This window comes from Sorex araneus, chromosome X (assembly GCF_027595985.1).
Source record: "Sorex araneus isolate mSorAra2 chromosome X, mSorAra2.pri, whole genome shotgun sequence".
Classification (NCBI taxonomy): Eukaryota; Metazoa; Chordata; class Mammalia; order Eulipotyphla; family Soricidae; genus Sorex; species Sorex araneus.
In genome coordinates, this window is record NC_073313.1 from 351,531,251 (window position 1) to 351,675,429 (window position 144,179).

Sequence of the window (144,179 nt, forward strand, 5' to 3'; positions counted from 1 at the left end):
TATTGTAAATTTTCTGCTTCAGTTGCACTTTTCCCTCTCTCTCCCGCTCAGCTCTCTGATAGCAGCCTTGTCCCAGACTGAGCCAGACTTCATCCGACTAGCATGAGTGCCCTTGCCAGAACTAGCTGACTCTGACTTTTGACAAAGAAAACATCCTGATTTCTCAGTTGGACTCCTGGCAGATCAGCAGCAAGCTGCAAGCTCTGTGTCTACAGAGGTTAAAAATATCCTGACAGGTAGGTAAATATTTCCTCCAGGAATAAAATTGACCAGCCAAGAGATCAGATAATTTATTACTGGGGACAGCTCTGAGATGTAGACATTAATTTTCAATGTTTCATTTCAGCATGCTCCGGTTTCAGGATCTCGATATCCCCTTTTCTAGGCAATTAGTATTGGTCAATGGCCTGTGTCTATTTAGACCCTTTCAAAGGCAACATTTTCTGCACTGAGGAAGTTAAAATATAGCGAAAAATAAAACCAAACATAGTTTAACATACTGTGTGATCATCTCTACTTAGTTATAAATAAATTAAGTTCAGGATGAGTCAGGAAGAGAGGAGTAGCATTGACTGCAGTGGTAAGAAAATATTCATACTGGGGGTAAAATATAACCTAAGTCTTGATGTCACGTTTGATCAATGGCACCGCATATGGTCCCTAAGGAGTAATCCTTGAGCACATAGCCAGGAGTAGGACATATGGGCTACTAGGTGTAATCCCAAAAGTAAACAGCACCTCTCTCCGCACTCCAAATCCTATATCTTCATGTTATGGTTAAGCTTCAGATAGATAGTGAGGAGGGTATGCACCAGTATGACAGAAGTGTAGGTGTAGACACATCCGTGGCACATTTGGGAGAAAGCAAATACTCACCTGGTTCTGCATAGAGCTCCTTACCCTTTCATCTTCTCCACCCACATTGACATATAATCCCAACTTTCCATAACCTAACAATGATTGTATGATTTATCTCAGGGAAAAATGTAGAAAATTCCTTTACAATCTATTGGCACTTGGAAACAAATATCTTTATAGCATTCCCTAGGAACTGTTAATGCTTCCTAGCGATATGATTCTTAAAGATTTAAGGAACCTTCTAAAAATGCTGATTCTTTCTTTTTAAATTGCTGGTTCTTAATTCACAATATTTAAGATTTTATATTCTGGGTAGCTTTGGGTTAGTGATTAAAATATAACTCCTTGAGGTTGGAGAGATGGTACAGCAGGTAGGGTATTTACCTTGCATATGATCAACAGTTTTTATCCCCAGCACCCCATGTGGTGCCCTAAGCCTCACTAGGAGTGATCACTGATGCCTGGGGTGAAAAGTCAGGGATCTCTTATTTCAGGATAAATGACCAGAGTCATTTATAAGTAAGCTTCAAGCACCTCTGGATGTTCCCCACAAACCGAAGATCTAGATAGATAGATAGCAAACCTTTCATGGTGCAAAGTAAAATGAGTAGAAAGTGAAAGCAGAGATGAGGAGGAATCTAAGAATGTGTCACGTGATAGGTAAAAGTAGGACATTTTATAGAAAAAAGTTTTCCCAAGTTAACAAGGACACTCACTCTAAACACTGAACTACCAAGTAAACTGTTGTTACACTTATCTAAACTCTATTACAGTTTCAAAAAGGATTTTGATGGAGACATTTGAAAGAAGGTCTTTTTAGAACCTCCATCTCCAACACTTTGATATTTTCCAGACAACTATGGAATAGAAAACAAAGCAATTGATAGTGTAGTAAAAGTGCAGGAAGTACACTTCAACAGTCAAGAAGTTGATATGACTTGAAAGTAGTTCCCTTCTTTTATTTCTTAAATTGACTTTTGTTTTTTTATTAAGACACTATAGTTTACAAAGTTCTTCATAGTTGAGTTTTAAGCATACTATGTTCCATCACCAGCCCCACCACTAGTGTCAACTTCTCCCCACCAGTGTCCCCAGCTTCCCCCCCGCCCCTGCTTCCACCCACTGCTTGCCTCTTCAACAGTCACATTTTTAAGTTTGGCTCTGGTTTGGATCTCCTGCTTGCAGTGTTACTGACTCTGCAGTTTGGTTGGATAACTATACCACTCCTCGATATCACTGATGTACCTGGGGGCCCTGTGAGCTCCCATCTTCCTCTTACTTCCCACCTCAATTTCTTTGTTTGGAGTTGGATTTTTCAGCTGAAGGCAGATAAAATACCCAAGACCTACTTTCATTTACTGTGCAGAGATATCTTGTGGATTGTCTCAGTGAGAGGTGGAGAGAGAAATGTTGCAAGTAGAGACCAGCGTTTTGGTATTAGAAAGATTAATGCACTTAATGCATATAAAAATGTAAATAAAGTCATATTTTTAATTTGTGGTTGCTAAATATACAGTATGTTAGTCACTCAAACAGATAATTTCTATACTTTTACTCACTGATACACCTAGGCATAAAATTAGGTATGAATAGGATTGTAAGTATTTCTAGGTTTTATAAATGTGAACAGCTAACTTCTTCACCCCTAACCTTCCAAGAGAATACAATTAACCATCAAATTTCTGGCTATAAAATTAGTCAATTCCTCATTAACTGTAACTCTTTTGTCAATTATACTCTACTTGCCAATTACATTCTACTAAACATATACTCTGCTTCTCATTTATTCTCCATGTCATTGACTCCCAATACTCATTTAATTAAAAACATGCACATTTATTCTCATTCTCATCCTCCACTTTCCTTTCCACTTCTTTCATCTTTTGCTTATCATTTATGTGTCAGCTGACAGCACATTTCCCATTTTTATTCATTTCCCAATGAATCCTAATTAGTCTTAATCATTGTGCCTTTGTCTTTGTCGCCATGGAAGGGCTCTCTTGGAGATCTTGACCAATGTACACACAATTAGACAACAGTTTAAAAGAGGAAGAGATTCAAAGTAATGCTCTAGGGGCTGGAGAAATAGCAGATGGGGCACTTGCCTTGCATATGGCCAACCCAAGTTCAATCCCAAACACCACATATGGTCCCCCAAATCTGCCAGGAGTGATGCATGAGCACAAAGCCAGGAGTAAGCACCATTGGGTGTATCTCCAAAACAAAACAAAAAAGTCATACTCTAGATGTTTCCATTTTCAGTGGTTAAAACAATAACTTTAGAGCTTGAGTTGACAAAATTTTTTATAGGGAATAGATTATTTGCTTATTTTTCTAAACCCATAAAATATTATGCATTCAAAATATGGAAATAAATTTGTTCAGGTTTCTTAATATACTTGGAAAAATAGTCTAATGTTCTCTCAATATCACTCATGTCCTGTTTATTTGATGTCTTTGTCTAATAAAATGTTTTCGGTGAAATAATAAAAATATAGCTGGTACCCATAGCAGTATATTTTGGATATTTGGTGCTACTTATGAAGAAACTAAGCCTTAAAGAGGTAAAGAGCACATGGTGATTTCCTGATCCTCAGAGCAGCTGTTAAGCAAATATAAGCCTTTAGCAAGTACATCTGACTGTGTGTTTATCATGCATTCAAACTTGAGCATCACATTAAATAGAGGTGTGTTTTTAAATATATGTACCAAATTTTAATTTTAATTTCACACGGAAAACTTCTGTACAAAAAGAGGAAAAGCAGGCAAAAAATTACAATGACTTTGCAAACAACATATGACAACTTCAAAACAGCTTTGTGTATGCAACAGCCTTTAACAATATAGTGGGGACACTGGGTTGCACTGATGTTGCTTTCTTAAGATAAAATTCCGATGTTTTTTGTAATATCTGGAAAAAGTTATAGCTGCTAGGCTACAAGATTAAATCAGAAGTCACTGAATTGTACATCACAATTGGTTCCTAAGATTGAATAGGTCTAATTTGTCTTTTGAGGAAGCATGAAATTATTTTTACTTGAGTGAAATGATGCATCGAAAAAATCCTCAGTTTACTTTTATCTTAACATAATAGCAATCCCTAGGAATGAATATTGATGAAACATAATATTAAGTAACTGTTAAAATATAGCATCCAGGCTGTTCTGTTAAAACTCTAGTCCTAAGGGGTCACTACAATTTAAAATACCCATATCCACCTTAACTTTTGTTTACTACCAACTCCTAGTGGCACATAAACTGTTACCGAGAATGAAGTTATAATGCCAATGTAGCAGTGCATCCAAGAAAAGTTATTTTCACCTTGTTGTTTGCCCAAAAATAAATATCTGAGTAATGGAAAACACTGTTTATTTGAAACCTATGAGACACCAACTATGAAAGAGTTAACACCGACATGGATGCATCTCCAGCACATTCCCTTTCGCCATCCGTGAGTCTTGGACACATGTGCATGCAGCACATACACACACAAACATGATTGTTGAAAGACTCCTAATGCCTAGAGGACAGCATATTAAAAGAATTTGTCTCCCACAAGTGCTCTAGAGTGGGCAAAGGCCCATCACTTACTAGTGATCACAGACATTCAATTAATCTATCCTCCTGGTAATCAGAGGCAATAGTTCAGGGCCTGGGCTGTTAAGAATCCATGTACACATGAATCTGGCTTTGAAGTAGATGGCTTGATTAAACTGTGGCAGGCCAGCAGCCTTCTCCTAGGTTTGGTCCAATTTAATAGAAATCCTAAATAAAAATGATAAATCTATTCAACTATTTATTCCGCATGCCCATTTACCTCCCCAAATCTCCTCAATGATGAAGAAGGAACTGAACTCAATGTGAGCAACACTGAGTTTCTCTTTGCTTCTAATCCCGACAGATGTCAAGGATGCTCAAGTTATAGCTACCCACAAGCTAGGCTCATCACTATCACAGGCTACCAAAGAGAACATTTCTCAAGCTGCATATTTTATAAATTGCTCCACTTTATGGATTTCTCTCAGAACTTAGAATCCCTAGGTTTGGAAACCATCTAGCATATTTCTGTTCTGATAAGAGAATCTTATCCAAAGAGCTGGACATGTTCATCTTGGAAAGTCCTAAAGAAAGAGCCTTTTTTTTCTCCTAGTTGACTGACACTTAGATGCAGACCAGTAAATCTGTCACTGGAGTAGATTTCTTTGTTAAAGATAAAACAAAACAATATGTCTCCCCTTGTCTTACAGGACTCCAGGGAAAGTAAGCTGGCCCCTGATGTCAAGAAAGCAATAGTATCTAATGGCTCATTTCTGAAATATTGTGAGTGATACCAAACCGTGATCTTCCCAGACCCAACTTCCAGAACTGTCACTCACTAGCACTATTTCCTTCTATCGGAAATTGGCAAGTAATTATACAGGCCACCAAGAAGGTTTATTTAAAAGTGTCCAGTCTTATCCCTTAGGATATATGCATAGGCCACATGGTGAAAAGGAAAAAGCATGGAGTGAAGGTTGAGGAAGTTTGGGATCCAGTCCTACATCGAGGTGATCCTGTCTGACATGATCTATTGTCTATTTTATCCACTGAATATCAAAATGGAAAATTAACAGGGTTCCCTTCTAAGCTTGGATATGAAGACAGAATGACTATAGATAGGCCTTCTGATGTTGTTAATCATTAAAATGAGGTGTGATAATACTTATTAGACCCTACTTATCAAGGAATGTGAGAATAGTCATTTTATTGACTCATAGCCTTATAAGAATCTTGGAGATGGTTTGCTTTAATTTCCTACTATATAATCAGGGAAGGTGATACACAGAGAGCTTAGATAAATTCCGAAGTCAGGCCATGTATCATTAGGGCTAGGCATGAACCTAAGTCCTCAGACCAGAGTTTTGCACATTACAACAAGCTAGCAGTGAGAGTGAGAAGGACCTGCCCTTTAAATCATAAGTAATCAAATAATGCAAATGCTTCCTCCTCTCCAGATCCTCAGTTTATAGTAACTAATGTGGTTCTAGAACCTCTGCTACCACATACACGGTCTATAGAGAAGAGGAAGAATTATGCATCCAGCACTCCACAGATAATTGGAGTTCAGGCAAGTTTACCTTTCAATTTCAAAGCCAGGGTTCCTGCCATTATAGACCTGGGGAATAGAGGGAAGGACCTTTTTTTTCTGCCAGGGGGTATTTGAATATTCATAATATTTATGGCCATGCAATATAGAAGGACAGACCACAGGTAACCTATGAAAAGCATACATCTGTCCCATTCTGTACAGGATCAGACCACATGATTTCAATGGATCTCATCAGACCTGATGATTGGCTGTTCCCCATCCCTGCTGTATACAGAGTTGAAGCAAGAGAGAAGTATCCTGCAGCTTAGATGTTCCTTTTCTATATTAACCCTGTTTTCAGGTTAACCACCTTCATTCACCCAGCCTCAACAATACATCTATCTATTCTCACTTATTTCCTACTAACTGCTTCAAACATAGGTAAGTTTCTCCTTGCAAACCCCAAGGAGAATATTAGAGGCATGTAAATTTTGACAGTAAGAGAATATGACAATAAATAATATATGTGCAAATTAAAAAGTTGCACTGTGGTTTGAGGAAAAGGGGGGGTGTTGTTGTGCTGAATTCAAAACACTTGGGTTTGAGTCTCCACATGCATTTTCTTCTCTCTAATTCCTCTCTCCCTATGTCAGGGTAACACCTGTGTTTCTTGCAGCTGAGCTAACACGGGAAATCAAAGACTGCATTTCTATAACTATAACTCCTCAGAGAGATTACAGATCTAGAATTAAAATACTACTACAAACTATTAGGGATTTCTGGTTGTTATAGGTGTAGTTAAAGGAGTCCAGTAACAAAAATCAAAAGTCTCCAAATTCTGCCTTTGGAGAAGAGGGTTTTGTTTTAGACATCAAAGGTAAGGCTCTCAAGTCAATTTCTGCTCTGCTGGGTTGAGTGAGTCAAGATACAAATTAAGGTCCATATATTTCAGTGACAAGAAGGAAACGGTTATGTAAATACACAAGTATTAACATCAATCTGTATTAAATTATGTAAACATATACATCTTCTGAGGTCAGTACATAGATCCTCTTCTTTGAATACAGCTCTACTGGAGCATTGCTCGAATCTGTTTGGAAGTCGATTCGTCATTCAAGTGCTTTGTAGTGAACCTGGATGGAGAAAAGTGGAGATCAGTGTGTAAGTAGAACTCCGTAAAGCTTTAGTGAGTCACCAGCCCTTCTTTGCCTTGGAAGAAACAGCTGATGTTTGTAAATCAAGTGTAGATGAGTAGTCACATTCCAATGCACAGTTATTCTCAGATTGAATAACTATGAAGAAATTTGATTCTTCCCTCCAAAGGAATTCTGTATTTTGGCTATTAAACACAGATCTTTTACTTAATCAAATAATTACACAGATGAGCTACAAGCAATCTCATTCTACAGTGAGGTACACTTCTCATGATTGCATGCGGAATCTTGATAACCTAGGATACCCCTGCTGTTACAAATTTCAAAGTATGGATTTGCATAGCATTACTACTCAAAACTTGAATGTTCATGGTTTTCTCCTTTGATGGTAATTAATACTTATCATCACTGTCACCACCAGGGGGCACAAATGCAAGTAAACAAAGTGGTACAAACTCACATGAACCTGGGATAAAAGTAAAATGAAGTTAACATGTAATGAAATCTAGACCACATCCTAGGCAGTCCATGTAAGTTTTCATTCCACTCACACTAACTCAGAGGGAATGGTGATCATTCTACCTTATAGAAATTAAAACAGATTCAGAATTGTTGAGTGATGCATTTCAGATCACAAGTTTCCAGTGAAAATCCAGTTTGTGATTTCAGATTTGAACCCATGTTCTATTGCCAGAGAAGTCTCTTTGGCCTCAGCATAATGCAAAAAAAAAAAAACCACACAAATGCCAACCCCTTAGGGAATTCAGACCAGCACGGTGCCCTGCTTTTGAAATCTTACTGGAAGGCTAAAACAATTTAGAAGCTAAAGTTCACTGACCACTATGGAAAGTTCACCTTCTGTAAGATGGGTACCATTAGAAAAAGCCCTAATTTCTTGCAGAGAATGTAAAAACACTCATACTATTGCTGTACCTTTTCTAAAGTTTGATGACTTAATAGAGCCACAAAGTGACAGTTTATTCCTGTCATGTGTGCCTCTGCTTCTTAATTTATTAATTATAAGATAACAGTCTTTTATCTCCATGTGGTAATGCTTAAAAAATGAAAGCAAGTGCCAGGGTGTAGGGAATAAAATCTAAGTGTGGTATATAGTAGAAGTACTGTATATAGGTAGAACAGTACTGACCCATTCCACTTATGACATGAGTTGTATGCACAAAGATAGTGCAAGAGGGGGGATATTAATGGTGTCAGACAGCAGGGTCCATAAATCTTTTGTATTACAATCCAAATCATCCCAGCATTGGAATGATTTACAAAGTCTTATGCCACAAATTCCTGTAAGTGTGTCACAATTAAGTAAGACTCCTTTCCAGGAAGTAGAAAAATTACATGTTTGCTTGGGAAGAGAGAGGTGTGTGATTGTTAGGTGTTACAAGTGTGGAAGGCTTGGGCATCCATAGGATATGGATCAAGAACCTTCACTGTGGCCACCATGACACACGTGAGTCACCTAGGGAGTTTGGGAACCAATAAACAAACACAAGACGGGTAAATGAGGTCTCATTCCAGAGATCTGAATTCACTTGGTCTGAGTGACATCAGTATTTTCTGGAGCTACCTGCACTGCTCTCGTGTGCAGACTTGAGAACCACAGAAGAAGAGGGAAGTGAGATTGGGGTGATCTCATTGTGATCTTATTCTGAGGAGTCCATGGAGGGTCATCACGCAGACCCAGATGTAGGCTAGAGAGTGGCCATCTGCCCCATGATTTTTTTCAAGTTATCTGACTTCTCTAAATCTCAGTTTCTTTCAGCTGTTAAGAGGGGGGGTCATAAAAATGATCTCAAACAGGTTCTGGGAAGGACTGTCTTTAAGACATGTCAAAGTTATACCTGAGCCCTTGATCCTGGCCTCAAGAGGCATAGAGCTTAGTCATCAGTCTGCAGTCTTTATAGCCCCTAAGGGGGGTCCCACAGGGCTGCTGCTCACCTGAGGGCATTCAGCAGCCCCTCCACGCTGTCCGGGGCCTGCTCCTTCAAAACCTTTATGCAGCCTTTCATCTGGGTAAAGAAAGAACATTTTGTTAATATTCTATAATCTTGCCACAACAACATCTGTCCCGAGTAATACCACATTACTTCTGTCTAGAGAAACCAAGCATAAAAATGACCAATAAACTCTTCTAGATCCTCAAGTTAGGGAGTTCCTCTAATGGGATTCTAGAAGGTTTGGGATCATTTTTCACATGATGTTGCAAGTGAACATCTCACATCTGACATTAGGTGGCGAGTTTATGATTTTGATCTTGTATTCCAGAGCCAGGTGCAAGTTTTGCCTCAAGTTAAGTACTCAGTTGAGACTCACTGAATTATAAGTCCGACAGAATGACTTTTCTCCTTTAGCTTGGTGACAGGCAAACTCTGAAGAATGTACTCAGGACTCAGCTGACTATCACTAACTCTAGGAAACCCCCTTGACCTCATTACCGTCACCAGGGAGAAGCAACCACTACCTCTTTGTGCTGTTCCTAATAGTATAACAGCATTGTCAGATAAACTTTAATGCACAGATTCATATGTCTCCTTTATTAGACAAGCGGAGGATTGGTATAACAATAGTCAAGCATATAAACCACTTAAGGCAATGGCCAAGTTTCATCATGTCTTCTAGATTAGTATCTGTGTTAACTTACATAAAGTTTTAGTTTTTTATGCTTTGGAATATAACATTCATAATTTGAGAAATGCATGAAAATGACATTGATCAAGATAACATTATACTATGCATAGCCTGGACTAATTCTTTGGCAAGGGAAGACGTTTTCTGCAAAGAATTCAATCATTCACTTAAAACTTAGATATCCATATTGGATTAGGGAATACAATGAGCCTCTTTATAGAAGTCATTTAGAGACATTTTCTGTGGGTATACTTCTGGTATGCCAATTTTTTTTTCATCTGAAAGGCCAGCTGGACCCTAATAATTTGATATAGTTAGCCTGAAGCACAGGATTGAGACTCACGCGGGGGTCATGGTCACATAAAGCCTCATCAGGACAAAATGCTGTAGTCAATCAGAGATGTTGACTGCATGGGCGAGGGTTCAAGAGGGGCTACAGACATTTGGGGGATATACCACTCTTAGCTTGATGACTTCCAAAGACAGGATCAAGCCCAGGAATACAAAAAATTCTGTCCCTCTCCCTGCAGGAGCTCCTGGTCAAGTGGGAAAAGAAAGGCACATAGTTTATAATCCTAGTGTGATGTGTTATTATAAAACATGCCAAGAAACTAGGATAACATAGATCTTTAAAATGATGGCAGGACAGTGGGCACTCAGAATTTCCAGCCCTCTCTCAGGTAGGATAAAGTTTTAGGTGTGAATCAAATGATATATTCGATGATATGGTCAGGACAGGACCACTGTAGGTTTTATGATGTTAGGAATTCTTTCTTCCAGAGTAAATACTTGACAAGAATTAAGCACTCCGGCACTGTGATTCCAGTGAAGGGTATTCGAAGAATTCAAGACTGGATAGAGGAGCAGTAAGAGCCTTGAGCGTAGAATACGGAGTGGCGAGGAGTGCAGGGTAGGGTTTGGAGGGGGCAGGTGGGGAGATTTGAGGACTCAGCTAAAGTGCAGTCCACAGTATTTGGTAACTGACAGATACAGGAGTTAGAAGAGGGAAAAGAGTAATTACTAGGTTCTCAAGGACAAATCCAGGTTAACGACTGGGTTGGAGGATGGAGAATACTGGAGTCAGGAATTGCGGAGGAGTAATAGGTTTGTGCTGTAAGAATTGTCTTTGATTTGCTGCCAGCCATATTTCAATTATCAGAGGAGGTTGGGTCTGGAATTTGGATCACGGCTTGGGCTGGGGGCTGGAGTTAAGGAGTGATTATTTGGAATACTCCAAGCAGTTCTAGGGAAATACACTGAAAATGCATCTCACTCCAGTCTGCCTTCTCTGACCCCAAAGGAAAGTGTCTGTTCTACGGAAGATGGGCAACGCCTGATCTCTCTGACTGCCTGAGGATTGTCTCTGTTTGGTGTTTTTCCTCCTCTCTAGCAATGGGGGATATGTGAAATCCTGCCTTGTCTTCAAAGTTTGACATCAGCCTCTGCCCCTGTCTGTGAGGGGTCTGGTTGTCGCCTCCTGTAGATTTCAAGAACACTCCACTTACCTCTTTTGGACTCCAGGGTATGCTCATGAAAACACACTTTCAGAACCTATTTCAGGACCTTACAAATAAATACATAGATTTTCACAGATGCTGCTACCCTAAGTTTTATATACTTAGAGCATGAAACTGCTAGACAGATGGGAAGCAGATTAGTTTCAGAAATTCAAAAAGTCCTTAGAGGGGCTAGAGTGATGTAGTACAGTAGATCAGCCTCTTGCCTTGCACACAACCAACCCAGGTTGGATTTGTGGCACCCTGTATGGTTCCTGAGCACTCCCTGGTGTTCCCCCTGAGTACAGAGCCAGAAATAAGCCCTGAGTGCCACTGGCTGTGGCCCAAAACACAAACCAAACTAAAAAAAAAAAATACTTTTTTAGAGACTCATGCAAACCAGGAAGAATAAATCTTTTTTAGTGAGGTCTGCATTAAAACAGGCAAAAACATATTTCACATGGTCAGATTTAGCATCATTGTTGGATATTTAGGACCTCACTTAAAAGGTTCAGTAGATGACTAGCAAGGACAAGCTTTTGAAAAGTCGGAAGGTTGTGGTTAAAAATGTAATTGTGCAAAGTGTTTAATTGCTGTCCTTTGGACAAATTAAATTCAGAGGGTAAATGAGAATGTCTTATGAGTGTCAATAAGCAAATGATAGCAACAATGGAAGATAAATAGAATTTTTTATAATCTATTTGTAGTATAAAAAATGTTAAGGCTGAAAATATGGCTCATTGGGCTGGAGTGCATGCTTGGCACGTGGAGCTCTGAATTCTGACCCCCCAATATCACATAGTCCTTGGAGCATCACAGCAGGAGCAGCCCCAGATCACCTCTGGGTATGATGCAAAATCAAAACAAATGAAAAAAGTTAAAAGCAGGGCAGAGTGATAGCACAGTGGATAGGTCGTTTGCCTTGTAAGTGGCCGACCCAGCCTAGCATCCCATGTGGTCCCCTGAGCACCACCAGGGGTAATTCCTGAGCTCAGAGCCAGGAGTGACCCCTGTGCATTGCCTGGGATGACCCAAAAAGCAAAAAAAAAAAGTTAAAAGCATCACAAATAACACAGTAAGATATTCATTGATAAGAACAAAATATAAAATACCTGAAATAATGCAAATTAAGTGTTTTAAAATAGCCCTAATAGCAGGAGGCTATGTTTAATGTATATGTACATATATATGTATATGTTTACTAGAATTGTTTATGCTTTCAACTTGAGTAGTCATCTTTGTATGATGAAACTACTGACACATTCATTTTCTCAATATTTTCTTTCCTATGTCTTTCAACAATTTTATACTAAAGGTCATGGGTGGGGCACACCTAGCTGTACTCGGGGCCTACTACTGGCCCTGTGGTCACGGGACCATACGTGGTGCCAAGAATCAAAGCTGGGTTGTCTGTTTGCAAGACAGGTGTCTTACTCTTTTATCACTCTGGTCCAAAGGTGATTTTTTTTTTAGTAAACAGAAAGAATTTACATTTAAATTAATAAAAAGATTGTGAAGACTCATGACCAGCTGTGTTGAGAAGTCATAACTCAAAACAGCAATATAAGTTGTGCTTTAACTGGTACATTTCCTTATATCCCCTCACACTCAACCCCTCTGGAAATATACTTTCTATGTCCAAAGAGCTAGCGCATCAACGAGCCTGTTCTGTACAGCTGAATTAATATAGAGTGGGCCAACCAAACTCTACCATGCCACCATAAGTTAGTAATATTAGCAATATTCTGCTGTGAAAAGTTTCAAATCATTACATTGGATTCACAACTGGATAATACTCCAGACAAACACTGGGCTGAGAGGAGGGTGTTTGAGCCCACCATCAGGAAGAAATCACTTGTACATTTAATTCATGTGTTTTCCTATGGGGCATCTATTGCATGTCATGGTCTGTGAGTGGTACTGGGCTAGGCAATAGAGAAAAAAGTAGCTGCATAGATCATGGCACTACCCCTGCCAACAAATACCTGTGAAGGAATCAGAAAATCCAAAATGGTGAGTGCTCTGGAGACCAGAGGAAGAAGAAGACTTTAATCCGCGAACAGAGAATATGCTCTTGGAGGAGGTGACATTTATGGCATGTCTTACTGAAACCCACCTATCAGGGAAGAGGGAGGGTGCTCTGAGGAGGGAGGGGAAATCACATAAATTCCAATGACAAGAAAAGGCATGAAAATTGGGTGCCCCAACCTGGTGGGAGTGATAGAAAGTTGGAAGGCTTTTGACTTTGCCCATGTTGTCTTAAAATCCACTAACTTCTAACTGCTTCCACACATATATCAAATATTTTTTTTTTTTGCTTTTTGGGTCACACCCGGCGATGCACAGGGGTTACTCCTGGCTCATGCACTCAGGAATCACCCCTGGCAGTGCTCAGGGGACCATATGGGATACTGGGATTTGAACCCGGGTCAGCCGCGTGCAAGGCAAACGCCCTACCCACTGTGCTATCACTCCAGCCCCCAAATATTTTTAATTATACAACCTTTATGGTTTTATAGGGCATATGTAAAAATATTTTAGTATGGCACACAGGGTACACTGGAAGAGCAGCTCCCAGCTCCAAATGACTGTCCATCTACTCAGACTCAGCACCTATCCAGGTGGAGGGTCTCTGCACCTCCCAGTTCCTGCTGGGCTCTGCACTTAGGTATTTCCCCGGATGCATCCAGAGAGAGAAGTGTCTGCTATGAGGAGAGCAGACGTGATGGGCGTGGGCTCCTGCAGTGATCACTCTCTTCGGGGAATGGAGGAGAGGGAGAGAATAAAGGTCTGTCTGGAGCGCTGGTGTGCACGTAGCCTAACGATTCTTACATCAATCTTGGATGTCTTGCAGAAAGCTCCCACGGGGTGGACGTGGTCATAGAGGATGATGACGCCCACCATCACCCTCATGCAGAACATCAGCGTCTCCTCGCTTGTAAACCTACTCCTGTACTCCCTGGAAGAGAGATGAGATGGCAACAGTGTTACTTGTCTTATGCCTTGTCAGAACACATTTTTTTTTCAGAAGCCTTCACAACTGGCAACTTTAGACTCTTCTAATCCTCTCTTGAAAACAAATCCAGACCTGCAACAATCAGGTTAACATGCTCTTAAAGAAACCTGTGATAACTCTCCTGGAACCTACTCCACCAGCAATTCAGTGTGAAATAAGCTAAATTAGAAGGCAGTAAATTCTCTTCTCTTCTGCCCTTCAGTGAGCCAGCTCATCATGTATATCACTCCCTCACCCATCAATCTTGAATATTTTATAGCAAGTCCCTCTGGCTGTCCAAGATTATAGAGAATAATGGCTTCATTATGGAGAAAAAGAACCAGGCTCATTTCTACGGAGCAGCTATCATGTCTCTAGTCAGGATTACTTCCTTTGTTAAGCAACCGTCTGCAGATTGAATTGGATTGGCAAGGATACGTAAAAGAAATTATGTACCATTTACCAGGCTGAGGGTATTCGCAGTTTGAATTTTGCCCAGTTACCTTGATAGGGTCCCTGATGATTCATGTAGTCCAGGTCAAGTCTAGAGATTTTTCTTATGATTTATTTGATTATGAATGGGCCCCACAATGAACAAAATTATAATATCTGAGCTGGAATAACTCTTGTTTGGAATAACTGAAATATTTGAAAGGAATGCCACCTTACACTTGGATAGCGCATCAACTTTTAGAAGGCACTCTTGATGGCTTTAGCTCTTCCCAGTACACTGGAATGTAGAGGAATTTGGGAATTTCAGCAAAGAAAAGAGGGAGGACACCCAGGCCAGCTGGTCAGATCACATGTTTGCACACATGTGGGGCGTTGGGAATACTGCATCCTTAACTTTCAAGTGCAGATTTCTTTTCTTTTTAGATTTATTTCATTTATTCATTTATTTTGGCTTTTTGGGTCACACCTCGTGATGCTCAGGGATGACTCCTGGCTCTTCTGAATGCAGATTTCTATATTATTGTGCAGTCTCAATCTCAACAATATTAACCAGTTTTTAAAAAACTAGTAACTAATTTAGGTACAATGAAATTTATGGGGGTTGATGGGGAAAGACATAAGGGAAGAAATCTCTATTACCAATCTTAAATCAGTCTTAACAGTTCTACCACTTTTATTCTGATTCTATTTTTGTTTGTTTTTGGGTGACCCCTGGCAATGCTCAGGGATTACTCCAGGCTCTGCACTCAGGGATCACTCCTGGCAGGCTTAGGGGACCAGGAATCAAACCTGGATTGGCTATGTGCAAGGCAAGCACCTTAACCACTGTACTCTCTCTCCTGCCCCTTTGAATCTAAGTCATTTCATACCTAGTCATGTAGCTTGATCCTCCATTTGGTTCTGACACAATCTCTATAGAGTCTTTGAGTTTAGGCTCTGCCATCTAATACCATATTCAACCTCTGGAAAGTCAGGTACCAGTACGAATCCCAGCATTTTCAACTAACATCTGAGAATAACTGCTCTTATTTCCCCGAGTTCCTTATCAATTTAACTCACATGATATATGTAGCACTGTTGTTCCACTGTTCATCAATTTGCTCAAGCGGGCACCAATAATGTCTCCACTGTGAGACTTGTTGTTACTGTTTTTGGCATATCGAATATGCCACGGGTAGCTTGCCAGACTCTGCCATGTGGGCAGGATACTCTCGGTAGCTTGCCGGGCTCTCCGAAAGAAATGGCGGAATTGAATTCGGGTTGGCCACATGCAAGGCAAACGCCCTACCCACTGTGCTATCACTCCAGCCCAATGATATATTCAGCTCACATGATATATATATTCTTTTATTGTGGTGACCAACATGTCAAATATCCTTATTGGCAGCAACTACAGTATCATACTACCACTACCGTCAACAGAGCAGGCGCAGTGTAAATTAACTCTTGGCCACAAATACACCTGTCATTTACTTACGGGGTTTCCAGCATGACTTTACAAACACTTGTCATGGTGCTGAGGCAGTCTGTGGTGTTCTCTATTGGCAGAGTTTTGTTCTAAAGGGAGACACAAATGCACGTTAAGCTTACAAGCCACTTTTAAGCACAATTAGGAGAAATGCATCCTGTTGTTGGCCTTCACTTACTTCAGAGACAAAGTGCATTGTGGCATTGCTAAGGGTTTTCAGCATGGGTGTGGCTTCTGCATAGAAGAGGGACATTCTGTTGGCCATCTCATTATTGACTTCATTCTCAATGTCTAGCTGATGAAAAAAGGAAAAGATGCCGTTGATAAAGAGGTTGTCAAAACCCCAAACACTGGACCCTAGAAAGCAACTGAAATGCTCTAGTCTGCTCCCTGTTCTCTGTCTAATGTAGAAATAAAAAGAGCCATAGAGGGGGCTGGAGCGATAGCACAGCGGGTAGGGCGTTTGCCTTGCATGCGGCCGACCCGGGTTCGAATCCCAGCATCCCATATGGTCCCCTGAGCACGGCCAGGGGTGATTCCTGAGTGCAGAGCCAGGAGTAACCCCTGTGCATCGCCAGGTGTGACCCAAAAAGCAAAAAAAAAAAAAAAAGAGCCATAGAGAAGGGGCATGTAGGCCCAGGAGACAATGGCACTCACATGCATATTGTTGATACGATTGCGACTTATTGTCCTTCGGTAGTAGCTGAAATCGTTCTGTATAGCTGGGTTCCTCATCTGAAATTCAGAAGAAAGAAAGGAAGGTCATGTGTTAGTTTCAGATCAAGCACAGGAATGAGAAGGTCAGACATCTGGTATTGTAAATACATGGGAACTTCACTGTGTTTCAAGAGTCAAAACTACTTTAGGTTAAAAATAAGTTCTCAGGAGCCAGAGAGAGAGAACACAGGTTAAAGTGTTTGCCTTCCACATGGCAAACTGGGTCAATCCAGATGTCACAAAGGGTCCTTCAGTACAGCCAGGAATGATCCCTGAGCACAGAGCTAGGAATAAACCCTGAGACCATTAGGCGTTGCCCCCAGACTAAAACCAAAACAAAGGAAAAAACTTACTCAGGATCTCACTGTTTTAAATTATGCTCTGTTTTTGTTGGTGGCTAGATTTCAGAAAAAGCACATTTGTTTTCATTGACAATACTTGAGAAGGTTTTTCTCTTGCTGCATTTAGCAGATTTGGAACATTTGTGTACGAGCCACAGTCCTTTTATCACTCCGATTTATAAGAAATGTAACTCACCTTACATTCTCTGTCTCTCCAGGGATAGATCTTCATCTTCTTTATCTGCCTACTCTACTCCCTCCCAGCACTATCGAGATGGACACGTGTACAGCAAGGAATCTTTACCCTTGGGAAATTATCAGAGAGGACGGGACTTTACCTTCAGCTCATCGAATCGAAGGGTAAAATGAAGAATTTCCGCAAACTCTTTTGCCAGGGCCTGTTCCCGCTCCAGGTGTTGGGTTGGCGTGTAGGGTGGACAGGTCAGAGATTCTAATAAACTCTGAAGAGCTTTTTCTGAAAGCAAAAGGGATAGATATTTGAGGAAGTCTAAGGAGATCCTTAACTTTTTAGGAAAGGACAATTCTCAACCCTAGCTGACATTCTCAGTGGTCATCTGCTTGCGTCTTCCTACGTCTTTGCCCATCACTGTGTGGGGAGGGGGAGGGGTGCACATGCCTATGGAAGAGAAGGAGCCCCTGACACCAGAGCAGGTTCTCCTCTCTGTCCCCACTCACAGAAGTCCCATGATGACACTGGCTCTCTAAGGTCAACTGGACTCTCACATATTTTGGAGTTCAACTATTAATACTATTGGATAACCACAAATATGTATTTGAGATGTTGTGCGTGGATTCTAAGATAACAAGCATGTGGTCAAACAATTAGTTTGTAGAGACAGGATTCTGGTAGTATTCCAGCTATTTTCAGCTGCTATATCCTGACCAGGATAATTTTTTTCCTACAAACCCAGTGCCCTTTCTAACTTTATTATCCTCATTATCTATGTCACTATTCCCACTTGTCTGTTTCTAAATATTTCTTTTATTTTTTTCCTTCAACATATTTCTAAGGAAATTTCTAGTCTTTTTCACCTAGGGCAATGCTAATGTCTTCTGAGGCAGTCAATTCTGCCTTGATCTCTTCTGGCAAACAACTGGGACATAATTTCCATTTGTTAAGATTTTAGTTCATACAGTTGGTCTAAACCACTGCTTTTCAACTGGGGACTATTATAACCACTAGTGGATCTCCAAGGTATTCCAATGGGCTAAAGGTGAAAATTGCATAAGTTGGGGACCACAGCCCAAGACTAGGAAGTGAACCAGCCAGATGTTCAGGGTACAGGAAGAAAGCAAAGTTGGAAGGGGGCCACAGTTGAAAAAAGGCTTAATCAACACTTGTCTAAACAAATACTATGAGAAATTAAAAAGGGAAGTCAACTTCTATTAAACCCAAAGATTTTCAGAACCTCTCTCTTTGAAAATTTGTGCTGACTTTACACAACTAGTCTTTGGAGTGTTAGCTTCAAGTTCAAACATCAATGCTGCTATTATAAATACCTGAAGTATTTATTTCAGTTTCTTTTGCTTCCTCTTGTAATATGGCATTCATTTAAGGCAAAAGAAAAGAAGAACATAACTATATCCATTTTTACCTACCCAATTCCAGATTAATCAGTGAGATCAAAGAGATTGTTTGATAGTGAATAGTTATAATACACCTACTGTCAACTAGACTGAATTTGATTCTTGCTTCTACAAAATCATTATGAAACTTAGTAGTAATGTTTTTTTCCTTTAACCTGAAGAGTTTAGGGTCAGGATAATTACTCACAGAAGCAGAGCACATGACTTGTATGCACAAGGCTCCAAGTTCAACCCCCCTGGCATCACATAATGTTCTGTGTACCACCCACACTCAGGAGTACTTCCCCTAAGAATTACTGGGGAGTCCTCAAAATAAGAAAAAAATGCTTAGGGTATAATTTTAAACTATAGGAGTATAGTTTTACTTATATTTTCCTGTAATAAATCTGGGGCTGGAGTGATAGCACAGCGGGTGGGGCATTTGCCTTGCATACGGCCGACCCGGGTTCGATTCCCAGCATCCCATATGGTCCCCTGAGCACCGCCAGGAGTGGTTCCTGAGTGCAGAACCAGGAGTAACCCCTGTGTGACCCAAAAAGCAAAAAATAAAAAAATAAAAAAAATTGTATCACATCTTCAGTTAACCAAGTTCTTTTTCAGGCTTAGCAGATAACTTGCATTTTCCTACTTCTCAATAATTCAGCTTTGGAATCAGCCCACACTTGGTTAGGACTTGACTTAGCTGAGGACAAGACCAAAGGAACTGTACCAGTAGAAACACCCCCAACATGCCCACAGATAAAAGGAATGAAACTTTGTGAATTGAAACTACAGGTGTTTTGCCCAAGAACAGCTTCTGAGCAGAGAGCTGGATTAATATGGCACATTTTCCAAGGCACCAAATTGTCCTGTTACTTCCTCAAGCATTTATAGAAGAACCTCACACACGAGACATGAAAACTATTAACACATACTCACCTAGTCTTATGGAAAACTCATAAAATCGCTTTAGCCTTACAACTAGAGGACACACAGCATTCCAAGCTTTTTCTTGAAGCTGAATGTCATTAGGATTTTGAATTGCCTGCAAACACATGGAAGTGTCTGTTAAAAAGAGATAATCGCCACCACGTAAAATGACTTGTGACTGAGAAAGGGTTTTATTTGAGGAAAAAATAAAAGCATTTTTATTGTACTATGCTAATATTGACAACAGTTCTCTGGACTGATCTCCAAGAGGTTCCGTTAATATGGAGATTTCTGGTACTTAAACATAATGCAAATGACTCTCAATTAGATCCCATCTTGTTTCTTTTATCTTATATGAAAAAAATAAAGTAGATGTACAACTAATTGAAAGTAATTCAACCCTTCCCCATTGTCATTTGATTTGTCTACTGTAGCGCTAATGTTCATTATACAGTACTGACTGTAGAGGTTTTGCCTTTCTCTACGCCAGCATAACCATATCACCAATCTATGATGCTCCCTAAATTAGCTACATTAAATGGCAACCTCCAAGTAGAAAAACAACCTCTTAACAGCTTTTTGCCTTCATAGAAATGCTTTTGGAGGATTATAACCTCTTTTTCAGAAGGATTATGGGCGTGGCTTTAAATTGTGTACGCGTGTGCGTGCGCGCACGCGCGTGCATGTGTGTACGTGTGTGTGTGTCTGTGTGTATTGATACTTTCATAAAACTCATTATTTCAAGGAAAAAAAGAAGTTTTATCCTTTTAGGCATTGTGAAGTCTCAAATATCAGACTAACAATAACCTTTTTTGTTTGAGCAACTGTTCTGTTTTTCATGCATTTATTATTTTTTAATTTCATAAGTCATTTCAAGGTGACAGATACGTAGGCTCCTTAAAGGGATATATTTTATAGCTATTCTTTGTGATTCTGGTGGAACCTGCCAAAATTACTAAAAAATGTTGGGACATTCATGTAAATCCACACACTATGACTCATATACCAATTGCTGTTCATAGACTTTCTATGTATGTATCCCTTAAATGAAGTAGTACACTGAAAATTTTCTGCTTAAAATTTTCAGATTAATGTGCTAGAATCAAAGGGGCCATTCACATATTTTTAAGGACCCATTGCCTTCTTTGTTTTCCTAGTATGATAGGAAATATTAAGGCTATTACTTAATCTTGCTAAGTGTGTGCATGTGTGGATTTCTGTTCTCCTCCAAGGGTCCTGGCAGCTTAGTATTATCATTGGCATACCTCTCGGATCTCTGGTCCTGCTCCCTTATAAGCCTGTAGGTCTGTGAGGATACTCTCAGAATCCTGGAGCACAGCGCTGATCTGGTTCCATATTTCTCTCTCTCCTTCTGTGGGCTGAGCATCTGAACAGAGAGAAGGAAGAGAAAAAATACTGAGGACTTCTGTCAACTTGGGGAGAAAATCAACAGTCAGTTCTTCATGCTAGAAAATCCCATTTTATTCCTAAACATTTTTTGATATACATTAAATAAAGGAAGTTCCTGGGAAGAAAAAGATTTTTGTCAATCATCTAAGTCAAAATAGTCGTTGACCTTTCTGCACATATTAAATCAAGTGTTTTGGAATAATTTTAGATACTCCTTTATTTATATAGGGTATGCTCTATTTGTTTGTTTCATGTTGACTATATATCAACTGGTGTAATAAGTGATAGGAGAAATACACAGCTTTTTAAAAATTTTTTTTAAAAATTTTTATTGAATCACTGTGAAACAGTTACAAGCTTTCATGTTTGGGTTACAATCACACAATGATCAAACACCCATCCCTCCACCAGTGCACATTCCCCACTACCAATATCCCCGGTGTATCCCCTCTTTTCCACCCTCCCCCTACTTCCATGGCAGACAATATTCTCCATACTTTCTCTCTACTTCTGGGCATTATGGCTTGCAAGACAGACACTGAGAGGTCATCATGTTTGGTCCATTATCTACTTTCAGCTCACAACTCCAATCCTGATTGATTCCCCCAGCCATCATTTTCTTAGTGATCCCTTCTCTATTCCATCTGCCTTCTCCCCTCCACTCCTGAAGCAGGCTTCCAGCTATGGGGCAATTCTCCTGGCCCTTATATCTACTGTCCTTGGGTGTCAGTCTCATGTGATGTTATTCTATACTCCACAAATGAGTGCAGTCCTTCTACGTCTGTCCTTCTCTTTCTGACTCATTTCACTTAGCATGATACTCTCCATGTCTATCCATTTATAAGAAAATTTCATGACTTCATCTCTCCTAACAGTGCATAGCATTCCATTGTGTAGATGTACCAAAGTTTCTTTAAACAGTCATCTGTTCTAGGGCACTTGTGTTGTTTCCAGATTTTGGCTATTGTGAACAGTGCTGCAATGAACACATAGGTACAGATGTCATTTCTACTGTGCTTTTTTGCATCTTCGGGATATATTCCCAGAAGTGGTGTTGTGGGGTCATATGGAAACTCAATTTCTTGTCTTTGAAGGACTGTCCATATTGTTTTCCAGAAAGGCTGGACCAGTTGGCATTCCCATCAACAGTGAAGGAGCATCCCTTTTTCCCCACATCCACGCCAGCATAGGTTGCTTTTGTTCTTTTGAATGTGTGCCAGTCTCTGTGGTGTGAGATGATACCTCATTGTTGTTTTGATTTGCATCTTCCTGATGACTAGCAATGTGGAGCATTTTTTCATGTGCCTTTTGGCCATTTGTAAAAAATACAGTTTTTAAAAAAATGCAGTTTTTTAATTCAGTTTTAACAGAAGCCATTGAGTATTTTATTTTTTGATTTAAGATGTGTGAGTGTGAGTAGAGATGAGTAAACAGTATCAGCATTAGTCCACATAAAATATGTAACAGTTTATATATCTTATAAATATATATAATTTAGAATTCATCATAATTACGGGGCTGGAGCAATAGCACAGCAGCCAATTCGGTTCAATTCCTCCACCCTGCTCCGACAGCCTGGCAAGCTACCAAGAGTATCTTGCCCGTAGGGCAGATCCTGGCAAGCTACCCGTGGCATATTCAATATGTCAAAAACAGTAACAAGTCTCACAATGGAGTCGTTACTGGTGCCCGCTCGAGCAAATCGATGAGCAAAGGGATGACAGTGATACAGTGATACATAATTACTATTTCAGAATTACGTAGAGCCAAGCCAATGTGTATTATTTCTGTAATCAAATGATACATGAGTGTCATTAGACCATGAAGTCAAGAAGTGGAGGGACTTCATTTTTGAGATACTTGTGAAGCTTGGCACCCCCATGCACCCCCTCAATAATACCCCAATGGATAGAAAAAATATCCATTGACTACAGGTGTGTAATTAAATGAGTATTTGGAGAGGATCTGAGTATGGATTGGGAAAAGGAAACTGAATAAGGGGTAAAAGAGGGAACTGAGTCTGCAAAGAAAATTTCAAAAGAAAAAAAAAACTTGACAGCTAGTGAGAATAAAGTTAGAGACAGATTTCCTAGGTTAAAGTGTAGAATCCACCCTAGGAAACGCAAAGTGGAAAAGAAAGTTGTTATTCCCTTATCTTTTGCCAGCTTTCATCACAAACACTGGACAAGTTTCTTCATTTACCACACAATATTAATCACTTTCAATTTTATCTTTTCATGCCCTCTCAAATTGCTTTTCAAAGTGATATGGGCGTCTTAAAAAGAAAGCTGAGAAGCCATAAGCTAGGAAGCCTGTAATGTAAGTAAGCATTTCAGAGAGGAGTTGCGTTTCAGGATAATGCTTGCAATTTCTAAGAAGAAAATCTTTGGGGAAAGAAATAGAACAAAAGTACAGAGCAAATAGCCTAGAATAAACAAATTGTTTTAAAAAATCAAACACATTTTTAAAGAAGGCTTCAAAATCGCAGAAACTAAACAATTTTCTGGAGTAGTACATATTGGAAGAGAAATAAAAATCAGATGACATTCATGGCAAAGATAGGGAGGAGTAAGAGACTGCATGCAATGATGAAGCAGTGTGTGGAGACGGTGCTCAGATAAGAGAAAAATCTAATCTGGTCACAAGGCAGCATCTTTAGTGAAAAGGTGTTAAATCTAAGTGATCTGGCAAAACATGAACAAAGGCTCATCCTTTTGATGATCATTTAAACACACAGCGAGAAAGAGTTAAATGTGCATTTTTGAAAAATATAAAGGTCCCAGGAACAGAATGATAGCTCAGGGGTGGGGCCTTACATGGGACCAGCCCAGGTTGGATGCCTGGTATCACATATGGTCTTGCAAGTCCCGGCAGGAGTGATCCCCAAGCACAGAGCCAGGAGTAACTTCTGAGAACCTGAGAACCACTGTGTGTTGCCCTAATAACAACAACAGCAACAATTTAAAAAAATTAGGAATCTTTCTTAAATTCTTCAAAAACATGGTAGTTTCTGATAGACTGACTTAAAAATCAGCAATGGTGGGAGATGGACAAGTTTCTTTCTCCATCCCTAAGACATTATCTCTTCCTTGTTGAATTTTGGGTAAGGACTTCCCCCAGCTGTGCTCAAGGAACCCTGGGGACCAGTCCCAACCATACTCAACCAACTGGGTCAGAGGTTCAATCCCGGGGGCCTGATGAGCCAGTGCTTGTCAGATCTGTATTGTTGGGAACCACTAGCACCACCTTTGCATTGCTGCAGGGAAGAGGGACCCCTAGAGAGGTACCGGGCAAGGGCAGGACATGTGGCACTGGGAAGGGATGGAACCAGGGTCAGGAATGTGTCCCTGTACCACCTCCCCAGTCCTGTGAAATGGCACTTTCTAATTACATTGACACTAAGTTCTGTGAACACAAGGGGCTGGATGAGTCATTTGCTGGGCGTGTCACTTCTTTCCCAGAGATGTGAGGGCTGGGGTGGTGGTTAATAATATCCACCAAATAGCAGAGCTGGCAGCAGGCAGCCAGAGTGGTGGTGAAACAGGACCTTGGCTGCAGCTTCCCTCTCTGGGACAGTGTTGCTTTTGGCCACGGTCCTAGCATCCCGCGGGAAGGGTTTCTCGTGTGAGTGAGTGTAGCAGGGGTGGAGTGGGAGAGAGCCCATCATTCCGAGTCTTCCATCCAGACTTGCCGGTTTTACTGGACGCTCCATGTGTTTCTACCTCCCCCTTTCAGGAGACTAAAGTCAACTTGTTACCAGCTATTGATGACACCGCTTGCCTCCAGCAGGACCCCCCCGTCCCCTCCCCCCCGCCTTCCAGGCCAGGTTGCTGTAAGATTCTCAGCAACCCCAAATCGCAAGTGACATCACCTTCCCAGGTGGAGGGTGCTGACTGGGAGAAACACTAATCTGTTTTTCTTCTTAAATGGGTAAAGGACTGTGTAAGCCAAAGTGACACTTGGCATTGGCTCACATGCCATGCATCCCTTTGGTCCATGATTCATTTGGCTCCAAGTTCCCAACTAAACAGTCATAGGTTAGGATTATTTAATGAGCATGTGGTCCATTAGACTGTAGGACTATGACTTTATTTTATTTGACATTATATCCTCAGGATTTAGCACAGTGCCTGGCACATAACAGATGCTCAAAAAAAAACTGAATAGAACACTTGAATGATTTAAATATACTTAATATACTACGTTGTACAATTCCTTTCCTGTTGGTCTTTGAATTCTGAGATATGTGGAGACAGGGTCTGTATTCTGGAGCTCAGTGTCCTCGTATGCCATACCCATTACAGGCTTTTAATAGCCATTTTGAGCAATAATAAATGAACGAAGAAGGGAAATGAGCTGGCAGCAAAGAATGTGGGTGATGGGATGCATTGACAGAAAAAGGGACATATCATTTCTAGATCTCTTCTGTCTCCTCGAGTGGATTTATACTAGGGACTGGGAGACAGCACTCAAGTCAAGAGCCGCCTGCCTCGTGTCTGAATTCCATCCCTGGTAATGCAGGACTCCTTTGCACCATTGAGTATAACCTGGAAGATCCCGAGTACCACTGGTGTTGCCTGGTAGCTCTCAGCACTGCTGGATTTAAACAGCATCATTCCTGGGTCTGAGCTTTGCAGAGTCTTGTCAAGAGTCAGTAGAGTATCTGTCCCTAAGTCTTTGAACATTCTTTGGGAGGTTCCCAGATGGATGCATATTATTGTATGTCTCTCTGCTTTCGATAGCACAGCGGGTAAAGCGACTGCCTTGCACGCGGCTGATCCAGGTTTGATTCCTCTGTCCCTCTCAGAGAGCCCGGCAAGCTACCGAGAGTATCCCGCCTGCATGGCAGAGTCTGGCAAGCTACCCATGGCATATTCGATATGCCAAAAATCGGTAACAACAAGTCTCGCAATGGAGATGTTACTGGTGCCCGCTTGAGCAAATCGATGAACAATGGGATGACAGTGCTCTCTGCTTTCATTAAGATCTCTATCCTATCAACTACCTCTACATCAACGAGATTTTTTTATCTATATCTTACAAGCAACCAAATTGGTTAGTCACACCTACAGCAACAATTTTTTAAAGGTTTTTTTTTTTTTTCACTTTTAGGCCACAACTGGCAGTGCTCAGGGTCTGTTCCTGGTTCAGGGATCGACTGGGGGACCATGTATGGTGCTAGAAGTCAAACTACAGTTGCAAATAAGGCTATACTCTCCAGTTCAAACAATTTTTTAAAAAATCTATTTCTTCTATTTTTTTAAAAATAAAATCAATGACCTCAATGTTTCCTCAGTGAAGTTACACACTAGAAGATACTTGTTGAGTGAAAAACAACACTCAGATATTTCCCTCCCAATCTAAAGCTGAGACTGTTCTGCTCTCTGTAATGTCCTTGAGGGACCTTGGGGTCTTTTGGCATTTTGTCTTTCTGCATATTCCGTTGAGGCTGGCAAATATGTTTTGAAAAATGTATTCTGTCTTCAGATGTACAGGAACGACATCTTGAAAGAGACCTTGAATAATTCGTGATTGAAAAGTTTACTGTATTTAACTTATCAGCAAACTACTATAGCATTTGCTGAGTGAACAGGAACTCTCAATTATGGGTTTTTCTATTTTTAATGCAACTCAAAAGTACACATATGTGTGCATGTGTATGCGCATGCACGCACACACACACACACACACACAAAGGTACAAACCATTCCATCTGCTAATAACATTCTTCATGAGAATAGCTCCTTATTTCCAGTTACAACCAGTAAATATGTTCATGATGTTTCTTTTAAGGGTTACATTCTAAGCAATCAAAACCAATTATTTCACTGGAGCTGAGGGGATTGGTGTCATGGAATGATACTGCTCCTGTCTAACAATGAAGCCACTAAAAATCCCTGTGATTTACACAGGCAATTTCAGAAGACAATACCTCCATGAGTCTCAGAACGAGCCTATCCAGGCCATTCTCTGGATGATTTAAACTTCCGTTCGAGACTTGCTATTGTGGAAAGTCTGAAAACGGATCATGTGTATACCACGACCTTGAATGCATATATTTACTGTAAAGCATGTGCTGAATTTAAAGTGCCTAGCATGTGAGGAAAACCATCCCTTTTATCAATTAAAATAACTAAATACATTAACTTTGTTTAAGGGAATCTATTTCCCCTCCTTTGGTTCCATTTGCTAGGGATGGTGGATATTAGCTGTCATCATTTTCATGTCACCAGAGGCAGGTGAAGAGTTCACAGGGAGGACGGTGATCTTTACTGAAAGCAGGATTTTTGTCATTCCACTGTGGGAAGAGGAAAGTAGGTGCGGGCTTTGTTTGTCAGAACAGGGTATCTTCAGTAACATACCCCAGGGAAGGACGGCAGGGCTAAAACCAGAGCATGGCTGTCAAATCAAAGAGTTCTTATCTTTGCGAATCAGCCAGGGACACACTCTGTTGTCACCAGCTGCAGGAACACACATACCTTCTCCTAACAACCTGTTTAGCATTCAGTGGAGAATCTGACAGAGAATCAGGGAAATTAACCCAAGATAATGTGAACAGAAGACACCATTTATTTGGATATGTCTTTGGCTTTGAAGGGAGCCCTGGCATTTCATCAATAGAATATATTACTATCTCCTCAGTACCCCACTTACTGTTGTGTACACACGGAAGAAAGGTACAACAAAGAAGGATCTGCCAAAACCATAAATTAAATATATGGCTCTTCTCCCCCACCCACTTCCTTACTCCTCCGCCCCTCTCCCCTTCAGGATAAACTGTAAGACATAAATAATTATCTATTATTAACATTGAGGATGTAAAGTAGTAGTGATTTATAACAGGATGCTAACTGCTTACAGAAACAACATAAAACTGCAAAGGTTCGTTGGAAAATATAAGGGACTTCCCTGACATATTTATTTGTATAAGAAGACAAGTCAGCTCACTCCAGAGCACAGAGCCCTTTTCAAGGGAACAGCCATATGGGGGACTGCCAGGATAAGGAGGGGCTGTCTGTTTCAGTCACAGACGATCCCTGGAATGCCCTGGAAGAAGGCAGGACTTCCAAGGATGGAGTTTTTTGAAACTTTAGTGCCATCACCAGTTTTGCACTCACTGAATGTGAGAAATCAAGGAAAACTGACAAATGTCCCTGTGATTATGAAGCTATGGGCTTTATGCCTCGTGCTGCCCACATGCACTGAAAGTAGTCCTGGAGGTTCTGCCATCAGGAAGCCCCTGCACCATCACAGGAAGTGCCATCTCTGACACTCAATAAGTTCTACAACTAGAACGTGTGATCCCCAAGCAAGGCCCACAGCTGAAGAAGTCTGAGCAGGACGGAGGCCCCTAGCCAGTATCACAACCAAGAGTTTGAGCAGCACAACCAAGCGTGTCCAAGCCATGATCACTGGAACAAGAAGAGCACACAAAAGAAAGTGAAGGGAAAAAAGGGAGGTATAGAGTAAGCATTGCAACAATGTATCTATACAAAGAAAAACAACCTGATTACAAAATGGTCAAATGATTTTTTGTTTGTTCGTTTTGTTTTTGGGTCACACCCGGAGATGCACAGGGGTTACTCCTGGCTCTGCACTCAGGAATCACTTCTGGTGGTGCTCAGGGGACCATATGGGACGCTGGAAATTGAACCCGGGTCAGCCGCGTGCAAGGCAAATGCCCTACCTGCTATGCTATCACTCCAGCCCCCAAAATGGTCAAATGATTTGAGGAGACAAAATTCCTTGCAAGTTTATGAAGTATAAGCAATGAAGTATAAGAAAAAGGTGTTCAACATTATTAATTATGAAAATGCAAATTAAAACCCCAGTGAGATACAACTCACATGTAGTAGCATAGATAGAAGGGAAAATATTGACTATACTCCATGTTGGAGAAGAGGCACAAAGAATAGAATTTTCTACATTGTTGGGAGAAATACAAAGTAGTATGTGCCTTTGCTTAAAGTGTTTGATTTAGTTTCTTGAAAAGTTACTTATACCGGGCTGAGCACTGCCAAGGAGTAATTCCTGAGTGCAGAGCCATGACTAACCCCTGTGCATCTCCAGGTGTGACCCCAAAGGAAAAAAAAAGTTATTTATACCTACAATAGCTTAGCATTTCACACCTAGCTTTTTCTTTCAGAACAGTGATACAAAAAAATGATTCTATGAGAATGTTCATAGTCGATTTACTCAAAAATAGACCAAAACTGGAAATAGTCCACTAATAGAACAAAAAAATCCCAAACTGTTAAACATTAAAAGAGTACTTAGCAAAAGAGGGAACTACAGATACATGCAATAAAAGGAGGTAAATCTCAACATGATACAAAAATGCCCTGCAATTCCATTTATATGGAGTGCAGTAACATAGATTAAATTACTCTCTTGATATATCAAATAAGATCTGATCGATAGTTTCTGTACGGTTATAGAGAAATGGATTGACAGGAAAGGGGTATATTGGAACTTTCTGGGGTGATGTAAAAACCTAAGACTTGACAGAAAGTGGTATTTGTCAAAACAAAGATTAAAATGTGCACTTAGATCTGAATATTTCAGTGCCTGTAAATTACACATTAATTTAAAAAAAATAAAAGTAGATGAATCTCACAAAGAGGAGAAGTTGTCAAGTTTGGGCAGATGGATAATATCAGAATTAACCCGAAGCAGGAAACTGGGTTTTCCAAAGGAATCTCTTTGTGTGTGATTTAATTCATATACCATTTAAATTCTCACACTTAAAGCACACATTTCAGCAATTTTTAAGGTCTTGTAACTGCTGTGCAACCACCACTATAATTTTGGAGTCATTTTTTTCTCAAAAAACGTGGAACCTATTCATGATTTCCCCCATTTCTCCTATAACCATTCCCTAGACCAAGATAGCAGTAATCAATTTTGTCTCTATATATTTGCCTAATATACACACTTCTTACAAATGGAATGATACAATATATGGTGTTTCATGACCACTTCTTTCACTTAGTATAATAATGTTAAGGAATTCATGTGTCAGTACTTAATTTTTTTCTCCCCAATACTATTCCATTGAATGGATATACCACATTTCTTTGCCCATTCATGAGTTGATAGGCACTAAGGGTTTTTGCTCCATTTAAAACATAAACATTCACATACACGTTTCTGTGGAGATACATGTTAAAAACTTCACATTTCTATGGCGATACCTGTTCAAAACTCCTAACTACATACCTAGGAGCAGAATCACTGGGTTACATTAACCCTTTAACTTTTTAAGAATTCCAAAGCATCTGAATAATTTTATACGTATAGGGTACATAAACATATATCTATGTATAGATATATAAAGTGTGTGTGTGTGTGTGTATGTGTGTGTGTGGTCTGCGGGTCCTTCAAGCAGTGCTCACAGGACCCTGAAGGCCATTCCTGGTGATTCTTGGCCAATCTGACAAGGAGCTCAATCCGTGGGTCTAATAATGTTGCTCATACTCTATGGTGTCAGGGATTACCCAAGTCAATCCTACAGTATTGGTGTTGGGAAGGATACACCTGCTGATGCTCCTGGGACCATGAAGTGTTAAGGATCCCGTTGGGGTCTGCTGTATGCCAGGCATGTACCTCAATCCTTACATAATCTCTTGGCCTCACCATTTTATATGTCTACTAGCAGTGCATGAAGGATCCACTTTTCCACATCCTCATCAACATCTTTTCTTACCTCTCGTTATCTAGAAAGGGGGAGGTGGCACATCTAGCTGTTCTCAGAGCTTTCTTCTGGCACTGGACCCAGGGATCACTCTTTGAAGTGATCACGGTACTTGGTGTGTGGGATGCCAGGGATTGCTCAAACCAGAGTCAGCTCTGTCTAAGTCAAGTGTTTCAACTTGACTTATACTATCTAAGTCAGCCATCTCATATTTCTATTTCATTGTAGTTCTGATTGCCTTCCTCTATGGTTAATGATAGTGAAGTGCTTTGCACGTGCTTTACCATTTGTTAATTTTTTTTTGAGAAAGTGAATCTTTTGAAGAGCTTTTTGCCAAAATATTTACTCTGAATAGATTCTTCAATCTATTTGTTCTACTCTTTGAGGCCTTCTACACCAATATAGACATTGGTACGAAGACCTAGGGAAGTGCATCACTCTAAAATCACAGTTCTGGTTTACAGCTATTTTTGTACTGTATAGTGAGTAGGAAAATGGAAAATTAAGAACTACAATGTGGTCTCTGTCAGCAATGCTAAACTCTGGATCGTGGCACGTCTGGATAAGTTCTCTAGTCTTAAATGAGGGGGGGCTGGTATCTCATGAGGATGCATTATTCATATGCAGTTCCCAAGTTTGCCTAATATCACAAATAATTGATGGTATATGGGGAATAAGCAGATTTTGAGGATGAGACCATTGGAAAATAATAGGATAAGACTCAGCTATATTTTTTAAAAGATGGTTCATTGGTTTTTGTAACAATAATTTTACAAGAGCTATCCCATTGAAAGACTAAAGACTGTTGCCCACTTTTGATGGGATAATAAATGGAATTGGTTGAGCAATTACCCACAGTCCTTCAGGTATCTTCCCGAACACTATCTCTAAAATAAATGCTTATGAAGCATTAGATTGTACTAATGTTTCCCCATATCTTCTATCATTTAAAGGGAAAATGGAAATATAACAATATATTTATATTGTTATATAAAATAACAATATTTTATATTGCTATATAAATATAACAATATTTATATATTGTTATAGAAAAGTATACAAAAAACAAAATTGGTATAGAAAAAGTAAACAAAATAAAAGTAAACAAAGATGGTATGGAAAACAATAGAAATATGAGCATAAAACGTAAAACTTAATGCAAAGGTCAGACACGAACTTATGTCCAATCTACATCATCAGGAAATCTAAGAACAGATGTGTTTAATTTTGTATTTGACCCAGCTTAGTTATAACTATTTGTCACTGTCACTGTCATCCTGTTGCTCATCGATTTGCTCGAGCGGGCACCAGTAACATCTCCATTGTGAGACTTGTTGTTACAGTTTTTGGCTATGCCAGGGGTAGCTTGCCAGGCTCTGCCATGTGGGCAGGATACTATCGGTAGTTTGCCGGGCCCTCCGAGGTAACTATGGATAAGGCGTCTGATTCCGAATCAGAAGATTGAGGGTTCAGGTCCCTTCGTGGTCGTTGCTGGGCATTCTTTTATAACTATTTGACCCACTTCAATTATATTCTGTCATCAATTTCAAAAAGAATATTCAACATTCAAGTAGAGGTACCACATTTCATTTAGTCTATTGCTACATGTCCTTCAGCCTTCCATCACCCCCCTCTAGTGCTTCCTTCTTAACTCTTTGGAATCCAGCCTCCTTACTTCAAGCAATACATCAAATGAGACTCCCAGTACTGGGTAGTTCACTGCCTAATTCCTTATCTGAAAGAAAGTAAAGTGAGCAGGTCATTTGCCTTGCAAGTGACCAATCAGATTTTGATCCCCAGAAGGAAAATGTTCCTCCAAGAACCAATGGGAGTGATAGAGTGATCCCTGAGCACAGACAGGAATGATCCCTTAGTAGAGGCAGGACTAAGCCCCAGCCAGCTCTGTGTTTAACAAACAAGCAAAAGTGAAGAGTTCAAGAATAGCTCTAAGGAAAAATGGTATCACTCAGTTTGGTCTGAATTTGTGAACAATATGTATAGCCAATATGTAATTTAGAGCTTCCATAAAATTGCCAAAGTATTAAGGTATTTATATGCTCCTATTGTTGAGGGTAAATGATATCTTATTGGTATCTTATCCCTATTTTGGAATTTTGTACATGTGCTATGAACCTCTACTCAATGTATAAGACTGGAAGTGAAAAGGACCCATTAAAAATGTAAGTAGTAAAAGAGCAACAAGGTAATAGTGATTTTATTTTGTAAAAATATTTAGTTACTAATAAATATTCATTTTGACACCACCAACAAAGATCTGTTTAATATAAAGGAGCAAGTAGCAAAAGTTATGCCAGTAAATAAAGCCCATTCTATTTGAAATATCAAATCAAACTGGATTTGAGATCCCATCTGATTCCTTACCAAGTCCAGCCAAACCCAATTAAACCCAACAGACCTCAGCTAATCCCAATCAAACCTAGCCATGTACAACCAAACTTAACCAAATACAAATCATAAGCAAACTTACCCAAACATAACCAAATATACCTATAGCGAATCAAACACAATAAAAAAAAACAAACAACAAATGTAGATGTGTTAAATCCAGAGTGAGATATCTTTTATTGAACATAATCAAGATTAAATGTTAATTTTTTTTCCCCAGAACACATAATTTTTGAGTTTGCTCTTGCTTTTCAAATAGGTATTTTAGGGGTCGGAGCAATAATACAGTAGGTAGGGGTCTTGCCTTGCTCACAGCCAATCTGGTTTCAATCCCCACCACCCCATACTGTCCCCTGTGCCCCATCAGAAGTGATCCTAAGCTCAGAGCTAGGAGTAAGCACTGCCAGACATGGCCCCCAAATGAACAAACAAACATAAAATAAAATAGCTATATTAGACACACCAAATATACTGAAAAAATATGTGGCAGGGGTTTTCACCTTTTGGTTTACTGCACCTTATCTAGAAAATCTCTGCTAGAAACTTTAAATAGAAGGACGTATCAACGATTGTTTTTAATATAGATAAAATACACGAAATATTAGCTTAAAGCATATGAACTCTGCAATCCAAGGTGAATACTAGAGGAAAAGACACTCAACTCTGACATTTGGGAATTACCATTTGAGAAAAGAAAATACAGGTGCCAAGCAGGAACAGGGCTTATGTCTGATTAAACATTAATGTGCCACGTTTGTAAATATACTCAGTCAATAATTCTTTTAGTCAGCATTTATAATTTTATCTGAGAAAAGATTTAATTTTTTGACTAAAAATAATCTTTTACATGAAAGGATAACCTTAGGATCCTGAAATTACAAAATTGAATAATTGTCATATATAGAACAGATAGAATTGACTCAAAAGAAATCATATGTAAACTTTATGTCTTGTATTGATCAACTTTTCTTTCACCTCCAGTGATATTTATTCTATATTAATCTGGGTAAATTACTATGTGTACCATTTTTCTTTGGAAGATGACACAGTATTTTTTTTTAATTAGGAAAGACAGATGATGCTAATTTATGCTTGGCCTACACCAGTAATCAATACAAATGGAGACATTAAGAAGGATCTTCTGTTTTTAGTTTTGAATAGAAGAAAAACAATCCCTGAAAATTCAGACATAGTTGCATACATATTTAGTTTAAGGATCATAAAATCTTTATGTCATAATTTCCTTATTGACAAGCTATTTAAAAAGAACTAACGGCTTTATCATTATCTTTTAATTTTTGGGACTTACTTTCAAAATCCAGGAAAAAATGCGGATAGTTTTCAATTTCCCTGGTAAGGACTTTGAGCAGGTTTCCCATCCCAGCAAACCTAGGAGAGGTAACACAAAACCAAAAACCATTAGCAGTGTTAAAAACAGACATTCTAAAAAGGCTGGATAAATGAGACTAACTTGAATAATAGACCACTGGAACACCTTGCACCTCCACCTGAAGATCATCCAGAGAGCATCTTTCTGCGAGGAGATGAGTAATAGCTTAGTAATGCATTTCCCTATCAGAGCATATCTGCTGAACTGGGTCTTGAAAATTTAGGGCTATCTGACCTAAACCATACAAAGTGTGACAATAAGAAGTACGGCACAAGCTCCCCTTGGAGAATACACTTGCATCCTGTATCCAGTCACCATAAAAGAAATGAACAAAAGAACCTTTGATTTAAGAAAATGGATACCAGTTAGTTAGTTCCCAGCAGCCATTTAGGTATATTCTACAACGTCACTAGTTTACCCCTTTACCAGCTAAATAATTTCAGTGTATTTTATTTCATTTTCATCAACATGATATATCAGGTTAATGGGCAAGCATAGATGTGAGGGAATTATTAAAATACATATCTAGAAGGGTAAGACTTATAATTTCTGGAAATAAAGAACTTAGATACACAGATTTACAGTTCTGGAGACCCTTCTTAAACTAGGGGATTCCTAGGGAGGTCACCTTTTCCAGAAGGCAAAGAAGAGGTCTCTTTATTGGACATTTCAGTGAAATTGGGTTATTCATAAAGTGCAAAAAATATAGAAAATCCAAAACCTGTTTTTTAATAAAAACTATGTTATAGCTTAAAGACATTTGCAAAGGTAAATCAAATCCGTAGAGAAACACAAATTTGTTGCACATCTGCAATCTCAGTTTCAAAGCATAGGGGAAATGTAGTTATTATTTAAGCAGCACCATTTCTGCTGCTGTCAGTTCCCTATAGTAAATTCCTGTTCAGGAGGCCACTCACTCATCCATTTACCAAACTTGTGTCTATAGACCTGAAATTCCATGCAACGGGATCGTACTCCTTGGAAGACAATAGGACCAGTGAAACAGATACCTCTGCAAGTAGAGACTCAATTTGAAGAATCACTGGACCAGTATACAGAAAGTGCAAGGTTGTAAATTTTCTCTGCACATGGCTTCTGACAGTGTTTACACGAGGGAGTTTTAAATATATATATATATATATATATGTATATATATATATATATATATACACACACACACACCAGTACAGAAAGATGTGGTGAGAGAAGAGTGCACTGAAAGAACGACCTTGAGGGCCAGAGAGATAGTGCAACCGATAGGTTGCTTGTCTTGCATGCAGTCAACTGGGGTTCAATCCTCAGCCCCATATATTGTTCTTAAGCCCTGCCAGGAGTAATCCATGAGTGTGGAACCAGGAGTAAAACCTGAGCACAGTCAGGTGTGGCCCAAAATCCAAAAAGATGTGCAGGAAAGTATGAAACAGCAGTTTTCTTGTAAGCAGATTATGGTATAGTCTAGCCTTTATAATCATTTCCTGCAAACACAAACATACACATACACACACACAAACATACACACAAACACACACAGAGGCATCATCTACAGTGAAACTCAACAAGGTGAAACTTGGAGAGGATCTACTCAGGGGACCTGATTTCCAACGTATTTAACTTTACAGTCCAGAACAAACAACTTTATCTCACTAATCCTCAGTTTCTTATCTGCAACATAACTTATTGCATCTGGTAATGAAAGATAATGATAGAAAATATACATAAAATGCTTACTTAGCACAATACTATATTATTTTGGATGTGTGCTCAAGGAATGTTATAGGTTATTACTATTGATAATTATCACTGTTGTTTTCATTATGATAATCGTGCCAGGTTTTAAACAAAACTGTCTGATTAAGAATGTATTAGATACTAGCAAATAGGATCCAACAACTCATCAAAAAGATCATACATCACGACCAAGTGGGATTCATCCCAGGGATGCAAGGATGGTTTAACATTCGGAAATCAATCAACATAATCCAGCATATCAACAAAAGTAAAGATAAAAACCATATGATCATATCAATAGATGCAGAGAAAGCATTTGACAAGATCCAACATCCTTTCATGATGAAAACCCTTGCCAAAATGGGGTTTGGAGGAACTTTCCTCAAGATAGTCGAAGCCATCTATCACAAGCCTACGGCAAGCATTATCCTCAACGGGGAAAAACTAAGGGCCTTTCCTCTGAGATCAGGCACAAGACAAGGATGCCCACTCTCACCACTCCTCTTCAATATAGTACTGGAAGTACTTGCGATAGCTATTAGACAAGAAAAAGAGATTAAGGGCATCCAGATAGGAAGGGAAGAAATCAAACTCTCACTATTTGCAGACGACATGATACTATATCTAGAGAAGCCTAAAACCTCTACTAAGAAACTCTTAGAAACAATAGACTTATACAGTAAAGTTGCAGGCTACAAAATCAATACCCAAAAATCCATGGCCTTCATATATGCAAACAATGAGGCAGAGGAAAGGGACATGAAAAAAGCAATCCCATTCACATTCGTGCCCCAGAAAATCAGGTACCTCGGAATCAGCTTAACCAAGGAAGTAAAAGACCTTTACAAAGAAAACTACATAACGCTACTCCATGAAATCAAAGAGGACATGAGGAAATGGAAACATATACCCTGCTTGTGGATAGGGAGAATCAATGTTGTCAAAATGGCAATACTCCCTAAAGCATTATACAGATTCAATGCGATCCCTATAAGTATACCCATGACATTCTTCAAAGAAATGGATCAAGCAATCCTAAAATTCATATGGAATAATAAACGTCCAAGGATAGCAAAAACAATTCTTGGGAAAAAGATGATGGGAGGCATCACCATCCCCAACCTCAAACTTTACTACAAAGCAGTAACAATTAAAACAGCATGGTACTGGAACAAAGGCAGAGCCGTAGACCAATGGAACAGGGTGGAATATCCCTACACACAACCCCAAATGTATGACCATCTAATCTTTGATAAGGGAGCAAGAGATGTAAAGTGGAGCAAGGAAAGCCTCTTTAACAAATGGTGCTGGCACAACTGGACAACCACATGCAAAAAAATGGGTTTAGACCTTGACCTGACACCATGCACAAAAGTCAGATCAAAATGGATTAAAGACCTCAACATTAGACCACAAACCATAAGGTACATTGAAGACAAGGTCGGCGAAACCCTCCACGATATTGAAGATAAGGGTATCTTCAAAGGTGACACGGAACTAAGCAATCTAGTAAAAACAGAGATCAACAAATGGGACTACATTAAACTAAAAAGCTTCTGCACCGCAAGAGATACAGTGACCAGAATACAAAGACTATCCACAGAATGGGAAAGGATATTTACACAATACCCATCAGATAAGGGGTTGATATCAATGGTATATAAAGCACTGGTTGAACTCTACAAGAAGAAAACATCCAACCCCATCAAAAAATGGGGCGAAGAAATGAACAGAAACTTTACCAAGGAAGAAATACGAATGGCCAAAAGGCACATGAAAAAGTGCTCTGCATCACTAATCATCAGAGAGATGCAGATCAAAACAACTTTGAGATACCACCTCACACCACAGAGACTAGCACACATCCAAAAGAACAAAAGCAACCGCTGTTGGAGAGGATGTGGGGAGAAAGGGACCCTTCTTCACTGCTGGTGGGAATGCCGACTGGTTCAGCCCTTCTGGAAAACAATTTGGACGACTCTCAAAAAATTAGATATTGAATTCCCATTTGACCCAGCAATACCACTGCTGGGAATATATCCCAGAGAGGCAAAAAAGTACAATCGAAACAACATCTGCACATGTATGTTCATCGCAGCACTGTTTACAATAGCCAGAATCTGGAAAAAACCCGAATGCCCCAGAACGGATGACTGGTTGAGGAAACTTTGGTACATCTATACAATGGAATACTATGCAGCTGTTAGAAAAAAGGAGGTCAAGAATTTTGTAGTCAAGTGGATGGGCATGAAAAGTTTCATGCTGAGTGAAATGAGTCAGAAAGAGAGAGACAGACATAGAAAGATTGCACTCATCTATGGTATATAGAATAACAGAGTGGGAGACTAACACTCAAGAACTGTAGAAATAAGTACCAGGAGGTTGACTCCATGGCTTCGAGGCTGGCCTCACGTTCCGGGGAAAGGTCAACTCAGAGAAGCGATCACCAACTACATTGTAGTCGAAGGCCATGTGGGGGAAGGGAGTTGCGGGCTGAATGAGGGCTAGAGACTGAGCACAGCGGCCACTCAACACCTTTATTGCAAAGCACAACAGCTAATTAGAGAGAGAAAACAGAAGGGAATGCCTTGCCACAGTGGCAGGGTGGGGTGGGGGGGAGATGGGATTGGGGAGGGTGGGAGGGACACTGGGTTTACGGGTGGTGGAGAATGGGCACTGGTGAAGGGATGGGTTCCAAACTTTGTATGAGGGAAGTATAAGCACAAAAGTGTATAAATCTGTAACTGTACCCTCACGGTGATTCTCTAATTAAAAATAAATAAATTTAAAAAAAAAAAAAAGAATGTATTAGATACATTGTCTACAGTTCTACAAAAGAGAACTGGGACCAGTGAGAAAATAACAATCTTTATTTAATGTTTTGAAAGGAAATACTCACTGCTAGAATTGTTAGAATATTGGATATTATGAAGTAGTGGTATTACTGTCATTGTTGGTGTTTAAGTGTCAATATGTTATACATGTCCTTTTAAAATGAACTATATGTGTACAAAGTTGGATTACATACTTCTTAGGCCTTGCCCATATTTATGCACATAGAATTGGTCATACATATGTATGCATATCTATCACTTGTATTACTTGTACCACCTGTCATCCCGTTGATCTTCGATTTGCTCAAGCGGGCACCAGTAACGTCTCCATTCATCCCTGTCACGTGCTAATGTAGCCCAATGGCATCTGCTCCCTCCAGGAACATGAAGAGCCTCAAACTGTTTAGGGTTTTGACGAAGAAGTCTGACCATCTCATAGGTGGGTGGCCACGCGGTCTTTTGATATCCCGTGGAATCCAGTAGGTAACAGCTCTAGTCCAGCGGTCATCTCTAAATTGCATTACATGTCCAGCCCATCTGATTTTTGACGCCTTGGCAAACAAGATAGCGTCCCTGATTCTTGATTGTCGACGGAGATCAGAACTCTGGATTCCTTCTCTCACTTGAGTGAAATGTGATACTCCAAGCAGAGCTTTTTCAATTCCTCTTTGGGATACCCGAATAGCGTTCTCATCCTGTTTTTGTTGGGCCCAGGTCTCTGAGTATGTTAGTGCAGAAAGAATGGTGGACTCAAAAAGATGTACCCAGAGCCAGAGGTTCTTCATTTTCTCAACCACTTCCTTGACGCTCTTGAAGGTGTTCCACACTGCTCTCTTCCTCCTGCGCAGTTCAGGTGCCAGGTCATTTGTTATGTTGAGTTCTCGACCTAGGTACACATAACTGCTGCATTTGGAGATGTTCCTTCCTTTGAGGTAAGTAGAACATCAGGAACTAGTTCGTTTCTCATGAACATTGTCTTCGTGAGATTCGGCTGCAGTCCCACCTTTTTACACTCACAGTTGAAGTCAGCCAGCATTCGTGCCACTTGGCTGATATTTGGTGTTATGAGTACGATGTTATCAGTGAAGCGGAGGTGGTGTAGTTGCCAACCGTCTATCTTCACTCTCATTCTTTCCCATTCCAGTCACTGCATGATGGTCTCAAGGGTGGCACTGAAGAGTTTTGGTGAGATAGTGTTGCCCTGCTGAATCCCTTTCTTTACGTCGATGATCACTTCTTTGTAGAATGGCGAGATCCTGGTGATGAATCCGTAATACAGCTCACAAGGGATCCTAATGTATTGAGTTTGAACATCCTGTGTGGCTAGGGCTTCAATGACCACTTTAGTCTCAACAGAATCTAAGACCTTCTTTAAACCAATGAACATTAGACAGAGCAGCATCCTGAACTCTCGTGAAACCTCAATCAGCTTGGTCACTGTGTGGATATGGTCAATCATGCTGAATCCTTTTCGGAACCTAACTTGCTCGCATGGTTGTCCTTCATCTAGTGTTCTGCCAATCTTATTTAGGATGACTGGAATGAATAACTTGTAGACGATGGACAACAGGCAGATCGGGCAATCTTGGATGTCTCCCTTCTTTTACAACAGGGCAGTCCTGCTGGTTTTCCATTGGATGGAACCTTGCATTCAGACAGGTAGTGTGTAAAGAGCCGAGCCAGTGTATTGATGAGTACTGGTGGCAGATTCCTCAGGTGTTCATGTCTGACCTTGTCTAGACCAGGTGCTGCATGCGTCTTTACCAATGAAATGGCATGTTGGATTTCAGAAGGGAGGACGTTGGGAACGACATATCCATCCTGCGGAATTTGGTAAGTGGGCAGGTGGAGGTGGCTATCAAAGAGATCCAAGTAGAAGTCATGGATAACCTTTTCACATCTGGAAGATGTGACAGATCCATCAGGACGTTGGAGGGCAGTTATCTTGGTCTTACAGTTGGCGAAGGACAGGCGGGCATTATGAATACTTTTCTTGGCTTCTGCCGCATCGACCAACACTACTGCTCCTCTCTCTTTGAGGTCCTCCTTATAACTTCTCTGCACAGCTTTGCGAGCTTAGACAGTAGCCTCTGATTGCCTGAGGCTCGCGCCAGACCATGTTGGCCAATAAGGTTGAGAGTTTCCGAAGACAGGCAACTTTTTGTGGCTTTCTCTCTCTCTGCATTCTTCGTACAATCATGGAGGTCCTGAACCAGTTGATTGTATTCCTCGTCGATGTTGTCAACAATGGCATCTTCGCATATTGCCGCAGTAGTTAAAGAGCTCCCAGTTGGTGGTCATTCTGGGAGTTCTCTTCTTAAACTGTGCAGCCCTTTCTCCCTGCTCCGTGAAGTAGAATTTCACACGAAGGAGACAGTGATCTGATCCCATTTGGAATTTGGGGACAACAGTGACATTGGTCAGGCAAAACCATTGATTGAATATGATGTGGTCAATTTCATTGTGGAACTGTGCACCGGGGGACTCCCATGTCTAGCATGTAGATTCAGCCTTCTGGAACTGCGAGTTACCATGGATGGTCTTGGTCAACATGATGAGCTCAGACAGTCTCTCACCCTGTTTGTTGCATTCTAGGCCGTGGGTCCTGATGTGGAGTTCTTCGGGTGATTAACTAGGTCCTATCTTGGCATTAAAATCACCAACAATGACCTTGTAGAAGGTGTGGTCTTCTTTATAGAACTTCTCCAGCTCCATGTAGAACTTCTCAATTTCTTCTTCATCATCGTTGGATGTTGGTGCGTAGACAACAAAGATAGAAACTGCTGGCACAAGCCACATCTATTTCAACCATAAGCGTCTGATTCGGGTTGTTAGGCATTCAAATGAATCAATGTTCATGGCTAAGTTCGTGTTGACAAGGACACCGACACCACTGACGCCTCTACTGTCACATGTTCCAAGGAACAGTTCTTCTCCAGTGTCAAAAACGGCGTGATATTTTTGATGCCTTCTCGTCTCCGTCAATCCAATGACATCATACTTGATCTTCTGCTTGCGCCATCAGGTTCTCGACGGATGCTTCCGATGCCAGCGTACGTGCATTAAAAGTGCAAACAGTCATTTTTAGTCCTTCTTCATTTTGGCAGCCTAGTTCGTCCCTGAGATTTTAGCAGTCTCTCCTTGTTTGTCCTTCTTAACACTGCCATATTGGGGGCTCTTCCAGCGTCAATGAACCCCGTTGTTGTTACTGGTTTTGCCATATCAAATACACCACGGGTAGTTGCCAGGCTCTGCCGTGTGGGCGGGATACTGTCAGTAGCTTGCCAGGATCTCCGATGGAGATGGAGGCTTTTAGGGCGGCCTCCAATCGCCATTATAGGTGTTCTGATGATTCACACCATATTTGAACCCCATCAAATATGGTGAGGTAATGATGGACAATGGGTAGGAAGTGTTTATGATGTGTCGCATGGTCGCAAAGCCACAGAAAAGTGGTCTGGAGCATGGCGGCAGTTACACACACACACACACACACACACACACACACAAAGTAGAAGGCAAAAGATTGTTTCTTTTTGGAAAATAAAATCTCCGTTTTTTTCTTTTGGTCAATCTTAAACTCCTCTGTAGTCTTAATGAAATCTTAACACATTTTTGAGCACAACCTGATATAAATAGGTACTGGTAAATTAAAAACTGGAACTAATAAAATCCATCCCTGCCAATGAATTTATAAACTCTCCTGGGTCTCTCAGAAAGAACCTGCTTCTATCTTAATGAATGATTCCAGCTCAGATATGGAGGCTCTTTTTGGAGGAAGGCGACACTACTGCTTTGTGGAAGACTCCACTTTTATATAAAATGCCTTAATGGGAGTTAAGTAGTCTTCATTTCCTAGTTTTGTGTTAATTGTGCATCACAAGAGACCAAAATGGATTTAGCTTCCTCCTAAAAAATCTGTCTTGTATATGATTTTACTGTCATAGTTGGATAGTATGTCAAATCCTTAAAATTTAGTAATACCTTAAAAAAACCCATATGAAAATAGATGCAAATGTTAAAAGGCTACAGAATTCTATCTGTACAGGCTGCTTAAGTGAGTTGGTGGATAAGACTAAGGATTTTGGAATTCAACCCTAACATCAATCAAGGTCACTGGAACTCCCAGTACTTGTGGTTCAAACTGGATTTTGTGATATTGGGTGTCAGGTCCAGTCCTGTGTAACCTAGAAATCATATATGTAAACAAATTCTCTTTGAATAAAGATAGAAATACCTTATCTCCCTTATGGAGAATAGATTTGATCATTATCTCTTCTTCCTGCCAAGATTGACAAGAATTCATAAAAGTGTTTCTAACTTAAAGAGAGATGAGTTCACACAGAGGGCCATAGGGTAGAGACCATGACTGTTTTTAATTGAGCACCGGGCTCCACTTGAAATGATTTCTTGCCCCTGAGGCTTCTCTTACAGCCACTGGAGCAATAGCATAGCGGGTAGGGTGTTTGGCTTGCACGCGGCCAACCCAGGTTCGATTCCTCCATCCCTCTCAGATATCCCGGCAAGCTACCGAGAATATGACACCCGCACGGCAGAGCCTGGCAAGCTCCCCATGGCATTTCGATATGCCAAAAACCGGTAACAACAAGTCTCACAATGGGGATGTTACTGGTGCCCGCTCGAGCAAATAGATGAGCAACAGGATGACAGTGATACAGTGAGGCTTCTCTTACAGCCACTGGCCATATTCCTCGGGGCAGAGATACTCTAATCTTTTCAAACAGTTCCTAAGTACATACACAATGCATTGCTTTATACATTACTACTGAGATGATATAATGAACTAATAAGAATTATTTTTAATATTTTATCTTCTTTAATTTAAAGCATACATAATTAAAGCACAGAAATACATGAAGAGGGGAAAATGTAGAATAGAAGGGAAAAAACTGAGAGTGTTTGTAGGAAATGGATGAGACCAGAAAGAAGAAATGAAATGGCCACATAGATATAAAACACCATCTCACTCCCTCTCCTGCCTGTATTCTTCAGTAAGTAAATCATTTTAGCTGTGGGTCTCAGTTCCTTGTCTGAATAAAAATCGTATCTCTCGCATGTGATTATTGCAAGAACTGCATAAATGAGGGTAAAGCACTGTGATCACTATAAAATGCTTTGCAAGTATTAGCTATAATTATTCAACATTAAAACTTAAGTTATAGCTCAAGGTATTCAGGAATCAAAGAACTATAACATCCCCTAAATAGTGTAAGTTGCATTTTTCTCTTTCAGGTTTGATTTCTCAAGATTCATGATACATTTGCACAAATATGTTTAACTATAGAAAAATAGAAATTGTAAAATATTCTATTTCAAATACATGACCTGATTTCTTCTTCAAAATATATATAGGAGAATTCATATATCACTGTATCACTGTCATTCCATTGGTCATCAATTTCCTTAAGCGGGAGTCAGTAACGTCTCCATTCGTCCTAGCCCTGAGATTTTAGCAGCTTCTCTTTACTAATTCTTCCCAGCGGTGCCGCATTGAGGCTCTTTCAGGGTAAGGAGAATGAGACCCATCATTGTTACTGGTTTTGGCATGTTGAATAGGCCATGGAGAGCTTGCCAGGCTCTGCCTTATGGGCAGGATGCTCTTGGTAGCTTGCCAGGAGAGGGAGAACTAGGCTATAAGAGGTCCGGGACCTTTGTTTTATAGTCTCTGCATCTTGGCCATTGATGGGATTACAAGGCGCTGGGGGCAGTTTGTGGGTGTGGCTGCCTAGCTACTGGAAAAGGGGTGGGGGGGTCCTGGGTGGAGGTCCAGTCCTGACCCGAGCAGGCTTGGAGATCTCAGCCCCAGGTCCCAGACACCTGGGTTCCTCTGCTGGTTCCTTATTGCATGAGGCTCATCCAAATGTGCAGAGAGGGGCTGTGGCTGGGTTCTGGAGGTCTTTGGCTGCTGGGGCTCTGCTTGGGGCAGGGAGGGAAAACTCAACCTGCCCTGCTCTGAGGGGCCCCCATGAAGACAGCCAGGCACGGGGGCAAGAAACTCTCTTCTACAACATCACTCCTTTCCCCCTTTACCAAATGAATCCAACCAGCCAATAATTCCAGTGTGTTTTGGAATGATATATAGGTACAAATATAAATATTCCAGGAATTAAAAAAACTTAGATTGATTAAAATTAAATATAGAAGCTAAAAATTATCAATGCTTATGAAAGAAAGCTAACTTTCAAAAGAACAATACTTATGTGTTTGTGATAGCACCTGGGGTCTCCAGATAATATTAACTTAGACTAATGTTCATTTTCAACATAAAACTCAAGTGTAGATAAATGCTTTTGGACACAGGAAGAGTGAGGTTACTCAAAAAATATAAAAGATAACTTTTAAACATCTGGTTGCGGCTAAATTGACCATGTTTTATAGTAATAGCACTGTAGCACTGCCACTGTCAAAGCACTGTCGTCCCATTGTTCATCAATTTGCTCGAGCGGGCACCAGTAACGTTTCCATTATGAGACTTGTTGTTACTGTTTTTGGCATATCAAATACGCCACGGGTAGCTTGCCAGGCTCTGCCACGCAGGCAGGATACTCTCAGTAGCTTGCCGGGCTCTCCGAGAGGGACAGAGGAATCGAACCCAGCTCGGACATGTGCAAGGCAAACGCCCTACCTGCTGTGCTATTGCTCCAGTCCATTTTATAATAATAATAAAAAACACAATTACCTAATAAAGAAAAGTTGCCACAAGGATTCATGTAATAGCTCTGATAAAAGGACTGAAATGCCCAAGAATAGAAGGGTGGGTGAAGTGGGGTGGGCACAAATTTGCTGTTGACTCAGTTTACCCTCCTCAGGACTGACCCTTTGGCCAGAGGCATGGCCAAAGAAAAGCAACGAGCAGCTCCTATCCCAAGCAAAGACAATCTAATACGAGCACGGTGGAGAGTTTCTTCTGCCCCTTTCCCCTTCTCTCATTTTGGACAATGCACCTTTAAGGATACTTGAGGGAGTCAGTCAGTGGAGCCCCCTGAATGCACAGAACACGTAAGGGTGTAAGAGCTTGGCAATTACAGAAACCAGAAGCTGAACACTCTAGCGATGCAGTCCACAAAGCACAGGCTTCACTTCTGACTGTCCACCCGGTTCACATCCCAGAGGGCAAATGCTCAGAAGTGTCCACTGAATGTGAAAGGAACAGTATGTGCCTGGTACATAATAAGCACCATCAGAGCAACTGTGGATAATAATACTGTCATCAGTGCCATATGACAGAAGCAAGAACACTCGCGTTTTATTGAGTTTTTACTATGTGCCTGGAGCACCCACCACTCTGGCATTCACTCGGCCCTTACGATTCCCACCTTTACTAAAAGAAAAAGAGGTTCAGAGGGTGAGGAATCTTTCTGAAGATGGAAGAGAAGAGAAGATGATCATATTAGACTTCCAATTCTACTCTGATCACACTTCCTCTGACTTCCATACAGCCAGCCAGCCTCTCTGCCTAACACAAATCCGACCGTTCTTCCTGAGACTCCTGACCCTAAAACACTCACATGCATGCACATGACGCAGAGACCTGGCCACTGGCCCCCTGTCACCGACTGGGGGCGCTCTCTACCTCCCACCTCATACCCGCCACTTCTCAAAGAGAACCCTGCTTTCTCCCGTCAAGAACAGAAACCAATTTCTTTTTTTCAAATGTTTGCCTTGCATGCGGCCAACCTGGGTTTGATTCCTCCGTCCCTCTTGGAGATACCGAGAGTATCCCGCCTGCATGGCAGAGCCTGGCAAGCTACCCGTGGCGTATTTGATATGCCAAAAACAGTAACAATAGGCCTCACAATGCAGACGTTACTGGTGCCCGCTCAAGCAAATTGATGATCAATAGCTTTTCTGAATGATCTATTAGTTTGAGTGATGAGACTTTTGTTGTAGTATTTTAATAAAACAATCCTACGAGGTAGGTAGGATCTGTGGCTATGCCAATGGAAAGGGAAAGAAATAGACTCAGAGATTTCTAAAGGTGCTCGGGTTCTTAAGTGCAGAGTAAAATCTGGAATTCAATTGCCCTTGACCTCTAAGCAACAGCTCTGGCCATCAGTGTCCCTCTCACGTACCCTTTCTGGGATGAGTTTGGAAATCAGGACCCCTGAAAGACTCCTTTGGGTTTTCTCTATATCATCATGGGTCTTACATAATGATACCTTCCCTCCTGTATCATCAAGAACTTCAGATCTTCTCCAGCAGAGCTGTTACACTTCACTACAGTTCTGGCCTGTAGGCAGCCATCTGTATCACTCGATCACTGTCATCCCGTTGCTCATTGATTTGCTCGAGTGGGCACCAGTAACGTCTCCATTGGGAGACTTGCTGTTACTGTTTTTGGCATATTGAATACGCCACGGGTAGCTTGCCAGGCTCTGCCGTGTGGGCGAGGTATTCTCGGTAGCTTGCCGGGCTCACCGAGAGGGACAAAGGAATTGAACCTGGGTTGGCCACGTGCAAGGCAAACGCCCTACCTGCTGTATTATCACTCCAACCCACAGGTAGCCATCTAGGGGGAAAAAATTCTTAGTATGATCTTGTCCAGTGGATAGTCAAGGCAAAGTGAAGAAAAAATATCCAAGGGTATACAAACATGTTTGCGCTGCTGTGTTTTAATTTAATTTTAGGAAATGAGCAATTAAGATCTCTAAATAATTAAGAACATAGCAATTGAGATAGCATAAATTCCCAGAGTTTATTAGGAAACTTGACAAGTTAAGGAAACTCAAAGGTGGAGGGGCTGCTAAGTTTGCCAAAGAGACACCTGGGCCTGTGTGCAGAGCCCAGAGGGGCCTGGCGGACACCCAGGCCCAGGGTTCGAGCTGCAATTTGCTACCCACTTGCCTTCGTTTGACGGTGAAGTCTGACCAGCTAACAGTAATAGTGTTGCGCGATTTCCCCCGCAGAACGGAGCAGAGAAGTCCAGTTGCGGCTTTCGGAATGTCGGCTGGGAGTGGGCGTGGTTTAAACTGGGCTGGGTTTAAACTGATCTGCCTCTCAACCTCCTTCGCAAAAGCTCAGAGTTGGAGAGAGAATTCAGAATCCCAGGCAGCACGGCAGCTGCACAGCCAATACCCTTCTCTCCCCACACCGAGGAGCTGGCCCTGGAGAAAGGGAAGGCTGTGTGGGTATGTCTGGCATTCCCGGGGTTCAGAGGGACCTTCCCCTGGTACCTGCAGACTCCCTGGTCCGTTACGTACACGACCAAGCTGTTCGCATTAGAAGCAAAGCCAGTCAACCATTCGCTTATAATATATCCGCAACAAAAGAGGGGACTTAAAAAATTACTTCTCAAGCAAAAGGCGGGGGGGGCGGATAAGGAGGGTGGTAGGAGGGAAGACTGGTGATGAGAAACGGGCACTGGTGGGGGGATGGGTGCTCTGATCATTGTATGACTGAAATGCAATCATGAGGGCTGGAGTGATAGCACAGCGGGTGGGGCATTTGCCTTGCATGCAGCCCACCCGGGTTCGATTCCCAGCATCCCATAGGGTCCCCTGAACACCACCAGGGGTAATTCCTGAGTGCAGAGCCAGGAGTGACCCCTGTGCATCGCCAGGTGTGACCCCCCCCAAAAAAAAAGAAAAAAAAATGAAATGCAATCAAATCAAGTTTGTAAATCTGTAACTCTATCTTAAGGTGATTCATTAAAAAAAATTTAAAAAAGCAAAAGGCAGTTTTCTTAAATGCAATAAGCACCCATTTTTTTCTGGGGAGTTGGGGGTCCCAGGAGGGTGATCCATTGGAAGAACTTCAGGAATCTGAAGTGACACACAGAGACAGGATGGATTTTTTTTTTGAGGGTTTTTTTTTTTTTTTCACACACCCAAACACACTCATACAAGGGATTCAGTGCTGAGGGCACCAGACAAGGGATCGAGTGCTGAGGGGTCCCAAGCCAAAGAGACTTGGAACCCTGATTGCCCTCCAGGAGAGGTTTTTATTTTCTTTTTAAGCCGTGTACCCTCCTGCCTAAGTGTCTGGGTGCCCCCCACCAGGTGAATTCTCACGGCCTTGCTCGCTTAAGCAAGCAGAGGGCACAGGAGCGAAACTCAGAGGTCCACACTTCTTGTCCCACTGACTGGGCCCATCCTTGCTATCGGTGGTCAGCTGTCTGGGCGTTCATGGCCAGGCCCTGGGGGTCCGGCATGTTTTTCTTACTAGGCTGTCAACCCATGGGACCCCAAGGCACAAGATGGAGTCTGGCTCTCCAAAATGGAGTCGCTATGGTTCTAGTCCTCGCGGAAAGCACTCAGCTTAGCCATTTTAGAAGCTGGGCTGGGCGGGAAGCCCCTTGTCCATCTGTCACGGTTACAGTGAAGTCATGAGCTTTTTGATTCCGCGGCCAACTGGGTTTCCAAGTATCCACCAGATGATTTCATTCCAAGACGAAGGCGCAAAACTGAAGTCGAGGGAGTCTATTAAGCCCTTTCATCTGACAATAAAAATGAGTTAATGGCCAAAATGTGTTTTCAAAAACGTTTTAACACTGTAAGTAATGGCACTCAAATAGGAAAATGCCTTGAATATTCTCATCGATCATTAATACCGTGGTGTCCCTCAAAAGGGCCCGTCCCACCCGTGGGGTCCCAGCTGCGGAGTCCGGTCGGAAGGCAATCCCGGGGAATTCTCACAAGAACGCCGAGAGACCATTATGGAATGGAACAGTTAAGTGCAGGTTTACAGCAGCCCCTTTCAAGAGCTGAGTTCAGTTCTCTAAAATAGATTATTAGCTCATCAGTGCTAGTTTCCTGCCCCCTAAACGTCAATATGATAGCAGCAAAGTCTCCAAGAAAATGAGGACAAAGTAAGATTTTTTTTCTTTTTTAGGGATTGAAAGTGAGTGTGCACCAGCCCCCAATTTCAAATGGCAGTTGAATATGGAAGCAATCAAAAGATTGGGGGGTCTGGGATGTCACCAATTATGTAAGCAACCCCCAAAAGGCAACGAAAGCCAAATGGGTCTCTGTTCTGGATAAGCCTGCCGCGGCAGGAGAATTACTAGGGAATGGATTCCTTTTCACTTGTGAAATCAAGAACTGTTTCCCCAGGCTGCCCCGGTCTAGTGGGGGGGAGAGGGGGAGGCTGATGGCCTCAGACCACCCAGGCCAGACCTGCTTCATTCCAAAGACTTTTGACAAGGCCAGCCTGCAGCATCCTGCATCTTGGAAACCCTTTGCATTGAGCACTGCTGCCCGAGTTGTGTGGCCGGCTTCTCCCAAACAGCCTCCCTCTGAATCCTGAAAGCAAGAGGGACTCCCAGAAGTCAGGGGTCGTGAGGCTCTGCTGGCACATCAGACAGACCGTCAGTTCCCTTGCTCTACACCCCACCATTTTCCGGAAGTCTTCAGAGTGATGAAGACCCCTGCTCTGACTATGGTGCTGCCAAGGGGTCACCAAGCACCCTGCTCTCCTAAGTCCCTCCTCTCCGGGACACTAAGCTGGGGTGGGTTGGTGGGGAGGGGGCTCTGTCCTGTAGCCCCTCTCCCCTCTAGCAAATGTCCCTTCTGACGTTCCAACTTCTCCCATCTGCCTTTCCAAGGTTGGGTCTCATCCTTTGCTCATCCTCCCGGGAAGCCCTTCCAAATTCTAAATTTTGCTCAGAGACTTAAAAGACCATAACCGCCATGAGTTTCCAGCCATCATGGCTACTTTGGGAGGGTGGGCTGCTCTCAAGTGCTGCCCCTCCATGGTTCAGGATGGGAGAAGTGTGCTGAAAGTAGATAAAAGGCCAAACGTGATGGCCTCGCAGTGTCTCTACTGCAAACCACATGCCCAAATGTAGAGAGAGAGAGGGGCTGGAGTGATAGCACAGCGGGTAGGGCCTTGCACGCGGCCAACCCATGTTTGATTCCCAGCATCCCTTATGGTCCCCTGAGCACTGCCAGGAGTGGTTCCTGAGTGCAAAACCAGGAGTAACCCCTGAGCATTGCCAGGTGTGACCCAAAAAGAAAAAAGAAAAAAAGAAGAAAAAAGTAGAGACGGTATGGGGGAAATTATCTGCCATGGAGGGAGGAGGAGGGTTATGATGGGGGTGAGGCGTGGGGATACTGGGGGCATTGGTGGTGGAGAATGTACACTGGCAGAAGGCTGGGTGTTCGATCATTGTATGACTGAAACTCAAACATGAAAGGTTTGTAACTGCATCTCATGGTGATTCAATAATTTTATTAAAAAGAGCTGCCCTCCCCCCAGCACCCTCCCTTAGTCTACTCAAGGCCTTGTCCTCCCTCCGCAGAGAGATGCAGGGCCAGCGGGCACTGGAGACTGGTCTCTGCTGCATCCCTGAGACCCCCTATCTCACCGAACTCTCCACACAGCTCCAGCTGGGTTTCCCCCACACACACCCCACCCCCTGCCACCTCCCAGCTTCTCCACGCCCACTCTTCACAGCCACCCTTCCAGGTCTTGCCCTCCACCACTTTCTCCTCCTCCAACTCTACCCACCCTCACACCGTTTGCCATCTCTCAGCACGTTATAGGAAAAAAAAAACTCATGCGTAAAAAAAAAAAAATGTTGCTGAGACCGATTTCTGCCACTTCCATTACGTTACAAGACTTACAAAGTAGAAAGGCATTTTCCTGGCCTCGGCCACGTTTTCAAACCCTAAGCAGCTGACTCGCACGTTGGTGCTGGAGTTTCCTGACTCACGGCTGGCTGTCAGGTGGTGAAGTGTGCCTGGCAGGGCAGGCTCAGGGAGGGGTGGGTCTAGAGGTACGAGTGTGTCTGGGGAATGGAAGCCCCCTGGATATCACTGCTCCCGCCCCCAGGCCAGTGGGGGGCTTGGTTTGTAAGTCTAGGTTTACTGAGGCTGACTTTTCTTTTCTTTGTAAATTTTTTTTTTATTGAATCACCGTGAGGTACGGTTACAAAGCTTTCATGTTTCAGTCATACAATGTCATACAATGATCAAACACCCATCTCTCCACCAGTGCACATTCTCCACCACCAATGTTCTCAGTATCCCTCCCCCTGCCTCCATGGCAGACAATTTCCCCCATACTCACCCTCTACTTTGGGGCACTATGGTTGGCAATACAGATACTGAGAGGTCATCACGTTTGGTCCTTTATCTACTTCCAGCACACAGCTCCCACCCCGAACGATCCCTCCAACCATCACTGGCTTACTGATCCCTTCTCTCTTCCAGCTGCCTGCTCCCCCAGCTCATGAGACAGGCTTCCCACTAAGGGGCAATATTCCTGGCCCTGGTGTCTACTGTCCTTGGGTGGAGGATGACTTTTCTTAAATGGACCCTCTGGCTACAAAGGGGCCATTTGAAATGGCATGCTAATAGATCAACAGGCAGATTGCCCAGGTCAGACTGGGTCTGGTGGCAGTGTGGGGTGGTGGTAAGATATCAAAAACTACCGTAAGCACTATAAAAAAAAAAAGAAAGAAAGAAAGAAATCTAATGGCTGAAGGATGAAGGCACGCAAGAGGCCAGACATCCCAGTGAAAGCCATCCAACAGGCAGAACTGACTTCACTTGCAGTTTCTCAAAGTTGCCTTTACCTAGCTGCAGAGTATTCAGCACTACAAGCCAAACATGTGTCTGAAGCCCCAATCTCTGGCCTGCACCCCAGAGTTAGCCAGGAGGACTGTCCCCGAGCATTCCTTGGGATGAGAAGGGTGGGTGAGCACTGGGGGGGGGGAAGTTGTCTATTTTGTTGTTGTTGCTGCTATTGTGTTAATTTATATTTATTTTTATTGAACCACCATAAAGTACAGAGTTACAAAGCTGATCATGGTCAGGTTTCAGTCATACGCTGTTCCAACACCCATCCCTCCACCGGTACACATTTCCCACCACCATTGTCCAGTTTTCCTCCTGCCACACTCCCTCCCCCCCCCCACCTATCACTATGGCGGCACCTTCCTTCTCTCCATCTCTCTCTGTTTCTGTGTCTCTGTCTCTGTGTCTCTGTCTTTCTCTCTCTCTCTCTGCACACTTTGGGGACACTATGGCGTGCAATACAGGTACTGAGAGGTTATCATGTTCGTTCCTTTACCTGCTTTCAGTCAGCAGTTCTTATCCAGAGTGATCACTTCCAACTATCTTTGTCATGGTGAATGCCAACTGCTGAAACCCGGGATTGAACCAGGGACCTTTAGATCTTCAGTCTAATGCTCTCCCAACTGAGATATTTTGGTAGGGGCTGGAGCGATAGCACAGCAGGTAGGGAGTTTGCCTTGCACAAAGTCGACCCAGGTTTGATTCTTCCGCCCCTCTCAGAGAGCCTGGCAAGCTACCGAGAGTATCCAGCCTGCATGGCAGAGCCTGGCAAGCTACCCATGGCATATTCGAGATGCCAAAAACAGTAACAACAAGTCTCACAATGGAGGCATTACTGGTGCCTGCTCAAGCAAATCAATGAACAACGGGACGACAGTGCCACCGTGCTTTATCATGGTGGTCCCTTCTCTATCCCAACTGCCTGGAAGGTTTGTTCGAGCCTAGATGCTTGCCAACCTGACTGTTCAGTCAGTAACGAGAAGGAGAGCCTGGTACTTCTCAGTCTCTGCAAACTCTGACGCGAAGCTCTCTGTAGTTTCAAGCTTTCTGACACACGTGTTCATTGTGTCAGAACAAGGACAGTGCCAAACCCTCTGTTCCCCGCCTTGCTTCTGGTTCTGCTCTCTGATTTGTTTTCCTTTTGCTCCTGATACACCCTGTGTTTGGCCAGCACTTCCTGTGGCCGCTGCCTGTGGGCATCCCTTCAGCCTGCCAAGGCACAGATCAAATACTGTTCGCCCAGAAATCCTACTGGACCCGCGGGCTGAAGGAACAGCAACGCCCTTGTGAATTTCCCAGGGGCTGAGCTGCCATGATGCCCCTCACCCATTTCCACCAGCCCTCCCCGGCCCCCCCACCCAAACACCACACACAGGTCTGCCATGCAGAACTTGCCCTTTCCGTCCACAAAAACAGACCAGACGTCCTAAATAGGCCGTCACTGCAGAGAAACGGTAGGATGTCACCTGCAAGATGGACAGAGACAGCAGGCACCGGGAAGAACCGGTCAGAGGAAACCAGCATTGTCTGAAATGGGAATGTTTGGAGGCATGCGGCCTTGTTGTTTTGTGAATATAACTGCTTTTGAGAATTTAATAAAAGTCAGCCCTCTCAGAAAAACGCGTGTGCGCACACAGACACAGACACAGACACACACACACAGACACACACACACATACACACACACATAATATTGCACATCATTGCATGAGGTACAATCACACACCCCTCGTCTCCGTGCACTCCAAAACAGAAACCTCTCAATGGTCTTCAAAGTTCCAACTGGCCTGCAGGGTCACCAGGGAGAAGGGTATTTCCAAGCAGGGGGACCATGGAGCATGTTGAAAAGGGTAAGGGACAACCAGGGGGTCAGGCCTGAGCGCTGATGAGCCTGGGCAAGTCCTTGCCTTCTGTTCAGCCTGAGCCCCCACCCAGAAGGCCTCCTGCGCAGTGCTAGGATGCACTGTGCAAACTGACGCAGGCCAAGTACTTAGCTTAGCAGCTGGCATGCAGCAGGCCTCCTTCCAACAACAAACGCTAGTTTTCTGCACCTCCTGTCTTGCATATATATATTTAAAAAATTGCAACCTCAATGCAAACAAGTCATTTCCCTTTGCACTATAAATTCCGCACTGGCGCTCCGGAGCAAGGGGAAGAAAGCTGCCTCAGACCACCACCTCTGTGAAGAGGGGAAACCCACTGCTGAACGGCTGCTGTGGGCTCATTCGCACGGCTATTAATCATACAAGAGCCCATTTATGACACACACAGGTCACTCCCTTTGCATGACAAGGCGTATGGGTCCACAGAGCCCCATTATCCCCCCCAAAAAAACAGAGCATTGTGGGAGACGCGGGCGACGCCGAGTGCAGACACACAAATGGACATTGTAAGGCTGTTTGCACAACCCCGCAGTGCTCCTCGTGGATTTCCTGCCAAGGAGACATTTGGAGCTCGCAGCGCCGGCTGCAGACGTTTGCTCATGCAACATGGCCTCGGGCAGAGGCCCCAGAAACCCAGGCGCCTGGCGCCCTCTGCTGACCGTCTCCGGAATTGCGGGTCCGGGACACGGAGAAGGCTTGGCCGCGGGATCGGAGGATTTCCAGTCTTTCGTTTCCTCCTTTGGAAGTGTGGGGGGAATGATCTCTAAAGCAGGGCATGGGAGGCCGAGGGGCTCTTTACGGCGCTGCCTGGCCAACCAGGGGAGAGGTTCCATGCAGGAGCTAAGCACCCACGGTTACCACACAGCTCAGGCCCTGCAGTGTGCAAAGGATGACCAGGGCCACCCTGCCGTGGTGCTTGGGGACCTCAAAGGCTGCACTCAGGAGACATTGCGGTTCTGGGGCTTAAACTCGAGTCAGCCACATGCAACACGAGTGGCTTAACCCACTTTCTCTACTCCCCATTTCTTTTCTGAAGGGCTGCACTATTCAAAAAGCATGAGCTTTGGAGTTCGGAACAACTAGTTTCATCCTCAACTGCAACAGGTGTTGGCTTAGGGCATCGGGCAAACCATATAATTCATCAGCTCTGACTTTCCGGGGCAGTGTCTGCAGAATAAATACCAGCACTCCCCTGCCCTGCCCTCCTCTGCAGAGACCCTCCACTGCCACACATACTCCCCTTCTCCATCAGCACCAGCAGGACAGGCATTAATCTCTGACCAATGCAACCGAGAACGACATCAACAAGAAATATTTATTGGTACTGTGTTTAGGATAGAAAGGTAATTTTCTCTCTTTGATACTGCATCACAGTTCTTCTTTCCTTCCTTCCTTCCTTCCTTCCTTCCTTCCTTCCTTCCTTCCTTCCTTCCTTCCTTCCTTCCTTCCTTCCTTCCTCCTTTCTCTCTCTCTTTCTCTCTCTCTTTCTTTCTTTCTTTCTTTCTTTCTTTCTTTCTTTCTTTCTTTCTTTCTTTCTTTCTTTCTTTCTTTCTTTCTTTCTTTCTTTCTTTCTTTCTTATTGTTATTGTTGGCTCTTGTTTTCCAGAGTTCTTGTTTCCAGAACCTGGGGTATCCTATCTCACCAGCATCTGAAATGCCTGGTCCGGCTCAACTAGAAAATCAGATGGTGAACTCAGCTGCAAGTCTCGGCTTAGCTGCCTTTTTCAGAGATGGAAGAAAGGCCTGGCCACTCGGTGGACCTTCTTAGAATGAGGCAGGCGCCAGTTCCTGATGGTCATCGTATCGCAGGCAGACCGTGATATTGGGTTTGGAGTCCGGCGCTGCTGTTGATGACCAGCGTCACTGAAGCAAATGTTTCCCAACTTTCATTTACCCTACCTGAGTAAATCCCACCGTCATTCTGAGTAAACTAGGGATTAGCTCACCTTCTTCAAGGGGGATTTAGAAACAAGAGTCACCATATGTAAATAACCAAATGCTAAATGCTGCCATAATCCCTACTTTAAACATTTTTTTTTTTTTACTCTTCCACTCTTGGCTTCTTAGAGATACCTTAAACTTTACACAACCAAAATAATGCTTTGATTTCTCCCCACAAAATCCATACTGCCCAAGTCTTACTTAGGATTGAAATCTCCGGTTCTGGGGCTGGAGTGATAGCACAGCGGGTAGGGTGTTTGCCTTGCACGCGGCCAACCCGGGTTCGAATCCCAGCATCCCATATGGTCCTCTGAGCACCACCAGAGGTGATTCCTGAGTGCAAGAGCCAGGAGTGACCCCTGTGCAGCTCCGGGTGTGACCCAAAAAGCAAAAAAAAAAAAAAGAAAGAAATCATCGGTTCCATGTTTTCAGATACCCAGTCCAAAAAGGATGCTGTGATTCTTGACATCTCCTATTCGCAGCCCTCATGTATGTAGTCACAAACCCCCATTCTAGGACGGAACTTACATTTGACCACTGCCCACACCAGCCTCCGAGCCCTGAGCCCCGCCACACCACAGGGCTTCCCATCTCTCTCACAGAGTCGGGGCTCCTGAACCCACCCCCGGCTCCTCTCCTCTCACTGCCAGCGACCACCTGATCGCCTGAGCCACAGCTCAAGGGCTATTTTTTAAAAGATGTTTTACTGGATCACCGTGAGATCCAGTTACAAACTTGCATGATTATATTTCAGTCACACAATGCTCGTGCACCCATCCCCCACCAGTGCACACTGTCCACCACCATTGTTCCCAGTGTCCCACCTGCCACCCCCTCCCCACCCCACTCCCTGCCTCTGTGGCAGGTACCATCCTTCTTACTCTCTCTCTACTTTGAGGCGTTATGATTCGTGAGACAGATACTAAGAGGTCATCATGTTTGGTCCTTGGTCTACTTTCAGCACACGTCTCCCACCCTGAGCCATCCCTCCGATATCATTTACTCAGTGGTTCCTTCTCCATTCTAACTGCCTGCCACCCCCCCCACCACCACCACCACCACGTGGGGCCAGCTTCCAAACCATGGCGTGATCCTCCTGGCTTCAAGGGCAGTTTTAAAGGCTGCATCCTGTCTCTCTTTGGCTTAAGCCCCCTTGACAACTTCCTGTCTCGATCAAAGTAAAATACATAATGACCCTAGTCACAATCGCAGGGGCTGAGAATGTCATCCCAATGTCCTGAGTTCCCCCCTCCCCGCACCCCCGGCTATCCGCTCATCACCTTTATGTTCTTCAACTTACCACACACTTCTTCCATAAGAACTTGGGTCTTGCTAGTCTTTTGCCCTGGAATACTGACCCCCCCACACCCCCTGGACCTGTTTTTTCCCCCCTTAGGTCTTTATCCAGGTCTTTATACTTTTCCACAGAGCACCTCCTACCAGCCAAGTCCAAACTAGTTCTTCTGCCCTCACAGTCACCGTCTCTCCTTTCCATTTTCATCTCTGCTATCAATAACCCATGAGTCCAAATCTCAGACTTGGGCCCGACACCCAGGAGGAAATCCACATAGACCCTGGAAGGAAGGAAGTCCTTCGTTCATAAACACGACAATCGCCATGGAGCTCCTCTCAATAAAACCGAAGTTTCTTCCTCTGGACTCCACGGAATCTCAGAGCGGCTCTGAGATTCTCTGGGATTTTACTTTCCACACTCTCATTTGTGCAAGAAGAGAGGGTAGTGGTCACTTCAGGGCACAGAGAAACAAATACATGGCCAGTAAGCGTGTGTTTCATAGATGACAGGCTGGAATTATAAAACCGAAGTGAGGCTCGGAGAAGAAAAAGAGAGAAGGCTAGGAGAACTAGCTGAGGACTCATTAATATAAAGCTTTGAAAGCAGAAATGAAGAGAGTCTCATTTTATCTTGAGATGAGATGCACCTCGGTGCCTTCAGTGTATGAAGAGGGTTTCTGCGTGGGCCTGGGTTGGGAAGACATTAATGTCATGGAGTGCCCTGGGAGTTACAGGCTGAGTCCTGATCTCATTTCAGTCACATGCCACAGTGCCTGGGGAGAGATTACTCCTCTGCTCGGAGCCTCATCCTATTATCTGTAATCCACTTGAATTAACATAGGTGGCCTAGGAAAGGCTTCCCAACACCCAGCATCCTAGGGATTTAAGTGGTGAGAATTCGGGCTGTCTAATAGAACACATTAATTAGAAATGGGATGCAACTTCCATCCAAGCAGCAGAACTGCACGCTAACAGTAGGAATACCCGAGCTTCCCCTGGTTCTGTTCCTCCAAGTCCTTTTGGGTTTCAAGTTACTTGGAAAAGAGTCATGATGCACTTCTGAGTGTGAAAGTGGCGAGGCCTGCAACCAGGGGGTGTCACTGGGTTTATCTTGGTAAGAGTTGTGATTTGGAAAGCAAGTGACATGATTAATCTACCAAGAAATCGTTCTCTAGTCCTTGTGCACTTTGGAAACATGAAAAGCTCAGATATGCTGATATTAATATCCGGTGCATGGGACCCCAGAGTACTGATGTCAGACAATGCTCGGACAACGTGGTGTCCAAGCATGCAGAGATCTACATGGCCATTCTCGGATTTAGACCTTTCACTTTCGGAATTTAAGAAGCAACAGGGAATCTGCCACAGTTCCAGTTCTAATGAGCCTAACCCAGGTCTGAGTGCAATTAAAGTAACAGCAAATGATAACATGAGGGCTATCAGTTGGGGGGGGGTAGAATTTTGCAAAGACCCAATCTGTGTTCATTTGGCTTTCAAAATAAAATTGCCCTGGGAAAATGAGACTATGTTTATTCAAATCCCAAGACTTTTGAAGTTCATTTACATTATCCAGAAAGTAGCAATGTTTAATTGAATAAGTAATAAGCATTTCCAAACCTTCTACAAGTCACAGCATAAACCCAAATTCTGTTTATCTGGCAAGACTTGACTCTCTCAGGCTATCTAACTACCCCATTTCACTTCATTTTCAGTTTAACTCAGTGGATGCCTCATACTACACCCAAATCCAAACCCTTGCTTTACCACTCACCTTCCTATTTATGAAAGAAAGAGATAGAGAATTCCTACAATTCCATATAGACACTTTCCATAACTATGTCATATCACAAATGTATGTGAAGTTCCTGGCCAACATGTCTTAATCAATAGGAAAAAAAGGACGCAGAGTGGGAGGAAAGGAAGGGAGAGGGGAAAATATATAATTTCCCTACTTTCCTACCTAGTTGAATAAGCACATAACTAGTTTCAACATAGAAAGACTCAGAGGGATTCCATACTCTACTTAAAAGTTTCAGAGCAAAAGGAAGAGCAAACAAGGTCGTTAGTGACGAGTGGATCGCACGGACCTGTCTAAGTGAAATCCTTGTCCCGAAGAGCAGAAACAGCTGCTGTGGAATTCGGGTCGGCCCCGAATTCGATGCCATTTTAAATGCTCCAAGAAACCTCCAAAGTAAGTAAGCGGTTTCGTTTTCCAAGTTTCTGAAAGGCAGAATCTCTGCAAAGGCGAGAGCTTGCAGTTCACGACAATGTCCGCTAGGGGGTACTCTCCTCACACATTCCCGTTGCCAGACCCAGGCAGGGTTCTCAGCACGAAGCCCAAGTTTGTAGAAGGGACAGAGCAATCAATGTCAACATCCTGAATGTTTTCTTAACGTTATCCTTCTATGTAAACAAGAATTCAAATTCGGACCGTAAGAGCTGGTGCTCGCTTAATGCAATAACTCAATTTGCGTTCAAGGTCATTTCGAAAGCACTGGCCTTGATCCGTCTGCCAGAAATGGAACCCTGGCATTTGAGAAAGAAAAAAAAATTAATAGATTCAGTCATTTGGCTTAATAGTCATCCTCCCTGGCCCTTTCCGCTAATTTTTTAAATCATGTTTTCCACCCAGGGAGACATCTGTCTTGTGGCTGAAGCAAGCGACTCCGGTTGCAAAGTAAAAAATATAAAAGAGAAAAGGAGGAAAAACATAATTCAAACCCAAGCTTATCAAAATCAATTTCTATCGTTCACTTTAATGAAGCGTTCCATATCGCAACATGTTACTCCACCTGGGTTTTAGAATAATCCTGGTGCAAATTCAGAGAGCTGGCCCGCGTCTGTTTTTTCAGCAGTATTAGGTCCCTCTTCAAGACGGACGGGCAGACTCGGAAGGACCACATTGCTTACACGGGGGATGCTTCTGCAGGAAGCGGGCAGTACACAGAGAAGGCAGCAAGGTCAACCGTGGAATTTCTCTGTTTAGATTGACCCACCAAGATCACAATTAAGCCAAACAAACACGCTCACCCAGTTTACGTCCACACTGGGGTCTGAGCTGGGCTCTGCCTTAGCTTGACTCCAGCAGCACTCGCTGGCCTGGCTACAGCTCCCCCCTGCATCCCGGGTTCCCAGGCTGGTGTGAGACCACAGCCGGCTCTGCCTTTGACAGCCTTGCCCTCGTGCCCCCAACGGGCGGGCAGACCTCACAGACAGAGCAAGTGCTGTTTAGGCTACGTCTCCTCCCCCTCCAACACAGCCCATTGTTTTCAAACACAGGGATCAGTCCAGCCCAGCTGAGAGCCCAGCTGAACAAAATAACCTCAGGTTGCGTGGTGGCGTCCAGTGGCCCGTGGGCAGCACAGAGATGAGGGGAGAGACAGGCGCACCGTCCACTTGCCAGGTGACGGACTAGGCCATAGCTTGGGGGGAGGGGATGGAGGGGGGGTCACTGCACTATACGAAAGATGGGAGGCACGGTGACAATGCCCCCTTTTAGCTGTTGGTATCTCAAGTCCACTGTGGTTTGGGCTGGACCCTTGAGTCTGGGGGGAGGGGGGAGGGCGGATGGGGGGTGGCCCATGGCCTGCCTGCTCTGCCCTTTATGAGTGAGCTTGTTTATGGATCCCACTTGCCACAAGGAAAATGACAAAACATTTATTTGCTGAGCTCCCCACGGTGGGCTAGAGCCTGACATGGGGTGGGAGTCAAGTCCATCGCTCTCTCTCTCTCTTTCTCATTCTTTCTCTCTCCCCCCTCTCTCCCTCTCTCCCTCTCTCTATCTATCTATCTATCTATCTATCTATCTCTTTTGGTTTGGGGCCACACCCGGTGGTGCTCAGGAATGAATCCTGGCTCTGCACTAAGGAATCACTCCTGGCGGGCTTGGATGCTTGGGTCGCCTGGGAGTAAAACCCGGGTCAGCTGCATGCAAGGCAAGAGCCCTGCCCACTCTACTATCCCTCCACCCCGCCCCACTCCCCTCTAGCCTCCCCTACCCCAGTCCATTTCTCGGATCAAAGCCTTCCCAGCTCCCAGCTTCAGATTCCTTGCCCAGAAAAAAAAAAAAAATGAGACAGATGCTAGCCCAGGTGATGTTCCAAACCCCTCCGAAACGGTATGTGTGCCTTCGCGGGATTTCCAAGGCAACGCTGTCTCTAAACAGCTTAGGGAAAACGGAACACTCAGGTGTTTAAGACATACTGGCTTATCTAAGGGGGGAGGGGGAAGCTGGGGGTGGAGGGGGGGAGAAAACAACGAGTCTTTGAATGGAGCCAGGAATTAATCCGGCCCGGGACTCTGCCTGCAGCTCAGCGCCGGGACTCTGCTCTCGGGGTCTGGATGGTGTCGGGGGGAAGGGGGGGGGGCGGCACCTGCCTCACCCTCGGCCGGGCAGCGGGTTGGTGTGGGGCGCCGAGAGAGTGTCCCCTGGGTTCTGTGCTTCCCTGTCGGTCTATTATCACGGCGTGAGAGGAGCCCAGGAAGGGCCGAGCCATCCCCAGGGCGAGGTCTGCCTTGGCCCAGAACAAAGCAACGCTTTGTGAGGCCCCGGGGCAGCCGGGACACACACAGAAGGGCCTGTGCTCGCTCGCTCGGCGGGCCGAGGGGTGCTGTGCTTCCCAGCGGGAACCCCCATCCCCCCCACCCCAGAGCTGGGCAAAAGGGGGGGCTCTCCACCTGGTGCCGGCGGGCACCTCTCCGTGATTGGCTGTTGAGCTCGAGTTAGCCCTGGACGGGCCCCAAATTCTTACCTCAAGCAACTCCTCTCCCCTCTGGGACTCTCCCACTAGCCAGGGAGAACTGTACCCGCATCCTACGTCATCTTTAGGCAGATCCCCCTCCCCCATGTCCCCCACGCCCTGTCTCTTCCACCTGCTTCTGCCCCTCCCCGCCTCCAGCCTTTGAGCACCTTCCCCTGCTGCTTTTGGGTCCCTTCCCGCCTCTATTATCCGAGATGCAGGGAATGTTCTAAAGGGCCCAGAGGGTGCTCCAGGCAGGAGGCCCCAAAGCGTATTCCTAATTCTGGGGTCACACCCGGCGATGCACAGGGATTACTCCTGGCTCATGCACAAAGGAATTGTTCTTAGCGGTGCTCAAGGGGACCATATGGGATGCTGGGAATCGAACCCGGGTCGGCCCCGTGCAAGGCAAACACCCTACCCGCTGTGCTATCGCTCCAGCCCCTGACATTCCAGCCTTTTCCATGCTTTCTGCACTTGGGGAGAGGCTTCACAGAACAGTCGTCGGAGGACGGAACCCACACACATACCCAGAAACATACGCTGAGCGGAGGAGTCGATTGACGTCTTGAGCAGAATCCAAGTGACTGACCCTACCTAAGCGCCGAGGCAAGCAAGGCCTTACAGAGCCACTCACATCTTCCCAGGCACCGTTCAGGTGAGTTGGCGTTGTAGGTGAAAATGCATCGGAAAGACCAAAAGGAAATGCGATGGTCAGGAAACGAATGCCCAGGTGAGAAAGGACATTCTTCTCGCACGTGCTGCAAAGCCCGGAGGTGACGCAGGGTCCGTGCGTTGCAGGGGCACTGGCTGGAGGAAGTCCACCCAGAGTTGCGTATCCGTGCATGGGTGCGTAGGCGGTAGGGGGTGCTGACCTGCCAGTGTGCCACCCTCCCGCCAGTAAAAGGGGCCCAGGAGGGTCTTGGGCCCAGGGGACCCCCTGGAGGTACCACCATGGCTGCAGTGTCCCGTGAGATCATTCTCTGAGCATGCAGTTCACCCGGGCAGTTCCCACGGGCACCCCTGTTTCTTTACTGATTTGTCATTATTTTTAGTTTTTTTTTTAAGTAATTCTTTTTTAATTGAATCACCATGCGATACAGTTACAACGCCGTGCACGACGGGGGCACCCATGTTTCTGATGAGGACACTGTTCCGAGAGGTTCCCCAAAAGCTCACTAAATGGTAAGCAGCTGACCACAAGGGCAGCAAGCTGGGCCCCGTCCATGCTCCTGTGGGACGCTTTCCGTGGTCACCTAAGTCCACTCCACTGCGCCTTCTCTGCTCTGAGCCACTCCTTGAAGCTGGGCCTCTGCAAAGGCCATCACGTCTCCAGATTCTCCTTGCCCCATGTACAGGAACGGGAGGGAGCCAATGGTTTGCCGCGTCCCTTCTCCCTGGCCTGTCAGCATGGCCGAGGTTCCTGATCAGAAGAAAGGGGGCTGGCATGGGGGGGGCAGGGTGGAGGGTGTTACTGGGAGGGGACTATTGGCTGCTCGGAGAAATCAAGTTCCAAGCCCGCCTTCTGCACTCCCGTCGGTGGAAGGATTCCTACAGTTCGCAGGCTAGTCCCGACCCAGTTTCCTTCCTGCTTTCCAGGTTGGGAGAAATCCTGGGGCCAAGGGCTGGCAGCTCACAAATGCCAAAGTGAGGCCGACTGACACTGGGGCTTGGCCAAACACGCCAGGTGAGGTTTCCTGTTTCTTTTTCAGCCAGAGAAGAAGAGCATCCAGAAAGGAGCCAGACCCAGGAGTGGTGGGCAGAGGCAGGAGCTAGCTGGGGGCGGAGGCGGGTGGGGGGGGGCAGGGGGATAGAATCACTTTCACTTTGTGAACTGATTGGCTGATCCAGCTGGGGCGGAGGGCTGAGGCAAACCCCACCCTCCAAGAAGAAGAGAGGGGTCTAGCTGTTTCTTAGTGAGGGAGACACAGATGTGAACTCACTTGGGGATCCTTGCTGCCTCCCGGGGGACTCTGCAGCATTCAAGGACTCTCCTCGGGAACAAGCTGAGAAACATAAGGCCTTGGCAGACAAACCAAACTTCCTCGGGTGAGGATGGAGATAGAAAGGGGTGCCCAGGGTCAACGGGAGTCGGTGCCAGAGATCAGGCTAGAACCCACGAATCCTGGTGGCACACTCATCTTCCTTCCTCCCTCCCTCCCTCCCTTCCTCCCTCCCTACTTCCCTCCCTCCCTCCCTTCTTCCCTCCTTCCCTTCCTTTCCTCCCTTCCTCCCTTTCTCCCTCCCTCTCTCCTTCCTTCCTATTTCAAGGAAAACTGCCACTCTGAGACACACTACAGGACTGGAAGAAGAAATGAATTCTTTCCAGCTGGGATATACATAAAGATATCCTTAAGGAAAACCACTTGTTATGAGATTAAAACGACATAAACGACTACAACAGTTCTAGTCACATCTTCTTCCTTACATTTCCTTTCCTTTTCCGTCTTCCTAATCCCTTTCCTCCCCTTCATTCCTTTTCCCTCCATCCTTTCTACTATGCTTTCATTCCCTTCCCTTCTTTTCCCCTTCTATCCCCTGTCTTTTTGATTTTCATCTTTTATTTCTTAAAGACACCCCAAGAAAGTGCATATTCCTGCTGGGTCCAAGCAGAGGTCAGAGTAAGTTCGTGCTGGGAAAGTTCATGCTTAGAGGGAGGAGAGAAGAAATCCAGGTACCATGCCTCCCACTTTGCTTACCCCATCAGGAAGAACACACTGGTCCCCCGGGAGCAAGAGCTGGATAGCCCTGGCTCTGCCACGCATGAGCCGTCCTCTAAGAGGAGAAATGGAGAGTGTGATTCACGGGCTGTGTGTCTCCCAGGCCTGCATGTCCCTGCCACTTGATCCACTTACTGTGGGATAGTAAGCCAAGAAGATGATCAGTCCCTCTGCTCCTAAAGACTATGATCCGAGAGGTCTTCTAATCCATTTTGGCACCCACAGCGGCTTCTTACAGAAATGCATCTAGACTGTGAACTGAGCTAAAATATCAGAAATCCAAAACTCATAGAGTCTTCATTCTCAGCAGTGAAGAGAAATTATTAAATGATGCCTTTTCAGCAGGCCTGATTGTTGGGGGAAAATTCCAGACAATAATAGTGAGTTCTCTATTGAAATATCGAATGTATTCAAAGGATAGAGAGAATAAAGTAAAGATCATTAGCTACTTAGGGGGGGTAGGAGGGGGGTATATTGGGGTTCTTGGTGGTGGAACATGTGCACTGGTGAAGGGATGGGGTTTAATCATTATATGACTGAGACTTATACCTGAAAGCTTTGTATTTTTTTCACGGTGATTCAATAAAATAAAAATTTAAAAAGAAAAAAAAAGATGATCACAAAAACTAGGGGGAAATTTTTGAAGGGGGTGGGGTCTGGGCCACACCCAGCTGTATTCTGGGCTGATTCCCAGCTCTGTGCTCAAGGATCACTCCTGGCAGGACTTGGGAGACCTGATGGGGTGCCAGGATTCAAACCCAGCTGAGCCACTTGCAAGGGAGGTGCCGTCACTACTGCACCACCTGTCAGGTTCAAAATAAGAAAATCTTTAGTGGAAAAACAGTTCTATGAGGAGAAACGAGTATTTGAACTAGAACCAGCTGTCTAGTCCGGTACTGAGGTCTTCATTCCCAGAAGCATGAAGCAGAGGCCGGAGGGGCAGGATGGAGAGACTGCTGGCAGGAGTCTTGACACCTCCATCCACACTCCGCTGACAGATGCAGGCCAGCGCTCCGGGTAAGTGCCACGGCCCAGGACAACTCTTAGTTGTGCAATATCCTCCTGGGTTGACCGGAAGTTCTCCTGGTTTACAGAGAGAGTGGCAGGCAGCATGCAAAGCGGAAGAGGGAATAAATAGAAGGGAGTTTGAGTCCTAATCAACTAATTTATAAACGAGCCATCTGGTAGCCTCTGAGCTTTGGTTTTCTCTTCTGTAGGGGGATTGTGGGAACATCCGGTAGCTAGGAGAGCAGAGAGAATGGCACCTCGGGGCCCCGAGAGGCTTGGGAGGGAGGGCTGACTCTGCCAAGTCACTCAGCTTCCAAGTGACACTGGCGAAGGTTGCCGATATTTCTTTAAATTCTAAATTCTCTCTTTAATCACACATGGTATTCCACATCATATATATATATTCACATATATACATGCATGCATCGACATATAGCATACATCCACATGTATATGGATAAATATACATAAATATATAGACATCAGCAAGCAAAACTCTCTCTGTATATAATATATATATATACATAGATAATTTTTTTCCCAAGAGAAAGGCAGAAGGATATAAATAGTTTTCCAAGACTGCTCCAGCTTTCACTGGAAAGAAGCAAACCGAGTTCTCTGTAAAGCCAAATTTTGCCCCCAGACAGATTTTGGCAGTCTGCACTGTGAAAGCAGTTTCTGGAGGACAGAGAAGGATCTCTCTCCCTCCACCCACTCTCTCTACTTCATTTCTCAGTCACCCTTACCTTGGTCTACGCGCTCGCGCACACACACACACACACACACACACACACACACACACACACACACACACCCTCCATGGCTTCGGAACAGAGATCAACTCTAACAACTTTGATTGTGTTCAGTCACTGTTGGGGATGAGGTGGTAGGGTGAGTGGCACTAATGGGTGCTTTTAAGCAGAGGTGAGGCCTTCGCTGTGGATGACAATCACGCTGGCCTCTTCCTCCCTATTTCTCTAGCACAGGGCTGCTGTTCTGCACCAGATGTGTCTCTCTCCCAGGTCCCAACTCCTGCACATCTCGCAGCACCCGGCTCCCGTGACCCCTCTTGACCTGCTTTCTCAGACTTCATGCACATCACTGTGGCCGTCCTGGGGATTTTCCTCTGGGAAAGGCTCCCCCCTAGCTCGTCACCATCTCAGAAACTCCTTCAGGAGCTGAGACTATCTGATCTGTCTTGATGCTGCCCAAAGCGCAGGCACATGGCACTCAGGCACTCGGGTTTTCTGAGTTTCTAAAGGAACACTCGGCCTCTCAGATTCAAGGAAGAGAGAGCGAAGAGGTGGCTGTGGTCCACTTGTTTTCTGACGCAAAGAAAATGTCTCCAAACCTAATGATTACCACGAATAGGTCTGCTCGAATAACATGGATTTGCTTTCGAACCAACCAACTCCCTGCTTTCAGAAACAAGGCTCAGGCTCTAACCATTTCTGGAAATGTATGTTCCGAGGCCCCACATGCAACACTGCCCTCCAGTGGGTGCAGGGGCCCAGGTGCCTGCATTCTCTCCTGTGAAGCACCTCCCTCTACAGGCCTCTGGGTACTGATGGTACAGCCAAGGAGACGATGACTTTCGGGCCTTCTAAAGAACATATCTAAAAGCAACGCTTTCAAGAATAGCACTGTTATCCCATTGTTCATCAATTTGCTCGAGCGGGCACCAGTAATGTCTCCATTGTGAGACTTGTTGTTACTGTTTTTGGCATCTCGAATACGCCACGGGTAGCTTGCCAGGCTCTGCCGTGCAGGCAGGATACTCTCAGTAGCTTGCCGGGCTCTCCGAGAGGGAGGGAGGAATCAAACCCGGGTCGGCCAAGTGCCAGACAAATGCCCTACCCACCGTGCTATCGTTCCAGCCCTAAAGAAGAGGGTCCGATAAAATTAGAACCTTTATTTCCCCAAACTGTCATCTTTTCAGGTCAGCCTTCTGCTTAAATCACTGTTTCACGGCTGTCCTGAGGAGAGACTCAGAAGCCCGGCAGCTGGGCTGGGATGTGAAACCCCAGGGAAAGCCTTCCAGCTTCCTCTGGAGGCAGGCAGTATCGCGAGAGCCCCAGCAGGCTGTCGCGCGTGCCCTCCTGTGCCCCTCCTGGCTTCACACGGATACAGTGGTGGAGGGAGGAGATTTTTCTCTGCCTGGTAACCCTTTCTCTGGAGTCTCTCCCCGCTCTGCTGCCTGATTTCTCCTCACCCTCACAGTCCCACAGTCCCCGTGGCTTCCATCCCTCTTCCACAACACTGACAAGCAGGTAGTGTGGCTCCCTGTAGAACCAGAAGCCACCAGAGGGCAGGGCCAGCTGGAGCGCTTGCTCACGCCAGCACCCTGCTCTGGTGCTCTGCTGTTTCCTCAGGCGGCTGACCCTCCCTCGACTCCACAGCCAGGGTCTGGGTGAACACCCTGCAGAAGAACCGGTACAGTCCCCAGTGGGAGGGTCCAAGGAGAACAACCCCACTCCAGCCCATTGGTTCCAGGCGGAACACAAGAGGACAGCTGTTCACTTTGACCTACTTTTCCCATGCAGCGTCCCCAAGCGGTCTTGACCTGGTTAGACCGTGGGTCCAGAGCATGACCAAGCTCATTAGTGGACAATACCAGCGTGTGAGTAAATGGCTAATACTCTGAGCAAGAGCCTCCGCCCTTATTTCTACATCAAGGTACTTGTGGAATCGGGCCTCAAGGATGCAAGAAGGCCCAAGAATCTGTGAAAAGCCAGTCAGAGCAGAAGAGCCCCCGACATGGTGTAGCAGGCCGGCACCCCTCCCCGCCTTCATCCCTAGCCACCCTGGCCTCTGTCTTCTACTCCATCCTGTTTTCCACAGCAGGTGCCGAGAGGCAAGCACATTCCCCCCTCAGAAGTTCTGCTCCGCCTCGGATCCCTTCTCCCTCACTGCTTTCTTCTCTAGTAAGGCATGTATCAGGAAGCCTTCGTGAGACCCTATGAAACAGCAATGCCTGACCCCCCAAATCCTTATCTCTATAACTTGGAGTGATTTTTTTTTTTATTAGTGAGTCACCATGAGGTACAGTTACAAACTTACAAACTTTTGTGTTTGCATTTCAGTCATACAGTGATCATCTACCCATCCCTCCACCAGTGCCCATTCTCCTCCACCAGTGTTCCCAGTATCCCTCCCACCACCCCCACTCCAACCCCCACCATCCCACCCCGCTTCTGCGGCAGGCAGGGCATTCCCTTTTGTTCTCTCTCCTTTGGGGTGCTGTGTTTTGCAATAGAGGTATTGAGTGGCCATCGTGTTTGGTCTATAGTCTACTTTCGGCCTGCAGCTTTCAACCTGAATGGGTCCTCCCAACTTTGGACTGATTGATTTTACCAGAAAAGTACTGCCTCATAGAACATATACTGGATTGTATACACAATGATGGTTCCCTGATTTCAACAGAACATTGTAAGCTCCATGAGAACAAGGACTTTTGTTTGGCATCAAGAATAACCTACCTACCTACCTACCACACACACACACACACACACACACACACACACACACACACACGCATGCTTCATAAACGCCGTGAAGAACATGGCTGACGAGAGGAAGAAGCATCCCCCAGGGTGGACACCGCAGACAATGCCTTGGCCAAGATGAAATGGATGGATGCTGGCAGCCTGACATTCTTGCCAAGCACCAGGCCAGGAGGTCTCCCCCATATCCACTGATCCCAATTGTCAGAACATTTATTCTGAGATGGCAGTCATGCTGGTCTTTTCTCTTTTTTATTTCCTGTTTTTATATAATTTTTCTTACTGAATCACAGTGAGAGACACAGTTACAAGGCAGTTTATGATTTGGTTTTAGTTACATAATGTGCCAACACCCATCCCTTCACCAGTGTACATTTCCCATCACCAGTGTTTCCAGCTTCCCTCCCATCCCCGCCCTAATAATGCTGGTCTTCAGTGAGAAAGTTGCTGGGAGTAAGGAGGGTCTCTGTGCAAACCTCCTAGAATAAAGGACGGGGCCAATGGACAGTGACAAGGCCTGAAGTTGATGTAACAAAACAAACATTTCAAGAGGCCCAGTATTGGATGGGAACTGCCCCAAGTTCAGACAAGGAACATCAAAGATGGAGACTGACTCTAAAGACAGCTCTCTCTCTCTCTCTCTCTCTCTCTCTCTCTCTCTCTCTCTCTCTCTCTTTCTCTCTTTGATTGGTTGGGACTTAGAGTCATGTAAATAAGGAGTCTCTCTAGATTTAGACTCGGGTTCAAAAGGAACCCCACAGGAATCAAAACTATATACTTCTTTGACTCTAAATAAAGGGTGGACAGAAAAGGAAACTACTATTTTTCACAAAGCAAGAAACTATGCTAATAGATCGCTGCTTTGGATTCTCATTATAGGCCTTCAATATATGGTATGCTTTCCCCTTCTTACAGAATGGATAACAGAGGCTGAGACACTTGAAAGGACCTAGACAAAACAAAGTAAGAACAGGCAAGGCCAAATAAAGCAAGTCTTGAACTCTGACTGTGGCTGACTGTGGACTTCAGACTACAAAGGAGGAGGTGGAAGGTGAAGAAAGTCAATTGAACTGTGTTTGTGGGTGCAGTGAGTGCAGGGGCAACGGAGGTGAGTGTCTCAGTAGTTGCATGGTAGGTATGATAGTAAATATTCCGAAGAGGTGTGGATTTGTATTCTGAAAATATATGCAGTACTGTAAACCAACATTATCTCAATTTAAAAAAAAATTGAAGTAAAATTATTGAAGCAATAAATGACAAAATTGAGATTAAAAGTCAAGTATAATTCCAAAGGTTCTTCTTTCTCTGAATTATGTTATTGCAGGGATCACTCCGGGGGGGAGGGGGGGCGGAAACCATGAAAGGAAGAAATAAAAGCTTATGCTCCTAAAGAATGAGAATTTAGTATTAGGAATGAGTCTGGGGTAACATGATTCTGGGAGCTCAGAACTGGAAACTCCCTTTGAAGGCACCGGATGCCTTCTGGGCTGTGCTCAGGTTTATGAAGTGACTCTGGTTTAAGTTTTCAAGGAAACTCAAGACATGTAGATGAAAAAGAAGAAGAGAGCAAAAGTTACAGTCTAATTAGCGGTGCCGGGCTGTGGCTTCTCCCTGAGCTCATATATGGGAGCACTGGGTCAGTTTCAAGGGATAAATTAATACAACAGAGTCCAGGAAGTTCAGCCTCGGGGGTCCTCAGTTATCGGGGTGTGGGGGGGATACTAGCACCTGTCAGATCCAAGTTCAATCAAGAAGTAAATACGATCCTTTCCTTGCATATGAGAAAAGAAAAAGTGTTCACTGCTGATCTGGAGGAGGTTAGAGGGGAAGGACTATGCACTGACAAGCAAGCGGAGAGTGATGTAGGCAGGTAGATAGGGAAAGGCCCTTGGCAATGAAAATTGAGATTTAACAGAGTCTCTGGGAAGGAGACTCTTAAGACTTGCAGAAAACAAAAGACCCAGAGGAAACCATCAGCAGACCCTAAGGATAATGATAACCCCTCCCCAGGAGGTTCCCCAAAGAAGGCCATCACCACTCCCAACCTCCCTGGTAACCTTAGCAACGAACTATTACCTGGAAAGAAAGCCCACGTGGGTGGGGCAGGTTGAGGAAACCTTATAAAAAGACACCTTGAACAGAGGAAGGGCGTGTACATGCTGCCTGAGCCCATGTGCTGCTTGTGCCCTCGTGGCCAAGCACATGTGGTGCCTGAGCACATGCAGTGCCTGAGCACATGTGTCGCCCGCATCTCCCCCCTTGAGATGTGTACTCTCTTACTTTCGTGTCCAGTGCTAGGATGTGTGTAGAGCTTCCTCCACCCTTGGAGAAGTTCTCTCTTGAGCGCGTTATTCTTACTATTTCTCTCTCCCACTTATCCTTTCCTCCTTCCCTCAGAAACCTCTAAATAAAATCTATTTACTTCACTGCTTGTCTACTCCTGAAATTCTTTTCCGAGAGCGAAGACAAGAACCCAGTAACTCTGGGTCCCGGGTGGTAGAGGCGGCTGAGGAGAAAGTGACCGTCTTTCCCCTCCCTGCTTCACGGAAGTCACCCGTGGGGCCCACCGACATCAAGAGGACAAAGGGGATGGTGGCCTTGGGGGAGAACTTGACCATCTGGAAACACCTCAGCAAATGTGAGCAAGTGAGAGGCCAACCAGACCCGCTACCAGAGGGAGACCCAAGTCCCGTCAGGGCTGGACGACGGAAGGGTGAAGCTCTTTGCTCCTCTACATCTACACGGACAGGAGGGACAGAAACACGCCTTGAGCTCCAACGGATTCTGCAGTGGAAAAGCCTCACCAAACCACAGCTCTAATTTCCTCTCCCGCATGTAGTTTTCGACTACTCTATTTCATGCCTACGTGCTCAAAAAAAAGTCTCAAGTCGGCAACAGCTCCCACTCAGAACACGGTTATAGAACCACCCCGGAACCTTTAACCACCTTAAAACTGCAGCCACCTTGAAATAATTGAAACAATTATGATGTCCCTCCCCTCGCCTTCCACACACATTTCCACCCATGGACGTGGTGATAGGAAGCCCCCAGCCAATCGCGAGAGATAGAGAGTAATGACCAACTTGAATACGCCCAAGGACTCCACAAGGCTGCAGATGCCTTGTGCTCTCCACTCAGCACGCTGGGGGTGTGTATGTGTGGGGTGTGTGTGTGTGGGGGGGGGGGGCGGAGCTCTGCACCATTTGCGCACACTAAAGTCTACCGTTGCTTACCTGGAGAAATCTCTTCTGACTGGAGTTCACCAATCCAGGCTGATGGGGCTGAACGTCAGCAGAGCAGCTGTGAAGCCAAGGCGGGTCTGTGGCTCTGGCTCAGGACCTTGACCTCCGAGAGTGCTTCTGGGTCCTTAAGTGAGTGATAATCTGCTGAAAGGGAATGCAAACCATGTCACTAGGGAGAGGCCATTTCCTGCCCTGCCCCCAAGGGCTCTGCATTCTGTAAGGAGAGCAGAGGCAGCCTGCGCCGTCCAGAATCAGGCAGGAGCCGAGCTAACAAGCTAAGAAGCCAGTGAGAGCTCCTTCTCGAACGCCTTTGGGCAGTGGCCATTGTGGAAACTGAGGCTGGGATGGCAGAGAAGCATGCCCTGGCGTGACCCCTAGGGAAGGAATCCAGAAGAGAACGGGTCTCCGTGGCTCTGGCCCGCTGGCATTTTTTTAAAGCAGCCACATGGTCAGGCCACTCAGACAAATGGTCATTGACCTTGAATTCGAATGGGAAGTCTTTGGGGCTTTTTTTTTAATTAGATTTTTTTTTTTAAGGGAGGTGATGCTCTTTTCCTCCCTGGGGTCGTTCGGTTTGTACTTTTTGTAGTTTGACTCTGGGGAGCAAGATCAGTAAGACGGTCCACCTTAAACATGAGCCTGCCGGTTCCCACAAGAAAATGAGAGCAGGGGTCAGCTCTGAGAGCTGCGCCAGGCCTCCCGTGGGGTGCTGTGGGGCACTGCCCTTCCACTGACGTGGGCATGTGCACCCTATCCTCCGGCTGCTCTCTCAGCCCCGCCTCTTGGACTCTGGTCCCTCTTTGTCTCTGTCTGTCTTGCCTCGCTTGCTAAGGTTTCCAAAGAAACCAGTAATAATAGCCTTGGGCCCTCCCCGGGATGTTGCTGGCATTACTCTGGCTACTGTGCAGTGACCAGCCACTGCTCTGTGCAGGAGACAAAGCCCAAGAAGGAAGTTCACATGTACCAAGCAAATCACAGCTCTATAAGGTTAATCGCATCAAAGTATCTCCCTAACATCCTCAGCAATTTCCCGAGGGGCAGAATGTTCTGTAGTGCCGTCGAGGAAATCCAGTGCAGACAGGAAAAAGTCAGGCAGATTCCCAAGCCCAGATTTATGTCTCTGTCCATTAAAACTGGACTGTGGCGAGGCCACCGAGACGCTCACAGCGTGTTCTTTTCCCAGGGTTTCCGCTGCACGCAAGACCGCGCTTTGGGGAAGCAGTCGGTGGCTATCAGTTTGGGAAGGAGGATTCTTAGTAGATTCCCTTTCTGACAGAAGATTCTAAAGGCCCCAGTTTCCTATCGTGCTCTCAGCCTGGACTCACGTGCCCCCCCAGAGAAGCCAGGCCCGGCCCGGCCCGGCCCGAGAGCCATCAGGAAATCATGATTATCAACTCTGGGCGCTTTGTTCCTGTTCTCAGACAACAAGGGTCAGGGCTGGAGAGATGGGGTGGGGGGTGGGGAAAGAGGAAGAAAAAACAGGAAGTGAAGGGGGGGCGGTTGAGGAGGGAAGGAAATGAGAGAGAAAACACAGCAACTTTGAAAAGCCCTTGGCCCAATGAGAAAGTGATTGCTGGGCTGACACGTGTGGGGCTGGCGCTGCCGACGGGCGAGACCGGTCGGTCCGTGTGGGAACCAGGAGAAGGTTGGTTTCTTCCAACGTGGGGTTGCCGCCCTAGATTCCCACCGAGAAGAGCACAGCCCAAGGAAAAGGGAGTTCCGGCTGTCTGCCAGGACCCGAAGGAGGCAAATTTCCAAGGAAGGGTCCCTTGGGGGAATACCAGTCTCTTGGTTGGGGCTGAGAGACCAGTTGTGCCACAGAAAAAAATTCTGGATAGGAGGGAGAGGCTGCTGAATGGACGGGACGCCAGGGGCTCCGGTCCCCACCATTTCCTTCTCAAGAGTTCTCACTGTTATACTCATTTTTGGGGGGTGTGCAATTGGGGTTTGATTCACCCAACCAGGCACAGCAAAGACCCCCTTCTGTCGTCTCTAAAACAGACCCAGAGGACCAGGCTGGGAGGACTCTGAGTCTCCTACACCCCATAACTCTAAGGTTCTTCTAGAATCTTCCCCCAGTCTTTCTATCAATTTATGTGGAGGGATCCTGGGATGAGTTCCCCAGCTCCCAGTGTGTGTCCAGAAATATGGCCACCCCCTGAATATGGAACAATCAATCACACAAATCGACGACTCTGCCAACCACCTCATCTCTCTCGGACCAAGAAAGTCTACTGCTTCCTGGTGAGCACTGGGAAGGGAGCGCAGGAGGGACTGAAGAAGCTCTGTAAGGAAAAGTCCTCAGATGACCATCTCTGCTGCGTCTCTCCTATTTAGCAGTCTCCCCAACTGGCCACGCATCTGGGGAAACCAGCACCAAAAAACCAAACCAAACCAGAGCTTCTGAGAGAGTTTCCATGTCACCACCCTGGCTCTATTCCACAGACCAGCACTTGGATGGAGAACCTGGACCTGGATCCAGCCCTCCCTGCGCAACCCCGAGTGCGTGCACACACACACACACACACACACACACACACACACACCCCTTCTAGATTCCATCACAGAGGCTCTGTCCGGGAGCGGCTTGCGCCCAGGGTCTGCCTTGGCGTCTGTAAATCATCCCTCCACCATCCAAACAAACGCGACAACAAAACAGCAAGCAGATCTTTGAGAAGAGTCCAAGCCCTTGGAAGTAACGGCTGGGGGTTTCCTGTCCGAGTCGCCCCGAGGCCAGATGTCCATCAGAGAGGACAGAGATCAAGCCAGGAAAGACACTTGAAACTCCCACGCCGCATCCCCACAACCAGCTGACCTCACACAGCACAGTGAGGATTTGCTGCCAGGCTGATGGATTGAGCAGCTGCCACAGTCCCCCCCCCCCCCGCGCCCGCCCCCCGCACCCCCCCTCCTCACTGCCTGCCCCTCATCCCCTCCTAGCCCAACATCACACAGACCCTCCACCCCACTTTCGTAGCACCTCTCAGCCAGTGAGACGCCTTTCCATATCTTCCTGTGATCATCTTTAGGGAGGGGCAGCGCAGAGGGGGGTCATGAGCCCATTGTGAACAGGGCAAGGAAGTCCACAAACAGAAAATCACTTAACTAAGGTCACAGAATAGAACTGAGACTAGACCAAGTATCCCCGGACCTTCAAAATGATGACCGGTGACTTTATCGCGACACCATGTGGTCCCCATGCCCCATTCAGTAAAGACAGGGGCTGCGGGACCGCTCTGACCCACAACGTGTCTTCCACTCTGGAATGTTCCTGGACTCAGGCCGCAGGGCCAGGGCAGTGAGTGGGTCGGACAGGGATGACAGGGATGTCGATGACAGGGACTGAGGGTTACAAGACCATCTGCTGGTCTCCAGGCCGGGCAGATAAGGAGACTAGCCCAGTGTGGGAGTCGGTTGTCCTAAATCCCAGATAAGCAGTAGTCAGGCCTGGGCTCTGAAGGCCTTAAGATCCCAGTGCTGCCGCCTTTCACAGCCCCAAGTTTCCTGGGCAACATGAGGACACACCACAGCAGGCCTTTTGGTAACTAAACAACCCCCTATCCATGGGGACTTCTCTGTGTACCCGGAGTTTTTAGCATCATTCGTCTGTCAATGCCTGGAAATCTTATATAGGCACTGTACCTACTCACATCCCTCTGCTTGCCTTTATCCATGGAGAAACTGAGGTTCTTGTTCAACTTCTGAATGCTAGAGCCCAAGATTGAATTCAGGCCACTGGGTGTGACTTACTGATTATAGGCCCTCTTGGAGAATTACATCGAAAAAGGAGAGAGAGAAGAAGGAAGGAAGGAAGGAAGGAAGGAAGGAAGGAAGGAAGGAAGGAAGGAAGGAAGGAAGGAAGGAAGGAAGGAAAGAAAGAAAGAAAGAAAGAAAGAAAGAAAGAAAGAAAGAAAGAAAGAAAGAAAGAAAGAAAGAAAGAAAGAAAGAAAGGAGGAAGGAAGGAAGGAAGGGAGGAAGGAAAGAAAGAAAGAAAGAAAGAAAGAAAGAAAGAAAGAAAGAAAGAAAGAAAGAAAGAAAGAAAGAAAGAAAGAAAGAAAGAAAGAGGAAAGGAAGGAAAGAAAGAGAAGGAAGGAAGGAAGGAAGGAAGGAAGGAAGGAAGGAAGGAAGGAAGGAAGGAAGGAAGGAAGGAAGGTGAAGGAAGGAAGGAGAAAAAAAAGGTAAGCACACTAAGAATGAATGCCGTCTCATTCGAAGGCTAGAGGAAGGGAGAGAGCTCTCCAAGAGAGAAGACTGAGACCTGCAGAGGCAGCCCCAGGAATGTGGTCCCCAGGGGAAGTTTTCAGTGCCAGCCAGCTCCAGCCTGTGACATCCTGGGGCTGGTTTCTAGAGCAGCAATCATCCTGGGAGAAGGAAGCAGGCTGCACTCAGAGGACACAGAGGGAGGGACTGAGACGGGAGAGCGAGCAGAGTGGGTGGAGGGGGAGTGGCATGGGAATGCAGTTCCCAAGTCTCGGGGATGGGCCGGCTGGGCACAGGGCAGGCAAGTGCTGTCCCCACCAGTACAGGCCCCTCCTGGGACACTGGCTCTGGGGTTGCTGCCTGCTTCCAGCCACCAGAAGATCTGGGAAGTAGGACAGGGCAGGGTTCACTATTCCACAGACAAAAATAAATAAAAACAAATAATCGTCAGAGAGTAATAACAAAACTAGTAACAACAAAAATAATGGGGACGATTGCTTGTTGCCAGCCAGTCTATAAGCTCAGAGTTTACTTGCAACTGAGCTCAGGAATCACTTCTGGTGGTGCTTGGTGCTTGGGGGTCGGGAGGTGGAGGGGAAGAGCTGGGGATTGAACCTGAGTCGGAAGGCTGCAAGGTAAAGCCCCCTACCCACTGCACGAGCTGGCTCCTACAGCAGTACATTTCTAAAGGGCAGTTGGGCAGCCCAGATCCTGAACGTGGAGCTGTCCTCAGAACTGACCAGACCTTCCAAACATGAGGGTGCGGTGATTCTCCCACCGGGGCTGGCCTGTGGCCACTGAACAGAAGGAACTGGAGGTCGAAGTATGGTCTGACCGGCCTTAGACTGCGTTTCCTCAGGAGACGTGTTGCTGGGACAGCCCCACCCTTTCTCCACCATTCACAGACTCTTCCCCTATCCAGAGGGAGTAGAACTAGAGTCCTCTGGCCAGGCACACTCCACCACTGGGCAGGCAAGGAAGGGGACAGCGGTCCAAGTCCGCTGTGCTGAATCTTTCCCGAAGAGCCTCTCTTCCCAGGCGTCTCTGGTCTAGAGGAACAAGAGTCGGCTGTTCTTTTGAAACAGCAGATCAGCCTGGACTGTAGCTCCTACCGCAATACAGAGACAGTCCGAGGCTCCTAGGAACAGCGTGTGTGAGGGAGGTTGTGAAGAGGCACTTCTGACTCATTCATCCCTGGAGCGTCCCAGCACCTGGACAGTGATTTTCTTTTTGTTTTTATTTTTTTTGGGGGGGAGGGGGTGTCACACCCAGTGATGCACAGGGGTTACTCCTGGCTCATGCACTCAGGAATTACTCCGGATGGTGCTCAAGGGACCATATGGGTTGCTGGGAATCGAACCCGGGTTGGCCACATGCAAGGCAAACGCCCTACCCTCTGTGCTATCACTCCAGCCCCTGGACAGTGATTTCTGAACATCGTACAAGTTCACCGGCCGGAGGAGCCCCAGAAATACCTGAAGTAGCTCTGGGAAGGGCTCCGGGCTGCATCTGGTGGCACACAAGTGACAGGGCTTTGGGTCTGTTTGGCATCGGGGCTGCAGCAAGTGAAGAGGTTGGTAAATGGATGAGACGGCCCAGCTAACTAGGTGCCATTCACGGACTCTTGGAGGCTCAGCATGAACACATGTTGTGGGGGCCACAATTCACGCCCCCGTGATGTTATTACTATTATTCCTATGAGTCATCATGAGACTAATAGTAATGCTATCCTGGGGAGACCTCAGGCCTCTCAACTCGTGGGTGGAAATACAAGAAAGAGCATCCCGCGGCCCCCGTGTTGGTCTCCCAAGTGACAGCAGGGTCTTCTTGATCCTAGTGAGTGCACCCTCAGACTGAAATTTTCAGGGGGACTCACAGCAGGGAGCAGTTCATGCCGACCACGTGGCTGACCCCAGAACACCAATGTGTGACCGGGGTGCCTCAGATGATCAGAGGGTGCCAAGTGGACCACGGCCATGGCACAGGGGTATGGCAGCTCTTCTCCCTGCAGGCTCACTGTATGCAAGCTCCAAGGACAACCCCCTCCCCCCCACACGCACGTGGTTCCCGAAGCTCTCCTTCCCTCCATCCACCAAACGCTGCCACACCCCTGCTAGCCACATGTTACACATAAGGAAGTGGTGGGCTACTCAGGAAAAGCCAAGATGGAGCTGACCCAATGTCTGAAACTGACTCCGGATATAATTCTATGGATTTAGCTGGAACCTTGGGCTATAGAAGCTGTTCCACAGGTTAAGGAGTTCCAGGTGTTGAAGCTGCTTCAGAGTATGCAGGAGTAGACACAAGTTATCAGAAAGTAATGTCTCCCCCTTTTGTTTACTTTCTGGCCCTTAAACAAATAGTTCTTCTGTTTACTTGCAAATTTTTCCCTCCCTTGCAATCTTTGCTGATTTTTAGTAAGCTTGAATATCCCTCTGAGTCAGCAGTCAGTGTCTATTAGAACCCGAGTTCAGGCGCAAGGTCTAGCTCTAACCATTGTGCTCTCTGCCCAGCTCACTGTTTACAAACAGGCCAGCTGTAGGCGGCCCATGGTCACAGAACCAGGACGTGAGTCAAGTCCTTCTGTCCAGGCTTACTTTTGTTCTATGCCTCAAGGTTGTGGTTTTACCTCTGTCCCTGATCTTCGTCAAACCCGAATAACCACTAGGAAAGTGGCAGGATCCCGTCAGGGGAGTTCAGCAAACTCCCCCCAGGTTTCGTACCACAGCAAACATGCCACAGTGAAACCCTTCTTTTAGCGAAATTTCAGTCCTTCAGTCCTCCTCTGCGGTGAGGAAGTAGGTGACACTTTAGGAACACTCCTAAATCAGCCTCCTCTTTCTGAAAGGCCTAGACACCAAATTTCAGAGAAGCGGACTAATTCCTGCTGCCTCTTTCCTTCCCAAAGCTGCAACTTCAGGAGCCTTGTCTTTGAGGGAGGGAAAGGAATGACAGAAACAGACCCCGGACCAACTTTCAGGGGTCACACTTGTTCATCACAGGGACCCGGCCAAGAGGATGCTTTGATGTAGGATGAAGACAGCAAGCAAAACTGGCTCTATCCCCGACGTGGTCCTGGCTGGCTGTGAGACCTTTAGACACTCCCTTCTTGTTAGTTTCTGACCTTTAGATGCAAAGTCTGTTAGACGCAGATCTTACAGCGAGACACGCCAGCAAGCCTCTCGGGCTACTTTGAAGATCAAGGGATTTTAAGGAACCGTAGCTATTTTTGTTCAACTTTTATCTCTGCCATTGGATGGAAAGAGGAGAAGGAAGTGGCAGTCTACCATCTCTCTACAGGTTACTCAAACTAGCCCAGCTCCAGTAAGGATGAGGAATGTGGATGGCTGACTTTGTCAGATCAAGCTTGTCTGAGGGCAGTGATGGGCTCCGTGCAGCTGGGGAGGGAGGAAAGAGGTGATGGGGGTGCAGTGAAAAGGAAGCACGGGGGCTGGAGCGATAGTACAGCGGGTAGGGCATCTGCCTTGCACTCGGCCAACCCGGTTCAATTCCCAGCCTCCCATATGGTCCCCTGAGCACCACCAGGAGTAATTCCTGAGTGCAGAGCCAGGAGTGACCTCTGTGCATTGTGAGGTGTGACCCCCCCCCAAAAAAAAAGCAAAAAAAAAAGAAAAGAAAAGAAAAGGAAGCCGGGATATGGCTGGGATCATACACCCATGCTTATTGTGAAGCTGAACAGTAAGCTGGCAGGAAAGAAAGAAAGAGAAGAGAGAAGAAAGAAAGAAAGAAAGAAAGAAAGAAAGAAAGAAAGAAAGAAAGAAAGAAAGAAAGAAAGAAAGAAAGAAAGAAAGAAAGAAAGAAAGAAAGAAAGAAAGAAAGGCTTGTCTAAGTTTTTTTTCCTTTTGGGGTCACACCCGGCGATGCACAGGGATTACTCCTTGCTCTGTACTCAGGAATTACCCCTGGCGGTGCTCAGGGGACCATATGGGATTCTGGGAATCGAACCCAGGTCGGCCACATGCAAGGCAGATGCCCAACCCGCTGTGCTATCACTCCAGCCCAACTTGTGTAAGTTTTTCAGGGAGAATAGAGTGGTATGAAGAGCCTGAGTTCTTGAGCACTTCAGGAGGAGAGTATATAATGGAGACAATAGAGCCATTTCAGTCTCTTGAGTGACCCAGCTTGCAAGTGGCCAACTTGAGCTTCAGCAAACATAGTTATTCCGGAATAGATAGGGGTACAGGGGCTCAAAGCAGACAGACCTGACCCTCAAGAGGAAGACGAACAGCCTGAAGCCAGGGCTGTCTGGGAGTAGAAAAGCAAAAGGGTGTTGTGGCTAGACCACGTGGAGCACCATCTCAGCAGAGCCCAGCTGCCAATCGGCGTTTGTTTCCCAGGCTTCCAAGGACTCAGAGGTGCTCCGGTATCTTCCACACCAATGGACCAATGAGTCACAAGGAGCCAACCCACTTGAGGGCCACACTTATTCCCCTCACCCCCGTGAATTCTCCTGCAGCCGCTGGCCTATGATGCCACCAAAAAACACCTTATGTTCTGTGTTGTGGAGAAAGACCCCACTTACGCTCCAATGCTGGGTGGAAGGCAGAGCCTGGAGTTTACAAAGCAAGAGATCTGGCTCCACGCTCCTTCGATCTCCGGAAGACACTGGGCAAATCAATGACTGTCAACTGTGTAATGATTAGGGATCATTGGAATTTACAGCTCTCAACGTCCAGGTGCTCTTTCGTGGGTGAAGATCTTCTAGCGAGTCAAACTGATGATATATACCGACACTTGAGAGTCATTTTCTTTTCTTTTGGTCTTGGAGCTATACCTGGCAGTGCTTGGGACTTAATTCTGACTCTTGGAGGGCCGCATGGGATCCTAGGGCACTAACTCAAGTTGGTCACGTATAAGGCAAGTGCTGTATCTGGTGTACTATTGCTTCGGTCCAAGAGAGTCATTTTCTTGTGTGTGTGTGTGTGTGTGTGTGTGTGTGTGTGTGTGTGTGTGTGTGCGTGCGGTGGGGGGGTGTCTGTGTCTGTGTGTGTTGAGTTTTGGTTTTTTAGGTTACATCCAATGGTGCCCAGCAGTTACTTCTGGCTCTGCACTCAAGAACTGCTTAAACTCAGGAGATCATAAGGGCTATCGGGGATCAAACTCAGGTCTGCTGCATGCAAGACAAATGCCCTACCCAGTGTACTATGGCTCCAGCCCCCAAGAGAGTCATTTTATTACAAAGAACGATTTTCTTTTTTCTACTAAAAATCCCACCAGCCCTTCCTACAAAATGTGGCTATCTGAATCCAACAAGCAGGTGCTGAAGTCCAGTGTGGGCACTCGGATTCTAGTCTCTCACCCCACTAATGCCCGGCTGTACAACCTTGGCTGAGTCACCCCTCTGTCCCCCTATGACTGCCCCAGTTTTCTCAGCTATGTCTCAGGGCTCATTGTATCTCACTCATATCATTTTGCTGTGAACTCCCTATTCTAACACTTCCCCCAAAGCCCAGATCTCATTTCCTCTGGATACTCGGAGGCGAGCCATCCTTCACCTTCGTGGGCAAAGCCAGACATGCTGTCACAAAGCCAGCTTGGGCGGGGGGGCGGGGGGGGGGCAGGCGAAATTGCCATTCCTCACAGAAAGGGAGAGAGGGGCAGAGTCAACAGGAGGGGGATGATTGAGGACATACCTGCGACAGCTGGGAGCCGGCTTATCTACAGTGTTGACAACAGTCACCCAGGCCTAGGCAGACAAACACTGGCGATTGGGTGCAGACAATGGCGCAGCTGCTCTACTTCGGGGGCTCCCTGCGGTGAGGCAAATCGGGAATCAGCCAATCAGCATTCAGTGCTGCCTTTAGCCTTCAAAAAGCCTGGGGATTCTGCCTTTCCGAGCAGCAGGGGTCTGCAGGAGGTGAATGCACACACCCCACATCAGGGGTTCAGGGCCCCCTCGAAATGGACAAAAAGAGGGAGCAGCTAGTAGCAAATATACTTCCCCTCTGAGACCACCGTCCTTGAACGAAATCCCTATTCCTGAGCTTTGGGTCCATTCCGTCCATTAATGGGTTCATACTTAATGGAGAAACTGAGTCCAAAGGTGATTTTACTGCAGCTTCAGGTTTTTTTTGCACTATCGCCTCGTCTTGCATTACAATCCTTTTGACTCTCCCTCAAAGCCAGTAGCTCGGTGAGCAGTTCTCACTTCCTCCAGGAAGTCTTCTTGGATGCCCTTTTGCTGCCCAGTTCGCACAAACCTGTCTCTTTTCTGAGCTCTCAAAGCATTTCCCACCAGGGCCGTTCGGTCCTTAGTCCCCACAGGTTGCCTCATCACTTTGTGGCTGGACTGTTGCACTGATCCTCTAACTGGCTTCACATTGTCTGGACTCTGGCCACGAACAGAACTTTCGAAAGCATGCCTGTGATGATGCGCCTTCCCTGCTGAAAAACCCTCCTAGCACTTCCCACCACCTTCAGAAGGAAATCAAGTCACACCTCATGTTCCCACCCCTTCCCCGAGGCTACCCACATTCCAGTCTCACCAAACAACTTCCCAGAGATTATGTAATGAGATGGTTGCAGCGGCAGAACAAGAACACAGGTCTCCTGTGAACCTCACCCAAGGCTCCCCCAGGTCTAGTGGTGAACCACAGACAAGATGGTCAGGTGCACACAACCAGGTGATAATGTTAAGACCTACCCACTGAGTCCTCAGGATTGGTGAACTACTAGGAGAGGTATAAAGGTTCAGACATTAAAAAAACACGTCCATTTGTTACTTATTAAAAATGAAGAGGAGACTGTTGTTTGTCCTTTCATAGGTATGGAAACTGAGGCTAATCGAGGTAGAGCTCATACCAGCACTAAAACTCCAGCCAAGACCCTTCCCTTAAGCTCCAGAATGCTAACAGCCCGTTGGATCAATATCTTTCACCACCAGGTAACTCCTACCTGACAAGTCTGATGTGAATAATAGCAGTTAGTTCCTACCTAGGAGATTATCATTCTGCCAAGGAGATCCCAGTGATGAGTGTGCCAAGATTTCTGCTCTAAGACCAGCACTGCTCTATTACTCATCCAACTCCTTATATGGAAAGATACCAAAAATAAAATGTCCTTTTAATAGGAAAGGGGGAAAACTCCATGTAAACTGTGTTGTATCGATCCAATGAAGTGATCAACACCCTTTTCCAGGCTGTTTCCTCCATTGTAGTTCACAGTAATTAGTTTATGTGTTTTTGTAGCCTAGGGAGGGGGAGTAGAAGAACAGACCCAGAGAAAGCCAAGACTGATATGTGACAGCAGCACATCTGGATCCAGGGCCATGCTGGGGTCAGAAAGCACCATTCTCCGGAGCCAACTACACCTATCTCTTTCCAATTTCATGTCTGTAAGTAGGAAACAGTTGTGGTAGGAGTTTTACACTAGGGAAATTGGCACCCATTACTAATCACAATTGTTTTATTTTGGTTTTTCCCAGATCAATAAAGAGGAAATATTTACACAGCACCACATGTATCTGTGAGACAGCTAGCACACTGGAGAGACAAAAGGTTTAACCAGGAACTAGAACTGCCCCAACTCACAGTTGGAATTGGAGATAAGTTTTTTTCTGTACCTGATTCTCAATTACCTTAACAAAAGGGGAAGACCACTCCTGCTTTTCTCTACACAAGGATATAAAGAAAGAGAATGGGCGTGAAGACAGTTGGATGAATGCAAAGCTAAGAGGACTTATCTGTTACACTTTTCAAAGTGACAGCTCGCATGTGTGGGGCGTTACTGGCATCAAGTGCGTGGAGAGGCCAGGAATGCTGCTAAACATCTTACTATGAGCTCAGGAGAGACAACCCCCTACTACTACTACTACTACTACTACTACTACTACTACTACTACTACTACTACACACACACACACACACACACACACACACACATACACACACACACCACAAAGACCTGCTATGTTCAGGAAGTCATTAGTGCAAAGGTTGGGAAAGCCTGATGTCCAGAGTGAAGGACAGGGCCCCATTCAAGTGCCTTGAACACGTCAGTCTCCAGGAGGAAAAGAAAAGGAGCTTGGTCAGCTGGCAGGAAGCCCACAGGACCCTGAAGTACGCCACAAGGCAGCCATGCAAGCATCCCACGGAGTTCTTACCCTGGCGCTGTTTCAGCACACAGTGGACGCTCAGTAACGCTTAGCGGGGAGCCTCAAGACTGTCACCGAAACGTGCTCTCCCGCAGAAGCCGGGCACAGGCAGAGGAAGTTAACGAGCACCCATGGGACCTCCTCTGGCCGGAAAAGGTGTCACTTTCCAACTCTGGACACTCAGCTTAGACCCACAGACACTGGCCCGCAGTCAGAGCAGCAGTAGTGAGTGGCGGGATATGATTAAATTCCTCTCTAACAGGAATGGAAAGATCTGGAAAGGTGAGGTGGTCCAGCCTCCTTCGGGGAGGCAGTTGTTCCAACCACGCAGCAGGCAGCCTTGCTTCCCACACATTCCCAAACCAGCTTTTTTAGACCATCCTTTCCTAAACCCTTGAGCCACTCGGGGCTGAAAAATGCACTGAGCACTAAACACCCCACAAGGAAAGTACGTTGGAGGCGACACCTACCAGGCGGGGATGGTGGAAGCCGAGGAGAAGGAGGAGGAGGGAACCGGAGCAAGCCAAGTTCAAGCGCTCCCAAGCAAAGAGGCTCTGCCACGCCTCGCACACGGGCTGTCCTGAGTCTCTGGGCCCGGGTCCGAGAGGGGCTGCGGAGCCAGCTTCACCGCTGCCTTTCCTGCAAGTGCGCTTGCAGGCTCCCACTTCCCCTCCTCGCAGGGGAGAGGCAGCTGATTTCTCCAGGGGTGGATGACAGAGTAGAGAGGACCTCCCTCCGTGTCTCCCCGAAGAGCTGATCTGACCATAAGCCATCTGACTCACAAAGCCCTTTAATTAAAAGCCCAAGGGTTCAGAGCTAATTCTAGATGTGGCAGGACCCAGTGGCTTCTCAGGCACTGAGTAGAATAATGAAGATAATTTTGCCCTTCCCGGTCTATGAATGACAACTCATTCAGCTACAAATTAGACTCGCAGAATGCCAGGGCTGGAAGCCACCTGAGCAGCTGTCGACCACCCCCCTCACTTTATGGATGAGCAGCCGGAGACCCCAGGGAGAAGGCAGGCTGTCCCAGGCTCGCAAGCCCAGTTTCCAACCGACTCGCAGTGGAACAGACTTCTTCAATGTCAGGGCAGGTTTTGATTCTGGGCTCTAAAACTCCAAACTCACCAGGCTTTCCTGGAGCTTAGGGGCAAAGTTAGTTCCAGTCCAAGTAGAACCTGGGGCCACTGTTGGAAGTAGGGCAGTTTCTGGAAAAACAGAAATTAAAAAATAAAAACAAGGGGCTGGAACAATAGTACAGAAGGTAGGGCGTTTGCCATGCAAATGGCCAACACGGGTTCAATTCCCAGCATCTCATACGTTGCCCAGGCAACCAGGAGATGCTGCCAGGAGGAATTCCTGAGTGCAGAACCAGGAGTAAGCATTGCCGGGAGGTGACACAAAAACAATGACAAAAATTAATTTAAAAAAATTTTTTTAAATAAAAACACCATTACTTCCTGTAAAACAGCTCGATCCTGTCTGAACTGGGACTCCTCATAGCCCCACAGTTCCCATCTATTCCTCAGATCCTTATAATGCCCATAATGAAGAGAAAATCAAAGCAAAGACACTTCCTTGTAGCCAGATGGGTTATGGATTTCTTTCTTTTCTTTTTTTTTTTTTTTTTGCTTCTTGAGTCATACCCGGCAATGCACAGGGGTTACTCCTGGCTCGTGCACTCATGAATTACTCCTGGCAGTGCTCAGGGGACCATATGGGATGCCAGGAATCGAACCCAGGTCAGCCGTGTGCAAGGCAAATGCCCTACCTGCTGTGCTATCACTCCAGCCCAGTTATGGACTTCTTTAAACAACTTCCCCCCCCCCCCCCATTTCGAGGTACAATGTCTAAAGCAACAATGTGATAATTCTTGAGGCCTAAAAAAATCATTAGCAATCTCCTAATTTATGGGGTTGAAAGCCTGATCTTTTTCCATACTAATAACACAGGGCGATACTTCTCAATACCTCTTACGGACCACATTCTTTATAAAATAGTCACCCATTATTGAATAGATTCACAGTGCACCCTCAGTTTAGTCAGGTCGACACAAAGGCTCCAAGAGTTCCCGGAGAGTTTTCCAAGATCACACAGTCCTCTCTGACGGCAGGAGTATCTTCCTCCAGCAGGTCAGGCTGAGTCTGCGTCTGTTTCTTCTACCCTAACAACTGAGTGTTAACTCAGGGCTGCAGCCGGCACCACAGACTCTGGACAACAACCTCCCTTCTTGTGTCATGCAAGCGTGGTGTACTGGACCCGGGCTGGCACTGAATGGGGTGGTAGACGTGGGAGTCTGGATGCAGCCACATAACTGGGTGGCACCAAGGAGGGCGACAAAACTCTCCCCAGTGATTGGATCCCTCCTTTGGGTGCATCCAAACAGAAGGATGACATGGGGAGGCCAGTCTTGCCAGCTGTCCCTAGCGTCCCTGGAAAAACACCTGAAGATTCTGAGAACAGTGAGCGGCCCCACGGCTACTAGAAAAGAGAACATGAGGGGACAACTGGAATATAGGGTGGTGTCTACTGCCGTGGGAAGCTCGGTCAATGCGGGACACTGAGCCTGGGGACTTTCTGCATGTGGTGGGGACTGGGGCAATGAAGGCTTTGTGGACAGGTCAACGCATGAGTCAACCTGGAGTCCACACAGGGCTTAGCTAGGTCAAAGGGGGCAAGGATGCTGGGGAAGGGAGGTGCAGAAGCAAAGGTCACAAGGTAACTCAAAGGGGCAGGAGTGCACACAGTTCCTGGTCTAAGGAATCACACACCGCAGGGCCAAGCGGGAAAGCAGAGGAATGGGTAGGGCGGGAGAGATGTCTGCAAGACAACGTGGGGCCGGAGGGGAGCCAGACCAGAGAGGGCCCGGCACAGCCTCGAAAAGGAATCGAGGCTCCAAATGGAGGCTCGATTGTAGACTTTGTACTCTTGGGCTCGGGCAGGTGTCTATGGTCAGGATTACATTTCCTGTCGCGTGCCACATACGCAGACACGCGACTCGCTGCCCCACTGGCAGCGACTGTGGAGTTAGCTCTCCGCTTAGGCTTTCAACGATTCCATCTCAAAGACGGGAGGGATATAGACGACCCATATTCCCAAAGTGTAGTACAAGAGTAAAGTGAGAGTCAATGAGAGGATGGATTGCTCCAGAGAAAACTAAGCGGAGAGGCCTACAGAAAGGCTGGCTGCCTTTCCTCAAGGCGCTGTAGAAGAGAGCTTGGAACTCTCAGTGCCCGCCCAGAAAAAGGCACTTTGGGGGAGGTGCAGAGAGAGTGGGGAGCTAAGGCACTTGCCTTGCATCTGGCAGACTTAGGTCCTAACCCCTGACGATGTAATATGGCCACCAGCGCCTGAATCACTTTTTCTTTCCAACTTTTTTAATTAAATCACTGTGAGATAGACCCTTACAAACCTGTTCGTGCTGTGTTTCAGTCATACAGTGTTCCAACACCCATCCCTCCACCACCGTACATGTCCCAGCACCAATGTCCCCAGGTTCCCTCCCATCGCATCACCCGCCACACCACACCCCCTGCCTGCCTCTATGGTCTGTGGCAGGCTCTCTCTCTCTCTCTCTCTCTCTCTCTCTCTCTCTCTCTCTCTCTCTCTCTCATCACTCTTAAGCACAGAGCCAGCAATAGCTGCTGCGCACTGGCGGGTATTGACTAGCCCCCCCACCCCCTCCAGCTAAAGCAGGGCATCGGGAGGGAAATAATGAGCATGAGCGGAGACCCTTCCTGTGACCACAGGTGTTCTGGCCTAGCAGGCCCTGCCCAGTCCTGAGCACTGGGAACAGAGGGAGTACCAGGAGCACTGAGAGCAGAGGGAGCACTGGGAGCAGAGGTGCTTCATTTTAACGCTGACTTTCTGTTCTACGAGACAGCTGTAAAGAGGCAAAACCCGCACCCCATTTACCCCACGGTCATTCCTGACTCTCGGTTGGAGAGTTATTTTCACCAAGTCCTGGCTGAATCTTTGGAGAATCTTTGGAGCAAGTGGCCTGAGCGAAGCGTATTCAAATGCCATGGTAATGTCTGCACCGTGAAGGGCGGGGGCAGAGCCTTGCCCCACTCATGGGCTTCGTCTCAGCCGCCCCAACTCTCGACTCTCGAGAGGCCTCTGACTTCTGCTGAAACCAGGCAAGACAAAGGAGTTCCTGGAGTCTGGGGGCAGCGCGTGAGGGTGATGAAGGCTCCTTCCGGAAGGGACCCTCCTTCCGGCCCTTGCACAGCTACCTTTATTAACACCGGGTTTCCTTACCTCCTTTTGTCAAACACTCTCCTTTTCCATGTTAGGAAGGAAGCAGTCACAGAAATGATTGCCCTTGGGTGGGGCTTGGGCGCGCGGGGCTTGGAAAAGGGATGTCTGCAAAATTTAAACCAGGGGGCATTTGTTCAAGACTCCTGGATAAAGATGTCTATGATGTATAATTCATGATCGCCTTCAAGCGTGGCCTACTTCTGACAAGAGATCATATATTTAGAAGTCGGGGAGTGGGGGGAGAAAAATCTCTATTAAATGGTTCGACTATATACTTCGCCTTCTGAGTAAAGCCAGACAATATTTTGGACCACTCTTCCCTACCAGAAGGGCGTCCCTTAAAGAGTTCATTTATTTATTTCTCTTCTGTCTCTTAAATCGGAGAGGCATCATGTCATCCAATTTCAGTTTTATCTTCCCTAACACTAGATAAAAGATGAGGCTGCGTCCATCTGTTAGCACACAGGCTGCAAACTGTGTGAAAGCATACACACACATGCGCACGCACACAGACACACACAGACACATGCACACTGCTGGCAAAAAAAAAAAAAGGGCGGGGGGGGGCGCGAATCCACACTTTTTAAAAATGTATCATTAGCAATCCTCCCCAGTGCCGACCAGATAGCAGCGTTTTTATCCTTTTATGGGCAGATTCGGGAGGAAGCCAGCCTCGCAGCGAAGGCTGTTCCCCTGTGCTGCCACGCGAATGGGGATGCTGGGGTTGGCTGCTGGCCAGGCCCTTCCCCCAACAGCCAGGGCTTCCAACCTCCCCGAAATCAGGGCTGATCCCCTTGGGTGTCATTACCTGCCACGTCTCTCAGCCCGCCCGAGCTGATGCTGCGAGAATCACAGAGCAGCAAGAGTGTCCCCATCGCCTGCTACAAAGGCCCAGCACGTGTGTGTGTGTGTGTGTGTGTGTGTGTGTGTGTGTGTGTGTGTTAGGGAAACTAAGCAGCCAGACAGCCTGGGCCCCATCTGGGTCATTTCCCATTTCCTAGGGTCCTGCTGGTTGGGGTGACGCCATGTAGTGCCCTCTCTGGGCTTTGAGAATTACGAGGTCGAATATTCTATGCAGTTGATGTGGTCAGATTGTGTGCAAATGACAAATCAGAAAAGGGCGGGGGGGGGGGAATCAACCTGCGTGAGCCTCCCCAGAGCTTCCCTTGCAGTTCTCCCCGTGCCCACAATGAGCTCTTTAAAGTGGGTCCCATGCAGAGTCCTGAAACGCAACAGAGCTTCTTTGTTGTGTGAGGCAAAGGATGCCCCTCACGGAATATCCCAAATAAGAGGGGGACTTCATGGAAGGAGTCAATCTCGAGAGTGGGGAGAAGAGGTGGGGGGTGGAGATGATGAGCAAGAAGGGCCACTTAGACCACTGCACTTCCAAAGGCACACCTTGATTTTGGATTTTCAGGAGAGCCCGGCGTCTCACCCCCCCCCCCCAACCCCACCCCCCAGCTCCATAAACTGAAACTCGGTGTTATCCTGAGTCCGTTTCCACAGCGGGTCACGTCACCCCATCCGGGTCCTCCCACTGCTGCTGCCCTAATTCAGGGCCTTATTATCTTTCTCCTGGATGGGTTTACATGCAGTCAGATGACTCTTCCTGAAGCAGCAAGGCTAGTGTTGCATCACTCATGGCTCAAAGCCTTTAACGAGTTCCCCACTGCCTAAGAATGAAAGCTCCGCTTCTAATTCCTAAGGCATCTCTATCAGGTCCTGGCCTGAATTCTGCCTCGTGCTCCATTTCTCTTTCTCCTGCCCACCCCCGCCCACCCCCATCCAGCTCAGGTCTACTTCTCTTTAGTTAAAATGCTGTTCTCTCTCTCTCTCTCTCTCTCTCTCTCTCTCTCTCTCTCTCTCTCTCTCTCTCTCTCTCTCTCTCTCTCTCTCTCTCTCTCCTTACTCTCTCATTCTCTCTCTCAGCTTCTTGTTTATTTGGGGCAGGGATTACACCAACCCTGTTTGGAGCTTACTCCCGACTCCTTGACCACGAATCACTCCTGACAGTGCTTGGGAGACCATCTGGGGTACCAGGGATCAAATCTGGGTAGACCAAATGCAAAGCAAGCCCTCTACTTGCTGTACTATATCCGGTTCCCATATTCCACCTCTTTAATTCCAAATCCTACTCCTCTTTCTTGATCAAATTCAAAGGTCACTCTGCCAAGGTCTTCACCTTGACTTGTAGGGAAAATTTCTCTATTTTCTAAGTCCCCATTTAATTTTATAATCTCTTTCTTTTGGTATAACAAATTCTATAAACCTTTGTTTTCTTTCTTTAAACCAAATATATCTCAGCAGAGAGGAGTGCCTAACTGATTTCTGCTTATTTATCTGGGTAGGTGCCGATGGAGTCCAGGTGGACATTCATATTCCATAAGTAAATGGGCAAGGATGACTCCAAAATTGTAATGTAAAGCTATTTTGTGTGAACCAGCTTCCTAGGAGAGTCATCCAATGTACAGAGGAAGCAAGTTGGGCAGACTGGGATAAGTCAGTTATACTAATGACCTCCATGATGTACGTCGAATAGTCAATTCTCAATCTTCATCTTGACCTGACTGATAGCAATTTTGACACAACTAAGACGTGACTCCTAGAAAGACTTATTTACTTGACTGCAAGAAAATAATGAGTATCTTAATTTTCCTCCTAGTTATACCTGCTGCCTCTCAGTTCCCATAGCTGGCTCCTTCTGTTTTCCGAACTTAAAACACAGGCCTTCCCTGGGCTTCAGGCTTTCGCCCTTTCTCCTCTAGAAGGTCTCACTCCTTTGGTGACTGTATCCAGTTTCGTGGCTTTAAGTACCATCTATATTTTTATAAGTCGCAATTTCTATTTTCAGTTCTGGCCCTCCCCTTGCTTGCAATAACAAACAGTCTACTCCAGATTTACATTTGGAAGTCTAACTCAAATTTAACATGACCCCAGACTGAACTCCTCGTCTCCCCTCCTGATCCTGCTTTGGCCACAGTCTTTTTCATCTGGGATAATGACAATTCCATCCTTCCAATTTCGTAGGGAAAAAATATTAAGTCATTTTTTTTTCTCCTTCCTTTCTTATGTATTTTCTCCAAAGCAGTGCTCAGGGAGTCCTTGGCATACTCCTCGCAATACTTTGCCTAGTGGAATGAACAGGACAATTCAGTTCTGAGACCAAGAGGAAATGCTCTACTCAGCACTGCTCGGGGGCCATGAAGTGCCGCAGGTCAAACTTAGAGGCTCCTGCATACCAAGAATTCTTTTCCTACTTTTGAGCCATCTCTCTAGTGCAACACTGAGTCACCTTAGCCTGCAATTTAATCAAGCTCTGCATCTAATTCTTCAGGAACTTCTTCCAGCTTTCCCTTTAAAATATATCCACCTCAGATGAGGAAATATCACTTTTTTTTTCCTGCTCCCTTCTTTTCCATTACTCTTGACATTCTAAGAGATAGAATTACTCTTTCCTGATTCACTTCCATCATTACTTTATTATATACTTTTATCACGAATATATCTTCCTATCACCGTGAGCAAGAACTACACATAGCACCAACTAGGCATTCGATAGACATTTGCTTATGAATGACTTTAACCAACAAACCCTGAACTGCAACTTGAACAATAAATAACATTTAGAAAGGACAAAAGGCAGCTATAAATAGCAGCAACAAGAGGAGCAAGAACCCACAGATACCACCTTCGCCAACATCTTAAGATGCGACGGCATTGCAAAAGAATGCTTGTGTTATACAAAACCACGAGAGAAGTGAGGTTGAGCAATTTCCAACTTGTCTAGACAAGCCAAGGGAAGTTTCAAAGGAATTCAAATAAATAGTTATTTTATTTTTTTAAATTTATTTAGCACAAAAGACAAATTGGCCTAGGGAGATAGCGCAAGGAGCTGTAGCAGACTCCTTACATACACAAGGCTACAAGTTCATGCCTCAGTGCCACTTACCCAGCCCCCAGCATGGCATAACCTGGGGTCCCTTGGCCCTGCTGAACCTGAACAGCACTGCATCACCAAGCCCCCAGGGCAGCCCCCATCCCACCCAGAGAAGACACAGTCCAAATTGAACTGAAACACAGCAATGTTTGTAAATAATGGCCTAGAAACATTCCCTCGACAATTTTATTTACATTACACATTTCTTCACACCTTTTCTCCTTTTTTTTTTTTAACCAACGAGAATGTCCCCAGTTCTATCTATATTCATCCACAATTAGAGTCTTTGAGCATGTTTTCAGAGCCAGCTCCCGGGCAGTCTTACTTCCTGTCTTTCCCTCTGTGCTACCCACACAGAGTAAGTGACTTTAAATGGTCTGTCTGATCAATGGAGATCAGAAGGAATACTTCCCTCATGTGCCCCCGCGTTCCTAATGATCCACGGCCCAAGATTATAGTCTGTGAAATAGTTCTCAGCTAGACAGACTCCAAACTGAAAACGCCTTAGCCCTCACTTTCCTTGCTGCATACAACTAGAGCCCAACTTCCAGCAGATATTTGATAAAGATGTATTATTTATTTTCTCAAGGAAAAAAACATTTTATTTGGAGGTTTTGAGAAAGGGAAGGAGAGGAGAGAGAGAGAGAGAGAGAGAGAGAGAGAGAGAGAGAGAGAGAGAGAGAGAGAGAGAGAGAGAGAGTAACACGTTCAAGAGAGACCATGGGCTTTTCTAAATGTGGACAGAGCTCCAGTATACATCCTAATATAAAAGTATGAAAGCACACATCTCAAGAGGGGACATGTGGGTGACACATGTGCTCGGGCACCATACACACTCAAAAGCAACACATGGGCACAAGCACCACATGTCTCAGACAGCACATGTACAAGGTCTAATATTTGAAGTCAAGTTCATCTACCTATCTACCCACACATCTGATGTGCATCCATCTTCTTGACTCTGTTACAGCAGCTTAGCGTGGTTGTATCACTTCAGACACCAACCCCAGTGGTTGTATCTGAAGTGCAGAACTAGCCTGAAGCATCTTGTCCTGGGACATCCTCTGTGCTTCCCTGTCTCACTGGCAGATGGTCATTCCTGAGTAGAGGGAGAGAGGCTCCACTCTAACACTACAAGCTTCAGTGAATAAGCCTTAGCATCAGCTTTCATCAAAAGGTCTCATGGTACCAATGTGCCACCCTGTAGGGAAGATGTGGAGCCTCTTCTGAAGATTGGCTCCAGATGACCGTTTCTTCTATGGGCACTTCCTGCCAAGTTCTCCCAAGAGCTGGAGCAGATCATGCTATTTAAGCTGCATTTATCAAGCGGGTGCTGGGGTTTAACTACTGTTGTCAATCACAAGCTTCCTCTGAGCTTGTTTTCTTTGCAGATGTTTGTGTAAAGACTTGCCATTACCAAACTCAGAAGCATGATTGGGGGCTTTGGGGCTCTGATTAGAATTGGGAATTAACTGCTCTCAAGAAGTTACTTCCTTGAAGGCCACACTTAGATAATCACATGGAAGATGAATCCAGGATCTCTGTGTATGCTTTGTCCTACCTTTGGGGGGTCTTTAACATGAAAGGGGGACAACTATGGCTATGGGAAATAAGAAGAAGTAGAGCAGAAAAATGAAGTGCGACGTTTGGAGCCCTGCTGCCTACACACACACACACACACACACACACACACACACACACACACACACACACACACAGACACCAGTTACAACTCTGGCTGCTTAGAGGTCAGCAGCTGATTGAATTTATAGCCTATGTTCAAGATTTATCAAGGAATCTAATTAACATCAAAATGAACATCACCACATTCCTCTTTTCCCTGTGGCTGTAATCAGGGGAGAAAGATGTGGGACAGTGAGAACATTCTTTCACCTGAAAGTCATACTTCAGGTGGAGTCACAGACATCCCAGGGATCCACATCAGGCCTGTAGGACACATCCATGAGAACCAATATTCTTCTCATTACATCCAATACATGGTTACCTTTATAACCTATGCCAAAAATACCCAGAGTTTGGGAGCCTCAACATGAATGAAGTCACTTCCTCTGGCTGACATATTTATTCAACAAACATGCACTAAGGTAAGCATGAAATCTCCCTGGTCTGCAGCAAAAGAGCTGGGGTTTGGAGTCAAAAGGTCTTGGTTTCAACTAAAACTGTGCTATCTTGTTCAGGTTTTCCTCTCTCAGCTTCAATTTCCTCCAATCATGAAGTGAAGCTAATAGACCATCCAACCTACCATGGCTGCCGAAGTTTAAAGGTACTCCTGTACCAGCAAACCAGTGGAGTATTTTACAGGTGACAGGCCCTCAACATGCTGAAATAATGGAGGGGGGGGGCGGGGGACAGGGGGAGAGAGAGAGAGAGAGACAGACACAGAGACAGACACAGAGAGAGAGACAGAAAGAGAGAGGAGAGCACTTGCTTTGTATGTGAGGCCTCAGATTCGATTCCTGGCACTGCCCCCTCACCCCCCAAAAAAGCTTAATTGGAATTGAATGGCTGCTAGATTAGTGACATTCTGCTAAATGAACTCCATGAGCAATTCTGTTCTTCTGGTGGTGATTTTATTGGAAAGGGAGATGGACTATCTTCTTATGTGACTCTAATATTAAACAGAAAGCAGTCAAAGATATAGAATGTTATCAGTAAAAAATGTCTTGAAGGTCAGACAAAATTTCTTTTATTAACCACCAGGGACATCAGAGAACAGTGTCTAGAAGGAAGATACTTGATGGAAGAAGCCGCCATAGCTAATTTTAAAGGGTGTCATGAAAAGTTATGCATTTACGCTTTAACATATAGAAAATTCCAAGCCATTGTACCTGGTAACATGAAGGGTAAAAGAAAATAAAGGAGAATATGGCACAAATCCTGTCCTCAGATAATGTATAGCCCAGTGGGGGAGATATCATGCATATATGTACCTGTATTTACACATATACATACTAGTACTTACACATACACAATTGTCTCTGACAGTTTGTAACAAATAAGGGGCAAATAATTCAGTCATTCTTTATTCAGAATAAGGAAGCTGTGCAGCTGACCACAGGTGTGATCAGCAGTTGCTCTGGTTTCTTTCTGGTCCTTAATATTCCCCTCTGTAAAATGGATGGCTTGGTATGAGTCAGATTGCTTGGTCATGTGGCAAAGATAGGCCAATTTATGCCCTTAATGTAGAGAGATATCTAGTAGTCAGGGAGCTCCCAGAGTCCTCAGGTCACTCCCCTGGGGTCATGAGCACTTCCATTTCCTCTGTGTACTACTGTTTTCCATGTGGCTATGACAGAGAACTTGATGAAAAACGATAATTGAGATCATTTCAAAGAAGCTGACTCTTTAGTCAATGATCGAGAAAAGTTTAAGACTTGCCCTGAAAGCAGAGAGAGCTTGAATTGCCTAAAAGCAAAATTTTAGGAATCTAGAGAAACTGGTGCAAGCAAGGAGAGATGGGGTCTTGCCATTGGGGCACGAGAATTCAAGTCTCCCACATGGCTAAAGAAGGTAAATCTACGGTCAGTCACTGCATGGTCAGTCACAGACAGACTCTGATGTCTGCCACTGAATCTACTTATTTCACCGTTTAGAAAGATGGCCCCTGTCATGGTTAGTTTTGTGTGTCAACTCACTGGGCCATGGACTGCCCACATATTTGGTCAGACAGTACTCTGGGTGTTATCTGTGGGGCGAGGATGTTCCTGGAGGAACTTAATATTCAAATATTTAGGCTGAGTAAAATAGATCACTCTCTCTGGTGGGTGGGTTCAACTAGTCAGTTGATAGCTAAATAGAAAAACAGGCTGAGAAAGAGAGAATTTGTTATTTTTGTACAGCGATATCTCCTCTCTTGTCTCACACAAGCCAGCATATTGGCTCCTAATTGTGAGACCTCTTTCCCTCCCTCCCTCCTGCTCTCTCTCTCTCTCTCTCTCTCTCTCTCTTTCCCTCCCTCCCTCCCTCCCTCCCTCCCTCCCTCCCTCCCTCCCTCCCTCCCTCCCTCCATCCCTCATCACCCACACCCCCATCCCAAGGAATCAAACCTAGGACTTCACACATGCAAATGTTCTACCACTGAACATATCTGCAGTTGGATTTTGCAGTTTTGGACTCAATCTAAAACGACAGCCTCCACCCTTCTGACTCCCCTCCCCTCACCACTCTGCAGATTCCTGAGATATGTCTCCAGACTAATTCACATCAGCTAACAGGGGATGTGTTAATTTGCTCAAGCAATGCGACCACATCTGGTACAACCTCCCTTCCAAAAAAGATGTTTTATAACTATCAACTGTGTTCATGTAAATCAATGAAGGGAGATTAAGCTTTCCATATTATCACAGTTGATACGAAGCAGAGAAACCAACAAGTATATTCAAATACTAATGAACAATTGTTTAATTTTAAAGCAGGTCTGGGATATGCTCTGCAATCAAAAGACCGTGTCTAAATCCTGTCTCTGCCGTCTTTGAGCTACCCAGTGGCAGACCAGCACCCAGACTGCCTCAGCTGTATCAGCTACAATTGCAACAGATCCAAGATTGAGACCCAGTCCCAAATTCCGTGTACAGTGGGTGTTCGGCAAACATTTCTTTCCTTCCTTCCTGTTAGAAATCCAAGCACCAAACCCAACAGAGTTCGTCCAGCACCTACCTCACCCCTTACGATTCTGGCTTCATTAACTTCCCCTGGGTTTTTCCAAACGCCAATGCGGAGGATTGACACGCTTTGGCCTACTGCCAGTCTTATTTTATTTTTTTCATTTACTTTGGGAAAAACCTAGTCCCTTACTTCCCTTTGCTGGGTACAATCCCAGATCCCCCTGCACACTAACAGGACTCTCTTCTTATCTCGACTGTTTACCTCTCAATCCATCTTCTCTGAACCATGCATATTAAAGTGAAACTCCTTCACTCTCTCGAGCTACCTTTATGACCCGGACCATGTAACTCCACAGTGTCCAGCAATGTACATGCATGCGTATGTCCAACAAAACCTGTGGCTTTGCTTTGTTCAGTCCCAGACACATAGAAAGGGCTCAACCAATATTGACTGATACAGACTATTCAAATGAATAGGTCAGGCTGAGCTATCACGGTCCTCGTAAATAAAATGCACATGCTCAGAAGTGGTTAGGGTAAACACTCAGTTCTGGAGAAACAGGGAAGAGAAGACAAGGATGGGGACAATTCTCCACTGGGAAACCTCATCTGAAAAGTCCTGAATCCTCCCCGCATTTCTCACCACTGTGTGATTAAGGGAAGAGGGCTCATAGGCATTTTAGTCACATTATCAAACTCTTCATAAGCACATATTTTCCTTCACTTTGACCCAAACAGTGAGGGAGAGATGGACGACCCTTAGAAAGAGGCCAGAGGAAGAGTACAGAGGGTAACGTGCTTGCCTTGCACACTGCAGACCTGAGTTCAATCACTGGCACCTCCTATAGAACCCCCAATCCAGCAGGAATGATCCCTAAGTGCAGGGTCAGGAGCAAGCCCTGAATACAGTTGAGCCTAACCCCCTTCCTTCTCCAAAAAGCATCTTCAAAAAGCTGACTTCTACCATCACACAACCAATCACTATCTTAAGTAGTGCCAAGAGCATACATATTAGGACTGAATATTGACCTCTCCATTATAACCTGGACTAAACACTCCTAGGGTCTTCTGAATTTTCCTCCCTCTTCATAAATAGGTATTTAAAAATAAAATACAAAAAGCACATGAAGTGCAATTCCCAGGATTGTCCTGAAGAGTAAGAGAGAGAACGCGGGAGATTCTCTAACTGAAAATCAGTGTCCTGGCACTTTGACTATATCATCAGAGCGGTACATAACTGTCTTACCAAGTCAAAAATGCTGCATGGGAGAAAAATATTAACATGTAAATAACACTTATCTATCCCCTGTTGTAACTAAAACAGAGCATCTTCTAAATGAGCTGTTATGTCCTGCTAAAGCCTTTCAATCCTGGTGACAAAGGGGTTAGATGCTGAAATGGATTTTGAAATGTCTGAACTCGCAGGATGAAATTATTTAAATTGAATGTCTTAGAGAAAAGGTAACTCAATTACATTTTTAAAAAGTGGAATGATTTGATTCTCTTTAACTGCAGAGTACATTTCACACTGCCCTCTTCCAAAGTCATCTGCTCAAGGTCTCAGAGGGAAGTTGTGATGACAGTTTGCAAGGACACCAGGAGACAACAAGTGCACTGAAGATGCCTCCTCCTGAGAGGGGTCCCTGGGAAGGCACTGTGCATGAACACGTACATGCATGCGTACATGCGTGAGTGTGTGCACACATACAGTTTAAATGTCCTGAGCAGAGAATTTGCTCTGTGCATACCACGTGGATTGCTCCTCAAGACAGCGTCTCTGAACCTCCAGTCTGATCTGGCACTGCCTCACCAGGCTGACTGTGAGAGCCCTTCAGAGATCAGGGAGAGATCAGACAACATGCCAATGTCATTATCCTCTGTGCCTCACGCGGGTATTGTTGGAGGAAGCTCCTGCCTGATTCCCCACCAGCGTCTTTGGAGACCCATGACTGCCAACCTGGAAACCCTGACCAACCACGAATCTCACCAAGCCCCCTCGGCCCTCCAGGTTCAGGTACAGCAGTGATGAGGACCCTAAACCTGAAGAACGTTCCAGTCTCTGCATCATGTCATAGAACAGTTCAAGGCAGGCGCTCCAGAGACACTCCCTACCTCCCTGTCTTCCTCAGCTCTTTCTGGCCCTAGAACTCCAGGTATCAATCTCCAGAGACCGCATTTCTATTTTTGCTCTTCTATTTGAAAAGGTGAGCAGCTGAGATGTTTCATAAATGCACTAGGCACAGAGGACAGGCCAGGAAAGGCCCCAGACACTTGACACTTCCCCTGTCACCCCATTAAGCCCTCACAGCATCCCGAAGAAGGAGATGCCACTGTTGAGATCTGCTTTCTGCAGATGTGAGTGATGATGCCCAGGGAGTTTGAGTAAACTGCGATGCAGAGAGTGAGGAGAAGGTGGTGCTCCGTTCCTAGGGGTCTTTAGCTTCACCCTTGCATCTTGGTATTTTGGTCTTTTCCCTCTAACTTAAGAATGTGCTCCTGCTCTGGCAACACAGAGTTGGGGACAGCAACAACAACAACAACAAAAAACCAAAGAAACGAGGAATAATAAAAGTTTCCCAAAAATCTCAAAGACATAATAAGGTCACAGTTATTATTGTCCTTGACAAAAAGACGAGTCGTCAATTAGGGTTAGAAACATCAGTTATGATTGTAGTCTTGAGTTTTCTTTGAAATGATAACATAAGTTTAAAAACGTAGGATAAAAGATTTATTATCTTCAACGTTATAAAATAAACTGATAAATCTGTTTATCTAGCACCTAGCTAAAATACACACACTGCCTTTATGTTTTTTTCTTTTGGGTCACACCCGGCAATGCACAGAGGTTCCTCCTGGCTCTGTACTCAGGAATTCCTCCTGGCAGTGCTCAGGGGAACATATGGGATGCTGGGAATTGAACCCGGGTTGGCTGCATGCAAGGCAAATGCCCTACCCGCTATGCTATTGCTCCAGCTCCCTGATATTTTTTTATTAATCTTGAAGAGGCTTTCTTGAGTTGGCTGAATTTTTGAACACTAGAAATTAAACAAACAAACAAACAAACCAAAAAACCCAGAAAACGTTGACCCTCTCCTCTTTTTCAGTCACAGTGTGAGGTTTTATCCTAGGATATGGAATATGGGACATGTTCTATCTCAGAATGGCTATAATGTGGAATGACTGCATGTGGACTGGTATAATATAGTCCAATTGACTAAAGTCAGCTTAACTCCCAGTGTGCTATCAAATGTTGTTTTACTACAACCTTAACTTTCACATGACGCTTGCTTAGTATAGGTTTCCAAAGTAAGAACTGAGCTGCATCAAGTTGTCTGTAGGGAGACCAGTCTTTCTGTCTGCCAACTGACTTACTTGCCTGGACAGTCTTCTTTCGCTAGGAAAGGAACAAAATTGAAGACTTGACCATTTCCTGGGGTTGGCAAATGGCATGTAAGTAAAATAAAGCTTCTCCAAGGAGCATCTCAAGTTCCTTCCATAAGGTTCCCCCTTCCCTCCGTCATGAACGTGATCCTATCCAAGAAGCAGCTGTCCCTTCAACCCAGGTCAGCTACAGAGCCAACCTATAGCCCGGAAACAGAGATCCTTGTTGCTGTCAACCATGGAAAGCTGGGAGCTACTTCTTACCGAAGCTGATTGACAAACATATCACCTGTTCCCTGTTCACGTCACCAGGCCTGAATCATCGCACATTTACCGGCATTATGCTGAGGTCAGCCAAGAAGCGGCGATGTCCATTTTATGGTTAAGGTTCCAAAGACCTACGCGTGACGAAGCAATGGGCCCGAACCTAATAACAAAGAGCTGAAAGCCATGGGAACAAAGCTGTGACTCATCTTCAATGTAATAATCTGTTTTGCAGACTGGAGCATGATAAGAACTCTAGCAAATCATCAAAGTGACAGAGGTCCCGGGACCTGTTCCTGATAGCCTGGAAGCTATAGCAGGAGAGGAGATGTACAAACAGTGCTGAAGGCAAAGCTAGAGCATTATCTGCAGGAGGAAGGTGGGCATGAGTTCTTATGTCCCATGGCTGACAGGTGGCCGGAGTCATTCTAAGCGTCCCCAGGAACTGTGATCATTCTCTGGCCAGAGGAAGGCCTTTTGTGGTGAACAGAATTATTCTCCAGCATCTGCTTGACAATTACCCACCCCCCCCCACCACCACCAAATACTCAGCACATGCCTGGAACATGCAACAACCAAGGTTGTATTATTTCACCAGGAAGTTCAAGCATTAAGCGACCCTGACCTCAGAACTGAGTCAGGAGGTAGTAATGCAGGACAGAGGTTCGCAGGATCTGACAGGAGTGACTAATTTCATTTTCTTCCCATTGTTTTCCATTAGAACCTGATTGTTCTTTGTCTTTGCCTTTTTCCTCATCTTTCCCTTTTCATTTCACTTTTTAAAAGAGCTCCTTTCAACAGGAGTGTGTGAGTCACCTTAATCATTTATTCAGACATATTTCTGTCCCTGCTGGCTGGCTGATGCAAGGCGTTCTGCAGCCTCTGATCTTTTTACCAGAAAGCTCCAATCTCAACAGCTCTTGGGGGCGTCCAAGAGTGTGGGCATTCTGCATGGGACTTTTCATGAAAATTCACACAGTTGTTTTTGACCCCTGTGCAGTGAACTTGGGACACTTCCCTCCCCCGCTTTATCCACAGATGCTATTTCCATCTTGTACCCAACATCCAACAAAGCAATCAGTCGGACGCTATTTCAATGAGCACAGACATGGGTCCATTTTTAAAGCACGCACCAAATTGCAAAACCTGAGCAAAAACATCAAACCCGGGTGACCAGCTCAGGACACTGGGAAAAAAAAAAAAAAGCCCAACCAGGCCATCCAAGACACAGGAGAATAAAAACAAAGCTGCTAAAAATTGAGTTGTGAACCAATGTTAGACTTCACCTCTACTGGCTCCCCAGGTAGCACCCAGCAAAAGGAGAGCCCTTCTAGGCATGTTGGTTGACACCTCCCTTTTAACTCCTACTGAGCTTTTCACTTGTTTTCAAAGCTTGTTATCTTCCTGGGAGGGAGGGAGGCAGGACAGAAGGTCAACTGGGAGGTGAGGAAATAAAAGGCCTGGCAAGGCTGAGAATTGCTTTGAACCCATCCTTAGCAGGTACAGAATGAGATCTCCACAGGGACTGGGAATTTTTATCTCCCCACTTTTAAACAAGGGCAACACACATTTAAAGGCTGCACATTCAAGTGCTCTGAGCTAAGAGCTTTCAAGTCCAGCTCCTTTAGCAAAGCCCGGTCGAATGAATGCAGCATCCATGAAAACTGTGCCCATCGGCCGTGTCTCCATATGCTCTTAGCGCTAAACATCACTGCTGAACTATTATTAAAAGACACAGCCTTACTTTTTTAATTATTTTTGAATACACCCACCCTCTGACATGCAGGCTGAAAAGGAATCACGGCCCACCCCAAGTCTCTGTAACCAGTTTCCAACTATGCCCCATTTTGAGATATGCGCACGCCTCCGGCAGGAAATCTACATGCCTTTTTCTCCCCTGGTTGAAAAAACTTAAGGGCTGGGGCCAAAAGGAGAGAGAGAGTATGGGGGTACTGTCTGCCACAGAGGCAAGAGGAGGGGTGGGGTGGGGAGATACTGGGGACATGGGTGGTGGAAAATGTGCACTGGTGGAAGGATGGGTGTCCGATCATTGTATGACTGAAACTCAAACATGACAGCTTTGTAACTGTACCACATGGTGATCCAATACAAAAAAATTAAATTTGGGGGCTGGAGCGATAGCACAGCGGGTAGGGCGTTTGCCTTGCACGCGGCCGACCCGGGTTCTAATCCCAGCATCCCATATGGTCCCCTGAGCACAGCCAGGGGTAATTCCTGAGTAAAGAGCCAGGAGTAACCCCTGTGCATCGCCGGGTGTGACCCAAAAACCAAAAAAAAAAAAATAAATAAATAAATTTGGGGCTGGTGCGATAGCACAGCAGGTAGGGTGTTTGCCTTGCACATGGTCGACCCGGGTTCGATTCCCAGCATTCCATATGATCCCCTGAGCACCACCAGGAGTAATTCCTGAGTGCAGAGCCAGGAGTAACCTCTGTGCATTGCCAGGTGTGACCCAAAAAGAAAAAAAAGAAAAAAAATTAAATTAAAAAAAAGAAGTGCTGTAGTCAGAGAGAGAAAAAGCAGGTACGGCAAATGTCTTGCACTAGACAAACTTGGGTTCGATCCTTGGCATCCCATAGGGTACCGTGAGCACCGTCAGGAGTAATTCCTGAGCACAGAGTAACCTCAGGAGCAACCCCTGAGCACCGCCTGGTGTGGCTCAAAATCCAAAACAAAAAAATCCTAAGGACTCCCCCTCCTGTCAGATTTCAGGTCCCCCAGCTGCCATTTCCACCCTTTGCCACCTCTCCTTCCTCTCACTGGCGGCCTCCAGCCTCGGCGGGAGCTCCTTGGATTCAGTGCTCTGTCCTCTGTTCTCCCGAGGATTTGCCGGGGGAGCAGAGGCAAAGGTGGGGCCGAGGCCAGGGAAGGCTCCTGACCCTGGCATGTCACTGGCCGCCAGCTGCTTCTGTTCAGACCTCAGTGTCCCTGCGCCGCGGCCAACCCGTGTCCTGAGTTCTTTCCCTTGGCGGAAACTCCCCGCCAGGGAGAATGCTCTTTTCTTCCCCTAAGTCTCCAGAGACAAAGCCCTGCCCCCACCCCCATCCCTCAGCTGCCCTCTGAGTCAGCACACTGGTGAGTGGACAGCCCGGCCGACTCCTGACACGCTTTGAGGGTTTCTCGAGAGCCTTCCTTGTTGGTGAGGCTGTGGTCACAGGCCGAGAACACCAGTCCCCAGCAGGCACTAGGAGAGCCTCTGAGCCCTGAGAAATTTGGGTGAAGCCCTCCTCTTCCTGACGCCTTAACTCTCCCCTCTCCGTGACGCTCACTTCCTGCTTTCTCCCTTTTGATGCTCCCCCTAGCAACGCCCTCCCTCAGATGGTTGTCCAAAAAGGAACTGGCTAATTGGAGGCTGGAAAGAGCATGCCTTCAAAATTCCCATTTTTTTAAAAAAATCAAAAGAATTACAAATAATCTTTAATTAAATTCCCTAACCCTAAAAGAGAAGGGGAAATTATTTTGATTTGGGTTTTCAGAATTTGGGGCTACACCCAGCAGTGCTCAAGGCTCACTCCAGGCTCTGCACTCCGGGATCATTCCTGGCAGGCTTGGGGAATAATATGGGGTGTGAGGGATCCAGTCCAGGTTGGCTACATGAAAGACAATCACTTTACCTGCTATACTATGGCTCTAGTTCCCAGAGGAGAAATTTATTTTATTTTTTTTATTTTTTTATTTTTTTAAGGACCAGAAGGAGCGGAAATGTTGCACTTGCCCTTTCTCCAGGACAAGGAATTAGGGGTGAAAAGTTTAGGGATAAACCAGCACAGCAAGTGAAACTGTCCCCTCATGGTTCACAGCCCAGTGAAAAGGACTCTGCAAGTAAACAGTGAAAACTAAGCAACCGGGATTAAGAGCGCACAAGACAGCACAACTCTTGAGTCTAGTTCGAGACAGCCCGTGATCTCCTTGTTCTTCCTTCATGAGGTTAGACACACTCCACTTTGGCTCGCTTTTGCTGAGCTGAGCAACACCTTTCCAACCAACTGCAAGGTCGACTCATACAGGTCCTATAGTTTTTCTTAGCACTAACCCAAAAGAGCAACTCTTCCAACTCTTTGCTTCCCACCCTGCTCCCAGTCAAGGCACGCATCTCTGCTTCCTATTTCTTCAAGGACTCTACAGCCCGCTAACATCATGTAAATCTTACTAAGCTATGAGTTAATAGTTCACTTTTTCCCAGTAGAAGATCAGCTATTACTGAATCTCAGAAAAGAAATTGACTCAGAGAAGTATCTGACAGTGAGTGTCACATGCATATTTAATGAGTATGTGGATGATGGATGAGTCAACAGATGGAAGGATGGATGGATGGATGGATGGATGGACGGATGGATGGATGGATGGATCCATGCATTTGGTAGGAAACCAAAAGAGGTCCCAGAAAAATTAAACACTTTAAGTGAATCTAAGACACTGCAAGTCAAGAAAGAATCTATAGGAAAGAGAAAAGGTAGTTCACCTACAATGTTGGGTAAACTACATTATCATTCCTGTAATATATAACAAAAACAAGATAGTGGTAACAAAAAATAGCCATGACACGAAAATAGCCGTGGACGAGCTAAAATGAGGCAAGGATAGGGTAGGCTGATATAAAATAGAACAAGAGAAGAGGATGTATGCCTTTCTCTACAACCACTTGCAGACTGAAGGAGGCTGACTGAGTATGCCGGGCATAATGAGGGTAAGGGCTGACTGGGGCTGACTGGGTCCACTGGACTTGATTTCGGAGTTGAGTACATACTGTTTAGGTCTCAGTTTAAAGGCTTACTCCCAAGCATCAAACTCAACTGCACTCTTTAAGGTTGGAGAACAAGCACCTTTCTCGTGCCATTTACCTTTAGGTAAATCATCACATCTCTTGGACTCAGTTCTGCTCTCTGTAAAATGAAGCCCACAGCATCCTCTTATTACATGACATGTGAAAGTCTCTACCGCAGTGTCACTGCTTTGGATGTGTATGGTCAAGGTCTGCAAAATATAAATCTATCATTTACATGAAGTTCACAGAAAGGTAGAACCTCCACTCAAGATTAAGGCAAATAAATGCAGCAACAACTGTATTTCTTTGAGGCCAAGTAGACTTGTGGCAAGAAAAAAATATATTTTCCTGAAAACATCAAACTGTGGCCCAGAAGCTGTGGGAGTTGTATAGTAGGGGGAAATGTAGGACTTTGAAACAGGTAGACTTGAACCAAAAAATCCTGAAGTCCAATGTGAATTCTGTCTTAGAGAAATTTTTTCAGTGTCTTTATCTTGAAAAGAGAAATAAATATAACTACCTTGCAAGAATGTCTCTAGGATAAGAAAGGTACACAAACAGGCTAGCAAAATAGAACTAAAGGGTGCTAAGGGCATGCTAAATATGCTAAATATGTTGAAAAGCATAATCCATATTTATTCATATCATTGAAATTTTGGGTGTAGCTTTCTTTACTGTACTGCACTTTATCACACTATGCAGATACTGTGCTTTTTACAGATTGACAGTTTGTGGCAACCCTGCCATTTTCCCATCAGCATGTGGTAGTCATTGGCATATTTTAGCAATAAAATATTTGAAATTCAGGTGTGTGTATTTTGTTTAGTTATAATGCTCTTGGACACATTGTCTACATTATAGTGCAAATGTGTATGTGTGCACTGGGAAACCACAAAAATTGAGTGATTTGCTTTGCTGTGATATTCCTTTGGCTGCGGTGGTCTGGAACTAACACATGATATCTGGCTATTTGGAAAATTAGAGGCATGTCAGTATTACATAACCTGTACATCTAGGTCAAGAGAAATAATACACAGACATAAGACCGTGAGAATAAGCCCACTGGACTTTGTGTTTTGTTTTTTTTTCTGCTTTTTGAGTCACACCTGGCTATGCTCAGAGGTTATGCCTGGCTCTGTACTCAGGAATTATTACCCCTGGCGGTGCTCACAGGAGCATATGGAATGCTGGGAATCGAACCTGGGTCAGCCACGTGCAAGGCAAACGCCCTACCCGCTGTGCTATCCTGCCAACCCCCACCATTGAAGTTCTTTTAGCTTAGATGAGCTAATCAAAGTATTTTCTGAATTTGAGATTGAACAGAAAGATGCACACAACCCATGACCTTACTAGCAGGTTACTGGGACAACAGTTGGAAGAAGGAGGGGTGGGGCTTGTGCACAGGTGATTCAAGACAGTGAAGCGTTTAGTATTCCACCGACAGTGGCAGTAGGCTACACGCTCACTCCTCACCTTTTGGGAGGAGGCCCTGTTTGGAAACATGGGGAATAGTCCCTTGGCCATAAGAAGAGGTCACACCCAAGAAATATACTCTTCTTATCACAGGTGGGCCTTGGACCTAGCATCTGGGAACAGATTTCCCATCAACTTAGAAATTGCTTCCAACTTCCCCTACTCAACTCTCCTGAAGCTGAGAAACTGATGCTTGGATGGGTGAAGGCGGCTGAGTAAATATCAATCTTCCTTTCTAAGCCACACAATTCAGGATACCCATCCCTCCTTCATTTTTTTGCCTCCCCCTCACCTCCTGTGTCTGTACTCAGCTCTGCTTGAAGAAACCAGAGCACCCCATGTTTCATGGGGTAAAGGCAACTAAGTGCCGGTTCCCAGCTCTTTCTTTTTCTCATGTGATAACAGATTATCATCTGTTCTTCGAGGACCACCAGGAGTGGTACCCAGGCCTGCTGAGCACCCCTTGGGAAGCCGCTTAAAATAAAAAAATAAATAATTTCTTCAATTAACTTGAATCTTTTCAAAGAAGACTAGAATAAGATTTGCTCAGGGTTCGTGAGTCCACAGTAAAAGTGCGAGATAGTTCTTCCTCGGGAAGCTAATTCCGTTGCTCTGTGCTAGCCACCTTCCAAATCACCCTCTGAGCAGTCATGAACCCAGAAAGAAAGAAAGGCCTCCAGTCTGTGGGATCTCCGCGGTGAGGATTCCATCCATCTGTCAATAACACAAAGGCCAGGGGCTGGGCTGAGGCACAGACTTGTCCAGAGGCCACCTGGCAGCACCTGGCCTTGGGCGCGCCTGCCAGTGTCTAGCAAATCCCCCCAACACCTGTGTGTGCAGGTACTCACTTGCGCTCACAGTCATGTTCAGACCTCCACACATTCACACACAGGTTACGCTATGAATATATCTACAGGCATACACTCTATACACTCTCATACACCCCCACCATTCATATGACACACCACATCTATAGTCATATACCCTGCACACTGTTATATTCCCCAAACACATACACACACACACAAGCGCACATGTGCACATGCATTCTCATACTCACCTGCCATACCATGAATACATGTATAGGCATACAGAGTGCACACTCTCACACACTCTATACACCAGGCAAACACACACACACAACACATACACATGCTCACACAGTCACAGGCCATACCACAAATACCCACAGCTACACACCATGCAATATTAATACACTCATATGATACCACATGTACTCCCACAATAACAAACTACACATACATTTACACACTTCATACACCCACTCATATACCACATAATACTTGCCCCATAGTAACACACCATGTACCCACTTGGACACCCCATACACCATAAGCTCACACCACACACACACACAAACACACACATACACACACACATACACCCAACACCACCCATATATTCACAGGCATATACTAAGTATACACATATACTCCACACCCCCTTAGTACATATACACATTCATGCATAAATCCAGGCCTTATTAATTTTTAAGGACCAGGTATCCCAAAGGTTTCCTCATACCCTGGGGTTGATCATATTTTAAAATCTCGAGTGGCTATCATAGTTGGTGCAAACTAAATGTCTTCAGGATTCTAAAACTCAAGATTACTTCTCCATTCTGGAAACCCCCTGTCTGTGGTCAGGCCCCTGGTTCCCATCATGAGTTGCTGCTAAGTGAGAATCCTCTCCATGAGCAGAGAGGGGTGCTGAGGAAGAGGAGACAGAATATTTAGTGGGAGACAGAGTTGCAGATATTTCAAACCTCACTGAAAGAAACACTAACTTTTCAACCTGGCCAAAATCAGCAGTATGCTACATTAACATAAACATAAAAGACAAGGAAATAAAGGTGATGAGAGAAAAGTGGGTGGGTCCCGATACCCTCTTTACCTAAATGATGCAATTTTAAAATATTGCATCTTATTGCACCTTATGACACTGGTCAAGACAAGAACCAACTCCTTTCCCCTGGGCAGATTTTGCATGAATCCTATGCTCTCCAGTAAGCAGTAGGGAATTTTTACTCTCACTGATCACCCCCTTAACTCTAACCAAGTCTCGGTTACAGACCTGCTGGTCATGGCATCCCCACAGGACATGGTCATCTGCAAGGTTTGAGTACTCATTCCGTGAGTCCTCACTGGACATAAAAGAAGCTGCTGGGCTCCAACCAGCATAGCACAAAGCTTGCAGCATCAGAAAATTACTGTTGCAGGCGCTGCCAAGGAAGAAACCATAAAGCCTGTCATGCGCCAGAAGAAACCATGACGGACTTTCCACCTGTCTCCCATATGCCTGGAGGCTGGTGGAAGCTACAGGAATGCAGACAGGCAGGTAGCTCAGCACAACTGATTCTCATGGGGCCTTCGGCCTCTTACTCCCAGGCTCTCAGAGGGAGAGAAAAAAAAGAAGTAAATCACGTTGAAAGAGACTCTCTAGGGCCCTGAGAAGCAAAGCTCTAAGTCCAAGATTATCCAAAAAGTTTAAACAGACCCAAGACAAAAACTAGGTCCTTCTCACGCTCTGCTGGAGCTTTAACTTCCTCATCCCCGTTCTCTAAGCCTTGCTTCCTCCTCCTAAGGCTCGAATGATGAGCAGAGTCTCCAAATTCCCATCTACCTTCCCCCTTCAAGGCCAAAGATGCAATCTGATTATAAGCTAGATAAAAAAAAAAAAAGCTCGGTTTATTTTTAGTTCTAATTATTTTTAAAGAAAAATTACTCCGTCCCAAGGAAACTTGGAAACCCCTGCTTTGAAGGCCCTTTATTGTTGTTGTTTTATGTTTGTTGCTTGTGCCAAGCAAGGCCATTTAGTTTGCTTCCTATTATTTACACGGATGAAATAAAAAACGAGCCATTTAGACTTTTGATGAGCATGAGATGAACCATGTCACCCACCAACTAGTATCCAAAGTAGGATTTTTGAGGGTCCCACCCCTGCCTTTCCAATTCCCCAGCCTTGGGGGATGTTACCAGTTCTTTGGGGCCTTTTCAAAAGAGATCCACAAGCCCTTCTTTGAAACTCTCTGCTCAGATGTGCTTCCAAATTCAGAGCTTTTGGGGATTGTAGAAAAGTAATATTGTACAAGGTCCATGTTTAGGTACATCCTGACAGAGCCTGGGCCCTCATGAATCATTTCTTCATTGGTAGCTGGATGTCTACAGTATGGTCAGGATTTTCCTCCAGATATGTCATAAACAACAGATCCATATATTTTCACAACTATTTGGATTTTTTTTTTTTTTGCTCTTTAGGTCACACCTGGCAATGTTCAGGGGTTACTCCTGGTTCTGTACTCAGGAATTACTCCTGGTGGTGCTCGGGAGGACTATATGGGATGCCGGGGATCGAACTTGGGTCAGTAGCAAGCAAGGCAAACACCCTACCCCCTGCACTATTGCTCCGGCTCCCTACTTGGATTTTTGACTTGCAAAAAAATGGGGATGGTTATGATCCCATCTGTTACCCTGTAAGGAACTCCAAGGTCTCAGATGTGTAACTTCAACACTCCTGAACACACACACACACACACACACACACACACACACACACACACTTACAACTTAGGTTAGGGAGATGGATCATCTAGTGTGTGTGGAACTGCCTGCTGACTGGAATCATTATTCTTCTTAGATGCAAGTAAACACACAGCCAGGTTCATTTAAGAATAAAGCAAAGTGTGACGCATAAAGTGAAAGCCCCCATGCCTAGAAATAAGTCCAGAAGAGTGGATCTGGAGAGGAAATGTATCTGTCAGAGAAAAGAGAAGGCCCTGTCCTTGTTCACTCCAATCGGCCAAGAATAAAAGACTAAAGGATAGTAGCGACGACTTTTTCAAACTTCTCTTCAGAGCTCAGGCAAAACAGGGACATGAATTGATGTCAAATTCATTCTTTTTTTTTAAATATTCCTGTAAAAGAAATATTTCGAGCTGTAGTTGACAGATTAACAATTTAGCATCTGACTCTGCCTCAGGGGCGAGGCAGGATTCCAATCACGAGCTATTAGGGTCGAAGGGCCCGGGACCCTCCCACAGACCCAAAGCTCTGGGGATTCCAGGCTTGAACTTAGTCCTGTTGTCTTTGACTTTGTCCTTGACTTTGAAAATACAGTTCTTGGAAAAGCTCATGAATGCTCGCTAACTTTATCCCCCAACCCACCCACCTTTGTCTCCTTCTTTTCTTTCTTTCCCTCAGTTTCATGAAGGAACTGACTGAGAAGTTCTTCCCATCTTATGGACACGTGAAAATCTAGATTTTCACACATTCTCAAGTCAGGCTTTGAAGCTCCACAAGACCAAAGACAGCAGAGGTTCTGCTCCTGCTGCGATGGCATTCTTGGACAGAGGGCATGAGTAAGAGGCAACCTCAATGATGTTCATGCGGACACTGGCTACTGATAAGCTCTGAAAACACGGCTATATAGGTCACTGTCACTGTCATTGTCATCCCGTTGCTCATCAATTTGCTCTAGCGGGCACCAGAAATGTCTCTCATTGTGAGACTTATTGTTACTGCTTTTGGCATATAGATTACACCATGGGTAGCTTGCCAGGCTCTGCCATGCGGGTGAGATACTCTTAGTAGCTTGCTGGGCTCTCCGAGAGGGGTGGAGGAATCGAACACGAACATGGGTTGGCCAAGTGCAAGGCGAATGCCCTACCGATGTGCTATGGCTCCAGCCCAGGCTATGTAGGTCACTATCATCCCATTGCTCATCGATTTGTTCGAGCGGGCACCAGTAATGTCTCTCATTGAGAGACTTATTGTTACTGTTTTAGGCATATCCAATACGCACGGATAGCTTGCCAGGCTCTGCCGTGTGGGCTCCATACTCTCGTAGCTTGCTGGGCTCTCCGAGAGGGGCGGAGGAATCTAACTCTGGTCGGCCACGTGAAAGGCTATGTAGGTATATATGTTTAATTGTATGTTTTAATTTTGTATTATTTTGAGCTTCCTAACTCTTTAGGGGATAGTATTCCCCTAAACTATCTGCTTATGAATTCCACACTTTTCACAAGCAGGCCTGTCATTTCTTAGGTGCTGAACGTCAGTTTCTACAGAACGGGGAAGACTTGCTTACACATCTCCCAAGAATCCCACCTACAATGGCTACTCACTGTGGATTATTCCCGTGGACAACTGCCCATCATGTGCACAAGAGGGTGTGACTATGTACCTTTCACTGTGTCTGGGAAGGACACGCACTTGCAGAAGCCCAGGCTCCTGGTGGGCGAGAGGGGGACCATGGCCCTGCCTCTCTCTACTCCCGCACCACCACAGCCCCCTCCTCCCTGAAGCATCTGGGAGACAGGCCCAGATGCAGATGTGCTTGGTAACCCAAAGGAACAGGACAGCTTGATGGGAGGCCGGGACATCTGTGCCCTTCTGATCCTACCGTGATTGTGCATTTCACCAAGTACAGAGTCTGGGAATGTCCCTGCATGGCACATTTTGGAAGACAACTGAAAAGAGAACCTGGCGGTCACCAAGATGACTTCGGGATCAAGATGTCCAAAGACAGTCCCTGGGCCACAGGAAGAGCTGGTGTCTCCTGCTACTGCCCTTGCTGAGCTCTTGCCTCCCTCAGTCACTCCTTCACTCCACTGCAACTTGCAGTCTTTTGTCAGGGTGACGATTAGGATGGTGTTGCTTGTCTGCAAGGACATCACTCTCTGCTCTTTGAAAGGGTTATTTGCAAATCATCCTGGATCCCCTGTCCCTCTCCCCGAGTTCCCAGCAAACCTGTAGCCGAAGGCCTCCAGCTAGTTGCTTCTACCAGGCAAGGGGGAAGGAGAGCCCAAGTGATCGGGTACGTTCTACTTGTTGTTCCTTGTCTCTAAGACCTGTCAAGTGGACTTCCGGGACTTCACAGGTGACACCATGTGAAGGGAGACACAGGCATAGCTGAGCTGCAAGGCATGCTGGGACGATTAGTCCTCCCCACCCCTTCTTCTAACACAGTGAGCTCTGGATTGGAGAAGACATTTTCCAATCTCCACTTGGGGGCATGGAGGTTTCCTCGTCGACCTCCCCAGGAGAGAAAGCTCCCACATTCTGGGAGAGTCAATGGTAGAGGGTGGCTGTATCCTACCTAGAACAGCACAGGGCAGGTTCGCATCCCCACGGACATGAATGAATGAATGAATAATCTCATCTTTAAGCTTGATCCATCATAAAACTACAATCAGACTCTTTGGGGGCATTCCATTTCCCCCGTTTCATTTTAAGGATCTAATTATCTATGCCATACAGAATTTTTATTAGAAAGTGAAGTCATTAAATAAGCAGACACCAGACTCAGGTCTGAGATAATTGCAGAGAGAAAAGGCATGTGTCTGCAGTCCTAAATCCAACCCGGGAGGCACAGGGCTGGCAAACAAGGCGCCCGCTTCCACCGCCCCCCCCAAAGTCACTGGGTCACTGGGACTCTGACACCATGGAAACTAGAGCTAGAGGAAGGGCACAGGGATTCTCATGCCTGCCTTGTCAGCACAGAGTCATGAGTTCAAATCCTTATGCCCGCAAGTTATCTCAGCAGCTCTGCTCTCGGAGCCTGGTAGCTTTGCTCTCAGCAGTTTTCAGCACCGCGAATAACACTGTGCTGCACCATAGCCAGTGTGTGTGGACACTACAAAAAGGGATGAGCCACGCAACAAGTATCACAACTGAAAATATGTGTGAGCACCACAGCCAGGAAGGTCGAGGTACAGTGAGCACAGCAGCCACCTTGGTAAGCACCAAACCTGAAAATGTGCATCTCAACTAAAACAGGGACCCCCAGCCCCTACAGTGAGCACAAATAGTGCAAATGCCAGTAAGCACTGCAGCCAAGGGTCTGAGTCCCACAACCTGATCTCCTGTCCCTCCTGTCCCCTACAAGCGCCACGGCTCAAAACAGGCAGGTACCACAGTCAGACACGCGTGAGAACAATAGTTCATGTAATACCAACAACAAAGAGAAACAGAGGAAGGCATTTTTAAAAACAAAATTAAAAGGTGGAACTTCAGTTTCTGAATTAGAGGAGAAAGGTTAGCAGTGAAGTCTTAATTGCTTTTCGTTATTATTGGAGCATTGACAATTTTCAACTGCATTTTCATGGGTTCTACATACCAATACTGCATTTGAAGAGCCAATCACACACTTTTTCTTACCTCATTGCTCCCAGTCCTATCTGCCTTCCCGAGATGCCTCTTTCATGCTTTCTACCTATAGTTATAAAGTGGCATAGTTTCTACCTATAGTTATAAATTTTTGCAACGCCAGAGCAGTAATCCATTCTTGTGGCAAGAAAGCAACCCTAAGATCGGCAAACATTTTCTCTGAAGGCAGCCCTCGCAAGCCCCTATTCATCTCTTCTAGATCTGAGGTCTCCGCCAACTGCAGAATGCATTGTTAACGCAGTGCTGAGAACAAAACCTCAAGAAAAATCTCTAAATATTTACTATGAGGCTGAGCTTCAACACTGATCAGCTAGTCCCACCTCCGTTAAAATCAGCTCGCAGTCTGCAAATGCCCTTATTTTAGGTCACTGCCGCAGTGCCAAGGAAATGACAAGACTGTGTGCCATAGTACAAAGAGCAAGCAGGAGCCAGTTTGAAATTCTGGCCCTGCCACTCACTAGCTGCTGGACGCTGTACAAGCAACATTACCTTTCCTGGTTTGCTTAAATGCAAAAAAAAAAAAAAAAAAAAAACGGGAACCAGCGAAACATGCCCAGGGTAAATATACATCTACATGACTATGGATACGTGCGACTATGAAGCAATCATATTTAAAGCCTCCTCGCAGTTAACAGCCTATTCTGAAACTCAGGGTGTCCGTTGACATTTCAAATTTGTTCCTCTTTGAAATTACACAGTGTGGGTGATTTACACACTGCTGTGGTAGAGGGGAGGACATTGCAGATCTGGTGAGAGATAACTCAAAATTAGCCACTAGTGGGAGAAACCTGAGCGGGGGGGGGGGGGGGGGGGGGGGCATTGTTAACCTCCCCGGATAATGAATGGATCTCCAAAGGCCAGAATTAGTCCAAAGAGCTCCCCGACCATGGTGCTAAGAGGACCCAGAGGCCCAGTAACTGAGAAGTCTTTTCTAATCAATATAACCAAACAGCAGCAAATCTAGAGTGAGGCCGGCATCTCGCCAGATCCCATAAATACATAAGATCATTTGCGTCTTAGCCGGCCAGGATTCTTACTAGTTTCTCACAGCTACAAAACTTCAGGCTTAGAAAGTGCCGCTATCAGGGTGCTGTAAGTGGGGACATAGTACCAGTACTTTAAAATTTCCTGACTGATTCCAGAAAAGAGAGATAGTACAGCAGGTAGGGTGCTTTCCTGATGCACAGTGACCCAGATTTGATCCCTAGCACCATGGATGGGGCCCCTGGAGCCCCTTCAAGAGCAATTCCAGATCTAGGAGTAAGCCAGAAGCCGTGAGCACTGCAGGGAATGACTTCAAACCAAAACCAAAACATAAACAAATAAATAAACATAAATAACCAAATAAATAACCCCCTGGCTGGCTTCAAAATCTACTTTTCCCCCTCCAGCCCTGGGTAGCTCATACAACCAAGAAACGGTTTCGACCAAGATGAAATGAGAACCTGAGGTTGCCAGGAGCGGGTGAGTCAAAACTCATAGGGAAGGACTGCTCCCAGCCTCATCCCCTCCCTCTGGGGACCGAGAGGGGACTTCCCAAGTGCACAATAGTGAGAAACTCTATTGCAGCCACAAGCCTCGGCAGCCTGATTCAACCCCAACAGGTCACTAACTCTCAAGTCACCTCTCTGGGCTCCGTGTCACCCTACCTCTGACATCACCTGTCTATGTCAGAATCACCTCTGCCCAGGGCTGTCCAGATTCCATTCCTTGAACACAAGATGAACACTCCCTTTTTGGCTATCCCTATTTGGTTCAACAAACGCAACGTGCATACATGAAGAAATGGGCCCAAACATCAAGGCTAGTGCAGGGCGCGACTCTCCAGAACACCTCCACCCTGAAATATGACGGCTTCGTTATTCCTAATTCAATTCTCATCTCTGGGCAGTGGTCTGGGAGGGGGGGTCTCCTTAACACTGAAATCTCCCAATCAGGCGAGACTCTGCCATGTTCCAATCACTCCTTATGGGCTACACTCCGCATCATCCTAGGCAGCCACTGGCAAACGCTATCAACCCACTTTCAAGACCAAACCTGAAGATCAGAGGAGTGAACCGCCTTCCTCGGGGAACACATCTGGTACCAAGGCCGCCGATTCCCCTGGCTTTTGCACGCTTCCACAACACTGTTTCAGTTTATTCTTAATAAGCCTGAGTGTGTGAGGGAAAGGGAGGAGAGGGCGGGGTGCAAATGAGAGTGTGCAATGAAGGAGAAAATCCAAAGGCAAGAGAGGGGCGGCCCTGCTGGCGAGTGCCACCGAGAGCTGACAGTCAGTGACCCGGTGGCCCTGGGGAGCTCCAAGCTCCTCACCCAGGGCTGGCTCCGAAGGGCCTAATTGGTTCCCAATGTCCCTGACTCATGCCGTTGCATCTAGGCCCTGAGAGTAAAAGCAAACCGAATGCTTCTTGGTGCTGAATATAAACAGGAAGTCACAAGTGGCTTCACTCTCCTCCCAAGTTCAATCTCCAACAGCTGGGGGGCAAGGGCACAGCCAGGGCCTGACCTGGCAGCACCCGGAACCTGCCTCCGGGGAAGTCTAGAGGCACATCTGAGCAAGGGGAACAATAGGGCACAATTTCTGATGCGCCTCTAGGAATCTGGGTTTAGGGGGCTCTATTTTCTCTCTGGGAGAGGAGCCAGGAAGCCTCAGCAGGGTGGAAATTTCGTGGGGGGGGGGAGCTGGGCATTTGCATGCCAGTACCAAGATTTTTTCCATTCATTAGACACACACACACACACACACACACACACACACACACACACACGGAGTCTGAACTATGTGCTAATTCGTTACGACTGACCTAAGGCAAACAGCTCACTCCAAGCTCAGTTTCCTCATCTGCAAAGTGGGGACAGTTTCCACCTAGCCCACAAGGTTCTCTTTCAGATGAAAGGAAATAGCTTCAGGATGTTCTTCTACCACACTGAGCTTTATTATTAGCGCAGAGGCAGAATGCTACCCACTGTGTGCCTTCCACTGGGATGCCTGCCTCTGCCCCCACCCCCACCCCCCAGCCCCTAGCTGCAGGAGGAGGGAGTGCTGGCTAGCCTGTCCTCCTCTCTGTCCCCTCCCCACTCGCTCCTCACAGGAGCCTGGGGCCCAGAGGAGATGAAGTTCTGCCAGTCCCCAGCCTGGGCCCCGCGCCCATGTTTATGACTGTTTATTTCAGAGCAAGTCGAAGGAGAAATTAGAGCCATAAAAGACAGGACAACAGACCAATAAAAAGCAGCTCCCAGAAGAGTCAGAAGGAGGAAGAGAGGCAAAACTGTCGCCATGGCAACACAGGACCGGCAGAAGCACGCAGAAAAAAACAGCCCCCGATCTGCCTCCTCTTGTCACTGCTGAACAAGCCCCGGGACCCCTTCCGGAGCTCAGTGCAAGCCAACAACTCACCCCCCCCCCCAGGCTCTGCCCGCAGCCCGGCCCAGGTGCCCAGCCTTGACCTGGCTGGCAGTTGCCCTTGCTGCTGGCCCTAGGCAGTCCTCAGCCCTGTTCTTGGTACCCCCGGGGAACCTGAAAAAACGCCCAGGCACTTCCAAGAGAAGGTGGCTGGTGAGAGAGGGGAAAAGTTTCTACCCGGGATAGGGACAGAGGGTGAGCCAGGGCTGGGCGGGCTGGTCCGCGCCTCTCCCGGGGTCCCAGGGAGCAGGTGGGAAAACAAGGGCTGGGAAGAAGAGGCAGACAGTGGGGGTGTCTGCTCCCCCTGACCAGTGGCTCTGGGGGTTCTAGGGCTCTGGAAGCGGGATTGCCTAATAGCTCTAGGTGGGGGCGCTGAAGTGACGAAGCCCTTGCCCCAGTCGATGGACAGATAGCCCCCTGTCCCAGTCGATGGACAGATAGCCCCCTGTCCCAGCCTGCCGAGACACTAGCCCCCAGGTCAGGGAAATTCCGAGAACTCAGAGACCCGCTGCTTCGTGTTGACAGATGTCCCCCCCCCCCTCCCCGACCCCACCTCTTTCAAGCTGGCAGGTATGGTCACCAAATAGCACAACTAGCCTGGGGCCAGTCTTTTCGGGAAGTGGGTCAAATTGTCCCTAAAGCTCAGCATCCCCCAAAGTCCCTTCGGCCAGACTTGAAACGTGGGATGGGCTGCAAGACCGAGGAGGTGAGGGGTCCCAGAACAGAGGCGGGGGTGGGGGCAGAGGGGGAGGAGGTGCAGCGGCGTTAAGAGACCAGGTGTGCAGGGTCTGGGGGAGGGGTCGTCTCTCTCTCTCTCTCTCTCTCTCTCTTTCTCTGGGGTTGCAGAGAGTGGGGGGCAGCCGAGGCTTCCGGTGGTGGGAAGCAGGAAAAAGAAGGCTGGAGTCTCCAGAAGAATGACTTGGGGGGGGGCTCGGCATACCAGTTTGCGGGGTAGGGGGTGAGGTGGAGAGGGTGAGGCTAGGGCGAGCGCGCCTAGCCGGCCGGCAGCAGGATCAGGGGGGATCTGTCCCCGGGCTACGGGTAGGGGGGAATAGAGGCGTGAGGGGGGGCACAGAGGGACATGTGGACCGCCAGCCCGGGACCCGGCTCCCAGGACGGGGCGCTCCCATCTCCCTTCCTCCTCCCCGCGCCCCTCCTCCGAGCCGTCTGGATCCCAGGGGCGGGGGCAGAGGAGGGGGCGCAGGGCACGCGACTCCCACCCGGCGCCTCCTCGGGAAGCCGCTTCCCCGCCCATCCCCGGCCGCGTCCGGCCGCGCTCACCCCGCGCCGCCGCCGCCCGTCCGTCCGTCCGCGAGTCCGCCGCTGGCCCCGCCGCTGTGGACGCGTCTCCCGCGGCCGCCGCAGCAGCGAGACGGCCCCGAGCCCCGCCCCGGCCCGCCCCGGCCCGCCCCCCGCCCGGCCCCCGCCCGGCCCCCGCCGCCGCCCCGCCCCCGCCCCGGGGGGATGCGCAGCCCCGCGACCACCGCTCGGCGCCCCGGGGCCGCCACTCGCCTCGGCCCTCCCCGGGAGACGACGCCTGCTCCTCCGGCTCCTGCTCTTTCTCCCCACCCCGAATTCCAGCCGCTGTCCCCTCCTCCGACGGAGCCCAGCGCCACCCGCGCTCCGAAACGCGCACCCACCCTCCAATGAAGTGCCCGGTGCCCCCTCCCCGCTCCCAGGGGGCTTGGGCGTCGGAACGCCGCCGCGGCTCTCCCTCCCCGACCCTCCCAGCGCGCGCTAGAGATTGCCCAGCTCCGCCTGGGGGTCGCGGGGGAATCCCAAGAGACCCCCCAAAAGGTTTTTAGGTGTTGTTGATGTGGTTGTTTTTCAAACGCGTTGTCCATCCTGCAGTTGCCCTAAAGAGTAAGTCTGAAAAAACACTTTTTGTTTTTTTTGTTTTGTTTCTTTGTTTTTTCCCCAAATGTGTTGTGATGCATGCGAGGGGAAAGTAGGGGATTCCAGTGTCGTGGTCAGGATCATTGTTTTCTAACATCTGCCGTGGAGGCTTTTTGCATTAGAGAGAGATTCAGGAAACCTGAGAGGGCTGCTCTGTGCCAAACAGGTTGTGAGTCACAGCTCCTGTTTTTTGGGGGGTGAGGTGCGGGGGGTGGGGGGGTGCGCCTGCAGCCCAGGCTTCTCCAGGGCTTCCTTCCCTGATGATCAAACATCAGACGGAACATCATGAAACATTGATTCAGCTCGAATGATAGGCCCAGCCTTGTCCCCGAAACTGCTGTGGGCGGCACCCGGTCTCCCAAGTCAGGAGAACTTCCATAGTTCCCTAAAGTCCCTTTCTTGGGCTCCAGGGGTCCCCAGCTACACTCGATGCCCTGCAGCCTTCTTCACCCTCTTGACTGCTCACAAGCTGGCATCCAGGTTCCCGGGAGCTGCCAGGTGTCAGTCCTGTCCTGGGTCTCAGCAGGAATTTAGACAAGGTGCCAGAGGGCTCTGGCTGTTAGAATGAAATAGACTCGGGATATAGTGGACTGGGGTCCCTAAGCTCTTCTGAATTCCCCATTTGCCTCCCCCCCCTCGGCCCCCCTCACCATAGCCTGAGCAGGGGCATTAATCCCTGCAAAGACAATCTGTTTTATCGTTTACCTTTAGGTCATTCTATTAGAAAAAGTTTTCTGGCTCTGCCTTCCTTGTGTACACATAGGGCTACACACCCAAACATCTGACTTACTCTGTCCACCTTGGAGCTGGCCAAGCTATATTGGGGATGGCAAGTATAAATCAGCCACAGATACCATCCACCCCGTAAAACACTATCATTTTAGAACAAGGGACGACTCCTTACTTAAAGCCAGTCCATCCCCAATCATGTAGCTTAAGTTGGTGAGAAAAGATTATTTGATGTGTATACTATTTCAATTCCACAGACTTAAAAATGACTTCTGTTTCAGTAATTGAGGGATACCTGCATGGTAATGCCTAGCCCATTTTTAAATAATAGGGTTTCTAATTATCAGTGTGGAATTCAATAATTAAGTGTTTCCTAAGACACAATAATCAGATGAAATGGCCTTTCAACTTTCTTAGTAATTCTAATAATAAGTTTAGAGGTGACTATAATAAAGATTATAGTAAAATTAGTCTGTTGTTGAGGGGGCAGGTAGGTGGAGATTAAATTTCAAATGTTTTCTATTCACTCTATAAGTTTGTGAAAATAAACCTTCATGTCTTAATTAAATTAAAGTTGAATTGAACTGTTTTGAGGACACCCTCTTAGGGATTTATTTATTTTTTAAGAGTATTTTTATGCTTTCAGCAAGTGCCTGGCAGTGTGCTAAGTGATGGAATCAGGACACGTGTCCCTGGTCTTGGAGCAGACCCAGACAGGTTGCCAGCTCAGTTAGCAACAAGGAGGAACCAGAAGCTGAAATAGAGGAATTTGTTGTGTCGCTCCAGGACAAGAAGAATTGAATTGTGATTGGGGGAAAGAGGGAGCAGTTTTTTTAAAAGCTGAAACCAGGAGAATGTGCTAGACCTCAATCTGCAGGAAACGGGGTCAAGGACATGCCAGGTAGAATGACAATGGGGATACATGCTGGGTGGCGTCCCCAATGGCTGCTGTACTAGGTGTGCTGGGAGAGTGAGGCTGAGAGCAGCAGAGAACCCGAATGCCTTCCCATGAAGGTCATGCTAGGTTCAACCCTGAACTTGACCCTTGTGCTCACAAGACTGGGCCGCCTTGGAGCAGAGGCTTGGTCAGTCTCAAACAAAGATTCTGAAGAGAGACAACAGACGCTGGGGAGAGTAGTACAAAGAACAGGGGGCTGTGAGGATGATCAGTGATCAGGAAAGAGCTGTTATCGTTGTCCAGGGATGGGGGCTGCCCTCCAACGTTCACATTTTATTTCCTCACATTTGCAAACCCATTCCCTAAGGAAGCTCTAATGCCTCAGACAACACCAGACACCAACCTGCATGCAATACTTTATTGAATGAGTGATAGAATTGTGAAGGATGCACATACTCTTTGAAGCCAAAGCCACAGGGATGATTCCGTCCTGGATTTCTCACTGTCCACTGAGACCATCCTGGGGCAGGAGGGCCATTGCCTCCTAATCTCTAAACAAATTTGATTTTACTTTTCACTGTAACTCTCAGGGTTCCTTCTAAGGCTCATACTGTGGAGCCAGAGAGATAGTATAGTGGGTCGGGTGCTTGTCATGCATGCAGTTGATCTGGGTTCCCTACACTCCATATGGTCCCCAAATTCTGCCAGGAGTGATCCTTAAGCACAGAGCCAGGAGTAGGCCCTGAGCACCACTGGTTGTAGCACCAAAACAAAAACTAAAAGCAAAAGTTCATACTATATTTGAACCTATGCCTGTCTCTCCACCTGGGATGACCTCCCCCGACTCCCACCTACCCCTGTTCATGTGTTCCAGGACACTGTGAATTTGGGACAGTGGTGGACTCACACTTCTCCAGAAATTACCCTAAAGGTCACTTCTAACATTCATCATATATGAGGGTGTTTTTTGTTTGCTTGTTTGTTTGCTTTTAGGGCAATGATCTTTCTGAGACACAAATTAAAAAAAAAAACCACTTGGGTTGGTGCCAAAGTTGAGCACGAATCCTGATTTGATCACTGTGAACCTCGATAACTTCCCTGAGCCTTTGGAGTTTGGATTTTCCCTTCTCTAAAATGGGAGTCATAAAACCCGTGTCAGAAGGTTGATGATGTGAGGGCTAATACAAACTGCTTGGTAGCTATGAAAGAAGGGTGTGTGTGTGTGTGTGTGTATGTGTGTGTGTGTGTATGTGTGTGTGTCTTGTGTGTATGTGTCTATGTATGTGTCTGTGTGTCTGTGTGTGTATATGCATGTGTAGGTAAGACATTTCCTTGAGTCTTGAATAGTCAGGGTTTAGAGTAATCGCTCATTTCAGACTTGCTGGCTAGTGTAGATTAGTGAATAAGGATTCAGAGTACCGTCTGGAGGATCCCAAGTTACGAAGCCTCTCAGTGCTCTCTTGTTTTCTACTTGATGGGAAGAAAACTTATTTTTGTTCTCCCAGTTCAAGTGTCTCCAACAGGAATTCTCGAGCACTTTCCCCTTGTCATTACATAAAGGCTTCCAAAGGTGGTAGATTCTCCTGCCAATTACAGGCCAGGGTTCCTTTCAGTAACTAAGGGTTACAACGGGAACACGGCCCAGGCTCAGAGGGAACAGAATGGACTTGATTATGAATATCGAGTCAATTTTCACAGTTGAAATGCCATACACTTCCTTGCTGTAAAAAACACCATAGCCTGAACTATGCAGAGAAACTTGAAAATGGCTGAAAATCTTTGCCTGCGGCCTAGAAGTTAAGAACTTGAACATTAATGGCATTTTTAATCATGGAACAAACCTGGAGTTTTGGGCCCTCCCTTCCTGTGCACATGATTCCATATCCCCTAAAATAAAAAAAAGTTTAATCCTGACTCATCCATCAAGTTCCTACTCATTTTCCAAAACTCCAATTGAAAAGCAACCCATCTATAATGCCACCTTCCACTCACTAAGACCGAAGAATTTCTTTGTACTTACACCTCTATTACATCATTCACCAAGCTGTGTGAATGAGCTCTATTTACATACAACCAATTTTGGGGTTCTTCCAAGGAACTATATTTTGTGAAGTCACCATGAATGTGGAACTAGACAATACTGTATGACTGCTCCTATAGGAAATAAAGGTTCCTTTGGCAAAGGTCTCCGGTACCTCTGACACAACATTTTCATTTAATTTCAATAGGCACACATAGGTTTCTGTTTCAAGGAGCTTTATGTAACACATGTTGTGCATTCATTAGCACTGAACTCACCAAAGCCAGCAGGTCAGTAACTTAGACTTGAACGAGGCTTATCTAAGACTCATGTTTTCTCCATAAGGTACTTCACAATCTTCACACACTCTAGAACGTGAGGCAGTAATGTAGCTCTGTCTTTGTGGTACTGTTAAACAGTAAAATCAACAGTACTATACACAAAAAGTGGACAACATGGTACTAAGTGGACTATGAAAAGAAAGCACTTGTTCACTGTAAAAGAACTAAAATACAAAGACAGAAATTTCTCTCACTGGACCTCAGCAACAACCATGCTTGTCAATGACTCAAGAGTTTTGGTATTTGGTGCATGTTGACAAATAAGATGAAAGTACCCAGGGCATAGATTCTAAGCCACAAATACATTTTACCAAGTAGACAAATTCACAAAGGCAAGTAATAAATCTACATTATGTGTGCCTTCACTAGACGTAGAAAGAGATTTGTGTTTCATTGGTTTATGCATCTTTTCAGCACCTCGAAAAGCATCTGATACATAAAACACAGGTGTTCAATAAGTGTTCATTGAATGAGTGAACAATTCAATCCACTGCTATATTTATTCAGAGATGTCTCAAATCATTTATAAACTTCTATGAATAAAATAACAAAAATGTCCCAGGTTGTTCTTATGGAAGAACAACCTTTCTATGAAGAAAGACCAAGAATTTGACTTGCTTTCTTTCAGTTCTTTGAGAAGATCCTTGCATTTGAACTTCAGAAATATTCATATGGAAGAGATCCTTCCTCTTTGATAAATGTGGATAATAGAGATATTGGCTTCCGAGCAGGTAAAAGACAAACATCACCCTTCACCCAGCTCCCCTCAGAGAAAGCAGTCACTGTCACTGTCATCCCGTTGCTCATCGATTTGTTCAAGCGGTAACATCTCTCATTGAGAGACTTATTGTTACTGTTTTTGGCATATCCAATACGCACGGGTAGCTTGCCAGGCTCTGCTGTTTGGGCTAGATACTCTCAGTAGCTTGCCGGGTTCTCCGAGAGGGGCGGAGGAATCGAACTCAGGTCAGCCACGAGAGAAAGCAGTAGTATGCCAGAATTTAGAAAAACAGAATCAAATGATAACAACGAGAATTGCATAGCCCAAGAATTGATAGGGAATGCCAGTAATGAAGTAGAGGGAAGAGGGAAGGAAGGTAGACTACTGGAAGCAGAGATGTTTCGGAATCCCCTGAAGTGCTTTGCTGTGAAGGTCCTGTTTCAAATCTGGGCTCTTCTTTATTTACAGAAATGTGACTAGGAGCAGGTTGCTTGACTTTTCCCTTCTGTCTTTCTCACATATATAAATGGGGATAATAAAATTTACCGTAAAGGGTGGTTTGTGCAGCTGGAATTTACTGAGCTACTAAATGCCAGATAGAGAGAGGAATGAGATGATGAATGTTCAGATAACAAGTAAGCATCATGTTTAATGTCTAATGTTACCCAGCTTCCTGTGGTAATTTTAATTGCTTGAACTGCAAAATTATCTCTCCCTTTTCTTACCTTAACTTCTTAGGTTCTAATGTATGACTTCTTTTCTAAGTTTGAACATCCATGATATTGTTTATGTATATATATATATATATATATTTTTTTTTTCTTATAGGTCAGTTCAACTCAATCTTTGGTTGCCCAGGTAAGTCCAGAAGTTGCTGATTGCATCAATTTTTGGCACCTTTGACAAAGTGAGTCAGTCCCTCTAAGGGACTCAACCTCACCACCCACAAAACTCACACCATCTCTAAATTCACATCAACAAAGTAATGACACATGTGCTGAGCCCTTTGAGCAAAGGCTGAGAGCATTTTATAGGCATAGTCTCATCATCAGTGCAGCATCACAAACAGCTAAGTAAAGGTCACTTCTGACCATACCCATTTTATAGTCAGGGAAATTAAGGCTTGATGCAACTCATTCAACCTTAGCCAAGAAAATAAAAAGCAGGGTTATTGGCTCAGAATTTGGTACCAATCCTTGAAGTCCTTAGACAATCACATCTTTTGCTTTGCGAACAGTTTCTTTTCTTTTTTTTGTTTTTTGGGTTACACCCAGAGATGCTCAGGGGTTACTCCTGGCTCTGCACTCAGGAATTACCCCTGGGTGGTGCTCAGGGGACCCTATGGGATGCTGAGAATCGAACCCGGATCGGCCGTTTGCAAGGCAAACGCCCTACCCGCCCTGCTATTGCTCCAACCCCAGTTTCTTTACTTTTTAAGAAATTTGTCAGTGAGCACTTGAGATGATTGATTCAGACATAAAGCAGGATTCTCTCCTTGCTCTCAGAGATGAGGAAAACCCAACTGAGTACTAAGACAATATTAAAGCTGCCACGATTTGGAATGGTTGATTCTGGGACTCCTAGCCAATACTGATAGTATTAACTGAGTGTTTTATGTTTAAATGTGCATAGCTATTATATACAACAAGTATATACTTTGTACCTGCTACTTCCTCTTCCTGGAGTGCCCCACTTTCCATTGTCAAGTGAAAAAACTCAAAGTTTTCCTTCTAGGAAGAAGAAATATCACCTTATAATAAAATCTTTTCTAAATGCTGATCCTCACTAAATCCTGTCACGCTCTTTATTCTGTGATGTTTTATTATGCTCATTATTTTCTCAGCTCTTGGTATTTGGAAATGATATATATCATATATAACACATGTATATACATGATTTAATGTATAACATAGGATATACACATAGCCATGTGTGTCTATATATACATATTGTATGTGCCTACACGTAAACACTTTTATAAGAAGTGCTTTCTGTGATTAAAACTAAGCTTTCATTGTTGTCCTAGTTATCTGATCTTAATATAAAATTCTCATTAGTGATGATTAATACAATCCAACACACAGTTTTCTCCTTCTGATGTTGAAACTCTCCTTTTCCTCATCTCAACATATTTCCTTTGTTAAAATTATGCTAAGCATCTTTCTGTTCTTCCTGGCATATTTGCCTGGAAGACGAGGCAAGCTATAAATAATAGTTATCATCATTATAAGAAAAAAATATTTAGTCTATTTTTGGAGATGAAACTAACTCACAGGCATGCCCAGCCCGACCCTGGTAAAACTGTAGTGATTTCTTGGGGAGAGCCTTGGTCTCTTGAATATTTCACCTGTCTCATTAGTGTCACTCATGCAGCGGGACTGTTCAGATGGCAGCTGCTTCTTCCGATAAACTCCATCAAACTGCTTCCCATCTGTTAATGGGAGAGGAAATGGAAGATTTTAGAAAATATGATCACTTTTATGTTGTTATACAGAGATGCCATTGTTTCTCTGATTTCCACCCTCTCTATATCCAGGCTGTCTTGAATCTATTTAATGTCATTTTTTAAGAAGTAAAGGAACATTACCTTTTATTATGCACAATTACACATTTCGAGGTCTTAAAAGATCTCTGGGCAGAGAGAATTTAGAGATAATCTTATTCATTTTGTTGTTTTACTTGGCAGATGGAGAAATATAGGTCCAGAAAGGCAAGGTGATTTCTGAAAGGGCAAGCAAATGGCAGAGCCGGCATTCAAAGTTCAGTGTGCAAGTTCCAGCTCAGTGCTCTTTGAGTTCCCTGATATTCTACAGATATTCACCTCATCTTCTGATTTGAGTCTATTCTTTCAGTTTATTGCACATGTGATGTGCCTCAATTATCTAGTTTCCTCCACAGTTTCTCACAGATCCCAAAGAGTCCTACTGAGTTGCCTTTGTTGGGTCTTATTTCTAAGATGGCTGAGTCTTTTGCAATGGAAGGGCCAACTCTGAAGACAAGAATCTTAATTGTTATTCTAAATAGGCAGGGTAATATGGAGAGAAGAGTTTGTTTGCCAAAGTCCTGGGTTCTACAGACAGCTCTTCTTTACTTTTTTTTTTTTTTGTTATGATTTGGGTCACATCAGTAAACTTCTGTTTCAATGTTCTCATTGATGGTCAGGAATAATAAATGCCTGCCCTGCCTACTTTATGGGAATTTTGAGTGAATTGAGTGAAATAGCATGTGAAAAGGCTGAGAAAAAGGTTAAATTAAAAATCATTATTTTGTATAGCAGTAGAAACCCGGCAGAACATTTTTCTTTTGTTTATTGCTCAAAGTGGCATACATAGTAATTTGATGCTAATTTCCTGCAGGTGGAGAGCTTTTCCCTGCTCCTTATTTTTCTCTTACAAAGTATCACTGAAGTTTGGCACAAGTGTTGTATTGTTACATATGTAAAAACTTACTTAGCACTTACTATATGCCAGACACTCTGATAGGTGCTAAGGATATAAACAAGAATGTTCCTGTGAACTCATTGCCCAGGTGGGACACAGACATGAAAATATTTAAGAAAATGCATGAGAAGCATTTTAAGATACTCAGCGTATAAAAAGGACTTTCAGGAAAATAAATGTTAAAGGAGCAACCCTGGGGAAGAAAAAGGAAAAGTTAAAAGTAGCAAGTTCACCAGGATACTGGTTTACTTGCACTATCATTTAGACCTCTAAACTCCCTTTAAAAACATTGCTTATTATATTTGAATTTTCCTAAAGGGTCTTTCTTAAACCAGGTTGAGGCTAGCAGTTCAAATTAATTATTAGATCTTATCTTAGAAATCCTTATTCATGTTGTGGTAACATGTTGAGAAAGAGAAAGTATTCTATAATTATTACTAGAACTCACGGCTGCTTCTCATGGAAGGGAGCATAAAATGAGGCCCCATGACCATGCCACTGGACTCCGAACCAGGGGTGCCCCAGAGGGGGGTGGGTGAGACACCTCCCCGCCCCGAAGGACCCAACCCTGGCAGCCAACCTCCACTACCCGACCGGCGCCACACTCCAGGTCGCTTTCCACACGCACGGGCCAAGACTCACGCATGAGCGAAGTCCCAGGGAACCCAGGTAATGCGGAACTTTGTGATCTTGGACTCTGGACTCAATGAGACCCGGGAGCAGAGATCCTCTGCCTGCTTCCCCCAGTCTCTGGCGACCCAGGGGTCACGCCCATAGACCACTTCCTACTGGAGCCAGATATTCTCCTCATCGGCCACCGTCTAGAACTCATGGCTGCTTCTCCTGGAAGGGAGCATAAAATGAGGCCCCCATGACCATGCCACCGAACTCTGTGCCAGGGGTGCCCAGAAGGGTGCGAGACCTACTCACCCCAAGGGACCCAGCCACGGCAGCCGACCTCCATTATCCAACCCACTGCCACACTCCAGGCCACTTTCCACATGCTCGGGCCAAGCCTCACACATGAGTGAACATATTCCTGGACACATAATCATAAAGAGAAATATATATATATATATATATATATATATATATATATGCGCCTCTCAGAGAGCCCGGCAAACTATGGAGAGTATCCTGCCCACACAGAAGAGATAAGCTCCCCATGGCATATTCAACAGGCCAAATACAGTAACAATAACAGGTTTCATTCCCTGTTCCTAAGAAGAACCTCCAATCATTGGGAAAAACAAGTAAGGAGAGGCTGCTAAAATCTCAGGGCTAGGATGAATGGAGATGTTACTGGCTCCCGCGCAAGTAAATCGGTGAACAATGGGATGACAGTGATACAGTGATATTAGAAATCCTTATTAATATTGTGATAACATGTTGAGAAAGAGGAAGTATTCTATAATTATTATTCTTTTAGTTACCCTGTGTCCCTGGGTTGTGACCTTAATAATTTCTTCTCAGTTTTCTTACCTATTCTTCCTGTACATAACACATAAAAAGTAGAGGGCACCACAGTTTCCTTTCCCACAAATAGATTAGGGTCTGTTAAAACTCAAGTTGAGGGGCCAGAGCCAGAGAACAGTGGATAGGTCATTTTGCCTTACATGCGGCTGACTTGGGTTCGATCCTAGCATCCCATCTGGTCCCCTGAGCCTGGCCAGAACTAATCCCTAAGCACAGACTCAGAAGTAAGACCTGAGCACCATAGGTGTGGACTCCCATACCAAAACCAAACTTAGGTTGTTACTTAGTTTTGGTATAAGTTTCTCTTAAGCACAGGTAGTCTATTTATGAGAACAAGATTCCTGGGACTTAGATTCTTTTCGTCTTTATTCATTTAATTTTGGGGTTATTTTCAAATGGCTATTTTTACCTGCTGGAAACTTGGGAAATTTTTTCTTTGCTCTTCAGGAGATAACATTATGGAAACCTCAGAAATCTGAAACAGGAAGCCTGCATAAGGCCACACCCACAGGAGTTTCTAACTCTCACTCCGACTCTTCCTCACTTAGTCTCCAGCAGCTAGTCAACTCCCCAGGAGGTGTTCCTACCTGACTCCACCTGTGTTTTCTGCTTTCTGATAAACTGTAATTCTCAGCATCCTCCCGTCTTTCCAATTTTCAGACCCTGTGACATCAATTTTCTGATGATTTATAAAGATTGTTGACTTCTATGTTTTTCAGCTTTTTTTTGTGTGTGGGAGAAAATAGAACTTGAAGACATGTGGAACTCACAATCAGAAGTCTCCATCTTAGAATATTTTCCCTAAAATTATTTGCTTCAGTTTTGCTTACATTTTGGTCAAAAACACATCTTCGTTTGTATCCTAATACATAATTTTAGAAATAACACTCATTTGCATCTAAATACATAATTTTAGAAATAACAGTCTCTCCATGCTTAGTACGTCATGAGCTTTTAAAAAAATTACTTCTATTTCTAGAATTTATATTTTCTTCCTATATTTATTTCCTTCTTATATGATATTGTGCTTTTTATTTCTAGAGACTCACTGAATTTTTTTATATTGTTCATAATTTTGACTATGATAGTGTTGTGAGAATATTTTCCATGGGGTATCCATATGACTTTGTTCATGTGACAGTGTCTGCTGGGCATTTACGGATTTAAAGTGTACTGTACTAATGCTTATTCGAATTTACTTTTGAGGGGTGGTCCTACATTGCTTAGAAAATTGCTATATACCAGTTACTTGTAGGTATGTGTGTGTTTCCATTCACTGCTCTAGTTGGATTAGGAACAGTTGTTAGAGCTTTCTTGGCCCAGGTGGGCAATCGTTTTCTTACACACGACTTAGCTAGTGGCTGTAGAACCAATTCAGACTACTCCATTCCAGCTGCCCACCCACATAGGACTTCTGGCTGAATTCCCCTCTCTGTGTGGGCATTCATACCTAGTCCCAGATGTGAAAGCCTGTAACAGAATCCAATTCCTCTGTAACGATTTTCAGTTTTAACTCTTACCAAGTTTGAGGTACCCTTTCTTCCCCCAAACCCTTTCAAACTGGAACTCTCCTTTCTCCATCTCATCTCAGGTTATACCATTAATTTATAATTATGCTCTAATTTATGTTTCCATGTTGAAGACAACATTTCTATCTTGTTTTGAGTAAAGAGAGTGTCTTTCATGTCATTTTAGTCTACCTTACTTTCAGAGGACAGTGAAACATTTCCGTTCTGTTTCCATTTCCATTCCATTTCTGTGTTTTGTTTTTAGGGGGGCCCAGGCATAGTGATGCTCAGGGCTTACTCCCAGCTCTATGCTCAGGGATCACTCCTGGTGCATCTTGGAGAGCCAAATGGGGTGCCAGGTATCAAAGCTGGGTCAGATACACGCAAGGTACGGGCTCTACATGCTGTATTACCACTCGGGATCCCTCCCCCGCCCCCCCCCCCCCCCGAGCTCCTGCCAGCCATTTCCATTCTGAAGGGAACATGCAAAAACCTTAGCAGCAAGGAAGTGCTTTTGTGGGCTGCCAGGCGTTATATTGGTGCAATGAAAATAGTAAGCTGCAGCTGGGTGTAAACCCTGAACACCACCGGGGATGGACACTGGAGCTGGCCTATTCTCAGCTCTCTAATCATGCCTCTTATTTAGCCAGAAATGAGCCTCCTTTAATTATAAAACAAGCCCTCTCAACCTCTGGCTTCAGGAGTCCCTGAAGTCTGTACCTGATTCTCCAGAACAACTGCCTGATGAGACCCACTACTTTCATTCCCAGAAAATACCTTAGTATACAGTGTGTCCTTTGCACCCACTTAGACCTGTGCCCACAGTGTCACTACGGAAGTTCTGGACTTCAGTACTGATTGTCTCTTTCTCTGAGTCTGGATCAGACCCTAGGCTTAATGATCTCCACCAGAATTTATGATTGAAATGAGAATACCCAGAGATAAAAGGAACTGTCTTTCTATTTCGAATTTTATACATTTGGAAAAAATCACCGTAATTAAATGATTTCACGTTCATTAGAAAATGTATTCCTTAGTCTATATTTTTTTAAGAAGTACGAAGAAACAACCCATACCCCGAGGATACTAATAATGAAAATAATGTTATGTGAGCTCATTAATCTCTAATATCACTTCTTACACATTTTATTTCGCAATAAGGAAAACTTTTTCAAACGACGCATTTCAGAGGCAGAGGAAAAAGAATTATGATTGGTTCCTTCATGGCTATTACCAACCATAAGAGAAAAATCAGCTAGTTTGCAATTTTCAAAGAAGTAGAGAGATTACTTTGTTAATGTCTATTCAGTTCATTTTCTATTTGGGGGATTGGAAATTTGAGTGTGGTTGCAGAGAAATGACTGGAGAAAGCTTAAATTGCAATAGAGTGGCACTGTTCCATCTGCAGAGGTTCTTTGAAGTTGCTTGCAGCAAATGTGGAAATGTGAGTAAGAACTTGAGTTGTGTTCCCAAGAATTGCACACTTACCATAAATGAAGGCTTTTGGTAAAAAAAAAAAATCACTATTGTCAGCAAAAGGCATTTATTAAGTGTCCATCTGTGCTTACTTCTCGACAAAGGCTGAAAATATATAGGCTCAGAGATGGTGTATGAACATATTGGTATTATTACAGGGGATGATCGTTTACATGGAGAACATCAAGCATCTGAGCAAAAAAAATCACTTACAGAAAGAATTCACATATTGAAATTCTGTATCAACCAAGGGACTATATTGAAGGAAACACTGGAAGGAGCATCAAGCCCTGGGTTCTAGTCCTGACTTTATTAAGAACACTCAAATGACCATCTATTTATCATATTAAGTGAAGTGAGTCAGAAAGAGAGCAACAGACATAGAATGACTACACTCACTTGTAGACTATAAAATAACATAATATGAGACTGACACCCAAGGACAGTAGAGACAGGGCCAGGAAGACTGCTCCAAGCTTGGAGGCCTGCCTGATGAACTTGGGGAGAAGGCAGCTGGGATAGAGAAGAGATCACTAAGTCAATGATGGTTGGAGAGATCACTCAGGATGGGAGATGTGTGCTGAGTGTAGATAAAGGACCAAACATGATGGCCTCTCAGTAACTGTATTGCAAACCGTAATGCCCATAAGTAGAGAGAGAGTAAGAGGGAAACTGTCTGCCATAGAGGCAGGGGGAGGGGTGGGACTTCGTGGGGGTGGGGAGGAATACTCGGGACATTGGTCGTGGAAAATGTGCACTGGTGGAGGGATGAGTGTTCTATAATTACATGACTGAAACTCAATCATGAAAGCTTTGGAAGTGTTGCTCACAGTGATTTAATAAAAAATAAAATAAAACACTCAGATGATGGAATGTCATAATCACCAACTTCTGTGGGCTTTACTTTCCTCATGTGAAACTGGGCAAAATTAATGAGTTATATGACAGTTATTGATAAAAAGTCCTCATATAGTTTCTTTGTGTATGAGTAATAAAATGGGGAAAATATAATAATAATATAATAACACTTTCAAAGGGTTCAGAGTCCTCAAGAAAACCAAGGAGTCATTGGGATACCACAGCTGTGGGTAGAAGGGGTCCTGGCCAATGTTACTGAACTGGTACAGAAAAAATAGTTGTTGAAGAAGTTGAATTATTAAAAAAAATTTTCAGAGAAAATATGGAAAATGTGTCTGGAAATAAGGGCTATATATGAGCAAGTAGGGTGGCGTGACAGCGCAGTTGGTAGGGTATTTGCCTTTCATGCGGCCAGCCAGGGTTCGATTCTTCCATCCCTCTTGTAGAGCCTGGCAAACTACCCATGGCATATTCGATGGCAAAAACAGTAACAAGTCTCACAATGGAGACATTACTGGTGCCTGCTCAAGCAAATCAATGAACAATGGGATGACAGTGCTACAGTGCTAGAGGAAGGCAGGCTCATATGTATAAAAGACCAGGTGGAACAGTTGTTGCTTATGTATGGATCCACCTATAGGGCACAAGTATAAGAAGGACTCCTAGGAGTTAAAGAAATGCTGTCAAAAAGAATAGGACAAGGTCTGCCAGGGACCAAATGGGACTGGTTTTCCTACTGGACAGTACTACAGCGAAGGGTGATATGATGGGGAGTGGAAGTCAGCTAGACATAGGGAGGCAGTGTGGATGGCATGTTCAGAGGTTGGGAAGAGAGGATGGCAGTTATAGCCCTGAAATTGCACCAACTCACTGAACACTGAGCTGGAAAGACCAGTTTCATGTATATAAAATAGGAGATTACATTCAGGGCCGTCTTCTCTTTAATTTCTGAGAAGAGTCTGTAAGGATTGCACAAATTGGAAAAGACTCTTTCTTGTGGCATGGATTTTTGTCATTAGGAACATCCAGGCAGGGTTTTTGGGCTACCTGGCAATAGTGCCAAAGAGGCCATTTATCCACTGAGTCAATCAGCAATTTTTGTGGTTGTGGTTTTCACCAAGAGCAGAAGGAGTGGACCAGTTGACAAGCACTGAAAGGAAGAGAAATTAGATCATCTACAGCACAGGCAACTGCCTGAGAATTCGAAGTGGACAAAGGTATGTTGGTGAAAGCCACAGAGGGTTGGGCTGGCAAGGATGTGGAAATGGAGGAGCAGGACTCAGGTGGGCCCTGACAAAAGGGCAGCACCAACTGACAGATCTCACACACAGAAGAAAAAGGAGAGGAGAATGAGCCCTGTAAATTACGGGAGAAGCACTGTTGATTGTACACAACTTGGCTTAGACGAAGGGACATTCTATGATTGCCAGGTCTATTAGGCAGTGGGATAGGGCCTGTGGTTTATGGTTCCAATCCTACTATCTTTAAAGGCTATCGAGACTTTATAAGGTATCACTAGGAGAACACAGCCACAGTCCACCCAGCAGTGACCTGTATAGGGCAGACTTCTCTGAGGGCCCGGTGATTCAGTGCCTTGGCACAGCCTACTTTGGATCAAGACTGAAGACTGAAACAGCTCGGTTCATGATGCAACTGATCACACTCTAGAATTAATTCTGAGGCCAACCCTTGACTTGCCCTGGATGTTGAGGGATGGGTAAATCATCAGAAAAAGATAAAACTGAATGACCGGAGGAGAGTGTTGATGCTGCTAGGCTGGGGTAAGCAAAACAACTTCAATTTCATTGGTTTTCTATCTTTTCAGATGAAGCAACATTAACAGTCTCAAAATCTTCAAGAATGGCCTGGTGACCTCTAGAGAAAATACCACAGACCCAGGAGGTGGTGACCACAGGGTTCTGTGACCACAGAGAGAACAGCTGGGGCTAGAAGTGATTTGAGAAGAACCTTAGTTAGGAAAATGTATTATTTTTCTGGGGGATGTCTTCAAACAGTGCTCAGAAGACTTGGGGGACACTTCTAGAGAGTTTTGACCAACCAGGCTAGCAGTTCAGTGTTAGAACCTCACAATATAATATTGTTTGGGGACTGAAAATCTGGGGCCATTGGGAACACCATGGGAATGGTTTGAGACCATTGGGGCATATTTTGCATTGGTCGGGGATATTCCAGACTTATGTTTGGCAATAATCAGGGGACCATGTGATACTAGGGATCAAACAGGAAGTTGACTGCACGTAAAACATGGATTCTTTGGCCCTTAGATAAGCTTATTTTCATCCAGAGGCCTTGTAGAAGCTCATCACTGAAGGAAGATTTTCTCTAACAACGGTGAGTTGGACACCGCCACAATAAATCTGATCTGTGCAGATCACAGCCTTCTGCCCCACAGTTCCCGGGGCACTGGTGCTTCCCATGACATTTTCTAACAACTGGTTGTCTCAGCATAGGTCCGGCCAACAGCAGTCAGTGCGTGATGGGGATTTCTCAAGTTATTGTCATATTGAAACCTGGTAACAAGATTTCCTCTCTTCTTCAAAGACACTTTTCGCTGAACCCCTGGCCATTCTGGCACCTGCACACAGAGAAAGCTGAAAAAGCAAGGGGCCAGAGGTCATGGATCGTATATTCTGGAATACCTGGAAAAAAATTAAATGATGCTCTGGCCAGGGATACTTCCTCAGTTCCACACAAAGGCCACTTCTGTGCCTGTGCTCTAGATCCTCTTCTTTCCATCTCTGCCCGAGTTCTTATCTGATCCCGGTCTCTGTCACACTGGCGGCCGCTCCGGTTTCTCCTCCTCTCCGCTTTCACTTCCCTTTCTTTGTGCCCACTGAGGCTCAGCCCTGCCTCTCCCAGGGGGAGAACAAAGAGGGGAAGTAAAAAGTGGGTTGGGGACAGGTGATGGGGGCACCAGCTCTTCAAGTCAAAGAGCAGTTTATCACTGGGAGGCAGGATGCCCTTTTCCAAGAGACTGATTTTGGAAAAGGATCAAGTAGCTCAAAGGAAAATGTGAAAGGTAATAGGTAAAGAAAGGGTGAGAGGGAGCCCAGATCTGAAATTCTGGGTCATGAGTCTATATGGGGTGTTGAAAAATAATTTAAATATAAATTCTGTATCCTTTCTTATCAGTAAATATTTTGTTTGTACACTTATTTTAGCACAGTGGGTAGGGCGTTTGACTTTCACACGGCCGACCCGCATTCGATTCCTCTGCCCCTCTCGGAGAGCCCGGCAAGCTACCCATGCTGTATTGGATATGCCAAAAACAGTAACAATAAGTCTCACAATGAGAGACGTTACTGGTGCCCGCTCGAACAAATCGATGGGCAATGGGATGACAGTGACAGTGACTTATTTTATATACCTGAATATCTGGGGTTGCACAAAAGTTTCTCAGATCTAAAGCAAAGTGGAAAAAATTAATTTAAGAAACCCCAAGATAGATTCAGTTGAATGTCAGGTAAAGAAACATACTGGGATTCTTTCATACCAGTCTCTGTGATTCCCTATTAACCTTTCTCTTTGTTCCTGTCATTGTGTATTGAAAAACCTACATTTTAAGGAAGCCACAGATTAAATGCTCATAGCAACTTAGATTTGCCAAGAAAATGGTTGTGATTTTTTTGTGTTTAAATTTGTACATAAATAAATGGCCTTGCTCTCCATTTTCTACATGCTGGGAGCCAGACTCAAACCCAATACACGGACACATGGCCAATGCATCCATACACTCACAAACTGTCTAGAACAAAACCAAAAGAACCATTGTGGTATAAATTTCAACCTGGTATGAAACTTTAGTCTTAAAGCTTAAAACAGTCCTATTTAATCTTAAGAAATCATTCAGTCTCCCTCTGGCTGGAAACCAGTCTATCCTAAAGGGACCCACTTGGTGCACCTTTCTGAAGCAAATGCCAGCATATTTGGGAGAATAAGTCAGTGTGGTCTAGCTGGGAGGACAGAGGGCCATAATCATCACTTGGGTTCTCAGAGTGTTAATGGGTGGTGCCCTTTGGAACCAGAACTGCAGTCCCCGTGGTACCTTAGCAACCTCCTATAGCATCTACTGCTGGTGGACTGACCATCCATTTGCCTGCATTTTGCTCCCAAGAGGACAAAATCACTCCCCTTTGCAGAATAAATTGCTCCTCAGCACCTTGCTCAGACCACAAACTCATGAACTCTGCCTGATTTCTATCAAGGCCCAATTCAACCTCTGTGGTTGAGTCTTTCTTTCTTTCTTTCTTTCTTTCTTTCTTTCTTTCTTTCTTTCTTTCTTTCTTTCTTTCTTTCTTTCTTTCTTTCTTTCTTTCTTTCTTTCTTTCTTTCTTTCTTTCTTTCTTTCTTTCTTTCTTTCTTTCTTTCTTTCTTTCTTTCTTTCTTTCTTTCTTTCTTTCTTTCTTTCTTTCTTTCTTTCTTTCTTTCTTTCTTTCTTTCTTTCTTTCTTTCTTTCTTTCTTTCTTTCTTTCTTTCTTTCTTTCTTTCTTTCTTTCTTTCTTTCTTTCTTTCTTTCTTTCTTTCTTTCTTTCTTACCATACTAGGTCTCTGAATCAGATGTCTCTGTCTGCAGGAACAGAGAGCATTTGGAATGTTCTGGTAGGTGGGAATATTCTTTGCTTTCCTTCTGACTACAGCTAACTGTTAGGAGCGGAAAAGAGCCTTTTCCTTTGCACTTTGGGGAAAAAAAATCTGTGAGTTCAGTTATCCAAATTTGGTTTTCCATATGCCAGAGTGACAAAAAATAAAAGCCTACTTGGAAAATGTCTCTCAAGACAATAACATGTCTTAAAGGTTATTGTTTTACTTCATGATCTCATAGTTCAGTTCTTTTTGTATTTCTTTTATTGCAAGCACTAGTCTTCAACTTATTCTCTCTCTCTCTCTCTCTCTCTCTCTCTCTCTCTCACACACACACACACACACAAAAAAAAAAAAAAAAACTTGCATCTACACCTAACCCTGAACATACAGAAGGCCTAGAACTTGGAAAAGATGAAAAAAAAATGCACTGATAGGGGCTGAAGTGATAGCACAGCAGGTAGGGCGTTTGCCTTGCACGCAGCCGACCCGGGTTCGATTCCCAGCATCCCATATGGTCCCCTGAGCATGGCCAGGGGTAATTCCTGAGTGAAGAGCCAGGAGTGACCCCTGAGCATCGCTGGGTATGACCCAAAAAGCAAAAAAAAAAAAAAGCGCTAATTTTAGATATTTTTAAAATGTCACCTTTTCATTTTCAGTCTCTGACACTGCACTATCTGGACCTCAGGCTTCACTGTCCAAAGAGCCAAAAAGATGCTGTGCGGGTTTCACGAGGCTGAAAGGGTCACAGTGTCCTGAAGCTCTTACATGAGGAGGGAGATGAATTGGGCCTGTGTGTGGGACAGTCAGAGGACACCCTTGGAGGCTAAGAGGAAGTAATTAAGGCCCTTCAGACTCCCCAGAGAGGGTCAGTCCTGGCCCAGAACTTGGATAGAGGGTATGAAATGCCACTGTGGCTCTGAGTACGATACTGACAGGGGCTTTCTTGAGGTACAGCTACTATAATTTTATAACGGTGACTTTTGAGAGGACTGGGAGAGGACTGGGGGTGGGAGAGCGGAGAACAGATTTAGGATGAATCCATTTGAGACAGGGCAAATGAAAGGCTAGAAGAGAAAACAAGATTTGGGGGAAGAGGTGGGGGTTAGTTTCTGCAGAAACTTCCTTCAGGCAGCAGAGAAATGCAAGCAGAGAGACATCTGAAGGGGCCAGTTATATATAATAAATGAGAACTGAAGAGCAATGCAAGAAAGAAAATAACGTTCGGATATAAGGTGACACAAAGTGGTGCATAATTGATAACTGGGCAGGTGTGTTTGCAAAGTGGCAATCATCAGTAAGGTGATAGGAACAATGACGGCAGCTCCTAGCTTCCCTGAAGCACACATTGACTCCTCACTCTGGATCTCCATTCCTGGTCTGGCCCTCCCTGCCTATTAAAATTCAGGTTCACGTTCATCTCTTCTCAGACTTGGTCTTACTTTCTGCTCCAGCTTCCAAACTCCCAAGGGCAGAGGGGAGAAAACTTGGCCAGCATTTTGCTTGCTTGAAGCACTTCCCTTGTGGGTTTCCCAGGATGGTTTCTGGGTCTGTTCAGGAGTTCCTTGAGAATACAAGGCTAGTCTTCCCCGCTCAGACCCCCCAGTGCCAGGTATAGTGAGATGTGCCGTTAATGCTGCTTGTACAATAAATGCAAGGATACCCAGCCATGCCCACATTTTCCAATCCCTGCAAGAAATTTCCTATGTTCACTTTGACTTTTAAGAAATATGCTTTTAACATCCACATTTCACCAAGGAAAATCTAAAGGTCTGAAGGTCAAGTCATATGGCCTCTTGAAGTGTGGTTTCTAGTGAATCGTTGAAAAGGTAATGTCTCTTTGATGCAGTATTTTCACAATACTTTTTAGTAGTAATTTTATTTTCTAAGTACCTTCTGTTGTTTTAGTCACAGATGTTTCAAGGGAGTTAGAGTGAATATTCCATGGAAGGAATCTAGGTTGTAGAGAGAACAGTGTGTCAACGGTGGTGGGGCTGCTCAAATCCCTTACTCAAGTGCTCAGTCATTAGGCAATTCCTGTCTGGCTCCCAGTCACTATTCTTGGTGTCCAATGTCACAGAGACAGAGAACTTACACATGCCATTCCAGCCATCATCCAGCTGTGAGCAGCCAAGGCCGTGTGCTCCCTGGTCAGAAATGAGACAATGAAACCTGGAGAAACAGACATGGAGGAAAACTGATGAAGCACCTGAAAATGCGTACCAGAATTCTGTGTTCATCCCAACTCAGCCTCAAAAAATAGATTTATGGGGCTGTAATGATAGCACAGCAGGTAGAGCGTTTGCTTTGCATACGGCCAACCCGGGTTCGATTCCCAGCATCCCATATGGTCCCCCGAGCACTGCCAGGAATAAGTCCTAGGTGCATGAGTCAGGAGTAACCCCTGTGCATCGCCAGGTGTGACCCAAAGGGCAAAAAAAAAAAAAGATTTGTGCTTTGTACCTTTTATGCTGTGGAATGGATCACTTAGTGATAAGAGGTTTCTTTCTTTCCATTCCATTGTTAATTTACTTGGGTTTCACTCATTCCTTAGGTAACTTCATTATTCTCTGATTTAGTTGCTAATATTCACTGAGCAACTTGTCTTTGTCAGATTACTTGCAAAGTCGTGAGGACAACATTAGTGAAAAGTCACGCAGCGTTTGCCCCTCAGAAGGTATGGCCTCAGGTTTCAGGCGTGTTTTCTAAAGCGAACTTTTGGAACTGTGTCATTAAAGGATGAAGGGAGGTTCACCAGGTAGACAAGAGAAGATATCTAATATTGACAGGAAAGAGATCAGAGATTCCACAGCAGACAGGGGTCAAGAGTCCAAGGCCTGCCCTTAGCCTTTTAACTGGTGTGTGATGTCTGCACGGGCTCCTGGCCATGCATTTAGGGAAGGGAGGATTGTTGGAAATCTTGCCTCCAGTCTAACTGGTGTTATAGCCCTGACCAAGTCACTTCGACTTTATGAGCCATGATTTTCTCATTTTTTAGAGAATAGAAGAAATGTCTGCCTGTCAGGTCTGTAGTAAATTTGAGGTGAAAGGGTACACAGGAGGAGAGATAATCTGAGGTCAATTGATTCTTTAGAAAGAGACTCTGGCCATGCTCTCACTGAGAAGGTGGGGTGCAGTTGGCATCATTTTCAAAGGAGTCCTTTATCACCTTCCTCAGCTTCCCAAAATAAAGAGCTAGATTGAGATTTTGACCCACTTTCCATCAATATGAGGAGTTTGATAACTCCCTTCAACTTGAGAGAAGATAATCATTTCCTTAGGAGGGGGAAAAAAAGGAAAACATTGTAAAAACCATGAAGGTGTGACACATTACTTTCCCATTCTGATATCTCCTGCTTATTTCACTTCACCGTTTACTTAGCAGCTTCACTACCCAAATATTTCTCCTTTCCAAAGGTGAAAGGAAAGAATTCATTTCCCACTTGACAAGGGCTTGTTTTCTGTAATTTTCTACTGCTGCATAACAAATTCCCAACACATTTCACTGCTGAAAGCACCTTGTTATCTTAGGTTCTACAGGTCAGAAGCTGGGGTAGACTTGGCTAATTGTTTGTCCATATAAAATTACACAAGACCAGAATTAAGCAACCAATGTTGCAGGATTCTTACCAGAGGGTTCTGAGAAAAATTCACTTCTGCACTCATTGAGCTGGTAGTCGGAAGCAGAAAACATTTTGCTGTTAAGGGCTCGTAAGATTGGATCAAATCCAGACAAAACTTTTCCCCATCCTAAATTAAACTCTTCTGTATAATACATCAGCATGGCAAGGAATTCTCACCATATTCATAGCTTCTGAGGGTTATGATGGGTCAACTTTGGGGTTGGGGGAGAAGTGGTGTTGGAATATCCCACATTTGGTCTCAATCTCTTATTCACTTCCTTTCCCAGGTGACTGGCAGATTGTCCAGATTGTCACAACTCTGGTTCCATAAATAAAAGCACACTCCCTCCCTCATTCATCACAAAATATTGCTTGGGATGTCATGAAAATAAATTAACAAAAGGTGGTGGTACCCAAGGATAATAGAGATAAGGGCCAGGAGGATCACTCCATGGCTTGAAAGCTGGTCTCATATGCCAGGAGGGAAAAGGCAGCTTGGATAGAGAAGGGACCACTAAGTGAATGATGCTTAGAGGACTCACTCAGAATGGGAGATGCATGCTGAAAGTAGACTACAAACCAAACATGATGGACACTTAGTACCTGTATTGCAAACCAAAACACCCCAAAAGAAGAGAGAGAGAGTAAAAGGAAATATACCTGCTGCAGAGCCTGGAAGGGGGGTGTGAAGTAGCATGTGGGAGTCATGGGGGGATGGAGGCGTGGGAGGGATACTTGGAACGTTGGTGGTGGAGAATGGGCAGTGGTGGAAGGATGAGTACTCGATCATTATATGACTGAAATGTAATCATGAAAGTTTGTAAGTCTGTATCTCACAGTGATTCATTTTTTAAAAAAATGATGGTGGTAAAAGTTCAATATAAAAAGAGAAATTTCTCAAAGTTTCTGGAGGTAGAAAATAAATAATCAAGAGAGTTATTAAGGCTTGATGTCAAAATTGTCACCCAACTTCACCTTGAAATGTTGGATGTGTCAAATAATGGGATACACCTTTAAAGAGTTAGGAGGTAAGATTATTTAGAATCTGGTATCATAGAATAGACTCAAAATACTCAAAAGGAAAAACAAAGGTGCTTTAAGCAATGCAAGGACTCCTAAAATTTATCACTCATGAAACTTCCACAAGACTTGTATAATGATTTTAGTAAAATAAATAAGAAATTCCAGAAATAGAAGATAAAACTTTTTTTAAATGGCCATTAAGCATTAAAAAGAGTCAACAAACCTATAACAAATAAACCATACTCCACAAATACCAGTAACTCACACACTCATGGTTTAATGATTACTTTTTCCTTATTTGAAAATATATTAGTGTCAATCTAGATCTTTAGATAGAAAGAAGCTAGTTTTGGAGAGTAGAAAGTTTAACTAAGAATTTTATCTTGTTAAAGAATTTTGTAGTTAAGTGGATGGGCATGAAAAGTTTCATGCTGAGTGAAATGAGTCAGAAAGAGAGAGACAGACATAGAAAGATTGCACTCATCTATGGTATTTAGAATAACAGAGTGGGAGACTAACACCCAAGAACTGTAGAAATAAGTACCAGGAGGTTGACTCCATGGCTTCGAGGCTGCCCTCACGTTCCGGGGAAAGGTCAACACAGAGAATCGATCACCAACTACATTGTAGTCGAAGGCCATGTGGGGGAAGGGAGTTGCGGGCTGAATGAGGGCTAGAGACTGAGCACAGCGGCCACTCAACACCTTTATTGCAAACCACAACAGCTAATTAGAGAGAGAAAACAGAAGGGAATGCCTTGCCACAGTGGCAGGGTGGGGTGGGGGGGAGATGGGATTGGGGAGGGTGGGAGGGACACTGGGTTTACAGGTGGTGGAGAATGGGCACTGGTGAAGGGAGGGGTTCCCAAACTTTGTATGAGGGAAGTATAAGCACAAAAGT

The 144,179-nt window shown here is 45.2% G+C and overlaps 1 protein-coding gene, 1 long non-coding RNA gene and 1 other non-coding gene across 9 annotated transcripts; 1 reads left to right on the forward strand and 2 right to left on the reverse strand.

Annotated features, from left to right (window-relative positions):
• Nucleotides 1-2,317: 2,317 nt before the first annotated feature.
• Nucleotides 2,318-120,085, reverse strand: CYRIA (CYFIP related Rac1 interactor A). Of its 6 annotated transcripts, none has more exons than XM_055122979.1 (13): nucleotides 119,950-120,021; nucleotides 82,894-83,011; nucleotides 73,031-73,180; nucleotides 34,530-34,609; nucleotides 20,976-21,097; nucleotides 19,720-19,825; nucleotides 17,532-17,668; nucleotides 16,793-16,870; nucleotides 16,314-16,430; nucleotides 16,145-16,224; nucleotides 14,052-14,178; nucleotides 9,034-9,104; nucleotides 2,318-7,059 (listed from the first exon to the last, which is right to left on the reverse strand). In XM_055122979.1, the coding sequence occupies exons 4-13, from the start codon at nucleotides 34,597-34,599 to the stop codon at nucleotides 6,996-6,998; spliced, it is 972 nt and encodes a 323-aa protein (XP_054978954.1). In that variant the 5' UTR covers nucleotides 34,600-34,609; nucleotides 73,031-73,180; nucleotides 82,894-83,011; nucleotides 119,950-120,021; the 3' UTR covers nucleotides 2,318-6,995. The 6 variants fall into 6 exon arrangements, with proteins under 6 accessions (XP_054978954.1, XP_054978952.1, XP_054978951.1 ...); XM_055122977.1 differs by having other exon boundaries at nucleotides 73,031-73,183; XM_055122976.1 differs by lacking the exon at nucleotides 82,894-83,011 and adding an exon at nucleotides 86,481-86,560 and having other exon boundaries at nucleotides 73,031-73,183.
• On the reverse strand, nucleotides 53,276-53,348 carry TRNAF-GAA (transfer RNA phenylalanine (anticodon GAA)). Its single transcript has one exon. It is a non-coding gene; the product is annotated as a tRNA-Phe (tRNA).
• On the forward strand, nucleotides 60,749-65,735 carry LOC129400071 (uncharacterized). 2 transcript variants are annotated; one of them, XR_008627415.1, is made up of 6 exons: nucleotides 60,749-61,230; nucleotides 61,670-61,944; nucleotides 63,008-63,299; nucleotides 63,670-63,751; nucleotides 64,166-64,253; nucleotides 64,838-65,735. It is a non-coding gene; the product is annotated as an uncharacterized LOC129400071 (long non-coding RNA). The 2 variants fall into 2 exon arrangements; XR_008627414.1 differs by having other exon boundaries at nucleotides 63,008-63,224.
• Nucleotides 120,086-144,179: the final 24,094 nt, after the last annotated feature.

Bases quoted from the DNA above. Each gene is read 5' to 3' on its own strand.
- CYRIA (XM_055122974.1), bottom strand. From the start codon at position 34,599: ATGGGAAACCTGCTCAAAGTCCTTACCAGGGAAATTGAAAACTATCCG. The intron at 16,431-16,792 runs GTGAGTGCCATT...TTTTTTCATCAG, and splicing joins ATCGTATCAACAATATGCAT to CTAGACATTGAGAATGAAGT. The intron at 16,225-16,313 runs GTAAGTGAAGGC...GTCTCCCTTTAG, and splicing joins CAATGCACTTTGTCTCTGAA to AACAAAACTCTGCCAATAGA.